The sequence below is a fragment of the Martes martes genome, assembly GCF_963455335.1.
Source record: "Martes martes genome assembly, chromosome: 16".
In the NCBI taxonomy this organism is placed as follows: domain Eukaryota; kingdom Metazoa; phylum Chordata; class Mammalia; order Carnivora; family Mustelidae; genus Martes; species Martes martes.
The window spans coordinates 43525313-43665822 of record NC_137904.1 but is presented as its reverse complement, the minus strand read 5'-3'; the positions used below and the strand labels follow the sequence as shown (position 1 = coordinate 43665822).

The window sequence follows — 140510 nt, the reverse complement described above, 5'->3', positions numbered from 1 at the left end:
ACAAGTGATGTCCAGCCCCCTGCTGGCAGGAGGCCATGCAGTTGGTTTGACTCCCTGCGAAGAACCCAGGAGGACCCTGCACCCAGCACCCGGCCCTGGCCTGCCACCCCAATGTCCTTACTACACCACAGAAGGCTGGGGAGCCCAGGGCCTGATGGCCCCCACGCCTTTCAAGGGGCCCCCCAGCAGGCTCCAGCAGGGCTCAGAGGCTGGAGCCAAAGCCAGCCGCCTCCTACAGTCCCCCGCTGAGCAGACCTCGGGGACCCTGGAGGACCTCAACTCCTACATTGACTTCTCACTGGAGAGCCTCAACCAGATGATTCTGGAACTGGACCCCACCTTCCAGCTTCTCCCCCCAGGAACTGGTAGCCCCTGGACTGAGCCCACCCAGAGCACTACCTCAAGGAAAAAGAAAGACGACGCTGAAGCCTTGGGTAAGGATCTGGGACACAGTGCCAGGAGGGGGTGCTCGGGGACCAGACCTCATGAGGAAGAAGGACTTTTCTATCAGATCAGAGGAGTAGGAGACAATGTCCTGTTGGGAGGTGCTGTGCAGCTCTGAACAAGTTACTTAATCACTCTTTTCTTTCCTATATCAAAGAGATATATACAGGCTTCCCTCACTATCCAATGCTATTTTGTCCCTAAGTTTGGAAAAGTGATGAATACCTGTTTTATGGGATCTTTCAGGAACTTTAAATAAGCTAATGTGTGTGTGTATGTGTGTGTGTATATATATGTATATATATATATACATACATACATATATATATATATATATATGAATGCCATACAATGCCATACATGTAAATAAGAGCTCAAGAAATGTGGGGTCCCTGAACCTCATTGTTCCATAGTAGATCTCTTTAAGTCCCAACCTGGGTCCCCTGAAACTTTCATAGGATTGCTATCTGGGCCCCTGTCCCTTTTTAGGGGTTATCTCTCTGGAGAGCTGGAAGCAGTAGGGTTGGAAGGACACAGAATTCAGTCTATTTAGGGCGGGACCCTGCTGTGGGTAAGCAGTGGCGTGCTGGTAAAGGTTTAACAATGAGCTCCATGCTGGGGTGCCGAAAGGCTCCAGCTGGAAACATCTACCAAATTTCATGGGATAAACTCTCCCACCGTGGCCAGTCTCAGGCTACCAGCATGATGTTACCAAACATAGCACTGGAAAGAGATAACCTGTAGATGGCCATTACGGTATACACAGTATTTCTGCCAAATAACCTCTGGAGTATAGATCGTACTGGAGCACCTGGCTGGCTCAGTCAGAAGAGCATGTGACTCATGACCTCAGGATCATGAGTTCGAGCCCCATGCTGGGGGTATAGAATACTTAAATAAATAAAATTTTATTTTTTAAAAGATTTTATTTATTTATGTATTTATGTATTTATTTATTTAAGGGAGAGTGTGAGGATATCCACATGAGGATACAAGGAAGGGGAGGGGCAGAGGGAGAGGATCTCAAGCGGACTACATGCTGAGCGTGGCTCAGTCTCACGACCCTGAGATCATGACTTGAGCGGAAACCAAGAGTCAGACGCTTAACCAACCGAGCCAGCCAGCCAGTGCCCCCCAAAAGAAATAAAACTTAAAAAAAAAAAAAGAATCTAGATAATAGCAACATCTAGTTAAATAATTGGTATATGATGAATTGTATTTATTACTTTTGTTTTTCTTGTAAGTTATTTCATTGTAGGCTTATGTAATTTAATTTTTAATAACTTCTGAGTTTAGAAACCAGCTGGACAAAATCCTAAAAATTTAACAGTCTGCTCTTGCGAGTTGGTACAAGTCGGCTTCAATACACCACTGCATCCAAGGGAGTCTAGAAATCTCTACATCTGGTGTCAGTTTCCCAAACAAAGGGTTTCAGGTATATTCTGAGGATGAGGGTCAAGGAGCAGCAGTCCCATTAGACAGGCTGGAAGACTGAGGTCTCCAGGGTTTTAAAAGATCAGCATGGGTTAAGGGGTACAATGAGGATCAGTGATAGGGTCCATGAGAATTTCCACTTATTGAGATCTTATAATACCCAGACTCTGCTAAGCACCCTACAGAACATTTAATCCTCCCAATCTATCCCCATGAAATATTTCATCACCATTTTAGAGATGAAAAAAAAACTGAGGCTGACGGACTTCAGTAAGGAGTCAGTCTAGCCTAATCACTGGAGGTGGGCAAACCTCATACAAGCTAGTGATCTCACTCCTCTGTTTCATATTCTTCCTCTGTAATACAGAGATGAGTTCTTACCCCCATGAGGGTTGCAGGGTTCAAAAGAAATAACACTTGGGTGTTTATCAGAAATCCTGACATGCTGTTAGTCATTATAAATGGTGGCTGTTTTCATTAAACACTGGGGTGGCATTTAGGACCCACCCCAGGGGAGGCTCAGGGACTGGGGTGGAGATGAGCCCAGCACCCAGGTCCTTTGGTGCCCCAGTTCCCAGTCTCCAGCCTGCCTTCTGCCCCTCCCACTGAGCATTGCCTGTCAGGGCTGTTGAAAGAACCACCTCTACCCCCCAAGATCTTCCTGCTTCTTGAGGCCAGTCACAGGCATGTCTCTGCAGGGAAGGTGGCTTGGATCTAATTATCACTGGCAGGAGCAAGCTCAGGCTTTAATGTTCATGCCCCAATGTAGGGGTTCCACACACTCAGGGCCTACAGAAGCAAGACCGGCCTCTGTGGAGCGTCTACATGTATGGGGTGGAGATGTGAACAACATCCCCTTCCTCCAAGGGGCCAATGGTCAGTAGTCTGTGTTCCCAGATGCTCTGGACACGACCTGCCATAGTGGGGAGGTGTCCACGTGACTCTGGGTGGCAGAGGGATTCGGGGGATGAGCGAGCAGCCAACAGTGGTCAGAGAGCTCTGATGAAGCCCCCTAGTTCTGCCCTAGCATCTTCTGATGCAATAAAGAAAATCCTCTCCTCTAACCTCTGCCTGAATGGCGGTGACACCTGGGAATTCACTGCATCCTGAGACAGCCGGCACAGTCAGCTCCCCGTTAGAAAGTCCCTCCCTGCATTCCTTGTGATACCTAACAGTGTGTCACTGTGATGGGTGGCACCTGTCCTATGCATCTCAACCTGCCAAAACCCTCCCCCCAGACCACCACTACCCGTGACAGAGCGCTTGCCAGCCCATGGCAGCGTAACTTGTTCTGGGCACCGTGGTGAGCTTTCACTGGGCCAAACATATCCAAATGTGTGGGACGCCCTCCCTTCGCCTCTCATCCTTCCTTCTCTTGGGGTGTCAAAGGGAAGGTGTTCTATAATTGTGGTGCTAGCAGATGTTCACTGTTTCTCTTTGTCCTCACTTGGCAAAATTAAAAATTAAGCATTGGCGATCCTATGTTTCTCCCTCCCCTAAATATATATAGATAGATTTTGTAGTGCGTGATCTCAGCCTCTGCCTGGGAAGGAAGCAGCAGTAGCCTCATTTTACAGAGGACAAAGTGAGGCTCAGGGAGAAGAAACAATGATCCAGGGTTACACAGCCTATGGGTCGTAGGTCAGGCCCCAAAGCCTTGGATTTTGGCCTCCAAAGTCTGTGTTCTTGCCTTTCTCTCTCTTTTTTGGAGCCAGTTTCCTGTCCTCTGGAGCTTCGAAGAACAGATCTGTTTGGAGGCAGCCTTCAGGCTTCTCTTCTGGGGCTCCCCCTCCCCCAGTGCTCACAAACCTCCCCCAGCTTCCCTGCCCCTGCCTCTTGCTTACCTTCCTTCAGACTGACCCTGGGGGGCTCCCAACCCACACGGAACATGGCTATTCCAAGCAAACACCATATCCATCTCCACCACTCCCTCCCCTCCCCATCTTTGGAACAGGCACCCACATTTCATTTTCCAGCAATTTCTGCCAGGCAAGGCTGTTTGCCAATCCCAAGGGAAGGGTGTTTAATAACTGTCTCTCTGCCCCCCGCCCACGTGCCCCTTCCACCAGCCCAGCCTGGTGCTGGCGCCTACATCCACCCAGCACTGCTGGGACTTGCCCCACGGGCTTGTAAACAGCGGCTGCACCCAGGTGAGGGTGTGGAGGGGCCTCCACCTCCCCTAGCCATATGCACTTCGGGGCAGCAGTGAGAGGTGACTCACAGCCCCAGGACTCCTTCCTTCCTCCCTTCCCACCCTGCTCTGCTTGCTCAGTCCCCCAAACAAGGCCTTTGGTCAGTGTTGGGATGACCTGGTAAGCAGGAAGCCCAGAGGTTCACCAGGTGGAGAGACCCTCCCCTAAAGCAACCAAGCACCTTTTCAGAGCACAAGGCCTTGGGAAATTATCCTGAGGAGTCCCTTGTCCTGGAAGAGGCCCTCCAAACACAGCACAGGAGCAGGAGTCAGATTCCTCCACTCTGGCTGTGTGGCCTCGGATAACTCCCTTAACCTTTCTGAGCCTTGATTTCTCATCTATTATATGGAATTCATAATATTTTCTAGTTCAATAGAGTTGTTGTGGGGGTTAAATGTGCTAGTACAGGTAACGTGTTTGCAACAGTGTTAGCACACAGCACTCAGTAAATACCAGCCTTAAAAATTCTGCAGTAAATGCCAGCCCCATCGCCACATTTCTCTGAGCCTCAGTTTCCTCCTGAGGAATGTTGGCATTGGGCATAAGGGCCAAGAGGATTGTGGGTTAAAAACACGATGAAGTCCTATAAAAATAGAAGTTGTGTTTGCCAACCTTCCAGAAGAATCCACCCCATTCCAAGACCTCTATTCTTTCAGAACCCACAACACATTGTGGCAAATAGCCTTCCCTTAACCTTGGCAGAGGGACTCCCCACTTAGCTGGGCAGTGTCAGCCTCTGGCCAATACTGGCCTCAAAAAGCAAGCAGGCAGGAGGAGTTCTCCAAAGCTCACCATGGGCCGGGATCCAGGCACCATTCATCAGTGTCTTTTATCCTTACCACAACCTCAGGAAGTTAGTTTTAGATCCCCACTTTGCAGATAAGAAAACTGAGGCTCACAGTGTCTAGGAAAGTTACCTGATGCCTCTTGGCGGGAAAGTGCAAAATGAGGACTCACACCCAGGTTTGTCTGATGGCAAAGCCAGGCCTGTTCCTACACCCCTTGGAACAGCATGCCCGGGTCAGCCTGCCAGCCCCCCCTCGTCTGATGTAATCCTCCACCCCCACCCCAGCCTAAGCAGGCTCAGACAGAAGCAGTAACCGCCAGCAGGCTCTGAGGTCCTACCCGGGAGCCGGCTGGGGCAGGCAGGGATTCCACAGAGTAGGAGGGAGTTGGTTCATGGCCAAAGCCCAAGGTGGGTGGGAGGCTGGCAGACAGGGGCTGAAGGTGCAGTTTCCTGCTGACTTTGCCCCAGTTTCCATCCTGGGAAGCCAGAGACAGGACTCGACAGGCCTCTAGGAGGGAGCAGCTAGGTAGCCCCCATCTTCTCCCACCTTTGCTGGAACAGCACCAAGGACAGTTCCCCTCCCCCAGGTCAGGAGGCGGGGTGTCCGTATTCACCATGGGGAAAACCACAGGGTACCCCACTCCAGGGAGGAGCAAGTTCTCAGAACAAGAGCCCTGGGTGCCCACACTGGGGAATAGAGGCAGCATTGGAGTGAGTCACCACCCTGGGCTGTGTTTGATAACCATCAATAGCACACCAGCTAAAAGCATGGCCTGGGAGGTCCACAGCTGGATAGTGTAGCAAACCCTGGCCTCTGGGAGCCCCTGCTCTAAAGCAGAGTTCTCAGACTCTAAAGTGCTCTCAGATGCCAGGGAGTCTAGCTAAAATGCAGATTCTGCTTCAGTGGGTCCGGGGTGGAAACAGATTCTGCACATCTGACCAGCCCCCAGGTGACATGGCACTGCTGGGCAGGGGGCCACCGAGCTGTGGCTTGGTGCCCAGTGGAATCGGCTGGGGAACTAAACCAGCCTGATGTCTGGGTCCACACTGGAGATTCTGATCTATTTGCCACAGAGGGTAGCCTAAGTATCAGGACTTTGAAAAGCTCATCGGGTGATTCTAGTGTGCAAACAAGCATGAAAACCCCTCTGTGCCTTGATTGTAGGCACAGATGTAGAAATAGCCTTCACCAACCCTGAACAATGGAGCCATCAGAAGATGTGACTGGCACCCTCTATAAGCAGTCATTTCAACCTGGGGAGGGGGACATTCACACAGGAAAGGATTTGCTATTTTTAAAGTATTTGCCGTGTGCCAAGAACAGTGCTATGCCACCTGTATTCATCTCATTTCATCCTTATTTACCAAGAGACTAGATATAGTTAGCCCCGTTCGTGGGTGTGAAAGCCAAGGCTCTGGTTGGTGAAGTCGTTTGGCCAACTGCTCTAATAGTAAGTGGCAGAACCAGGTCTGAAACCCAGATCTATCAGACCCCCAAGCCTGTGTTCATTCCACTGCATCCCCCCACCAGAAGGAGAAATTACAAGGAGGGTGACTTTGGAACTGTGCCTAGAAGCGGGAGCCCGGTGCTAATCCTAACCCAGCAAACTTCTCCTCTCTTGGAGCCTTGGTTTCCTCATCTGCGTAAAGGAGGGGAGACCAGAGGGTCTGGAAGACTCTTCCAGAATTCCTGTTCTGGGAGTCCAGGCTCCTGGGTTTCACCAGTGCTCTGTTCTCTCCCCAGACATAAAGTACATCGAGGTGAGCTCCACCAGATCGAGGGGTCCCGATGGCCCCCAGTGCTGCTCCAGCCCATCTGCCACCCCGCCCTTTGGCTCCCCACGCAGTGGTGGCCTCCTCCTTTCCAGAGACATCCCTCGAGAGACTCGAAGCAGCAGCGAGAGCCTCATCTTCTCTGGGAGCCAGGGCAGGGGGCACCAGCGCACCCCTCCTCCTTCAGGGGCTCCCTCTTCCCATCCTCCACTCTCTCCCAGCATCTCCATCCCCTGCATGAGGAGCAAGACCTCGGGCTCCCACGGCTTGGGATCCCCACTGGCGGCTTCCCCAGGCTTGGAGAAGGGGCTGGCCCCACAGCGAGGCAGCCGGGTCTCTGTGCTGTCAGCCAGCCCAGTGTCCGATGGCAGCTATGTGTTCGGAAGGTAGGCCGCTCCCACTATAGCTTCTGATATTGTCTCTGCAACACACACACTCACACACATGCACACACCCTAAAATCATAGACAGGCACCCTGTTCTAGCTGAGCAAAATCAGGGTGCACACCAAAAACAAAAGAGTGAATATTCTCTTTTATGCCATCACAGCCATTTGGACCTCAAGCTTTCCTCAAGCACTTAGACTACAACTCAATATACAAAATTTTTTACCTATGCTGACCTCTTGGTAGGAGAATGGTTACATTCATGAGGCTCACCTGTATCCTTTCCAGCACTCATACAACCAATCTCAAAGAAGGGATTTTTTTCTCTTCTTTTTTTTTTTAAGATTTTATTTATTTATTTGACAGAGAAAGATCACAAGTAGGCAGAGAGGCAGAGAGAAAAATAAGGGATTTTTTTTAAAACGTCAAAACACAGGGATGTAAATAAAATTTGGAGGCCTAGGGTAAACCATTAAGGAAAGAAAAGCCTCCTTCCTTCTTCCCTAGCAGGAGGGAGGCAAGCTTGCCTGGACATTATTTGTTGCTAGCAAAACCTAGCAGGAGGGAGGAGAAACTGGCCAGTTTGCTGGCCTCACAGTAGAGCTGCACACACACACACACAACCTACGCATGAGGACCACACCACAGGACCTCTGCCCCCCACACCGACTCCAAAGCCGATGTGCCAAGGCAGTCCTTGGCAAGGAGGCCAGGATTCCACAGCCATGGCCATTGGCATGGACCTCCGAGCTCAGAGCGAAGTCTGGCTGGATGCAGAGCTGGACTCCTCCTCTTCCTCCAGCTGGGGAGTTCCCTCTGCATCCGCCATGGACGTGGTCCAGCCAGCGTGCAGGGCTCTTGCGAGTTTCGGGTACTGGTGTGATAGCTCAGTCAGACCTGCCCGGCTGGGAAAGCAGAGGGAATCCAGTCCAGCCTAAGCCCACATGACCTGCAGAGGATCAGCTCATTAGCTACTTTAAATGACCAGAGACTCTGCAGAACAGGGACATTTCTGTATCCTTCAGCATCCCTTGGGGATGAGATGGGCATGTACTTTGCTCTGGGCTGTGGGGGATGGAGTATGCAATACTCGATTTAACCAGAGCTGTGGGCACCCAGATCAATAGATTCCGGAGCCTGGCTCTGGCTCCTGCGTGTCCACTGACACCCTAATACCCTGTCTGTCTGGTGTCCTCCTTGCAGCAGCCAGTCCCTCATTAACTCCAGCATTTCCAGCCATCAGTCATCTTCTAGATCCTTGGAAAGCCCAGCCAGCTCTTCCTCCAGCCTCCACAGCCTTGGCCAAGTGTCCCTGTGTACAAGAGCCAGCGACTCTCAGGTCCCCGGCAATCCCACCCCAAACATGGGCCAACCCAGAACAACTCACTCCCTGCCAGCGGCCAAGGAGCATGCCAGCAGCTGTCCACCATCCATCACCAACTCCATGGTGGATATACCCATCGTGCTGATCAATGGCTGTCCAGAACCAGGATCTTCCCCAACCCAGCAGATCCCAGGACACCAGGACTTTGTCCAACCTGGGGCCACTTCTTCCAGCAACTCTTGTCCAGCCACCAGGAGCCACAGCCAGACCTTGCCAGATGCCCCTCTCACCACACCCTCGGAGGGTATGTTGTAAACCAGTCCTTCGGCCATTGTGAGGTTTGGCTTGGGGGCGTAGACAAAGCATCAGTGGGTTTCTGCAACAGCAGGTCCATGTGCTGAATACCTACTGTGTGCCAGGCAGTGCGACAAAGAGTAGAGACAGAGATGGACAAGCTTCGAAAGAGACAAAAACCAAGGATCACTCAGAGTAGAATAAACACAGAAGTAGAGATACCCTAAGTCTTATGGGGCCACAAAGGAAGGGGTGATCTTTTTAGTCTAAACAACTCCTTGGAGTTTTTCACTGCTTGGAGGAAGCGACATCTGAGCTGGATCTGGAAAAGCGGATCAAATGTCTAGAGCCAGAGCAGGACAGGAGGGGCCTTCCGAGCAGAGGGAACGAGTCCATGGTCATGGAGGTGTAGAAGAACAAGCATGTTCAAGGAATGACTGGAGTGGTGGGTGTGGGATGAACTGGTTGAGAAATCTGGGGCGAGATTGGGAAAGGTCTTGAACACCAAGCTAAAGGATGGATCTTCCCCGTTAGGCTGCAGGGTGGGGGGTGAGGAGGGGCCTAGCAGAGAGTCTCAAACAGGAAAGCGATGGGGTCAGAGGTATACGTTTAATAGATCACCCCAGCAGCTGGCAGTTGACTTGTAGGGCCCGGCCTTGGCAGGGAGAGCAGCTTTGTTTTGATTTTCATCATGAAGTGGTCCAGACAAGCTGTAACAGGGGCCTGCACCAGGGCAGAGCAGGGCGGAGGGGAGAAGACAGAGCCAGGAGACCCTCGGGATATGAAAACAGCAGGCTTGATGACTAACCCAAGAGAGGGAGAAAGAGAAGGAGAGTCAGTCCTACCTCTGACGTTCGTGGATGACGAGTACACAGAGAGCCGACGGAGACAACGCATTCCAATTCAGACAGCTAAAAACCACAAAGCAGCAAACACCCTCCTTCCCGTAGTCTGTGACTACAGGCGTCCAAAAAGAACAAAACCAGCCAGAACCCAAAGCAGTAAACACAGAGGCTCAGGCTTAGCACCCGCAGGGTGCTATACTCTCCAGAGTATAGCCCCCGGCAGAGCCCCAGGGACACTGTCCCCACTCCCCTGTCGCTGGGCCACAAGCGTCAGGGTGACTCCTAGGGGTGTGAGATTCAGTCTGGCCCGCACTGCCATGCAGGAAGCCATGTCAACATAAGCAAAAATGGCATGACAGGTGTGCCTTTGAATCTGCTCTGATCATTTTCCCAAGACAAATCATTTGCAGATTTTAGTACTTTTTTTTTTTTTTTTAAATAATGAGTTACTCTCAGCTGGCCACAACACATCTTTTCAAGGTGCCAAAATTGAGAACCACTGTTCTCTGCCTTAGGGACCTGGGGAGATGGCCATTGTGTCATGGCAGAGAGCACATTTACTTAGTCCGGTGATATTCCCATCCTGGTTTGGTGATGCCCCAGGATATCACTAATTATACCCTGGGGTCCTATCAAATTCCACAAACTGTTCTCAAAACAAAATCCACCCTAATTGCCTAGGCTATTGGAACGTCAAAAACCCTCAGAGACTGCTTAGTACACTCAGTCCCCTCTGGGCTTTAGGAGCAAGATTGTTGTCCCAAATCAGAGTCAGGAATCCTGTCTCCTGACTTCCGCTCAGGCTCATCCAACCAAATCTGCCGCCTTTCTTTCCTCAAACTTTTCTTTCATTTTCTTCTCCAAACTTAATATGCCCCCCAAGACCCTTGTAGGATTCTTAAGGGGGAAGGGAGGGTAAAACCAAACACGATGCCTCTCAGAATCCCTTGTCTCTTCTTTCCGTCCGCACCAGACAACACAAGATTTGAGAAACTGTTTCTCATTAAACTGAGATTTTATCTGTTTGTGATTCATTACCAAGGATACAAGGGGAGACTCCTAGGTCCTAGATGTGCCAAGCCCTGAATTCTTCGGTTGGATTTTGCCTCTTGTAGGCAGATGGAGATACAATGGGGTTGGGATAGGGTAGGGTGGGTTGAATGGGACCACTGGGCAGAGGTGGGTGAAGGGCGTCTCAGCTCCCCTCTATCCAACCTAAAGTGTTCCCCCTCTCTGTCTCCAGGTCCCACTAGGGACATGCAGCCCACCATGAAGTTTGTGATGGACACATCTAAATACTGGTTTAAGCCAAGCATCACCCGGGAGCAAGGTAAAAGGAAGTACTGTGTTTCGAGGGATGAGTGATCAAGGAGTCAAGTCTGGGTCTTGTACCTTGTATCAGGCAGATGGGGCCCTGGGTCACAGTAGGGGAGGGAATGGCAAATGGTAGGTCCAGGGAAGGGGGATATCGTGCAAACCTCATGTCCTGAGGAAATAGGGGCTGCAGCAGGAAGAATGGAGATTAGACGACAGGAGGGACTTCCTGGGAACGCAAGGTGATTCTGTAATGTCTGCTCTATGAAGATTCTATGGGGCTGGGGGACAGGGGGTGTCCCCTGCAGGTGGGGGTGGGTGGGTAACTCTCTCTGACTCAAGGATTGTTCTAGCGATCGAGCTGCTGAGGAAAGAGGAGCCCGGGGCTTTCGTCGTGAGGGACAGTTCTTCCTACCGAGGCTCATTTGGCCTTGCCTTGAAGGTCCAGGAGGCCCCTGCACCTGCCGCGAACCGGTCAGGTATGCACCCACCTCTTCATTCAAGGCCTCACAGAGGCAAGGGGCTGTGGTAGGTTCTAGTCCTAGCTCCCCCGCTACCTTGCAGCCGGCCCGCAAGGACTCCTGGGAGGAGGGCCCACCTCGGTGCTCTTCCAGCCGCCTTCCTGCACCGAGGCTCTGTAAGGAGCTCCTTCCACGGCAAGCCTGAGCTTCCTCTGCCTCCGGGAGTCCTCAGATTCCCTGCTCTGCTCTCATGGGGGTGAGAGGAGGGAGTTCCCAGCCCCTTTTCAGGATGCTCTCCTCTGCACCCCAACCGCACTGTCCAGACCAGCCTTATTGTGAGGGAACCTGATGTGGTAATAACGTGTGTGTCCCAGCTTATCACATGTATGCGAGGGTTTCTCACATGTGATAGCTTATCAAGGGTATGCCTGGCTTATTACACATGCATGATAGCTTATCACATATGTGCTGGTTTATCACACTTGTGATAGCTTATCACATGCTTTCCCGTGGTCTCACACACGCAACACACATCTCTGGGGCATCCCTCCTGCCCTGGGATACCTCGCTGGGGAAAGAGATAAAAATAGATCATTATAGTACAAGGTACCTAAGTTACAGCCCCTCCCCAAACCCCAGAGTATAGCTCTCATGTAACAAAAGGGTCAGGTAAACGGGGCTCCAAGAGTTAATTAATGACCGCCCGCCCCACCCCCTCCAGAGCAAAGACAAAAACCCCAACTTTGTGCTCTCTACACTATGCCGCTCTGGTTAAATCAGAACGTGAGATCTGGAGCGGGGCTGGTGTTCAAGGAAGCCTTGCCAACAAGCCCAGAGAGGAGGAAGCCATGGGCTGATAGAGAAGAGCAGAGGGGTACTGTTTCCCTCCAGGGCCAGCCAGCTCCAGTAGGGACCATCTGGTGGAGAATAACAGCCTCTGGGAAGGACTGGGCAGAGGGAGAGAGAAATCAGGCTGATGGATTAAGACTTGACCCCAGTAGTTGTTGGGACCATCCCCGGTAGCCCTTGAGACCAAGAGAAAGTTCTCCTAAAAGGAGAATTACTGGATGCAGAAGGCTTGGAGCAAACATATTGGGACCTCCTTTGTGGGAGGCCTTGAAGATAGGGTCCCACCTAGCAGTCCCACCCCGAGGCAGGTGACGAACCAGTTAACCTCTGGGTGGACCGGGAGGAGGCGGGTCAGGGGATGAGTGGGACAGTGTTTGGCGAACTCTGGGCTCTGGAGCTCCCATCCACACGCACTCTTTCCTCTGTCCTTGTCCAGGTGAGGACAACAGTGACCTCATCCGCCACTTCCTCATCGAGTCTTCTGCCAAAGGGGTGCATCTCAAAGGAGCAGATGAGGAACCCTATTTTGGTGAGCCTCTCCAGCCTGCAGGCCGCTGGGGGTGGGGGGCGCTCTTCTGAGCTGGGAGACTGGTCTGGGGAAAGCCTTCTCACACAGGGCTATCTGTTTCCTTGCAGGGAGCCTCTCTGCTTTTGTGTGCCAGCACTCCATCATGGCCCTGGCCCTGCCCTGCAAACTCACCATCCCACAGAAAGGTAGGTCTGGGCCCCAAAGAGGCAACACCAGGGCACTAGAAAGGCTCCTAGTGGTCACATCCCACCTTATTTGTGGATTAGTGTCACAATTAAAAGCGCTTTGCCTAGCTCCTCTAGCATCTCCACTTCCTGGCCTGAGAATTTGAGAATGTCGACCTCTGTGAGCCTCTGTTTCCTCCTCTATGAAATGGGCACAGCCGTCATCCTACTTACTTACAGGATTGGCTGGGGGCTAAAAGAGCTGGTCCAGGCAAGGCTCTTATCACAGAGTATATGTTTGATAAACAGGAGCCTTCTTTGAGAAGTTGAAAGGAGCATAAAGCAGCCAGTTTGGAGAGGGCAGGGGTTTTTTTCTCCCAGGTCCAGCCTTTACTGGGCGCTCCCTCGTTCACACGTCCCTCACCACAACTGTGTCAAATAGGTGTTATCCCCATTTCACGGATGAGAAAAGGAGGGCTCGTGGAGCTGAGTAACTTGCCCAAAGACACACAGATCAGACCTCAAACGAAGATCAGAAAGTCCCATCCTGAGCCCCCAGCCCCGCCATGCCAGCAGCCAGAGGAGATGATCTCTGAGTGTCCAGGACAAGCAGCTGAGGGGTTCTGGGAGAGGACACAGAGCAGGGGGAGCCCCCGGTGTGGGAAAGTCTCCCTACGTTCTGCAAAGAAAGGTGTGGGTTTGGGGTGGGATCTGAAAGAAGGATCAGAGGCGTCTGAAGACCAGGTGACTGCCCAGTCCTGGGGCTGGAGGAGTGCGGAGGGGAAGGAGGGATCAAAAGGCTTGAAAGTCAGGCATCTGGGGAGCCCCAAGTGGCCCCGTTTGTCTAATTAGGGTAATCACACCAGGTTTCTCAACGGCTTGCTTCCTGGGGGCGGAGGTGGGAGATGTTCAAAGGGATTAATATTCCTCCGTTCACTCCACGCCCACCCCCTCTGGGGCCTGTTACTTTGCTTTGGCTCAGAATTGGGAGGTGGAGTCTCCTCGGACACTACAGACAGCCGGGCCTCCTGCCTGAAGAAATCTGCAGGTGAGCGTTGTGGGGGAGGCTCCAGCCTTGCCTGCGCCCCCAAAGAGTGCCTCCCAGCACCCCCTCCACAGACACACATGCACGCGCAGGTCCACACATGTTCCCACTCCAGCTTTGTTTCTTCGTCCTTAAAGAGGTGCCCCCCGGTCCTCCCCATCCCTATAAACCTAGAGGTGAGAGGCTGCCAGCCTGGGGGTGAGGGGTGCAGGGCGGCAAGAGAGGGGGGTTGGTGGACTTACACCCCATCCTGGACACACGTGGGCACATATATACGTGCTGGGGTCTCTCTGGTTCTGAGGGACCTGCCCTAGAGGAGATCTCTGGGTCCGGGACCCTCTGTGGAATATCGGGTCCAAGTCTGGGGGTTTCAATAGGGGAAAGGTTGCTCCTCTTCACAGGCAGACGCCAGGCACAGATCAGCACTTGTCTGAGTGCCTCCACCCCATTCTTGTTTTTCACCTCTTGACAATGAACCAGGGCCGCTGGGTGGGTGGAGGTGGTGGCAGGGCCAAGCATGCTTCTGGACAGAAGGAAGGTTTGCCTGGACATCCCTACACGGAGGGCAACAGCCCCTCCTTTACTCGGCCCCAGAGGTCCAGAGGCCAGAGCAATGCAGAGCAACGTCCACTGGAGTTGGCCTTGAATTTCAGTCACCTCCACACTCCTGCCTGCCTGCCTGGTGGCTCAGAGGAATCCCTGATTCCTGAGCAAGGAAGAGCCCAGACACCTGGCTCTGGGCAGAGGGAGGACCAGGGCCGGGGGAACGCTTCCTGCCCCTGCATGGTGGATCCTGGCAAGGCCTGAGCACAGCGTTTACCTCCCACAGACTGCCATGCCCTGTACCTGACCTCTGTGAGTGTGGAGACCCTGAGTGGAGCCCTGGCCGTGCGGAAGGCCATCTCAACCACTTTTGAGAGGGACGTCCTCCCCACACCCACTGTGGTCCACTTCAAAGTCACTGATCAAGGCATCACCCTGACCGATGTCCAGAGGAAGTAAGGGACTTCCTTTGCCCTGGGGCTGCTGGGTGGGGCAGGGGGATCTGGAGGGGATAGCTGAGATGGCTGTGGATCACTAATGAAGGTATGATCCAGGATCCCGGACCCCATATGGTCGGTGGCTTGCTGAGTGACTCCAGACAAGTTCTCTGCCCTCTCTGGGCCTCGTGCCAATGACCTTCTACCAAAGTCCCCTTTCCCTGAAACTGATGGAGATGGAATTTACCAGTATTCGTTGGGCACTGGTTAAATCGGCATCCCCTGATGGAACGACTGCAGAAGGCCAGACTCTGGCTGCCCACTGGGACACAGTGGATGGAATCCCTCCTTCCCAGGGCTCAGGGCTTCCCAGTCTAGCAGGCGCCTGGTCCTGGGCTGGAGGAACAATAGATGAGCAAGACATCATTCCCATCCTCAAGCCGTTAAATGACACCGTGGGCAGAGGGCGGAGAGAGGGCAGAAAACCTAAATATATAAGACACAAGGCAGAGTCACTCTATGAAAAGACAGAAGTTCAGGGCACCTGGGTGGCTCAGTCCATTAAGAGTCTGCCTTTGGGCTCGGATCATGATCTCGGGGTCCTGGGATCCAGCCCTGCGCCGGGCTCCCTGCTCAGCGGGGAGTCTGCTTCTCCCTCGCCCTCTACCCCTCCGCTTGAGTTCTCTCTTTCTCTCTCTCAAATGAATAAATAAAATCTTTAAAAAAAAAAAAAAAAAAAGGAGGGGCACCTGGGTGGCTCAGTGGGTTAAAGCCTCTGTCTTTGGCTCAGGTCCTGGGACCGAGCCCCACATCGGGCTCTCTGCTCAGCAGGGAGCCTGCTTCCCTCTCTTTCTCTCTGCCTGCCTCTCTGCCTACTTGTGATCTCTGTCTGTCAAATAAATAAATAAAATCTTTAAAAAAAAAAGGAGAGAAAAGAGAGAAGTGCAAACATGTGCCCCAGGGCCCAGTAGTGGGAAAGTAAATGTCAGGCTGTAAGGGGTCTAATTGGGAGGCTTCTTGGAGAGCGGGGCATCTAAACTTTGGGAGACCTGGAGATGATGGAGGTAGGACATGGCACTGGGACAAGCTCTCACCAGCTGTCCTTCTCTTCCAGGGTGTTTTTCCGGCGCCATTACCCCCTCACTACCCTCCGCTTCTGTGGCATGGACCCCGAGCAACGGAAGTAAGTTCAAGGCTGGGCCAAACTCAAAAAGCCATCCAGGGCCCAGCTGCCCACTGAAGTTTCTTGCTGACTCTGGGACTGGGGTCACAGACAAAGCCTGTGAACCTTGAGGGGCCAGGAACAACAGGATGAAGGGAGGGGGACCCGGTGGGGCGTGGTCACAGCTGGCCGTTATCTCCAACTGCTCAGCCAGAGTCCTGGGGAATGCAGAGAAGCCTCAGTACTCATTCCTGTCCATCTTCCTTTCCCACAGGTGGCAAAAGTACTGCAAGCCCTCCTGGTAAGGCCTTCCTGTGTCCTGTCAGTCACACTGAAAGGTCTCCCTGGGCCAGAAACTGGGACCCAACAAGAGGAGGAACTCAGGGAAGGAGGGAGGCCCTGTCCTGACCTTAAGAGAGCCCGTGGTTTTGATGGGGGTGGCACAGGTCCTCAGAGATCCTCCAGTCTGAGGGGGGAGACATGAGCCTGGGAGCCCTCGGTCTTAGGTAGGGGGCACAGGCTCTAATCTCAGGGAGACTTAATCGACGGGGATGCTGCAGTCTGATGGTCAAAACACATCCTTGTCCTCAGGAAGCTTCTACTCTGATGAGGAATGCATAGGTCCTGTCCTGAGGGAGCTCTCATTGAAAGGAGAGAAACCCAGGTCTTGAACTCAAGGGATCTCCCAGTCTGACAGATGAGGTCCATCCCACCCTCAGAGAGCTGGGGAAGGGGCAGGGCAGAGCACCATACTGATCTCACCCCTCCCAGCCTCTCTGAGTCCCACCACTTCACTCAGGCTATGTTCTCCCACCAGGATCTTCGGGTTTGTGGCCAAGAGCCAGACAGAGTCACAAGAGAATGTGTGCCACCTGTTTGCGGAGTATGACCCAGTCCAGCCAGCCTCCCAGGTCATCGGCCTCGTGGGTGCCCTGCTGCAGGACACAGAAAGGATGTAGAGGAAGGGAGCTGTCCGCACACCTTCCCGGACATCCCAAGGGGGCTGGAACCCCTGAGCAGGAGCTTGTGGCCACACTAATGAGCTAATCTGGAAGAGAACGGTACCAAGTGAAACCCTGGAAACCCTGGAAACCCTATGACCATCAGCAGTGACGTTCATCCAGACCCAGCTGTCTCGGTTTCCTCAACCATAAAAAGAGGCCAATAGACAGGACCAGCTATGCTTCTCAGACTTTGATGAGATCTTAACAAGCTCCCTGCGATTCTGAAGAATGCCCACATCTGAGGACCCCGCATGGAAACAACCTCTGAGGACTCCTGCCTCCATCAGCTGGGACTCTACCGACACAGCACAGAGTTAGAGACCTGCGACTCTCTGTCACGGCGAACAGCAGGTGCTGGGTCGGGACCCATGGGCCCCTCGCCCAAGGCTGACCTGGAAGAGAGGATATGCAAGGATCGACCGAAGGATGGATAGATGGACTCTATTTCCCTCCAGATCTGTTCCTTTTCCCACTCCCATAATGGCTTCTTGGGCAGCTGTTCCCAGGACAAAGCAGAATCTGTCTGCCCTGGACTCTTTAAGACAAGGTGGCCACGGTTGTCAGGGCAGCTTAGCAAGGGGGAACTTGTCCCCAAGGTCAGAGACCACCCAGCTGCCCTCACGTTCTTGATGTCTAACCCCCACCACTGCAATTGAGTATCAGCCCCATCTTTTCTCTCAATTTTTTGGTAAGCAAGTGTCCCCCAGCAGGCGTCACAACGGCCCTCGTGCTGTCTATGTAACCCACAGGAGGTAGGTGGGGGCAGAGAGATCCCCCCGCTCTCCGGAGCAGACACAAGGACCAGCTTTCCCTGGTTCTGCCTCAGCTCCAGACCTGCTGATTGCCCTCTACTCTCCGAAACACACACATATACACATAGACAGGCCCAACAGGAGGGCATCTACTGTCCTTACAGCCACACGGGGGCAGCAGAGAGTCATGAATGCGCGCAGGCAGCCAACTCAAGAAGTTTGGAGAAGCTGGGCGGTCTTTCCCCCACCCCCACTTCCATCAAGATTCCCAAGAAGCTGGAATCATTTGTGCAACAGGTCTGGGGTCCTAAGAAAACCAAACCGTGAGGATGGAAGAGGAGGCTCAGAGAAGAAGCCCACTTTTGTTCTACAAGGAGCAAGTGCCCGCCCCCTCCCAGCTGTGGGCCCTGCCACCCATCGTTATCATTATCTTTGGCCAAAGTTGGGTCTGACGGATTGTGATTTCAACCCAGGAAACCAAAACAGACTGAGGCTGCCCTGGGCTGGCACGACTGGCTGAGAGAAGCCCACCCAGCCTGTGCTCAGGAACTGCCCCATCCCTGGAGAGTAGAAAGCACTAGACAGGTTCTCAAGGTCATATTCAGGAGGTGGGCAGAGAGCCCCCCCTTTTACCCATGGGTGCCTGTGTAGTTCCTGTGGAAAATAAAGCATCTGTCTTGGCATAACAATCGGTTCTAAGACATTCAGGGCAGCCCGCTCAGAGGTGGAGACCTGAACAGAGAGGGGACCCGAGTTGGCAGACGGTGACTGTGTCGTAGAGAACACTCCCTCCAACACCCCTGGTCACAGCAGTACAGTCTGCACTGGCTTCCCTTCATAAACCATCTCTTCAAACCATTCCGTGCCCCCACATGGCCCAAACACGCGGTTTTCTTCCTCATGACTCCCTGCTCGCCTTTCTGCCAGGAAGACGAGTTGAAATCTCGCCCATGTCCCAGAGCTGAAGGTGAGTCTGTGTGGCCCCTCCGTCAGGTTCCAAGGTCTCACTCGGGCTCCCTGAGGGCCAAGGAGAGGCAGGTAAAACATGGGCAGGAGTTGGGAAGGGTCTCCGAACCCAAATGAGCCCTGAGCTACCAGCTCAGCCCTAGAGAAATAGACAATGGCTTCCTCATCCTGCCCTGGGCCTGGGGGTTCTACCACCAGCTTCTGCCAGCCGGCAGTCCAAGCCTTGCCAAGTGGTATAAGAGGGGCCTCAGGAAATCTACTTTCCAAAGGACCTTAGGAAGGAGAGCTGCTGCTTCTGTTTAAGCCGGGTTCTGTGACTCAGTGGCAGGAGCTGCCCTGGAGGGCCGGTGAAGAGACCCTCCCAATGGCCTTGAATGGCTGTTGAGGAGACTGCCTCCCCTCCCATGACCAAACTTGAATTCCATCCTCCCATCCCAGGCCCCTCGACCTGGCCACAGACCCAGTCCATGGAAGCTAATATCTCTGCTACATTTACAACAGCTCATCTTTCCTTCATTTAACAAAGAACTTGACTTAGACTTTTGCCGATGGACAGAGCAGCCAGCCCAGCAAGGATGGGGGGGGTGGGGGAGGTGAGCAGAGGAGAGGAAGGACAGCCACCAAGCCTGGAGCCAGGAGGAAAGGAGTCTTCATACCCAAGATTTTTTCTGTTCAGCAGGTCCCAGGCCTTGGAGCCCTTGTTCTAAAGCCTCCCTCCCCAGTACCTTCTAATGTCACCCCTCCCAACTTTCTAGCTCTCCGCAACCTGCTGTCTACACATACATACACCACCTGCCCAGTCCCCCCTCATCCTCCCTCCCCAGGTTCTCCTCTCCCTCATCTTTCTCCAACTCATTCCTTCTTGACCTTCCTGCCTCAAACCTGTCCTGTCCCTCTTTACAGAAAAACCTTCCTCCCTCTCCCTCTTGTCCCCTATAATCTCCGCAGGTGGCTGGACGCACAGCAAAGCCTGGCTTGAGTCAATGGGAAGGAACAGGGGCAGCTACCTGCACGGCCAACCATTTTGCAAGCCTCAGACTGCCACCCTCTCTGAGCCCTGCCTCCTTTCTGGCTACAGAGTGACCTCCCCAGAAGGCTAAAACACCCTCACCCCTCTACCAACCCCCCCACCCCCCTCTTCTGTCTGTTCCTCTTTTCTCTTTCATGTTCTGCCTCCTGTCCTGGACTCTCAAGCTATCCAACAGGCTGAGGGCTTAGAGCCAGGACAGGCCTGGGAGGTGAAGGGCTCCCAACCTAGAGTTCGGTGCCTTGTTTCATGCAACAAGGGTTTTCTGGCTGGATGCTTTGTTCATGTGAGCCAGGAAAACAGATCAGTGCAACAGCATTCTAACAGAGGTCTGTGAGTGCCATGTGGGACTGGCAGGAAAAGTAGAAACAGGGAATGTAAACTTTATCCATTTGGAGAGAATGAGGGCAATGTTACCAAGGAGGTAACGTTCGAGCTGGGTTTTCAAGAATGAAAAGGAGTTTAACACACAAAGAAGTGGGGAAACCAACTTTTATTGGGAGGCTCTTATGTGCTAAGTGCAATGTGAGGCACATTATATATGTTTAATCCCATTTTACTGCGGTTTGGAGGGTCAACTTGTCCATATTCTCCAAGCTGGGAAACGGCAGAGAAATGGGATTCCAGATCTGGGCCCATGCTGCCTCAGCAGTCTCAGACAAGCTGATGGATAAATTTGTGTGCGAAACACCCAGGTATGACACAGTACCATGTTCAGTGTGGCTAAAGTATATGGTACACAAGGAAATAAGTGACAGAGGAGGCAAAGGGGAGTCTGGAGCCAGATTATCAAGAACCTTGGGTTCTAAGCTGAGAATGTCTAGGGAATGAATACTTGTTAAATGAATGGATGAGTGAGTGAATGAATGAATGAGGTTGGACTCAAGACCCCTCGTGTACCGTTGCACAGGTTGTGCAATGCACAATCATACATGGCGCCTTCCTTGGATTTCATTTTGTAGGCAACGAGGAGACATCAGAGGCTTTTCAGCCAAGGAGGAAGTGACCAGATTTGTGCTTTAGAAATATGGCTGCGGGGGCAGGAGACAAGACCTGAGGCCTGGGTTGAGAAGTGTGATCAGAAAAGAAAGCTGTGAGAACTTGGAACTTCAGGCCAAGAAAAGGATAAGAGCCTAAGGAGATAGGCTGGGGCAGGAGCCTACTTGATCTAGGCCTGGGTCCTGGGTTCTTCAGGCCTGAAGGGCCACGCGGGAAAAAGCAGGACCAGGGCCTCCCAGTCCCCCTGGTGTTACTCTCCTCAGGCACCATAACACAATACTAAGTGACTTAAACAACAGATACCTAAACTTTGTCCCTGTTCCAGAGCCTGAGGTGACAGCATGGTTGGGTTCTAGTGAGAGCTCTCTTCTCGGCTTGTAGATGCCCACCTTCTCCTTGTTTGCACACATGGCCTTTCTTCATTATGGGCTCCTAGAGAGGGAAATCTCTCTTCTTCTTAACAAGGCCCCAAGCCTCTAGCATTGGGACCCCACCCTTCTGATCTCAGTTAACTTTAATTAATTCCTAAAAATACTATTTCCAGATACAATCACACTGGGTGTTAGGGCTTATGAATTTAGAGGGTCACAATTCAATCCTGCCCCAGCCACATCCCCCACTCCGATAGCTCCCCTGTGCTGGCTGGGCCAGGGCTGTCTTCTTTCTGAACCTTGCCCTTAGAGGCAGCCCAGGCCTTGTTTTGTAAGCTTCTGCTTCCTAGAAGGCATCTCAGCCTTTACCTCTCTGCAATTGGGTCTTATTGAGGAAGTCAAGTGGAGCGTGGCTTGCCGCAGGCCTGGAGGTCAGGGAGGAGAGCCAGGAGGAGAGAAAGGAGAAGGGAGAATGTTACTCACTTCACTCATTCACCAAACATTCACTCATTCACCTCATTCACTCATTCACCAAACATGTGCTGAACAGGGCAGCATTAGGCATACTGAGGCTGGGCAGGAACGGAGAAGAAGTCTGCGTGGGCTCCACTGATGCTCTGTCCTCCACAGCATGAGATGTGACACCCGTGAACACTGAGATGGGATATATCATTTGTCCAGTTCTCTCCGCTCTCACCTACACACACACACACACACACACACACACACACACATCACAACTTCCCTCTTCTGCAACAAGAATTAGAAGCCTGGGTGGTCAGGCAGATGTGGGTGGCAGGTCCCCTCTGCCACTGACTAGCTTCATGATTTATCAAGAGTCGGACAGTCAACCAACTGAGCCATTCGGGCACCCCATCTCTTTTAACATGGGCAGCAATACTGCATAAGTACTATTATTTATGCTCAGATATGGAACTGTGGAATAGAAACTAAGTCAGCCTCTTGGGGTCCAACCACAGTAAGTAGCACACTGAGATTTGAACCCAAGCAATCTGGACCCAAACCCATGGTGATGATGACAATAAGAATGATATTTGGAGCTTATTGAACCCAAGGTCATCAAGTTCAATCCCCACATACACCAGGATAGGGCTGTCTGCCACTCCTCTGGTTTCTCAGCCAAATCCCTCCTCTCAAATCAGGGATTAGGTCCCCAACCCCAGGCTGCTCAGGATATTGACAAAGTCACCCCTCCTCCTTCCTGCCTGGAAAGTGGCACATCTCCCCCTATAATCTCCCACCCAGAATCCCAGAATCTTCCCTCAGGGCCTCCTTCCTTCCTCTCCAACTAGAGCCCTTAGTTAACTTCCCCTTTCTGGTATCTGAAGAGTGTCCTATGGAAAGGGTAGGTGCCCAAACATTCCCCCAGCACTCACTAGGAGATGGTGCAAATAGAATATTGCCCTGAGTTCTAATCCACTTCTGCCACCAGCTCTTTTATGGCTTTAGACAAGCCAGTCACAGACCCCAGTAAGCCTCCATTTCCCATCTGTGTAATGGGTGAACTGGAGAAGAGCTTAAAGGCTGCTCCCAGCCCTAGTCTTCTTGATAGTGACCTTTCTCAGCCACCAGGCTGGAGCCATCCTCTCTCCCACCACATGTACCCCCTCTCCAGTGAGACGCCGCCCGGCTCTCCCCAAAGCTTCCTGTGTGGTCTTCCCTATCGCTACCTCCCACCCTAAGGCAATGGGATCTGCCTGTGGACAGCCTCTGCTCTCCCCCCATTCCAGATCTGCCCTCTACTTTGGATTGTGCTGACCCTCCCTTCCTCTGCCAGAGCCCAGAGTCCCCTACAAGGCCACCATCTGCAGAGAACACAAAGAGAGACTAGCCCTTCCCCAGCCTGTGGGCCGGTTCCCCTCATTTGAACCCCAAGAACATCCCCACACAGGGATTTACAAAATCCCTTTGCATTTTAAAGGCAAACTTCCCCACTCCTCTCCCAAAAAAGAAAACTTATCAAAACTTTCAAGGTCCCAGTTTACATTTCTTACATAAACCCTTCTGGGCCTACTGCCTGGGATTTGGGACTCACCCACCCCTAAATTCAAAATCTCTTTTGGGGAGGGTTTTTGTTTTTACCAAAACCCCTCCCTCATTGCATAGGGCAAGCACTGCCCAGGGCTTTTGGAAGTGGGGGTGGTCACAGTTCCGGGCTGGCCTGGCCTGACCCCTCACACAGCCAGCGATCAGGCCAGGGTCACTGAGCAGTCACATGTCACTTTGAATGGAAAGCCTTGAACTGAGGCTGAGAAATGAAGTTGGGAAACAGCTCGGCCAAAGGCAATTGGACTTTTTTTTACTTATGTTTTTTGGGGGAAAAAAAAACCTCTATTGTCCGGCTAACCTTCCATGATGCTGGAAAATTAAATTTATTTCCTGAGCAGTCTGGTCCAATTTCCCCTGGGTGGGGACAAGACTGGGCTTCCCTCCCTGCTGTTCCAATTTAGAAGCTCTGGCTGTGCTCAGAAACCAGGACCCAGGAGGGAGGCAGGGACCCTGAGCCCTGGCCCTTCCAGGAAGCACGACCCTCCCCCACCCCACAATCCTTTCCCAGGAAGCCCCCATTCCAGCCCCTGCAGGGTAAGGAAGCTCCTCCCCCAACCCGCCCTGCAGTCTCAAGGTCCCAGTGTTCATTGCCATTCTCACTTTCCCAGCAACCTGGGTTTGCTGGGCATCCGTCCTGGCCTGTCCCAGACCTACCCCAGCAATCCATGTGTGCCCCTCTGTGCCCGCCCCCCCCCCCCAGCTTCCTGCCTCTGTCTCCAGTCTCTGTGGGGCAAGCCGGTAGAGGTACAGCTGTAAGGCATTTGTGCTGGCCGCCAGGCTGAGGGGGGAGCCATCTGCAGCTGAGGAGCTGCCAGGCCGGCAATGACGGGAACCCTGGGCCCCAGCCCTTCCACCCCAACCCCCAACACAGGAACCTCTCTGTCCGCATAGGCCTAGGAGGCCAAGGGGAAGGGGAATGACCTTGAGGCCACTGCAGGAGGCAGTGTACAGACCTAGTCAGCCCTTACTGGGCAACCTGCTGCTGAGCGGCACTGCAGAGGTGGGGGATGGCGTGCTACTCCCAGAGGAGGCTGTCGGATGGTCGGATGGTCGGGGGCTACCCACCCAAGCCTCGTGACAAATATGTCCTCTGGCCAGCGCCCCAGAAAAGTTCCCAGGGCACTAGTGGGTAGAGTAGCAAACAGGGAAAGGACTCTCTCTCCTAGCTGGGGCACAGAGAATCCCCAGGTCCCCACTTCCCCTAAACTACACCCACCTCCCCTCCTTGGGTGAGGGGGAATTTGCATTGAGTGAATGGACTTCTGAGATGCCTCCGGCCACAGCAGACCCATTTGGTTCTAATCAGAGCAGTTTCCCAGATCATAGAGGGCACATGGGGGAGGGAGGCTGTGCACATTATCCGCCCCCCACCCCAACCCCTCCCCAGAGTGCAGCCCCTGTCCTATTAGATCTCCTTTCACCTCCCAGATGGGTCTCACACAGCAACTGGAAGACTAGGTGAGGCAGGCAAATCTTAGGGGGCAACAGTATAGACCCCAGAACTATGTCCATGTTAGAAAGACAGACCACAGAGGAGAGTGGAAAACTGAAGGAAAGAGGGGCCTGGAAGGAGGAAAAGAGGCTGCAAACAGAGTCAGAGCAAGCAAGGTCCTGGAAACCACGAGGCCCCAACTGGATCCTATCACAAATGGGGAAGCAGAGGTCCTGAGAAGGAAGTCTAATAGAATCACTTACTGAATTCGGACCCAACCCCTGTTCCTGCATTCTGCCCAGCAGTCTCACTAGGAATTACAATCCCACCTTCAAAAGATGGGAAAACTTTGGCTCATAGAAGTAGAAAGTAGAAGTAGAAAGTTCCACCTGCCCAACCTCACCCAGGTGGTAAGCAACCAGGGCCACCAGATGCCTTCCCAGGCATCTCTAGACTTGGATCAGGTGGGAGCCCAGTTCTGGAGACATCTACCCACCCCAGCTAGGGAGGTTCCCCAGCCCTCACCTACCCAGTCCCAACTCTGTCTGGGATGTGCAGGATAAAAGCCTAAAAAAAAAAAAAAGAAAAGAAAAAACCTTCCTGGTCATGCCTTGGTGCCAGGGTCCTAGTTCTGGCCCTGGATGACTTTGGCACTGGGGTCTCAACTTCCCCATCGATAAAATTAGCCAGTATTGTCTAAAACTGGATGGGACAGTGATTCCCCAACCCTCCATTTCTATCATCCTAAACAAACCCAGAGGTTTCCCTTGGCTTGGGTGGTCTTTAGGAAGAAGGTCAATCCCAATTTCAGAATTTAGAGCTGGCAAGGGAGCCAGCTCTAAAGAGAACAAGGGGACCCAGCCAGCCATGGAAGCCGCTAATCTCCATCTCTCCCTGGGGGGACTTCACTGCCGCCTCCACTGAAAGCAATTTGTCATGCCCTGAATTAAGTGATTCCAACAAGGGTTTAATTTCAGTTTAATGGCTCTGTTTTTATGTGTAATTAAATACCATTGCATGGCGAAAATATGTTGTTTGCACTTCTTTAGAGACTGTGTAAGGGCCCAGGAAGCCAGTCCCACCGGGTTTCTACTCCCAGGCTCCACCAGCCCCTCCCCTAGTCTGGCTGGAATTGTCCAGGTCTCGGAGAAGGGGGTTGGGGACCTGGGGAAGAGAGGGGGGCCATGAGGGGAGAAATGGTCCTGGTGGCGCCTGCTCATTCAGTAGAGCATGTTTCTAATTATCCTCAGCACCCCCACTTCTACTCCCTGACCCTAACTCTCTCCAGGCCCTGGGGCCTCAGACACAGAGGGGACAGAGCACTCTGACAGTGAAGATCTAATTAGACCCTTGGCTGGCTGAAGTGGTGTCTACGCCCTGTGGGTATACCCAAAGGTCTGCCCCATTGTCTCTCCTCCACTTATTGTTCTCATTAACTCTCTCCTCCCCCATGAATATGCTTCCTCCCCATTGATCCTCTCCCCTGACTCACAAACCCACCCTTTCCTCCCCTTTTCCCTGAGAGGACCCCAGGACCCAACAACTGACCCAATGTCGCAGCTGCCTGCCTGCCTCCCACATCATCTTGACTTTCTCTTTCTAGGTCAGAGGTGACAGTGCCATAGGGGTCTGGAATGCAGGGGGAGTCTCTCTGGCTGGGAATGTTTCAGGGTCATTTACCACACAGTCATATCCCCTCCAGGGAGGGGGGCCAAGCAGGCACCCCAAGTCCTGCATGCCTCATAACATTCCTGGAGCAGCTTGGTACAGCTGAATGTAGCCCAGAGGGCAGAGGGGCTGGGACAAGCAGCCTTTTCCTGGAAGGAGCTAAAGGGATTGCAGTAGTTGGAACCTAGGGGCCTTCGTAGGAGGAGGGGCCAGGAAGCTTGGCCAACTCTCCAGAGATGCCCCCGCCTGAATCCAATACTGGAGTCAGTCCAAGTCTCCCCTTTTTTCTCCCTACTCCCACCCTGCTGGCTTGCCAGTGGAACACCCAGCCCCCAATCCTCAGCGACAGCAGGGCTTGATCTCAACTAATGAGCTGGGAAATGGAAACCAAATGCCTGAAGTAGATCAGCACCAATGGGCTAAGGGATCCTGGTGGGGAGCCTCCCACCCGCCTGCTCCAAGCCACAGTGGAGGGGAATAACATTTCTTGGGGAGGCAGAGCAGAGCCCTCAAGGACTTCAGTTTTAAGTTTATCTAGGTAAGTCCCAACAGGACACAAGAGTTTAGTCCTTGCCCCCTCCCCCCTTCCATGTCTGCCAGACATACTGATGCCCTGTGGCTACTAGAGCGACCATCCAAGGGTATTTGGAGGCCATGGCTGGGCAGGGAGGGGGTGGGGCTAGGGGCAAACTAGACCAGCAATTCTCCTCTGGAGCTTGGTTCTCCCCACTGTGGCACTGCCCAGGACAGTGTACTTCCTCTAGCCTGGGAGTGGTAGAGTGTGCCCACGCTGACACAGAGCTGCCTTTATTTCCTTCTTTTTGGACACCTAGGACCTGACTCCCAGATGGTGGAGGCAAGCGCCAGGCAGTGTTTCCGTGGGATGTGTAATTCCCTCTCCCAAAGTGCGTATCCTCTATTCTTTGATGCTTGCTTAAGCTCCCCACATATCCTGCAATGGGGAGACCTAATGAGTGAAGGCCATGCGTTCATAGTCGGGAGGGAAATAGACATAACTCTGTGAATTTCGCCATTCCCTCCCGCCTCACGTCGCATGCATTCACAGATTCACACAGCCCACGTGAACACGCCCCTCAGATTAGCATCTTCCCTACACACACCCACACCAGGACACATGCGTTCACATCTCACCTTGTATATTCGCTTCGTGTATTCAGAAGTAGCACTTTGCTGTATTTACACACGTGCGTGCACCCACACTCAAACCCACACACACAGGTACCACAAATATGCAGATATAACAAAGGCACATCCCAGGCCACATATGCAGCTACTTCCCAAGCAGATCCAGCTCTTTTTGGAGGCCCAAGAAGGGAAAAGGACCTCTTAGTACTCACTGCCAATGGTACCAGGGGTAGAGCATTGAGAAGGGGGGCTGGATAAAGAAGGGAAATTTAAAGAGATGCTTTAGGGAAAGAGATACTCTCTCTACATTTATTTAGTTTAAGGACCTAAAACTTAATTGTCAGCCTACACCTACCTCCCACCCCAACATGCCTTGGCCTCAGCCCAGGAAGTAGGGGACTCCATGAACGGGGGTCAGGGGGCCAAGGTCACTTGTTCTTTAATCTCCTACTGCTGGCAGTGGCCTGCGGTGCCTCAGGGAGACCAGATGGCTGCGGGATGCTGTCACTGAGGCAGAGCTAGAGAGATGAGGATTGCAGGTCCAGATTTAAGATGCAGATAGCACAGGGGCCAATTCATCAGGAGCCAGAGAATTAAAAGTCTGAGAGTGCCTCTGGAACTGGAAAGGGGCTAGGAATCCAGAAGACAACCCAACAGGAGGGAACCCCTTCCCCCCACCCCTGCAGAGCACAGCAGACTTGGTGCACAGGGTGTTCAGGCTGCCTATGACCACCTGAGAAGGGGCCCCCACCCAGGAGATCAGCGTACACACACACAGAGCACAGAGGTGGTGGAGAGGGGTGACCAGAAATCCAGTCATACCACATGGGCATAAATTCTGGATCTGGCCCCAAGAGCCCACAGCCTGCCAAACTCAGGACAGCAAAATCAAAGATGCCCCTACTCCCAATCTCTCAGAATCAAATCACGACACAACCACCCCATTAAGGAATCTAGGCAGCGAGAGCTGTGGAATATATTGGAGCTTACCCCCTTCCCTCAACTTCAGGGAAATTCCTCCCCCACTAAATTTAATACATCAAATCCAGATGCAAATCCAATCTGCCTGATGCCCTAGGAAATACCCCAGCTTCACACACCATATGATCCCAGAAATAGCTCTGGCTCAGCAGGGCTGTCCTTGCTTGCCTTCCTTCAGTAGCCATTATTTGCCCACCAGGAGTCTGAACACAGACAGTATGACTTTGGGGACAGGGAAGCTCCCTAGGAGGAGACTGCAGGGAAGAGGAGGGTGAATTGGTTGACTCTGCAATCCTCTTACCATGTAGGATAGGTCTAGGGACCACACGATGACCCCCCTTCCCACCCCTGGTGCATCTCTGTCTCTAATTATAAATAAATCAACCAAACACAATTGTCTAGATTTTTTTTTGTTTGTTTTGTTCTGTTTTGTTAAAAAAAAAAAAAAAAAAAAAAAGACAAGACATCATGGCCAACTGGTAGGTCCCAAAGTCTCCTTCCATCCAGTCAAGTCAGAAATGCCTGGAGGACAGGGAGGTATAGGGAGGGAGGCAAAGCCACAGGCAGTGAGCCACTGGAAGGATGGAGTCATCCTGGTGACTTTGTGACTGTGACCACAAACAGGGGAGGAAGCAAGACCCTAGACAAGTCCTTCACCCCCCAGCATGTGTGTCCTCTGTTCCATCAGGCACATGCAGACCCATTGTGCATTCTTTCCTCCCACTTTGAATATTCAGAAATGGGCCCCACCTCCCCAGCCATCTATCCCGCATGACTGCTTCCAACCTTCTTCCCTCCTCCACAGCAGAGTCTGGGCAGCCAGGCAACAAACCATGTGGCACACCAGACCCAAAGGTGGGCTTGTCTTATAGGTCTTCCCCGTGGAGGGGCCTGAGGAAGAGAAGAAGGGGATCCTGGCGGGTTTGAGCTTTGGAAGTGGGTCTGGACTCCTGACCATTGAATCATCTGCCACCCCACACTTCCCCTACGGCCTCTACCCTCTGACTACATTGAGGGGAAGGACAATAGTACAAGGTACAAAAGTCAAGGTACATGTCTACTTTGCTTCTCTGATTCTGCAAATGGGACTTCTCTTCCCCCACAAGCTTGTGTTCAGCTTATAAGAAGTGGCCTCACATGCCCAAACCAGACAAAGTCAAAATAAGAGCCCCCAGGACTAAAAAACTAGAGCTGGCATGTACTATGTTGTCAATAACTGTTTTTAGATGGCTGAATGAATGAATGATTGAATGAATGAATGAATCCAGGATCACTTTGGAGACACACCAGGGCTCCCAATTGCCACTCTCAGACCTCTCGGACTGTCTAAGCCCAAAGACACCACTAGGCTTTGGCTCACCCCAAGGGCACACCCATGCACACACACATACACACACACACAGAGAAAGGGAAACTTCTGGGCCAGAGACAGAGCTAGGACTCAGATCCAGGCTCCAGGTCAGCTCTATAGCCTCTAGGGGGTGGGGGCAGCAGGGGGCACTGAGACCCCTGCCTCCTGGCAGGGCTCACTCGCGAAAGCTGTCAGCCAACTGGTGGCAGTCCAGCTCCCCTTTTGGCTCCAGGCCCCCCGGAAGCTTCACTCCCGTCTTCCGGTCCACACACCAGCACTTGCCGCGCTGCCCATCTAAGGCCGGGTGACACTGCCAAGACAAGGGTGTGAGAGGTCAGTTCCCAGGCAGCCTGCCCCAGTCCCACCCCAGCCCAAGTCAGACAGCTGATCCAAGATGGCCTCTGAGGGCAGAGGCTCTTTCATGAGTTCATGGAGTAGACAGGTCTTGGCCAAGAAATGAAGGTTGTCTCAGGGGCCAATATTGGTCTAGGGATAAAGGGCTCAAGTGTCAGAACATTCAGTGGGATAAAAACTGGGGGAAGAAAACACATAGAACTATATAACACAAAGAGTGAACCCTAAGGTAAATTATGGACCAATATTAGTTCCTTAATTTGTGGGAGCATATGTACCACACTAAACCAAGACGTTAACAGGAGAAACTGAGGATGAGGAGTAGATGGGAATCCTGTACTTTCTGCTCGATTTTTCTGTAAACCTAAAACTGCTCTAGAAAATAAAGTCTACTAGCTTTTTTTAATGAGGGAAAAACGTTTTTAAAAATTGGTCAAGGATGGGGTGCCTGGGTGGCTCAGTCGGCTGAGCATCCAGCTCTTGGTTTTGGCTCAGGTCATGATCTCAGGGTTTTGAAATGGTGCCCTGTGTGGGGTTCCTGAGATTCTCTCTCTCTTTCCCTGTCTCTCTGCCCCTCCCCCTGTGCTTGCTTGCACTCTTTCTCAAATAAATAAATAAATAAATAAATAAATAGATTTTTTTTTTTTTAAATGGGACAAAGATAAAATCAGTGTTGGGATAAAGCTTGCAGGTAGGTTTGGCACTGGTTTGAGGGGCCCTTTTTGGTTCTGCACTCATAATCTCCTCATGCCATCCTGGGATTTGCAGACCTGGGAGCAGCCCTGCTCTTCCTATCTAGGTGTCTAGCCCACTTTGTGGATCTATCTATAGAGCACAGAGTGGGAGAATGTATGTATCTACGCCCACAAAGAGCTGGAGAAAGACCCAGGCCAGGACTCCCCAGGTCACACCCAGTATAAGGCTGTGCCCAGATACGCCACCCTTCCAAGTAAGACCACCTCTTATGGGTCAGAGTTGGGGCTGAGGCAAGCCAACCTTGCTGAATATCCTAGCCTCCTGGGGGCTTATGAGAGGAACCCATGTTCCAAGGGAATGAGGGAATATGGAGGTTCCTGCATTCATGTTTTCTCTCCTGTCCCATTCCTTCCTCTGCTTCCATCCAAAGCTCCCTTTCCCAGCTGTCAGAACTGGCTTTACCTCCATCCTGGCTGTACCCCAGGTGGTTTGGTTACTCATCTTGGGGGAAAGGGCAGGCTGAGTTTCCTCCTTAAATCTTCATGACTGAGCACCTCCATCCCCAAATGAAACCTAAGACATTCTATGGCAACAGAGAACTACTCATAGGACGGAGTACAGTACAGGGAGTGAGAGAGTGCAGGGAGGTAGAGGTTGGCAGCAGTGCTAAGTGGTAGATCCAGAGGTGATGGAAATAACCCTAGATGGGGAGACAGGACAGCTGGTCTGCCATTAACTCACACTGTGACTTTGGGCCTCAGTTTCCTCATCTCCAAAATGAGTGCGGTAGGCAAAATAAGCTGAAACTGTAAGGCTGGGGGAGGGTCCAAGGGGTTAAGTTTAGGTGGGGAAGTCTTCCCCTTCCCGAGATCTCCATCCTGGACCATCTCATGGAGAGACCAGGAATGCCCCAAGAGCTGAAGTCAGGATGGAGCCAGCAGGGATGAAGACTTACCTGCTTCGGGTGGAAGTTGCCATTGCGATCGCAGTTGGGAATGGGGATGATGTAGAGGTCCTCGTGGGTGCGGCTCTGTGAGGCGGCCAGCCGCTCCAGGGCCCGGTGCAGCTCACTCTGGCAGGAGCCCTGGGGCTAGAGGAAGGGAGAATGAAACTGCTTAGCAGAAGGGAGAGAGGCAGGAAGACCAAGGCTGGGGGTCAGATCAGAACTAAAGGCCCAGAAAGGAGGCTCAAGGCACAGAGGCCAGGTAGGGCCCAGTGTTCAGGGGACCCTGGTGGACAGAGCAGGACACTAAGGAGAGGATCCTGAGCCAAAGAGCTTCTCAAAAGGAAGGTTGTGAATGGAAGGGACCTTGTGGGGGAAAGTGGCTGTGGAAACCTATGGAGATGGTTGGGAAGGGAATGATTTCTAAGCAGGAGGGATAGCTGACATCATACAATAAACAACCTGGTAAGATCTGGTCATGGATCCATCAGAAAGGACATTAGCCAGACCGTGGGGCAGGTTCTCCAGGCCCCCTGCTGCGGCCAGCATTAACCCCTTAGTTACTGAAAAAGTCTGCATGGAGAATCTAGAGAAGAAACACCAGGAAGCTTGGAGCAACCACTATTTTACACACCAGTATGGAAGTCTTTCAGTACTTAACAATTACTTCCACTGCAGCAATATGTATAACTGATGAACAGGAAAGGAAGTTCAAGGAAAGCAATGATGATGCATACTAGGTGCCTCTTGCACACAGTTTGGCATCCACATTTGCTGAATGAACATAATCCAGATCTAGTGGGGAGGGGTGTGCACATGTGCATTTGTAGGTCAGAGGTCCTCACCACAGGCCGAGCTTCCTCCCGGGGCACCCCGACGACCTTCATCTTGCCCCCGCTGGTGCTGCGGTCTCGAATTTTGGCGAAGTGCTTCTGCAGGCACCTGCGGTCATGGGCGCTGCAGGGACTGAAGCTGTTGTTGGGGTGGTCACCTTCATCCTTGTCTGCAGGCAGGCCGAGATAGGGAGAGGTCAGCCCCGGGAAAGGACAGGGCAGCACACCCACCCAGCCTCCCACCTTGCTTTTCTCTTGGAGATTCTCCAGCCTGGCTCTGGGAAAGAATAGGGGACCTTGGAGTGTGTGTGTGTGTGGGGGGGGGTGATGAAAGCAACACCCTCGTCTCCTCCCCACTCTCCTGGGATTTCCTCAAGAGAATATTCTTCTTAAAGTCCTTGACTTGTCCCTCACCCCACCCAGTCCAGCCCTCAGATGAGTCACCAGCTGCAGCTGCGCAGACAACAGGAGTGTCCCCTGGGCCCTGCAGGGAGGTCTAAGGCAGGCAGGAGCCTCCCCTCCAGATCTCACACCCTCCTCCATTCAGCTCCTCCTACCATCCCCCACTCCGTCTGCTCTCTTTTCCTGTCTCCTGTCCTGTTCTTTTCAGCATCTGGCTGAGCCAACCAGGGGATCCTCAGATCTGTTGGCTCTGCTACCCCTCTTCCACATGGCCAAAATCAGAATTTCCATGAGTGATGAGAAATCTGGCCCCAAAGGCTCTCCCCATTGGCTGAACAGGAAAGAAGAAGCGGGAGTGGGTGTGTATGTCTACATCTGAAAGTGTGAGTCCGTGTGTGTGTGACACACTGTGAGGCCACAGGACCAAAAACACCCTCACACCTCCCTTCAGTTCCCCCACCCCAATTTCTCCCGTCCTTAGACTCTGGACTCCATCCAAAGTCCATGTCTATTGCCCAGAGCCAGGGCACTGGGGATGTGGAGATGGGGGTGGTGAGGCTCGACCTACACACTCTCCCCCGGGATCTCCTGAAGACTCTATCTGAAGTCAAGAATAACCTGATCCCGAAGTCCCAGAATCCTAACCACTACTCCAACCTCCAGGCAGCCAAAACCAGGATTCAGGGCTGAGCTGGAGAAAGAGGTTGCAAGACCTCTCTGCAGATCAGAGTCACCTTTAAAATGCTTGGGCTTGGCAGCTTGCTGCTGGCCTGAATGCAAAGCCCCTGCCAGCATTCCAGATGTTGGCAGCCAGACAGAAGGTTACATCTGGTTTGCGTCAGGATTTTTTTCCTGAGGAGTTAGCAGGTTCCTCCACGCATGGCAGCAGTCCCAGAGCTGCCTCTGGGTCAAATGGTATTTTTCCGTCTAGCCAAAGTTAGTTGGGGGGTTAGTTCTCTTTTTATTCTCCTAGTTCTGGCAGTGTGGGGGGAAGCAAGTAGATAAAGGGAAACCAGGCAAGGAGGAATCTAGACTTTCAGAAAGTCTTTGTCAAGATTCCATACCCAAAGGTTATTTATAAAATTGAGTCACCAAGGATGGGAAGGTTTTGTCATGGGTGGAGGGCGGGTTTAGAAAGAATCAAAGGTAAGGAATAAACGGAGCAGATAGATATACTCTGTCCTTCTACATATTTAATAACCCAAGAAAGACAGTCCAGAGGGGACTCGTCTCAGAGATGACATCAAGTTCTTAAGGGTCAACTGAAGAGTATCCACTATAGCAAGACCTCCCAGCGATGTGGGCAGTAAAAGATGTGGGTAAATTTCAGAAGACCAGGATTGTCAAGGGGGCCATAAGAAGATGGACCCCAAACCCTCGGTCAGAACTAGAGAAAAGATCTGGGATCCAGACTCTTCCTTAAAGACCCTCCCAAGGAACCTTTTTGGCTAAAAGGCCCAGGATAGCCAATGATCCCTGCCCCTGTATCCACCTTGCACAAAAGCATAAGACTTTTGGAAGGGGTCACAGTGTTGCAGGGGTGTAGGCTGGAGGCAGATAACGGAGAAGAAGAGGAAATGGAAGAAATAAAAGAATTAGAGCCAAACGTTGAAACAACAGAGGCTGAGCTGAGCTGAGCCATGGACAAAAGCACCACCATTTTACCCGGAAAAGACTGGAAGGGATCAAAAGGACTCATGTGCCACAGCCCATGATGCTAATTCAAGGGGCACCCTTGGAACCTGGAAAAGGTTTTGGTCTTTCCTTTGAGCTTGCTTTCTTTTCATGGCCATAAAGGGAAGCACTACTTTGCACAGTAACACTTGTTTCTCTTGGTAAGCGGGCAGAATGTTCTCAGGTTCAAGAAGTAAGCAAGAGTTTTCTTAACAAACAGAGGTAGAGAGTCTCCCATCCTGGAAGTGTGGCCCATCAGGGTGGTAAAGGCCTCAAGAATCTAGAGATCTGGAGTAGAAATGTAACCGCAACTAGGCTTTCCAACATTGAGTTTCCACGAGTTGAGGTTCACAAATGACTAATGCTTGGGGGTTATTAATGAATATATAGAATATTTTTCCCTTAACTTAGGAGGCATGATTAAGGAGGACAACTGTGGGAGGCGTCTGGGTAGCTCAGCTGGTTAAGCAGCTGAGCATCTGGCTCTTGGTTTTGGCTTCGGTCATGATCTCAGGGTTGTGAGATCAAACCCCAAGTAGGGGTAGGACTCTGCACTCAGCACATAGTCTGTTTGGGTTTTTCTCTCTCTCCCTCTCTCTCTGATTGTGTATGCCGTCTCTCTCTCTCTCTCTCTCTCTCTCTCTCTCTCGCACTCTCTCTTTCTCTCTCTGGTAAATAAATAAGTAAAATCTTAAGAAAAAAAAAAAAAAAGGAGGACATTTGGGTCCGCTCACTGAAACCTGGAGCTCTATGGGCCATAGGGCAAGGCTGGAAGCATAGCTTATGCTCTTGTGTGGGTAGGGCCCCATGTCACACTAAGGCGGTTATCTGGGAAAGCTAAGCAGGCAGTGGGCCTGGCCTCCCCTTCTTTGGTTTCCCCACTTTTTTGTTGTTGCTAGGCAAACTTCCTTTTTTATTTTCTGAAGAACTGAAGAATCCTACAAGCCTCCAAAATACACATACTTGAGTCTAGATACTCATCCATGCCATACTCGGACCCTTCCTATCCAAGGCCAGACCACTTCACCCCACCAAAAGGGCACTCCACAGAGGAGATCAGTCCTTCATTAACACCAAGCACGCCAACTTCCAGCTGCTCTGCCGCTCTGCAGATCTGGTCCCGGTCTGTCCCTACCTCGAGTCTAAGCTCAGGGAAGAATATACCAGAGAGGGAGAGTAGCGGCTTACTTACTCTCACAGGCACATAGGTACACAGAATATATCCATATTCTCCCACTCAGACACAGACAGGCCAGGACTCAAGAACCACAAACATATACAAACAATCACGTGTCCAGGCACACTGGTCCACACAGGCACACCCACATGCACTCGGGCACTCTGACCCTGCCCTGGGCAGAGACACAGACTGGGGGCAGGGCACTCTGCCTGCCCCATCGCTTGTTGACTTTCCATTTAATCTGTAACTTTTCCTTGCTCAGCCTTGTTTAGCAGGCAGACTGAGGATCCACCCCAGGATCCACCCCTAGACACTGGGTTTGGGAGGGTGAGGGTCATCGTAGCCTTGGGCCTCTGAAAAATGTTAACCTTCCACTCTCCAAAGCTGGCTAAATTCTTGCTACTTCCCTGCTCACTCAGGAATTCCACCCCTCTGGTCGTGCTCACCCAGGTGGGGCCCTCAATCCCTGTGGGTCTCCCCAGAGTCAGACCTAGCCCCCTGAAAGATCTGATTTTCGGACTTCCGAAGGGCTTATTTAGGGGGTGGGACTTCCAAGGTGGGCCAGGTCATCTCCTCCAGCCCCTGCGTGGAGCTAGGCCAACAACATGCAACCACAGTGCAAACCTTGGTCTTTGCTCTAGCAACCGAGGGTAAGGCGCCCAGACAGAGAAAAGACTTCACAGCTTTGACACCACTGGCTGAAAAGTTCATGATCAAAGCTAGAGGATTTCCTCTTTCTGGCAGCCTGATTCCAACCCCATGATTCCTTCTCAACTCCAGCCCCCATCCCCTTCAAGACACCCAGGGTGAGGCTGTGACGTAGGTGGGCCCAGCCACCCAGACACAGGCATTTCCGCTCACCTCCCCACCCTGCAAGAAAGGCTTTTTCTTTCTTCCCCTGGACTCTCCCTAGAGAAACCAAGATCACCCATCCCAGGTACCCAGCCCTTACTTCAAGGTCAAGTTCAGAGGGCATCCCCTTCACCATCATGCCACACTGCTTGCCTCAGACTGAAGGAAAGCTGATCTGTTCTTCCCATGTTTACAGCAGCAAAAAGGACCAAGTTCCTCCCCACCCCCTCAACAACTCTGAATGTCCCCCTACTTTGCTCAGTTGCCCTAATGTCCCTCAAAAATCCCAGCATCAGAGGAGGATTTAAGTTTGGACCAAAATCTTCTCAGCTTCTTCTTCTTCTTCACCATCCTCATCATGGCTCTAACTGATGAAGCTCTTACTCCATGCCAGACACCCCAGCCTGTGAGGCAGGTCCCGTTGTCATCTCCATTTTACAGATGAGGAAATGCAGCAGCCTGGGTGGAGGGGAAGGAGGACAGACGTATCCCTGCAGCTCCTATGTCTTTAAATGGAAAGACTCCTGATACCCGAGGCACCAATAATTCTGGCTTTGCCAATACTAAAGAAAAAATGTTAAGAAGCCATGCTCCTCCCCCTACCTCCCCCAAGGCACAGAACTTCTGGGAAGGCCCTGTTCCCATGACATGACTGGATTCCCAGTACTGAAGTAAGGGGGACAATATTTGCTGCGTCGACTAAAAATTAACCCAGTCTGTCTGTGCCCTAACCCTGTCCCAGAGAGACCCAAGAGCACAGTTTAGGAGCTCCCCAGTCCAAACACCGATCTTCGTACTGTGCACTCCCCCAGATTCCACGAGTCAAGGGTCAGTCCACTGATGCAGAATTGTGGACTTCTGACGCACACGTCCCGTCCCACCCCCACCTCTGGGGGCCTGAGCAGTGTTAACCCACAACATTTCCTGGCTCAGAAAGCTGGGACAGGAGGGCTATGGAGAGGTTACGGGCAGAGGCTTAAGATGGACGGAGGAAAGCTGCTCCTGGGGCAAATAGTAGGCAGCTAGACACAGCAGGCCAAGGGAAGGGACATGCCAAGTGACTGCCCGCCCCCAGTCACCTGCTGAAGCTGAGCTCTAAGAGGAAAAGGCAGAAAGAAGAGCCTGATACTCTCTGCCAGATTATTCCCAAGGCAAGAGGGTCCAAGTCTTGGGACCTAGGAGGGATATTGGCCTATTGACAGTGAAAGGTTAGAGAGAATAGTGGGGGTCAGGCCTGAGCTCTGGCCATCTTGTCACACCAGAGACCCTGCAGTGCTGTTGCACAACTCTAGAGGGCCTTTTATATGGTGCAGGGGATGCTTCTGTGATGACTAGGAGGTAAGAAGGCACGGACACAGCTTGCCGAGTAGGTACCAAGTTCTCCCCAGGGTTCTCCAGGCTTGCCCTTTCCCTCTCCAGATCTTCGCATACCCTGCATGGGTGGAGGACAGGCAAGGAGGGGGGGGGTGGGCATTAGACACCTGGACCCTGTAATCCCAAGGGCACATAAAGGCCAATTCACATGATGTCCACAGGGCAATCACAAACTTCATACCATTTCCCCCAAAGCCCCTAGGGGATTAGATTTTCCCCCACTACAGGATGAGGTGCTCCTGCTCAGCCAGGGAGGAAGGGGTATTCAAGACCCTCTGAGGGCTCTTCTGTCCTGAGTTCAAGTCAGTGAGAGAGGAGAAGCACCCATTCTAATCTGGTGCCAGATACATACGCACTGGCCAGTGGAGGATGGAGATATAAAGGAAAAGAGGCCCATTATACTCAGGGAGCCAAGGGCTCAGCCCTCACTCCCAGTCTGGTCCGGTACCAGTTCCCCTCCTCTGCCACTCACACCGGCATCTATGCCCCAGGATCAGTGCCTTACTCTCTCAGGACCACCCCCCCCCCGCCTCCCCCTGCTTCCCAGATGTGTCGGGTGCCAGGCTGGCATTTCTCCTAGAATGTTTTCTGCTGACCCATCTCTCACTGCCTAAGGACAGGAAGGGCAGAGAGGCCTGAGGCCCAGACCCCTGGGGTCCACCTCCTTCCTGTTTTCCCTGCATCCTGCTTTCCTCCACTAACAAGCTGCAGAGGATTGAGGAAGTGGAACGGTCTGGGACCCGAGGCAGGAAGCTTGGGGCCGGAGTCCCAGCATCCGGACTGCAACAATGGAAGCTTCAAGCACCAGGAAAAGAGACAGACACAGACAGAGGCACAGGGAGAGCAAAACAGTCAGAGAGGGAACAAGAAACAGAGGCAGAGATACAGAAAAGCAGACAGAGAGAACCCACAAGTAACACAGAAAGATAGGAACAAAGACAGAAAGAGAAACAGTGACAGAGACACAGAGAGAAAGAGCAACAGAAAAGAGCTGAGGAGAAAGTGAGAGAAGCAGGACAACAAAAGCAGAAAGGGAACAAGATAGAGAAAGAGAAACTGATAACAGGCAGAAGACATTGAGGAAAGGAGAACTCAGGCGTGTTGGTAGTGAAACTAGAGACTGAGAGATGTAGCAGGAAATAACAAAAGAATACGAAAGGCTGAGAACGTTATAAGGAGAAACTGAGAGGCTCACTGAAAAATGGAAAAAGAGAAAGTGTAAGAATGAGTTTAGAGCAAAGGGCCTTCTAATCTTCTCCCTCTCTCCCCCTCTTCCTCTCCCACCTCCCCCTCTCCCTCTCTCTCCCCCTCTCTCTCCTTTCTCTACTCCCTATCCCACACCGTTAGGTTTCTACAGCTCTGGGCTGGGAGCCAAGACTTGCTTCTCTTCCACCACCTCAGATGACACCTGCCAGGGGAGAGGAGCGGGGTGCCCGTATACCAGAGCAGGATGAGGTGCCCAGGCCTGGCAGAGAGACCCCGGTCTTCCCAATACCTCTCAAACAGCAAGGTGAGCTGCCTAAGGGCTTTGGGGAGGGCCAACTCTGACGCCCCCCACCACCAAAGCCCCTCTGATTTGCATGTCCCACTCCACCCCACCCCACCTCAATGTCAAAAGGCCAAGCCCTGGCTTCTTAGACCCCTCGGATTTCACGTGTGGGAATGAGGGACATTCCAGGATCAGGAACAGAAAGCCGCCACCACTGCCATCCCCAACCTCTAGTTATCTGACCCCAAGCCGCTCACTTCCAGGCTGCTGGCTGGACCAGGTCAGGCTATGTTCCACTCCTGCACCAGCAGCCAGGACTACCACCGAGACCTCTCTTCCCAAATAGTCACCCTTGGGAGGTTTGAGATGGAGGGCTGGGACAGTCTTCCTTGCTGGTGGCAACAGGCTGCTAGGGACTCGACAGCAGTTTCCTTGGGTGAGCCTGTCCCATGCCATTCCAGCCCTGCCAGGTACCTGTCTCCTTAACTGACGAGAGATTTTCAAGGGCTTTCCGGGCCAGCGTGAAAGGGGAAGGGGCGTCTAGGAGAGGAGAACACCAGGTAGGGCACGCAAGGACAGGGGCACCTTACCAGAGGGCTGCAGGCTTTCCTGGATGGCCTCGATCTCCGCCAGCTCCATGCACACGCCCTGCCCGTGCATCAGCGTGTGCAGGGGCTTCTCCACCCCCCGGGGCGGGTAGCAGCGCAGGCCCGAGCCGCAGCGAGGGGTATACACCCCGCAGGGCATCCCCTTGCCCAGGGCGCAAGTGGCGCAACAGCCGCAGCCAGGCTCCCGCACCAGCTCCTCGCAGCCCACGGGGGGGCGGCAGCGCGCCAGCTTCTCCTCGGAGCAGGGCGGGCAGTGGATGGCTTCGTCGCCCAGGCTCGGCCCGGGCCCTGCGGCCAGCAGCAGCGCGGCCACGAGGCAGAGGGGCAGCATGACCGAGCTAGGACGGGGGCGCGGGCGCGGGGCGCGGGAGCTGAGAACGCGCGCGCAGACTGGCAGCAGGGACCCAGGAAGACAGCGCCTGGCGCGCCTGGAGGACCCGACCGGGAGGGCGCGGGGAGACGGGGCGGCCCCGCGGGCAGACAGGGACGGAGCCAGGGAAGTTAGCAAGCGGACCGGAGGGGAGCGAGCCTGGCCGCCGAGGCGCTGCGCCGCATCCTCGGCCGGGCCCAGGCGGCGGGCGGCGGGGCGGGGGGGCAGGGGGCTGAGCGGCTGCCCGGGACCGGCTCCCCCGGACTTTATACCGGCCCCTGGCCACACCCCCAGCGCCTTCCCAGAGGTGGGGGAGCGGGGGCGCCGGGGGGAGAGGGAGAGGCGGCCGTTAGGGGGAGGGGGCGCTGTCCTGAGTCGCCGCCGCCGCCGCCTCCGCCGCCGCCGCTACAACATCTGAAAGTCCTTTTCTGCCGCAGAAGGAAGCGGAGCAGTTTGGAAGCCGTGGCAGGCGCCGAGAGCGCCTCTGAACCGGAGCCTGGGAGGGGAGAGAAAGGAGAGGAGACGCCAAGGGGCTGCTCTTTGGCCCCCTCCCCCGACGTTAGAGGATTCCTCCCCTTCCCCGCCAAGGCGGCTGCAGCCCCACCCCCCGCCCTCCAAGAACGCGACCTCCTAGCCCAGACTCCCGGCTCCGCAATTCAGTCTCCCGGGCCAGAGTCCTTTCCACCCCACCCTAGTGCTTCCAGTTCCAGCCACTGGAGACCAAGTCGGGTGAAGCGGGGAAAGGGAAGCAAGCACCCAACGAGGGACCCAGAAGGGCCTCAGGGCCCTAAGAAGTTAGTAAGCTCTCTTCCCACTTGCCCTTCCAACTCCCCGCCCCGGCCGCGCGCGCCCTATCTCCTCAGGGCTCATCTGGGTCCTGATCCACTCTGCCTTCCTGAGAACTGAATCCACCGAACTCCTGGAGAAGGAGGTGCCCAGCCTCTTCTTGCTCCAGGATGCTTGCTTCTACTGCCCGACTCCTTCCCCAGAGGAGGACTGGCTGGGGAGATTGCCACTCTCAGTGTGCAAATTGTGCATAGCACAACTCCAGGGGGCAACATTTCTCTTGTGGGCATTGTAGGTTTGTATAGCTGTTATGACAGTTTTCCAGCAGAGGGCAGTCAAGCATTTCGAGGAAGGGGTGCCTTCTAATTCAGCCTACATTGTGTGTGGGGCTGGCTAGGCCCTCTGTGAGATCCTATTGGTGCCTGTTTCCTTCACCCTTCCTTCAGTCCTGCTGGGATCCGGAGAGACCCTAGAGTAACATTTGAGTAGAGACCCATCTCCTAGGTTCTCTCTCTGGTCCCCCAGGTACTCAACCGTCCTCCCCCACAAAGGCTTCTGCTGTCCTGGACCTGGTTTCAGGGTAAGAGTGCCTGTCAGGGTACAATCAGTGACCCACTGTGGACTTTTTTTTTTTTTTTTTTTTTTTTTTTTGGCGTGGCTTGGCTTGGCTTGGCTTGACTTAGCCTAGAAAGCAACAAGGCAGCCAAGCCAAGTGCAGATCAGAGACTGTTTTCCTGCTTCCTACTTCCTTTCCCAAGGCAGCAGTCTTTCATTTCAGTCTCACAGCAGTTAGGCCCTCTCCTACTTTCTCCAAGTGTAGACTGTCCAGGTGATAGAAGGAAGAGAGGAGCTGGAAGCTGAACTTGCCTGGACAGAACCAAAAAGTTGCAAACTGACGGCACCTACTGGCAATCATCAAGACTGCAGAAGGTCTGAAGAGCTCTGGCAGGGGACAAGATCGTACAATCCTCTCCCTGCCATCTCACAGACATATTGGGGTCTCTTCCGTCTTGGAGCACAGCAAAGAGAGCCAGGATCCTCATGTCCCTGGGGGAAGCCCAGCCTGTCCCTGATTCAGAAAACTTCCCCCAGCCCTATCCCTCTCAATCATCTTGAACCCAGTTCTGCCACCAACTTACTGTATGAAGTTGGACACCACTCCTTGGAGTTTGAATGTCCCTAACTACAAAATAGAGGTAGGTCATCTCCACCTATCCTGCCTCTTAAAGCTCTTATGAGAGTAAAATGGGATCAGAAAGGACAGTTCTGATACCAATGCCAGACTTGCCCCATAGACAGCAAACTTGGGAGAGCTAAAGACACTGGGACGTGGAGGAAGGCGTGCAGGAGAGGCTGGACTCAAAGCAAAAAAGTACCCAAGGTGAAGCATGAGTGCAGGTGTGAGAAATCCAGAAAGGTTTCCAGGTGAGACCCAGACCTCTACCCCAGCATCCCCCATCCATCTGCTGGTGCCCACCCACCACCCAACATCACCGTCTGGGATAATTTCAAGGAAGCAGAAAAATAGACATAAGTAGGCCATCCAAGCACCTCCCCATCATTCGTGCAACACATATGTACTGGACAGTGATTTGCGCAGGCTTTGTGCTACATACTGAGGACACAGATGACCAAGATCATTCTCTGCCTTCAAGGAGTTCCCTGCCTAGTGAGGGGGGACAGGCATATAAATAAAATGAACCTAAGAAGTATGCAGGTGCCCTGGGAAACATTCATGTGGGGCACCGTGGGGACCCAGACGCATAAGTGGTCAGTTCCAAGACCAAGGCATGGAAAAGCTTCACAGAGAAGGTGACTCATGAGCCAACCATCTGCCACGCTAGAGTAAAAAGCACCAGTATTAGCATTAGGCTGACCTGGATTCTAATCCCAGCTTTGCCACTGGACTCACTGGGGAATCTGAAACAAGTTACTCTGAGCTCACTGTTCTTACCTGGAAAATGGGGCTTTGTGATAAGAAAGATAAAAGCGTTAAGGAGGGGAGAGAGAGAAAGACTGGATTGTGCAAATTGTCCAGCCTACAGGGGGCACTGAGTGTTTGCTCCTTCCTATCCCACCCTGCTGGAAACTAAGGACCTTTGTCGTCTGCCCCCCCCACCCCACCCCCCCAGCCCCGGCGGACTGGAGGCTCTCAGAGGACTAGGTTTAGTGTCCTCCTTGGGCTTGCTGGTGTCTGGCGATAGGCTACATAAAGGGCACAGGATTTGGAGTGAGAAGACCTGGGTTCAAGTTGGAGCACAGCCACTTAAGAGCTGTGTGACCTTGGATACCCACTTAATGTCTGGAAGGGTCATTTCATCCTCTATTTTAAAAAGGGGGGGGAAATCTGAATTCAGTTCTTCTGTGTTTTTCACATGCTCCTGAAACAAAGATATAACTTGAAAAATTAACCTTAAAAACATATAATAAAAATAAGAAAAGAAAGAGCAAGAGAGAGGTAATTGGGCTTACCCCACAGGATGATTGCAAAAGAAAATGAGATAATGGATAAGAAAGGGTTCTGGAACCCAAGAAATGGGGTACAGAGGCTGCTCATTGATTTTCTCCAACTGATTGCTGCTTCCTTGAGGACCGAGAGCACCTCCAGGAGCCCCTGGAGACAGAAACATCGCCTTCCTTCCCTGTCATCTTTTCCAGCCCAGGGCTCTACCAGAAAAGGAACCTGTTTGGGGAACCAGGGTGGCTCAGTTGGAAGATCATGCAATTCTTGATTTCGGGATTGTGAGTTCCAGCCTCACATTGGATTACTGAAAAATAAAATAAACTTTTTAAAAAGAAAAAAGAAAAAGAACCCCTGCCTCCCTCTTGCATCCTTGTCTGTCCCTAAGCTCCTGGGTACTCAGGATGCCAGGAAGATGCTACGGATGGAGAAGTGAGAATGATCCCCACTCCCCGCCCACTTCTTCCAGCCCACAATCTCCTTGGCTTGTTGCTTAGAGTCTAATTAGGCTCCTTGTTGGTTCAGTTTCAAAACTCTACTGCGTTCAGGATGGGCTTCTTAGAGAATTGACAGTCCTGCCTTCAGGGTACACCCAATCTCATGGGCTTGTCCTATAGAGTGTCTTGTCTGATGGAGTAGGCAAAATATGCATAATAATGAAGGTTAACACTTAATGAGCATGAGTCATGTGCTAGACATGGTTCCAAGTGCTTCACGAGTGCACTTCACAACAATCTCATGAAGTAGGGGCTATCATTATCCCCTTTTTAAGACAGGGAAACTAAGGCACAGAAAGATACGTAACTTACTTAAATCACACAGTAAGTAAGTCAAAGAACAGGGTTCTGAACACTAGCAGTCTGGCTCCAGAGTTTATATGATAAACCTTTATGTTTCACAGCCTTCCGAAATAGCTGTCAGAAGTATCCTAAGCAAATGCCAAGGGCAAAAGACTATTGTAGAGAGTGTAAGATGGGTGTAGGGGGTCAGAGTGGAGGAGGCAGTAGCAGAGAAATAGGCCCCAGGCCTCCCCATACCTTTGGCTTCCCAGCCCCTCCCTGGTTGCCCTGGACTTCCCACAGTGCCCAAACTGAGTAGGGGGCTCAACTCCCCTCCATGTCTGCTGATGTCCAGACCCCAGGGAGAACATCCTTCACAGTCACTCCAGGTGTGAGCTGAGCAATGGCCCATCAGTACAGCTGCCTCCTTCTGCACCAGGGCCCCATACTTGGAGAGATCAGATCAAGAGAGCTAGAGTCTCCATAGAGACCCCACAGTGCAGAGGGAAATCTGGTTCAGGAGCTAGAGCCTGGGTCCTTTCCTCAGGACATGTGGCTCCAGAAATGAACGCCCAGGCAGAGGATGCAGAAGGAAGAGGAGAGCCCATCTGTAGTTGGACCGGCCAGGATTCAGTTTCTTATCTCCAGTCCAACCAGCTCCACTACTTGCCAGCTTTGTGACCACTTCCCCTTCCTCAGCTTCAGTTTTCCATCTGTAAAATGGGGGAGGGGAGCTCATTGAATTGGGAACCCTCTTCCAGCTTGGGCAGTTGAGGAATCTAGAACCTCTGGAGTCTTTGCACAGTCCTAGACCCCAGGCCAGCATGGCTCCCAACACTCCAGAGTTTGCACCAAGCCAATTGGTACCCATGGAATCACTTTCTCATTAGCTCATCAGCCAAAGCTTGTGTAAGAGGCAAACCAAGGGAATGATGTTGGGTCCTTTGAGAGTTCTGTTACTGCCCAGAAAGGTGATGAGTTTCACCAAAGGGCACATAGCTAGTAATTAACAGAACCAAGATTTAAGCCAAATACATTTACTACCTGCTACAGACTTAGTGCCCTGAGCCAGGCTGCCTCTGCTGCCAGAGCATTTCCAGTGAGCCATGGGCTAAGGGCTCAAGGAAGGCAAGAGTGGGAGGAGAGGGAAGTACAACCTGGGAGAATCTATACAGACGACACTTGCAAAAGTACCGATGCAGAGGGCACTCTGGGAGGAGTGTGACAGATGTTAGAAAGCCTCCCCTGACAGCTGCTGAATAAAAGAACAGCATACCTGTTTGCCAGGGTGCCTCTTGGCCTGACAGATCAGAAGCCCAGAATCAGAATAGACCCCAGGTCCTTCTCCCACATTCTCTGGAGTGCCACTAGGTCCTGCCTTCTACTCCCCCAACCCTGGAGAACAAAATGTTACCTACCTCTTACCTACTTCTTAGAAAACCCCCAAGAGACTCTACTAAGGGACTGCTGAACCCAGAGTGACCCCTTAAATGGGCTCTAAGCTTAGAGAGACCCCACAGACTCCTCTGACTTAGCAAAAATCCCAGAAAGGAGTCCTGGGATCCAGAAAAATCCCCAATATCCATACACACGTGGGCTCATATTCCCCAGCTACACAACTCCTCTTTCTACACCAGCACTAAAAATTCACAAATATCCACTGTCGTGCCTTCTCTATATTCCCAGACCTCTCTTCTGGCCCCCTCATCCATACCAAGAGCCAGAATCTCTTCACACCCCTCTTTATGCCTCATCCTTTCTGTCCTCCCATCCCTGCCCACTTTGCCCCAGCCTTCCTCTTTTCCTTACCCAGGAGAACATCCTGACCTGACAGCCTCCCAAACTTGGTGGGAACCAGGCATCTCAACCCTACTGGGGAAAGTGGGGAAGGGGCCTCCAGGAAAGGTGAGTGGATCGTGAAAGAGGAAGGGGAAAGGAGCAACTGTGCCCTCCATTCCTCATCTGCAAAATAGGAATGATACCTGCACTCCTAGAGTTGTCATGACAAGCTTACAGAGTGCTTGCTTTCACCTCATTTAATAAATAGATATGGAAAAACATACTGAGATACCACTTTATAGCCACCAGATTGGTTAAAATTTTAAATACTGACAGTGCCAAGTAGGAAATAAGGGACTCTCATATAATGCCAATAAGAAAACAAAGTTGTACAACTGCTTGAAAGCAACCAACAATTCTACCCTGAGATATATACCCCAAGAAATGTATGTGTGTGTGTGCGTGTGTGTATTCTAAAACACATATACGAGTGGTCATAGCAGCATTATTCAGAATAGCCAAACACTGGGATCAACAGTGGAATGGATAAATCTATAGTTGAACAAACTGTTGCTCTACCAACAACATAGAGGAATCACAAAGCAAGCAAAAGATTGCTACTGTAGGATTCTCTTTCCATAGAATTCAAAAACAGGAAAACTAAGCTATGGTTCAGAAATCATGATAGGGGTTACTTTTGGGGAGAATGGAAGTTACTAGAAAGGGCCTCATGGGGTACAGGTGATGTTTATTATTTAGTTACATAGTATATTCACCATACAAACATTCATTGAGCTAAACATTTCTTATTTCTGCACTCTTCTGTACGTACTTTCATTTTTAACTTGGATTATTTTAAAGATCTTATTTACTTATTTATTTATCTATTTATTTGAAAGAGAGAGAATGAGAGAGCACAAGCAGGGGAAGCAGCAGAGAGAGAGGGATAAGCAGGCTCCCTACTGAGCCAGACGAGGGGCTCCATCCCAAGATCCCGGAGATCATGACCCGAGCTGAAGGCAGACACTTAATAAACTGAGCCACCCAGGCGCCCTTTAGTTTTTTTTAAGAAAAAACTTCTTTGTTTATTTTTTTAAAGACTGCTGGCTTTCAAGTAGCCTGCCTGGACTGGATTCTTGGCAGTAGGTTTAGGATAAGTTAGCACACCTCTCAATGCCTCAAAGTCCTCAGCTTTCACGTTAACTGACTATTATATAGAGTGGCTATAATGATTAAATGAATGAATCTGTATAAAACACTTACCATAGTGCCTACTATATAGTAAGTACCCAGAAGGTGTTGGTCATTAGCCATGACCAATCAAGTGAGTGAGATTAAGAGCTTGGAGCCAAAATGCCTGTACTGAAACCTGGATTTGCCATTTACTAGCTCTATAACTTTGGCCAAGTGACACCCTCCCTCTTATCCTTAAATACCCTTGGTTGTGAAGGAGGGCTAATGGTAGCCCAGCCTGATAGGGCTGTATGAGAACTTACAGAAACAATGCAGAGAGGCACTTAGCACAGGGCCCGCCACAGAGTAAGGTTCAACCATGCCAGCCATTATTATTATTATTATCACCATGGTAACCTAGACCCATTGTATAGATGGTGCTCCAGGTAGTAAAAAGACTGGCCTAAGGTCACATGCAATTAAATGTGATTTGAACCCATTTGCGTCATGATGGATCCCAGGCTCCAACTGGCACCCCCACACCACCTCCAGAGGCACCATAGCCTTGAAGAATTTTGCCCAAACCCAAATAGCACCTCTTGTTCCTGCTGGCCTGCCCTTTTACAGCTGAAGCTCTTATCTTCCTAGCCCCAGTTTTCAGGGTTCTGTGCGCCCAGAGGCTGTTGTGCCTTCCCTGCCTGCCCAGTTCTAGCAAAAATCTGATCATTCTGGTACCCTCCATTGGAATGCTGGTGATGCAGTCTAGAACCCAGATCTAGCCCCACCTGTGGGAAGAGAGGGTCTCAGAGAGAGCCACATTGCCCACCAGGCCTTCCATGCCAGGGCTCTCTTCTGCTGCAGTCTTTGATTTTCCTTGTCCCCAGAGAGGTAGGGAGAGTCCTATAGATGGCCAGTGAAGGCTGGAGAGAACTTGAGGGCAAAGGCACAAGGCTGAGTGAGCCCAGAAAGAAGGGCCATCCTGCCTGGAGCCCCTAATTCACATAGCCTCCACCTTGCCTCTCCTGAAACCTGGATTCCTCCCACCCTCACCCCCTCAGTCATCACTGTTTCCAGAGGCTTGATGTTTGGAGCCAGTAATCCTCAAGATCTGTGCAATCTGTTCCTCACCCCCACCCAATCTTTATGATCTAAAAAGCAGGAGAAGTTGGGCTCCAAGCCAGGGGAAAGGCAGGCAGCCTGCAATGGAGAATTTTGCCCTCAGGTTAGAGTACACAAGCTGTGAGGCAGAGAGCTCTAGTCTTGCAGTCAAAGCTAGGGGTTCAAATCCCAGCTCCATCCTTGTAAGCCATGTACCATGTGCCTCTCTCTTCACCATGATGATCCTCAATTTCTTCATCTGTAAAATAGGAATGTCACTCCCTACTTCACCCCAAAAGGCTGTTAAGGAGCGTTGGGAGAGGCTACTACCTATATAAGTGTAAGGACATGTATACCTGAAAACAGGTAACCAATGAGTGGTGTCATTATTGTGACCTTTTTTGATTCTAAGATTCTATGATGCTTTGAGGTGGAAGGATAGAAAGAAGGGGAGAGGGTAAGGCCAAGAGAGGAAGGGACTGAATAAGGAGTAGGACACAGAGATGGAAGGCAGAGAAAGATGAGTAGATGCGATGAAATGAAGAACTTGGAGAGATGGGAGAGATGTATAGATAGTTATGAGACCAAAGATTAGCAGTCCAGACTCCCCCTCTCCATTCATTCATTCATTCCTTCATTCACTCATTCTGCAGCCCCAGGTGACCTCTTCCTCAGATCAGACCCCTGGGGTTAACAAACCAAAGTCAGAGGTAGGGAAAAAGCTAGCTCCTAGGAATGTCTGTCCTCTCCCACTACTCCCACCCTGACTCTCATTAAGGAATGGGACAGGGATCCCAATGGACAGGGTTCAGAGAACTAATTGTTTGATGGTGTTGGAAAACCCACACATCAGAATTGGTATCAGAATGGTAGAAGACGTTAGGGTGGGGCCCAGAAAGAGAGGAGGAACCCCATTCTTTATGGAGACTTCATTACAGAGACATGATTAATTAAATCATTGGCCATTGGTGATAGAACTCAATCTCCAGCAGCTCTCCCCTCCTCAGAGGTAGGGGTTTGGAACAGTTCCCACTCTCTGATCCCTGGGGTGGCTCCCTGGCAACCAGCCCCCATCCTCACGTTACCTAGGGGCTTTCTGGAAGTTGCCTAATTAACATAACAAAAGACACATTTATGGCTCTGATGGCTTAGGAAATTCCAAGGGTTTTAGCTCTGTGCCAGGATCAAAGAAAGACCAACATATTTCTTATCACAACATCACACCTCCCAAGGACATTTTCTGGGATTTATGCCAATTTCAGAACTGTGTAGAAGATGACAGGTCCAGGGGTGCCTGGGTGGCTTAGTCGGTTAAGCGTCTACCTTTCGGTTCAGGCCATGATCCTGGGGGTCCTGAGATCCAGCTCCAGGTCACTTCTTCCTCTCCTTCATTCTTCCTCTTTCTCTCTCTCTCTCAAATGAATAAATTTTAAAAATCTTAAAAAAAAAAAAAAAAGTGATGGGGCGCCTGGGTGGCTCAGTGGGTTAAAGCCTCTGCCTTCGGCTCAGGTCATGATCCCAGGGTCCTGGGATGGAGCCCCGCATAGGGCTCTCTGCTCAGCAGGGAGCATGCTTCCTCCTCTCTCTCTCTCTCTGCCTGCCTCTCTGCCTACTTGTGATCTCTGTCTGTCAAATAAATAAATAAAAATCTTTTAAAAACACAAAAACTATTAAAAAAAAAAAGTGATGGGTCCAGGTCACCACATTCCCCACCACATTAGGAGACATAATGGCTTTTCACCTCATCCTCCAGGTCAGCTTGTTGCCCCATTGCTGCCACCTGCAGTTATATCTCTTTCTGGGCCTCAGTTTCCCCATCTGTACAATGAGAAGGTTGGAATGTGGTAATCTAAGAGCCAGTTTGAATCTCCTCTCTTCCAAGGAGATCCAACTATGCTCCTGTCACATATTCTAGATGTGTCTGTTTTGTTGGGCCCCCTGAATGTCAGGTAAGTTCCTATCTGGGTAGGAATTTTAGGAACTCTGGGACCTTTTGGGATGACAGTGGGAGTGGCATAGGGGAACAGAAGGAAGATTGAGGAGCTGGAGCAAGATAGAAAACTCACTCACCCACCCCCAATTCCACCTCTGCTACGTGCCCTTCTGCCCCAACAAGGAAAGCAAGGGGAGAGGAGCACCCCAGGACTAGACTCCTGGCTCTACTGATGAGATCATGACCCAAGCTGAAATCTGACTCTTGATTTCAGCTTGGGTCATGATCTCAGTGTCATGAGATTGAGCCCCAAGTCAGGCTCTTCACTGGGAGTGGAACTTACTTGGGATTCTCTCTCTCCCTCTCCCTCTCCCTCTCCCTCTGCCCCTCCCACCCCACCTCACACACTCTCTCTCTCTCTTTCTTTCATTCTCTCTCTCTCTCTCTTAAAAAAACAAACAAACAACAACAACAACAAAAAAAAACAGTCTCCTCCAGACCAGCCAACCCAGCCTGGTCCACAGGTGAGAAGAAGTTCTACCCTAGAGGCACCTGGCTGGCTAAGTTAGTAGAGCATACGTCTCTTGATCTCAGGGTTGTGAGTTCAAGCCCCATGTTGGGTGTGGAACCTACTTTAAGAAAAATACCTTCAAGGGGTGCCTGGGTGGCTCAGTGGGTTAAAGCCTCTGCCTTCGGCTCAGGTCATGATCCCAGGGTCCTGGGATCGAGCCCCACGTCGGGCTCTCTGCTCAGCGTGGAGCCTGCTTCCCTTCCTCTCTCTCTGCCTGCCTCTCCGTCTACTTGTGATCTCTGTCAGTCAAATAAATAAATAAAATCTTTTAAAAAAATAAATAAATAAAAAATTTAAAAATTTAAAAAATACCTTCAAATCTCCTTTCCTTTATAAAAAATAAAGAAGAAGAAAAAAAAGAAGAGGAGGAGGAAACCCACCCTAGCCCAACTCCTCTATTCCAGGCCCTCCTGCACCCTCCATAAACTTTCTTTTTAACTTCTTTCCAGGGATGCTCACTTTTTAGCCAGCTGCCCTATCGCTATAACCGGAATGTGAGTTATTAGACATTAACAACTCTGCCCTTCTTTCCTCTTCTTCCCTTTATTTCTTCACTCCCTCTGTCCTTTTCTTTAGCAACCTCTCTCCCATCCTTCCCTACACCCTTTCCTACAATAAATGTGCTCACATGTAAGACACAGTGTTCATACATCCTGTGTGGTCTGGGGCTGGCACATGATATATACTCGGTAACACTCGTTGATTCACTGACCCTCTACCCCTCCTCTGCTTGTATCTCTCTCCCCTTAGGGGTCTTCCCGCAGGGCTAATCATTTGTCTCATCCTATGTCCTCCCCACCCTTCCTACTACAGAGCCAAAAGGGAAAGAGAGGCTCAATAAGTGGCCCAGTTTTGCCTGGAGAAAGAAGCTTGCAGGGACCTCCTAGAGCCCCAGGTCCAAATGGGGAAAAGGATCCATGCTTAGATGGCTCTCCCTGAGAGAATAGGCCAGAGCATCCCTCCTTCATGGCTGTTCTTCCTCTTTCTCTTTTACCTCTTTTCCTCCCTGAAGGAATATCCTCATATGCCTCTTAAGTCTCACCTTCCATCATTAATTCTTTTAGCTTTGAGGAGGTAGTGTGTATAGTCAAAAGACTGGGAATTGTATGTAATCTTGGACATGTCACTTCTTATATGTCAGTGAAGCTTACGAAAATATTTTTATTTTCTCTGGATAAATGATTCCAGGTGCCTCCCTTCCTTGTTCTTCTCTCATCTGTTTGCTCAAAATTTAAGTCATCGGCAATACTGTGTCATTCCCTCATTCCTTCCCCTGTTCCACCTCTCTCAAAGTGCTCTGACATGACTGGATTCTCCCCTGCCTCTTCACTGCTGCCCCCAGTACTGCTATGACCACCCACCCAAAGACGTACTTTCTGCCTCCTGGTAGCTCCAATTAAGAGAAGTAGGAGAGTATCTGCAGAGACCCCCTGTGACTGCCCTGTCTGTACTACAGACAGAGACTTGGTCTAAAATCTGTGTTGAGCTCAGGTTAGACACACGGATGTAAGAGCACCTCACCTGTCCATACCCCCAGCTCACCCTATCCTTAGAAGTGATATAGGAAGACTAGAACATCCCAGAGAAGGTTTGGAGGTAAGGGGCTTGTGAATGAGGTTGCTTGGGCTTTCCCTTTATCCACTCCAGTTGGGAGCAGGGTTCATTCAGCCTAGTGCAGAATTCTCTTCCTCCCCTTTCCCCTCATGGGGATACAGCCTTATTCCGGAACAGTCTCCTCAAGTAGAACTCTTACAGCTGATCCTTTCTGCCCCCTCTGGGTTTTCATTCCATCAGCTCTCTCACTGAATCTTTGAGTTCGAGGTGCAAAAGCCCTGGGACAGTCCCATTGTCCCCAAGGGCAGCCCAGCTAGTGTCAACAATGGCTACTCAGTCTTCAACTGAATCCCAAAGGGATGGAGCAAACTGTTGGTACAGTGGGTCCCAGCTTCCAGGGGGTAGTAAACAGAGGCATGTGTGGACCTTTCCTTTCACTTTGGGGTTTGACTTTATTAGGCTGTCCCTCCAAAGTTGTGCATCCAGCATAAGGGGGCCTGCGGCTGGGTATGCTGCCCCCAGGTGGACAATGATAGTACTGATAGCATTCACAGAGAGTCTTGGGGAGGGGGCATTGAAGAACTAGGTGCTGAGGGTTCCAAAGGGGCAGGCAAATCCCTGCCTTCAGAAGAGCTTGTGGGCCGAAGAGGGAGACGTGCAGGTAAACACACCATGATCAGTATTATGTAACACAGAGAAATGTGCTGGATGCCAAGAAAACAGAGAGGAGCCCAGAGTGGGTGGTTAGAAAGAACTTCAAAGGGAAGTGATGATGAATCTGTGTCTTGAAAGATAAGTAGAATTTACAATCTTGGGTGCCTGGGTGGCTCAGTTGGTTGGGCAACTGCCTTCAGCTCGGGTCGTGATCCTGGAGTCCCGGAATCGAGTCCCACATCGGGCTCCCAGTTCCATGGGGAGTCTGCTTCTCCCTCTGACTTTCTCCCCTCTCATGCTCTCTCTCTCTCTCTCAAATAAATAAATAAAATCTTAAAAGAATTTTAAAATCTTGAGGAAATTACCTAACTCCTCTAATCCTCAGTTTCCTCGGTATAAAGTGTTGGTATAAAGATTAGGGGGGAAATTATGTAGAGTGCTTAATACTATGTCTAGTACATAATTGGCACTCAGAAAATTTATATGTAATAGGATTTGTTTTTAGGAACTGGCTCTGATAGTGGGATCTGGCAGGTCTGCTATCTGTAGGCAGACTGGCAACTGGAAACTCTTACGGGATTTCTGTTCCAGTCCTGAGGCAGAATTCTTTTTTTTTCTGACAAACCTCCATTTTTTTCTCCTAAGGCCTTCAACTGATTGGATGAGGCCCATCAACATTACAGAGGCATTATAGGGGCATTACAAGCCTTTCTCTTAAAGTCACCTGATATTAAATGCTAATTACACCTACAAAATACCTTCACTGCAACATCTAGCTTACTGTTCTACCAAACTACTAGATGCCATAACCTAACCAAGTTGACATAGAAAATTAACCATCACAGAGGTCATTCCAAGCAGAGGCTACTCCAGACAGGGACTAGGTCACATTTTTCTGCTTGATTATGCTTTCTGAAAAATCACTCTTTGTTAAACTAGTAAAATATTAATGTTAAATAAGACAATGTTTGAGGGGCGCCTGGGTGGCTCAGTGGGTTAAAGCCTCTGCTTTCAGCTCAGGTCATGATCCCAGGGTCCTGGGATCAAACCCCACATTGGGCTCTCTGCTCAGCGGGGAGCCTGCTTCCTCCTTTCTCTCTGCCTGCTTCTCTGCCTACTTGTGATCTCTGTCTGTCAAATAAATAAATAAAATCTTTTTAAAAATAAATAAATAAATAATAAGACAAAGTTTGAATATGATAAACAATTTAGAGCACAATTTATGGAAACAAACTCCTAGGTAAAATCACCATAACATCTTAAAGTCAGAAGGATCTTATAGCTCATTGAGTCCAACCCTCACTCTGGAGAGATCTGTCTTAGAACATATCTGGAAAGTGGTCATCTAGACTCTTCAGCATTGCAGTGGTAGAAGTCCCTATGTCCTCAGAATGTCCATTCTTGCATAGCTCTAATTGGAAACTTTTTCTTTACATGGTACTTTCTTATATCAACACCTCTCCTATTAATTGTTCCTTTTTACAGGAAAAATTTTTTGTCTTATCAAAGACAAATCTTATCCTGGATTTTTCCCATCCTGAACTAGAATACTTCCTTACTTGTCTAAATGTGTATTTACCAGGTCAAAATTCTTTGTTTTTAAATTTTTAAATTTTTTGAATTCCAGTATAATTAACGTAGAGTGTTATATTAGTTTCAAGTGTACAATATAGTGATTCAATAATTCTATACATTACTCAGTACTCATCACAATAAGTGTACTCTTAATCTCCTTCCCCTATTTCTTTTTTTTTTTAAGAGTTTATTTATTTATTTGACAGACAGAGATCACAAGTAGGCAGAGAGGCAGGCAGAGAGTGAGAGGGAAGCAGGCTCCCCACTGAGCAGAGAGCCCGATGAGGGGCTCGATCCCAGGACCGAGATCAAGGCTGAGGCTTTAACCCACTGAGCCACCCAGGCGCCCCACCTTCCCCCATTTCACCCATCCCCCCACTCACTTCCCCTCTGGTAACCACCAGTTTGTTCTCTATAGTTAAGAGTTTGGTTTTTTGTTTGTCTCTTTCTTTCTTTGATCATTTGTTTTGTTTCTTAAATTCCACATATGAATGAAATCATAAGGTATTTCTTTCTCTGACTGACTTGTTCCACTTAGCATTATACCCTCTAGATCCATCCATGTTGTTGTAAATGGCAAGATTCCATTCTTTTTTTATGGCTGAGTAATATTCCTGTGTGTGTGTGTGTGTGTGTGTGTGTGTGTGTGTCCCACCTCTTCTTTATCCATTCTTCTATAGATAGCACACTTGGGTTTCTTCCATATTTTGGCTATTGTAAATAATGCTGCAATAAACATAGGCTACATATGTCTTTTCAAATTAGTGTTTTTGTATTCTTTGGGTAAATACCCCGTAATGGAATTACTGAATCATATAGTAACTCTATTTTCAATTTTTTGAGGAGCCTCCATACTGTTTCCTACAGTGGCTACTCCAGTTTGCATTCCTACCAACAGTGCACGAGGGTTCCTTTTTCTTCACATCCTAGGCAACACTTGTTGTTTCTTGTGTTTTCAATTTTAGCTATTCTGACAGGTGTGAGATGATATCTCATAGTGGTTTTGATTTGCATTTCCCTGATGATTAGTGATGTTGAGCATCTTTCTGTGTGTCTGTTGGCCATCTGTATGTCTTTTTTAGAGAAATATCTTTTGCCCATTTTTAACTGGATTATTCTGGGGTTTTTTGATGTTCAGTTGTATAAGTTCTTTAAATATTTTGGATATTAACTTCATATCAGATATATCATTTGCAAATATCTTCTTCCATTCAATAGATTGTCTTGGTTTTTTTTTATTGTTTCCTTTGCTGTGCAGAAATTTTTTTTTAATGTAGTCCAGATAGTTTATTTTTGCCTTTGTTTCCCTTTCCTTGGGAGACCTATCTAGAAAAATATTGCTATGACCGATGTCAGAGAAAATACTGCCTGTGCTCTCTTCTAGGATTTTTATATTTCAGGTCTCATATTTAGGTCTTATTTCATTTTGAGTTTACTTTTGTATATTGTGTAAAAAAGTGGTCCAGTTTCATTCTTTTACATTTTGCTGTTCCAGTTTTCCCAACAACATTAGTTGAAGAGACTTTTTCCCATTGCTTATTCTTGTCTCCTTTTTCATAGATTAATTGACCATGTAATCATGGGTTTATTTCTGGGCTTTCTATTCTGTTCCATTGATCTATGTGTCTATTTTTTAAAAGGATTCATTAATTTATTTTTGAGAGGGAGAGAGAGCACATGAGTGCAAGTTGGGGAGGGGCAGAAAAAAATCTTTACACAGACTCCCCACTGAATGTGGAGCCTGATGCAGGGCTTAATTTCATGACCCATGAGGTCATGATCTGAGCCCAAACCAAGAGTCAGATGCCCTAATTTTCACAATATCATTCCATTCCATGCTGCCAGTTCTTTTCTAACAAAAACAATATGAGGTCATGACCTGAGCCCAAATCAAGAGTCAGATGCCCTAATTTTCACAATATCATTCCATTCCATGCTGCCAGTTCTTTTCTAACAAAAACAATATGGCAATAATTTTATATACACGCACAATTGTGGGAGTGTATCAGTATTCCTAGAAGTTAGATTACTGAGTCAAAAGGTGTGTACACTTTAAAAAGTTTGATAGATACTGGATTGCCAGACTGCTGAGGGATACCCCTGAGTAGACTTACTGGGGACTAATCTCCGGTCTTGAGGTCCTCCTCACTGTAGACTCCTTTGCTCTCCTCTCAGCTCTGTTTGGTGGCCCTCATTGTCCCTTTGCCTGGGGCCATTAATGGTCCAAGAAACTGACCTGCAGTGCCACCAGCAGGGAGAGGCTGAGCTCTATGGGACATTTTGGGCTTTCCTGGCCTCTTCCAACCCAAAGCTGGTATCCCTGGTAAAAATGACCGATTGGACCCTGCCAGTCATTAACCTCAAGGTAAACAAGGCCTGTTGGCCCAGCCCTAACCACCCCAGACCTGGGCCAGCCCAGCCTCATTCAGAAATTCCCAGTGAGCTCCAGCCTAACCAGCTCCACCTCCCAAATCCAGAGCCACACTTTCAGCCCAGCCTCATTCAATCAGCCAGCTAGAGGGAAGAAATAATGCACTTTCAAGAGGAACTTCCAGGTGGAGGATGGAGACACAGCTCCTTTAGGACCTCCTTCCCCTGCTGCTGAGTGGAGAGGCAGAAAACACAAATACCCATAAGAAAACCAAAAAAATATTTATCAAAGGAACTCATCCACATTTGCAAATGTACTCCAAACAAACTGAAGGAAGCCTTGGAAAAAAAGGTCTAAGAAGACTCCCTGAACTAGGGGTATTTTGAATTGGTTTTGGAGGAGAGGACTTGGAAAATCAACAAGGAAACGTGGGAGGGGGAGGGAGTCTTGGAAAGGAGTAGAGGTAATAACTGCTAACAAGTTTTGTGCATTTATTATTTGCCAAGCAATACCCTAAGCACTTTACACATGTTATCTCCCTTATGTGGGGGTACTCTCATTATCCCCATTTTAGGTAAAGAAATGGAGACACCGTAAGACTGAGTGACTTGTCAAGGTCATACAGCCAGGCAAGTACTATGGCCAGGAATCTGACTCTAGTGTTTAATGTTGCCCCCAGGTAGAGGTAGGGTTGGGGCAAAGGCAAAGAGTAGCTAGTAAAGTTGGGGGGAGGTAATGAGGATGTGGTAGCTGCTCCCTCAGCCCACCAAAGCCCTTGGAACTGACTCCCAATTCCTTCTTGCCTCCCAGGAGTAGTGGCTAGCAGGCACCTGGAATTCCCTCTTTGTGGACAATACCTCCCAGGCGCCCACCTATCTCAGACATCCTAGTGGCCCCCCAAAAGTCCTGTAGAACACCCTGTGATAGTCTCTGGAGAGGGGCTGACAAACAGCTTGAGTCCAAAAGAGAAGCCCCAACCCCACCTCCCACAAGACCATCCTGCTAGAGGGCTGGAAGATTGTCCTAAGTGCTTCTGTATCTCATTTAGCTCTCTGTACTTTTTATTTTTTTAAGATTTTTATTTATTTGGGAGAGAGACGGAGAGAGTGAAAGAGAACACAGCAGGATAAGGGGCAGTGAGAGAAGCAGACTCCCTAATGATCTGGGAGCCTGATGCTGCTTGCTGGATCCTGGGACTCCAGGACCTGAGCCAAAGGCAAGCACTTAACCAACCAAGCCACCCAGGTGCCCCATACCCCTCTGTACTTCTGATAAAGGATGATGACATGGGAAAACTGAGGCTCAGGAAGGGTGTTGTTGTTGTTGTTGTTGTGATTTGGTTTGGTTTGGTTTTGCTTTACTCAAGCATGTGTGACTCCAGAGTCATTTTTGGGGTTTTTTGTTTTGTTTTTGTTTTTCTCTGATTTTATTTTTCATATTAATATTCTCACACAAAAATCACCGAAAATAAGGGTAGGGTTGGGAAGACCCCTCTGCCCCTGGGGCAGAGGGACAGTGCAGTGCAAGGGGGCGGGGTCCAGAGTCCTTTTGACTCCACAGTTCTTCTTCTGGGTTTTTGGAACAGAGCCTCACATAATCAGGGTCCAGCTCAACAGCAGGGTCCCAGAAAATAGGACTGGAGCTGTTTTTTAAATTTCTTTTACTTCACCCCTAGATGAGCCTTACAAGGTAATGCAGGCTAAGATGAGCTACAGGTTAGGGCCAAGAAAGGCAGAGGCTGGGCTGTCATCCTTGGGAAAGCATGCTCACCTCCCCCTACCATGTGGGGTCTCTGTGTTCCAGGAGGCAGAAGTAGAATAGCTGGTCTCTGTTATGGTCATCTTCTGTTCTGGGGAGACTGCATGCAGAGAATGAGAGGCTGCCCTGGAGCCCAGGCGTGGTCAGCCTTTTGGATGGGCAGAAGCTACTGGATTGGGTGGGCTTCCCTGCAACTGCTCTGAGACCGTGGGTGATCCTGTGCATTGGAGGTTGCCTATCTGTATCAACACATGTGGTGAAGAGACTGGAATGAAATACTTGGAATTACTGGAAGCCAGGTGAAAAAAATCACCCTAGCCCATAGGCTACCTCCATCCTTGACTTCCTGTCACACCACCACCACCACCACCACCACCCCTCCCCTCATCCCTCCACCCCCAGCCTCCACACTGGCCCTATTGGGCAGAGTAGGCATTAGATATGCTGGGGTGATTTAATAATTGGTTGACCTCTGATTTCTTTTAGAAAGGAGGGGAAAAAATTAAAACGACAAATTTTCACGCCAGCCTGAGGAAGATTCCTGCTTCCTGATTCTGAAACTGTTAGCCTACTACTCTAAACACCTTACATTTATCTAGGGTAATCCTCACACCATTCTTGGGCACTACGTTTTGGGTTTGTTTGGGATTTTTTGCTTTGTTTTTAAGATTTATTTGAGAGAGAGCACAAGAGACAGAAGAGAGCAAGCACAAGGTGGGAGGCGGGAAGGGCAGAGGGAGAGGGAGAAGCAGCTGACCAGGAAGCCGGAGGAGGCGAGGCTGGATCTCAGGACCCTGAGATCATGACCTCAACCAAGGCAGATGCTTAACCCACTGAGCCACCCAGGCGCTCCTGAGGCACTACTGTTATTTGTTTCTTTTTTCAGCAGAGAAAACAAAAGCACCAAAAGCCTGCCTCCATCAAGACCACAGGACTGGCAAATTGCCCAGCAGGGACAGGCACTCAGGTAATAACGATTGGAAGGAGGTGGTTCAGATGACAGAATTAGCAGTCATTCAAATCGTGCAGTTCTTTTTTCAAGCATCTTGTGGGGGAGGGGTGCATTCTTTTGTCATTTTAACATCGTGGATTGACAAGGACAGAATAAACCCACTCGAACATTTACACGGCAGAATTAAAAAATTTAAAAAAATTAAAAAAAAAAAAACAACTTCGGTCTTTGGCAAGTTCTCGTTCTGGACAGCAGAATTCAGGGAATTTAACAGAGGAAAGCAAAAGTAACAAGCAGCAGGGCATCCTACTGGCTTTCTGAGGGAAAAGTTTCTGTCCTAGAATGGCCCCTAAACCCCATCCTCCGCTCCTGAGGCGGGAACTACAAACTTTCCTTTTGACCGACCAGCTTGCGGCGCCCAACGCCGCTCTGCTGGGGGACTTGAATGCTGCTCTCTATTTGGCGTGGCCTCGCCACACCCTTCTGTTACATCCCCAAAGCACAACTGTGGCGCCCCCGTTTCTTCGAAAATAAGTTCTTGGGAGGGAAGTTTGAGGCAGACGCCAGAAATCTGTTCACTTCACCAAATCGCCTGGCTGCCACTCCAGAAAGCCGACGCTCAAATTTCCTCAGGAAAATGAAGCTAGGACTCCTGTTTCTCTCTTAAAAAGCCTCAGGACGGGAGACAGTTTATAGATTTCAGCAATCTGTAGTAAATTAGCTCCCGAGGAACCGTCTTTGTACCCGAGCGGGCACCTCAGAAAACCCTTTCCTGCTAGCATCGCGAGTCTCTTCAGAGCAATCGGCACCGAGAGAACAAATAACCCCCAATTCATTGGCCAGGTTCCCTGTCGGTCTCTCCGCGACGACTCCGAGTGGTGCCTTTTGAAAATCCTCTAGTCCCGCCTCCCTTGTCTAACTGGTCTGTTCAAACAGGCCCCCCGACAACTCAGGCGTTCATTGGTGAATATGAAAAAACAACTACGATTGGTTCCTCGGGACGGAGCCGGTGAGAGAGAGTCAGAGATTGGGTTACTTGGTTTGGGCGGGCTACAGGAAGGTTCAATTGGGACTGGAGGAGTTCTTCTAACCGACGAGCGTCTGTGGAGAAGCGGCTTGCTCCACAGTGGTCTCGAGGGTCCCGCCGGTTTAGTCGCTTGCAGGGTTCTCGAGCCCCTTCACGACCGTCACCATGGAGGTGTCACCATTGCAGGTACAGCTCGCGGAAGGGGCGGGTCGTGGAGCCTCAGCGCGGCCGGGCATCTCTTTGGCTGCCCGCGAAGGATTAGGCTCCTGGGCTGTGGTCCGATCGCCACCGGCTGGGAGCCGGTCTTCCGGGTCGTCCCGGGTGTCCTGGGCTCGGTGTGATCGTGAAGAGGATAGCCCCCCCTTTATGGTGCTAGTAATGAAATATTATCGGCTACAGTGGCTTCTGGGGTGTTGGGTTCCGTTTTACTGTTTCTAGGGCCATTATTCAACTGGCTTGTATTTTAATGGCCCGCGTGTGACTTTAAGCAGCACAGATACGTTCCTACCCTCCGGTGGAAAACGGGATTGAATGCCCCCTGACCTTGGAAGGTGCAGAGCATGGCACGATGTTCCAAGTGAGGAGCCGGCAGGCCCGAGTTACTCAAAATATGTCCTTCCTGTGTTCAAAACGTTACGGTGGCCAAAGAAAGGATTGACTCGATGAGCTCCCAAACTGCTGCTGACTAGAATCTGTTATGTGCCTGGGACATAGCAGGCACTCAGTAAATATTTGCGGAAGGTCTGAAAGAAGTGTGTGTATTTTATTGATGACATTCAAAACATTCAAGGAAAATAGTTCCATGTTACATGCACTTGATGAGATAATACATGTTTATTCAAACGGACACCTGGGAACTTGGCTGCTGTTAGCTTAAATTGCCGTGTTTCAACCAAACAATGTAAAGTCCACCAATACCTGGTAAAAGACTGTGATTGCACATCACTATGTGTGATGACACATAGTGCGTAAGTCATTACGGTGGGTGATTTGTTTATAGTTTTTAATAAACCTCTGATTAAATATCCCTTTTCTACAATTTTCCAACATTGCTAGCCTGTAAATGAAAATATGCAAATCAGCAAAACGAAGAAAAATGAAGATGCTAAGAAAAGATTGTCTATTGAAAGAATCTATCAAAAGAAAACCCAACTGGAACATATTTTGCTCCGCCCAGACACCTACATTGGCTCTGTGGAATTAGTGACCCAGGTAAAATGAAGTAATTACATGCAGTTACAAAGTAGTTAAAATGTATGCTTTTCCAGGTTAATTTTCTATATAGTCCATGTACTCGATGTCACTGGAACAAGCCTAAGCTATCATATGTATATTGTAGTATTTAATCCAGAAGACTTTACAGTAATGATGATGACAAAACAGAATAAATATAAGGTAAAAGTAACTATATCTCCTTGCCTTATTTCTAGCACATGTGGGTTTACGATGAAGATACTGGCATTAACTATAGGGAAGTCACCTTTGTCCCTGGGTTGTACAAAATCTTTGATGAGATTCTAGGTAAGTAAACTCTTTCACATAAAGATCTACTAGTAAAATCCTTCATAAGAAGTATTATTTCTAGCAAACCCTCTATAACCAGAGCTCCTATCATTTCAAACAATAGTTGGCAAGGTGGAACAGTTTACTGGTGTCTAGCAAGTTGAATTCTTTCCTAGAGACAGTACTGTGAATAAATGTTAATGCCTTGTTAATCTGAATTTTTTCTTTCTATATCTTAATGTTTTTTTTTTAATTTAATTTCTTACAAATGTGTATTTTCTTTCAGTCAATGCTGCAGACAACAAACAAAGGGACCCAAAAATGTCTTGTATTAGAGTCACAATTGACCCGTAAGTCTCTTGAATGGTCTTTTGTTTGTTATAGTTCATTGTTACTGTTAGTTGCATTTACTTTGATTTATACTCATATTGGCCTTTTTTAGTAATGAAATTCTCCAAAAGCACAGAAAAGCAGAATGCTAAAATGAACAATCTATGATACCTACCACCTAGATCCAACAGTTATCAATGCTTTACCATAGTTGGTCCATCTATGTTTTTTGAGTCATTTCAAAATAAATTACAGGCATTATGACACAACATCCCTAAATTTTTCGGTAAGCATCTCCAATAATTGTTCAGTCTAATAAGAATTCAGGAGTCTAGAGCTTTTACTTTTTCTCATGATGCTATTCAAATAGTAAACCAGCAGATGGTGATAGAGAATAATTGGATCTAACATTTCTGGTTATAAATGCTTGTGTCACCTTTTTATTAGCCTGATCAGTTATGGCGTAAACTATGTTTTAGTTTCTTTGGGAGAAGTGTGTTAATGATGTACTTGAATGCTCCTAAGGGCTTGATATCCTAGTCTAAAAACATGTTGAGCTAGTTTTAGTCTTTTTTTGTAGATAATACTAAGCACTACTTGGAATAAGATCCATAGTGTTTTGTCTGGTTATAACTAAACTGTACTATCTTATGAGAATTAACTTAAAATAACTAGGAGAAATAAATCCAAATAAATTTTTAGCATTTTTTTTTGGTGAGCAGGGAAGTTTACAATTGGTAATGTTTTTCTCTTTCATATTTGTTTTGCAATGTGCCTTGCTGGGTGAGAAAGCTAAGGGAGCTAGGACAGTCCAGATAGATAATCCTCTGAAAAGTGGTATAATAGGGGCACTTGTGTGTCTGTCATTTAAGTGTCAGAATCTTGATTTCAGCTCAGGTCATGATCTCAGGGTCCTGGGATTGAACCTCAAGCAGGGCTCCGTCTTCTAAGGAGTCTACTTGAGGATTCTCTCTCCTTCTCCCTCTGCCCCCCCCCCATCCCACTCAAGCATACATGGTCACTTGCTTGCTCTCAAATAAATAAATCTTGAAAGCAAGCAAACATAAATAATAGTTTCCAAATTTTTCCTTTCCATTGGGCATAAATCATTTCCCTTTGTTTATCCTGACATTTTAAAATTTCATATTTTTTTCAGCATTATCAGTGTCTGCCCAGGTGTTGGAAAAGGATTAATTTTTTTTTTCCCTCTTGGTTTCTATTTCAGGATTGTCAGGAACTGAGCATGGTGGGAAAGGTAGTTGATGCTGAATTTTAGAAAATAATTATGAAAAAGAGTCAAAGAAATTGAAACTTGTGAATTTCTGTATTTTAAGGATAATTATATAAGTATAAAAAATATCAAGCACTAGTTTACCATCTGTTTTACAGTAAAAGTTTCATTCTTCTTTTCTTAGCGAAAATAACTTAATTAGTATATGGAATAATGGGAAAGGTATTCCTGTTGTTGAACACAAAGTTGAGAAGATGTATGTCCCAGCTCTCATCTTTGGACAGCTCCTAACTTCTAGTAACTATGATGATGATGAAAAGAAAGTAACAGGTAAAGTATGGAGGAAAATAACATATTTGTTGCTAAAAAAAACACATCTTTTAAAAGACTATGACATAAATGTTTAAAACACTGGAATAAATCTCTATAATTGATTAGCATTGCCAGTGATAACAATTAAAGTATTTTAAATTTATTTGCTTAGGTGGTCGAAATGGCTATGGAGCCAAACTGTGTAACATATTCAGTACCAAATTTACTGTGGAAACAGCCAGTAGAGAATACAAGAAAATGTTCAAACAGGCAAGTAAATACGTATCTTTTGCCTCAGTTTTAACTTGTGCTTTAGCAATTTATAACAGTTTTTGTGATTGGTTTAACATAATTTATAGGCTATTAAATCATGGAAAATTATTCATGGATATATGTTAAGTTATTTTTTAGGACTTAGAAATTTATGTTTGGTTCTAGTTTGTAGTGAATAAACTTGAATTTTTTACTTCCACAGACATGGATGAATAATATGGGGAGAGCTGGTGAGATGGAACTCAAGCCTTTTAATGGAGAAGATTATACATGTATTACCTTCCAGCCTGACTTGTCCAAGTTTAAAATGCAAAGCCTAGATAAAGATATTGTTGCACTGATGGTTAGAAGAGCATATGATATTGCTGGATCCACTAAAGATGTCAAAGTCTTTCTCAATGGAAATAAGCTGCCGGTAAGCATTTTCCGGGTGTTAAGGGCAGTGAGGGAATTATATGATCATTATCAGAGGCAAAATTGATTTTTTTTTCCTCCCATATATTTTTTAATCACCTCTCAGATACATTCCTGAAAAGAAAACAGTATGCCACATTTTTTTACTTAGCTCTTTTAAACTCACTAAAGGAAATGTCTTTCTCAAACAATCTCCTAAATGAATACTTTTGTGCCCTTTAATGACCATTCTCTTATGCCCATCAGTGAATGTCATTTCATTAGTTTTGAAAAATCCTCGTGGTCTATCATTGAATACTTTTTATAACTTTTTTCTAATACCATAACTCTTAATTCCTGTACAGGTAAAAGGATTTCGTAGCTATGTAGATATGTATTTGAAGGATAAGGTAGATGAAACTGGCAATCCATTGAAAGTTATCCATGAACAAGTAAACCCCAGGTGGGAAGTATGTTTAACAATGAGTGAAAAAGGCTTTCAGCAAATTAGCTTCGTCAACAGCATTGCTACTTCCAAGGTAATTTTACTTTTGTATTGATCATAATTTATCTTTACATGAAAGTGTTATTGTTTTTAATAAATAAAATGAAATGGAATATTTGGCTGCTCTGGCATAAAGAAAGCTAAATTAGATTTTTTAAAATATTTGATCATTATTATAATTTTGAGGGGTCCTGAGCTTTACAGTTTGGTATTTTTCCCCATTAGGGCGGCAGACATGTTGATTACATAGCTGATCAGATTGTGACTAAACTTGTTGATGTCGTGAAGAAGAAGAACAAGGGTGGTGTTGCAGTAAAAGCGCATCAGGTATGGTATTTCAGCACAGTTTTCTTTTTCTAAAGTCAAGGAAGAAGAGAAAGGCTATAAATAAAGCATAAGTTTTTAGCAATCTAATAGCAACTTTTCCTGCAGGTGAAAAATCACATGTGGATTTTTGTGAATGCCTTAATTGAGAACCCAACCTTTGACTCTCAGACAAAAGAAAACATGACTTTGCAAGTCAAGAGCTTTGGATCAACATGCCATTTAAGTGAAAAATTCATCAAAGCTGTGAGTACTGGGGCCCCTGGGTAGTTAAGTCCACTGGGAGTCTGCCTCCAGCTCAGGTCATGATCCCAGAGTCCCAGGATTGAGCCCCTCAGCAGAGGGTCTGCTTCTCCCTCTCCCTCTATTCCTCCCCTGCTCAGGCTTGCTTTCTCTTGAAAAAGGCTGTAAATACTTACAGGGACATAAGAAATAGAAGCACCTTGCTTTATTGTCCATTGCCCTTCTCTGCTCTGCAAAAACCAAGATTCCTCCCACATGCCTTCTGCCTCTGAAAAGGAAATAGGAAATAGTTTTCACCTCACTGCTCTTACTACAGCCTTAATTACCATCCATATGCCTATATTTCCCCATTACATTATCACCATTCAGTTTGGATCACTTCTGAATTCAGCCCATTTCACTGCTTTCCAAACATTGCCTAAAGTTGGTTCCCCATCAACACTGAATTAGTTCTCTCCAGTACTCACTGACCTCTACACGAGGACCTTCCCCACCCCACAAAAACAAAACCATTTCCTGTCTTAGTAAAAGGCCCCAACCAACCTAGGTTGCATAAACAAAGCTGGGAGCTTTCTCTTTATCCCCTGTCCCCCTCTATAATCCAATCAGTAAGACTCATCTTTTGGATGCCGCAATAGCCTCTCATTGTTACCTCTTTTCTGTATTACTATAATGATTCTTTTTTTTTTTAAGATTTTTATTTATTTATTTGACAGAGATCACAAGTAGGCAGAGAGGCAGGCAGAGAGAGAGAGGAGGAAGCAGGCTCCCTGCTTGAGCAGAGAGCCCGATGCGGGGCTCAATCCCAGGACCTGAGATCATGACCTGAGCTGAAGGCAGAGGCTTTAACCCACTGAGCCACTCAGGTGCCCCTACTATAATGATTCTTAATGTTCATAACATTTCAGTCCTTTCTTTGCAATGCTGTTAAGTAATCTTCTTGTCTTAAAGCACACATTTTTGTCTTCAATCTCTTTTTGAAGTCTTTTGGTAACTTCCATTCTTAGAAAAAAAGTCCAGGGACGTCTGACTGATTCATTTGGTGGAGTATGTGACTCTTGATCTCAGGGTTGTAAGTTTGAGCCCCATGTTGAGTATAGAGATTACTTAAAAATAAATCTTTTTTTTAGAAAAAATGAATCGGGGCGCCTGGGTGGCTCAGTGGGTTAAAGCCTCTGCCTTCGGCTCGGGTCATGATCCCAGGGTCCTGGGATTGAGCCCCGCATCAGCCTCTCTGCTCAGCAGGGAACCTGCTCCCCCTTCTCTCTGCCTGCCTCCTCTGCCTACTTGTACTCTCTGTCTGTCAAATAAATAAATAGAATCTTTTTTTGTTTTTGTTATTGTTTTTAATGAATCAAGGGCACTGGATGCCTCGGGTGGTTAAGCGTCTGACTTGTTATTTTTGGTTTAGGTCATGATCTCATGGATTGTGAGACGGAGCTGCACATTGGGCTCTGTGCTTGGTTGGAAGCCTGCTTAGGATTCTCTCCCCCTGCCACTCCCCCGACTCGAACACACTCTTTCTCTCTCTCAAATAAATAAATAAATCTTTTTAAAAAAATAAGTCTTTAAAATTTAAAAAAAAAATGTTTTGGGTGCCTGGGTGGCTCAGTCATTTAAGTGTCTGCCTTCAACTCAGGTCATGATCGCAGGGTCCTGGGATCTAGTCCCAAATTGGGCTCCCTGCTCAGCAGGGAGCCTGCTTCTCCTTCTGCCTCTGCTGTTCCCCCTGCTCGTGCTCTCACTCTGTCAAATAAATAAATAAGCTCTTTTTTTAAAAAATGTTTAAATCCAAATTCTTCATTGTGGCCTACAAGACCCTGCCATCTCCAGCCTCATCTTAGTACCACTTTTTCCTGTATTGTCTAAGCTTCGATCCTACTGCCTTCAGATTACCCAGAAGCATTTGTACTCTTCCCCCTCCTTAGAGCTTTTCCACGTGGTAATCCTTCTGCCTGAAATGCTTCTCACTTAGCTAGCTACTTTAGATCTTCAATGTCATTTCCTCAGGAAAGCCTTTACTTTCTACCCTTCTCTCTGGATATATGTTATTAGATGTAGCATACTTTTATCCATAACACTCATCACACTTGCAATTTCTCATTTTATTTCCATCTTCCTTATTTTTTATCTTAAAGTCCATGACCAATGACCAATTTGTTTTAACCACTAAATCTCCAACATGAATTTTAACCACTAAATCTCCAACATGGATCTCAGTGCCTAATACAACATAAATATGTAATTAGTAAATATTTACTGAATGAATGAACTCAAGGGAACCAGTTCCCTCAGTTATGATAACCTAAGACAGGAAGACATGTCATCTTCTGTCTGAAAAAAAAATTTTTTTACCTCTTTTCAAACTTTGTATTATTTTTATAGGAGCTCATCTGTATTCTAGATTTCTGACAGAATTCTTCTTCCCTAACATGAATCTTCTCATTTTCAGGCAACTGGCTGTGGTATAGTGGAAAGCATACTAAACTGGGTGAAGTTTAAGGCCCAAATCCAATTAAACAAGAAGTGTTCAGCTGTAAAACATAACAGAATCAAGGGAATTCCCAAACTCGATGATGCCAATGATGCAGGTACACATTTAATAATGCTTCTAAACTTTAAATCTTGTTGTTCGGTTATTTGTTTTATTCATTAACAGCATACCGTGGATACTTTCCCCTCAACATGTAATATTCAACAGAATATTTTTACGTGGTTAAAAATCGACCAATTACTGTTATTGAACATTTAGATCATTTCTAATTTTTGGCTGTTATAGTAATGTTGAGATGACTAAGAGTATAAAATAAGGGGGCACCTGGGAGGCTCAGTGGGTTAAACCCTCTGCCTTCGGCTCAGGTCATGATCCCAGGGTCTGGGATCGAGCCCCGCATCAGGCTCTCTGCTCAGCGGGGAGCCTGCTTCCCTCTCTCTCTGTCTCTGCCTGCCTCTCTGCCTACTCGTGATCTCTATCAAATAAATAAATAATTTGTTTTTTCTTAAAGAGTATAAAATAAAAATTTGTAGCGATCTGGGGTCCCTGGGTGACTCAGTTGGTTATACATCTGACTCATGATCTCGGCTCAGGTCTTGATCTTGGGTCACGAGTTCAGACCCTGCATTGGGCTCCATGCTGGGTGTGGAGACTATTTAAAAAAAAGAAGAAGAAGAAGAAGAATATGTAGTGATCTGTAGTGATCTATTACCTAATGTAGGGGAGGAAAAATTTTTCTCAACCCTCTTAGTTCCTGTCCGGGTCTGAAAATTAAACTGACAAAGATAGGTTAATTGATGAAAAACATACAAATTTATTTAATATACATTTTACTTGACAGGAGTTTTCATAGGGAAATGAAGACCCAAGGAAGTGGTTAAACCTGAGCGTTTTTGTTAGGTTTGAGGAAGAGTGGAAAGATATGATAAGGGCAAAGTATGAACTAAGTATAGTAAACTGGGGGAAACTCAATGAGGCCTGTTCATTCACATTCTTTTCAGTGTCACTCTGGGAGATAAGAATGTTCCCTTCCTTTGTGGTGTATGGAGGACACTTCTCACATGAGGGTCTTGTGACCTACTTCAGGGTAGAAGGTTGGGGGATGAGGTCAGAGAGAACTTGTTTCTAGCATTTTCTCAAGCTTAAAATATTCAATATGCCAGGTGCCCTGTTTTGAGGTAGTGTGTTCTAAACCCCATTACTAACAAAAATTTTTTTAAGATTTTATTTATTTGATAGAGAGAAATCACAAGCAAGGGAGAAGGGTAGAGGGAGAAGCAGACTCTCACTGAACAGGGAGCCCAATGCGGGACTCGATCCCAGGACCCTGGGATAATGACCTGAACCAAAGGCAGACGCTTAACGGACTGAGCCACCCAGGCACCCACTAACAAATATTTTTAACATAATATGATCAAAAGAATGTTCAGCAACAGTATAAATGTCACAAGAAATTAACATAAGAGGCGCCTGTCTGGCTTAGTCATTGGAATACGTGACTCTTGGTCTCAGGGTTGTGAGGTTGTGATTCAGGCCCCATGTTGGGTATGGAGATTACTTAAAAATGGTCTTTTTTTTTTTTTTTTTAATGTAAATCATCTCTACACCTATTGTGGGGCTCAAACTCACAATCCCGAGATCAAGAGTCACATACTCCTCCAGCTAAGCCAGCCAGGTGCCCCAACGTTAAATGTTTTTATTTTTTATTTATTTATTTATTTTTTTTAAAGATTTTATTTATTTATTTAACAGAGGGAGGCAGCACAAGCCGGGGGAGTGGGAGAGGGAGAAGCAGGCTTCCGGCTGAGCAGGAAGCCCAAAGCGGGGTTCTATCCCAGGACCTTGGGCCTGAGCCAAAGGGAGAGGCTTAACCAACTGTGCCACCCAGGTGCCCCAAAAATAGTCTTTCAAAAAAAAAAATAGTTTAAGAAACTAGGTTTGTTTTTTGATTTTTGTTTTTTTACTATGAACATTAGTTCTAATATCTATTATGGTTTTATCACAAAACTACTGATAGAACATTTGAGTTAGTATTTTTGAGGTTGAACTAAATGTGCCAATCTTAATTTGTGTATTTTTATTTTAGGGGGTCGAAACTCCAATGAATGTACACTTATCCTGACTGAGGGAGACTCAGCTAAAACTTTGGCTGTTTCAGGCCTTGGTGTGGTTGGGAGAGACAAATATGGGGTTTTCCCACTTAGAGGAAAAATACTCAATGTTCGAGAAGCTTCTCATAAACAGGTAGAACCATCTTTAGAATCTAAATATAGTTTTATAATGCAGGATTTCATACTTGTGTTTCATTGCCTCACTGGGCATTTTGAAATATGTTTTAGTTTATTGTTATTATTTTAAGAAATTGGGTACATTATAGCGTATCTTAACAGATCTTTCTGACTAAAATATAGGCTAATAATAACTGAAAATACTGGAGCTCAAGAAAACCCGAACAACATATACTGTCCTATTTCTTTTCAAATTTATAAACAAAATGTTACCTTTTTTGGTATATGTCCATTTCAGATCATGGAAAATGCTGAAATTAATAATATCATCAAGATTGTGGGTCTTCAATACAAGAAAAACTATGAAGATGAAGATTCATTGAAGACTCTTCGTTATGGAAAGATAATGATTATGACAGATCAGGTTAGATTTGCTTTCAAATATTTTAGATTGTTATACTAAACATGTCTTAATCGTTGCATTGCTTTCATGCTATGGAAGGAAATTACTTAACTTGAAGCTTTATTCATCACATGTGTGTTACATATACAGGTTAAGTGAGTGGATTTAAATAGCCTTTTTCTTCTTATTAATCCCCATAGAAAATTTTTAGAGAAATCACCAGTAGGTCAATCATAATTTTTTTTAGTTTTGAAATAATTCTTTTGTGTTTTGGCTTTCCAAATATTTCTAGGACCAAGATGGTTCCCATATCAAAGGCCTGCTGATTAATTTTATCCATCATAACTGGCCCTCTCTTCTACGGCATCGTTTTCTGGAAGAATTTATCACTCCCATTGTAAAGGTAATATTAACTTTTAAATTACCATAATGGATATTTTAAGGCCCCTACTCAATGCTTTATATGCATGTAATCCCAGTGATATATGGTAAACGGGGGACTCAGCAGTGTGCAAAACCACAGCAACATGTTCTTTACCACAGGTGTCTAAAAACAAACAAGAAATGGCATTCTATAGTCTTCCTGAATTTGAAGAATGGAAGAGTTCTACTCCAAATCATAAAAAGTGGAAAGTCAAGTACTACAAAGGTTTGTAAGGAAACCCATAAAGTACTTCTCATTTTGTTATATACCATTATACAAAATTATATGGAGTAACTTGATATTCTTGGTTGTGTAGGTTTGGGCACCAGCACATCAAAAGAAGCTAAAGAATACTTTGCAGATATGAAAAGACATCGTATTCAGTTTAAATATTCTGGTCCTGAAGATGATGCTGCCATCAGCCTGGTCAGTTTGAGTTCCGTTTCATAGATATATTCTAGTTTTCTAAATCACTATTTTAGCTAGTCCATTGAAACATATAAATTTTTATATAATAAAATGTTTTATAGAATATAGAATGTTTTTAATAAGCATATCATAGAGAAAGGGACCATTTGTTTTAGGAAACTCAGTTTATTGTTCGTTTAGTTTTTATACAAGAGATTTTGGGAGACTGTTCGTACCAGTGACATCTTTTTTATCTCTACTGTGTAGGCCTTTAGCAAGAAACAGATAGATGATCGAAAAGAATGGTTAACCCATTTCATGGAGGATAGAAGGCAACGCAAGTTACTTGGCCTTCCTGAGGTAAAAATCTTACACATCTTGGCAGCTGGGTGGCTCAATCAGTTAGGCATGTCTGACTCTTGATTTTGGCTCAGGTTGTGATCTCAGGGTCGTGAAATCTGTGGGGCTCTGTGCTGGGAGCTTGGGATTCTCCCTACCCCCCCTCACATGCGCCCTCTCTCTCAATCTAAAAGAAAAAATTTTTATGTATCCTACGACACAATGACTAATTGCTCCAGTAGAAAATTTAATAATATATAACTATATATGAATGTGCTTATTTAGACTGCTGCATAAATGTATGGGAACTGAAAAATTTAAAAGGCAGTGCAGTTTTTCCGAATTGTGCAGCGATTAAATTTGCTTTATCTTTAAAACCTGTAAAATAGGGGCGCCTGGGTGGCTCAGTGGGTTAAGCCTCTGTCTTCCGCTCAGGTCATGATCTCAGGGTCCTGGGATTGTGCCCTGAATCAGGCTCTGCTCAGCAGGAAGCCTGCTTACCCCTCCCCCTCTGCCCGCCTCTCTGAATACTTGTGATCTCTCTCTCTCTCTCTCTCTCTGTCAAATAAATAAAATCTTAAAAAAAAAAAAACCTGTAAAATACTTCTACATAAATCTGTGTCTTTGAGAGACTTAAGAATTAGCATAGAATTGATATGCTGAAAGATTGGTTTCTTTGGTGTTAAGCATTGTTAAGATCAATGATCTTTTTTAAATTAGATCATCTAATAACTCTCTTTGGTCCCTCAGGATTACTTATATGGACAAACTACCACATATCTGACATACAATGACTTCATAAATAAGGAACTTATCCTGTTCTCAAATTCTGATAACGAGAGATCTATCCCATCTATGGTGGATGGTAAGTTCCACTATGTTAGCCTTTTTTTATCATACACAGAAATCAATGTCCATAAATGATTAAGTTGAGGATACTAATATTTGTACTTCTTCCATTTTGAAGGCTTGAAACCAGGTCAAAGAAAGGTTTTGTTTACCTGTTTCAAACGGAATGACAAGCGAGAGGTGAAGGTTGCCCAGTTAGCTGGGTCAGTGGCTGAGATGTCCTCTTATCATCATGGTGAGGTAAACAAACAATCCATACAATCCATAATGTTTCTAGAAAGCATTATAGCAATAATACCTGCAAAATCATTTTCCAAACACTTAGTGAGAGTATTTGGTGAGATGAATACTGGTTCATCCATAGTAGAGGACAATTTGGTGAAATCTGGTAAAATCTGTCAAACTATAAATATGCTTACCTTTGGCTTAACAAATCTATTTCTAAAAATAATATTCCAATAAGGAGACTCATAAGTCTATAAGGATCTATGTTCAAGACATTTAGTGATGTTTAATATATCTTTGTGATGCTAAAATTTAGACATTAAAAATGTCCATCAACTGGAAAATTGTCATTGACTGATACATCTATGCCTGGAATCAGTTATATAACTGAAGTAAATCTGTGTGTACTAACATTGAGAATATCTGTAATCTATTGTCAGTAAGGAGAAAAAGAGCCAGAACAGTACTTAAAGCAAAATACCTAGAAGGGTTTGCTCTAAGTTGTTAACTTTGGTTATTTCTGTCTATTAAAAAGGACAACTTCCCAATTTTTTGTATTTCTGAGGTTTTTGATTTTATACAATCATATATTCTTTTTTTTACTTTTGTGATTAAATTGCTTTTTTGTATTCATTATATTTTAAAGAACTAGGTTGCCTGTAGGTTTCTAGAAGTTTGAATGTAATGATTGTCTTGTTTGTTGCTTTCAATCAAAACATAGTGGGCATGCAGTAAATGTTCACACAGCAAACATTTGTCAGACACTTACCATGTACCAGGTATATAAAAAAATCAAATAAGCTCCTTACTTCAAGGTATAATCACAATTTAATCAGCCAACACACACAACTATCAAAGTGGCTCAGCAGGGAGCCTGCTTCTCCCTTTGCCTGATGCTCCCCCCTGCTTGTGCTCTCTCTCACTATCTCTCAGTGACAATAAATAAAAAATCTAAAAAAAGAAAAAAGAAATGAGCAAAAGAGGAAATATTTCATTCTGCTGAGGGTGAAGAGAAGAGCTATGCCTTCAAGGTTGAATAGGACTTGATAGAAATTATTAGAAGGCAAGAGCCCTGAACTTGGAGCCAGAAGTCTTTGAGTTTAGGTATATCTGCCATCTGCTATGTAATTATCTAGGAAGAGTCAATAAACATCTATATCTCATAAAACCTTACAGGATTATAGTGAAGCTTAGTCATAATAATGGATATATATTATTAGAAGCCTACAGCTTAGATTAACTAATCTTTTTCCACCCCCAGATGTCACTAATGATGACCATTATCAATTTGGCTCAGAATTTTGTGGGTAGCAATAATCTGAACCTCTTGCAGCCCATTGGTCAATTTGGTACTAGGCTGCATGGTGGCAAGGATTCTGCTAGTCCTCGATACATCTTCACAATGCTCAGGTGGGTATGCCTACAATTTCTGGTGAATTCATCAAAAACTAATGATGTACTATATGCTGGCTAACTGAACATAATAAAAATATATATATTGAACTTTTAAAAAAAATTTCTAGTGAATTGCCGTTTCTAATTTTGAAGTAATGTGACATTTAGTTGACCAAAAATATAAAAATTCAACTAATCTGGGGCGTCTGGTGGTTCAGTCAGTTAAGCGTCTGCCTTCAGCTCAGGTCATGATCCCAGAGTCCTGGGATCGAGCCCCGCATCGGGCTCTCTGCTCAGCAGGAAGCCTGCTTCTCCCACTCCCACTCCCCCTGCTTGTATTCCCTCTCTCACTGTCTCTCGCTCTGTCAAATAAATAAATAAAATCTTGTTTAAAAAAATTCAGCTAATCAGAAAATGTACTTTTGATGTAGATGTTTACAGTATTAATTTTTTAAAAACTAGCTCCTTAAATTTAATTATGCTACTCCTTACAATAAACAGAAAGTAAATTCTATTTCAGTTTGATAGCTGTGCCCTTGAATTTCTGAGAAATATTGTTTCCTTGCCAAACTACATGTTTTTACTTCGATTTCTTATATTTTCTTCACTTTCATTATACAGAGCAGTGGTTCTCAACCAGAGTAGATTTTGCACCACCACCCCATCTCCCAGGAGACATAGTAATGTCTGGAGACATTTTTGATTGTCATGACTAGGGGAGCTGTGCTATGTCTAGTGGGCAGCAGCCAGAGCTACTGCTAAACACCCTACAATGCATAAGATAGCTCCCATAACAAAGAATTATCTGGCCCAAAATATCAGTAATGCCCAGGTTGAGAGACCCTGCTGTAGACTTGGGGTCAGAGTAAAGAAGAGCTTAATTCTTCCTAAATACCACGATTGAAATTTTACTCTATGGAAAGTACGTTATGAATGGTCAATTTTCTGCTGTCATCTTATTCAAACTTTCAGCAGCATTAACTAGTTAATCACTTCATCCTCCTTGAAACTCTTCTTTATTTGGCCTTTGGCCTCCAAGATACAAAACTGTCGGCTTTCTTCCTTATTTATCATCTTTCCTGGGTCCCTCTCATCTTTCCAGACTCTAACTACTGACCTGCCCCAAAGCTCCTTCATTTGTTCTCTTTCCACGAGCTATACTCACTTCCCATCCATGGATGATAACCCATCCACCTAGTTTGTTTCTTTCTTTTTTTTTTTTTTTTAAGATTTTTATTTATTTATTTGACAGACAGAGATCACAAGTAGACAGAGAGGCAGGCAGAGAGGGTTGGGGGAAGCAGGCTCCCTGCTGAGCAGAGAGGCCAATGTGGGGCTTGATCTCAGGACCCTGGGATCATGACCTGAGCCAAGAGCAGAGGCTTAACCCACTGAGCCACCCAGGCACGCCCCATCCATCTAGTTTCAACAGCTCCAACCCTGAATCTCTTATAGCTGACTACCCTCTCAATATTTACTAAGGCACCCCATTTATCTAAAGTACTATAATATAATATACCATCCTGCTTTCTTATGGCAGCCAACTAATATTTTTAAATAGATCATTCTGGTTCAGAACCTTCCAACTTTTTCATTTAGAGTAAAATCTAAAGGACCTACATGATCTATGTGCCCACTCCCCATATCTTTTGACTCCATCTCATACTGTCTCTGTTCCAAAAACACCTAGCCTCTGCCTATATTCAAACATGCCAGTCACACTCTCTCCTCAGGGCCTTTTACTTACTGGTCCCTCTGCTTACAATACTTTTTCCAGATAACCACATGATGATTCATCCTCTCAGTTTCTTCACTCTAATGTCATCCTTTCAGAAAGTGTTACCATTCCTTAGCACCTCCAATCACTCAATCACCTCTATTTTTTCTTTCTCCTTAGCATTTACCCCACCACCTGACAGAATGTATGTGCATTATCTATCTCCATGTATGTGAGCTCCTTAGAGATTTTATGTCTGCAGTACCTGGCACATATAAAGGGCTCAGAAAATACTGTTAAATGATTACAGCCAGCAAGTAAAGCCAAAGTAATTTTCATGCATAGATATGAGCTAACACATGTCCTTTTCATAAGTGAAGTACAAAGTCAGTGTTTTTAAAAAATAACATTCTTTGATTATTTATTTTAGCCCTTTGGCTCGGTTGTTATTTCCACCAAAAGATGATCACACATTGAAGTTTTTATATGATGACAATCAACGAGTTGAACCTGAGTGGTACATTCCTATTATACCCATGGTGCTGATAAATGGTGCTGAAGGAATTGGTACTGGGTGGTCCTGCAAAATCCCTAACTTTGATATTCGTGAAGTTGTAAATAATATCAGGCGTTTGATGGATGGAGAAGAACCTTTGCCAATGGTAACTATTCTGTGTATATCGGGATCCTTCAGTTTCCTCTGGCTTCAATTCAGTAGACGATATAGTTAGAGGACACATACAAAATTTATTTCATACTTTAATGTTCATTAGATTTATTGTTTAATGCTGTTGGGATTTCTATTTTTAATGTCACATTTTGAAAAGCTATTCTTTAAAATACCAATTTAGCTTCCAAGTTACAAGAACTTCAGGGGTACTATCGAAGAACTGGCTCCAAATCAGTACGTGATCAGTGGTGAAGTGGCTATTCTTAATTCCACAACCATTGAAATCTCAGAGCTTCCGATCAGAACATGGACCCAGGTAAGTAACTGGATTTCTTCTTTGACTTTTGTGATCAGGGAGACACTTTGTACTACTACTTGATGAATACTCCTAAGCCTGTATTAAAGAAGGATTATCTCTTTCTTTAGACATATAAAGAACAGGTTCTAGAACCCATGTTGAATGGAACTGAGAAGACTCCACCTCTCATAACAGACTATAGGGAATACCATACAGACACTACGGTGAAGTTTGTTGTGAAAATGACTGAAGAGAAACTGGCAGAGGCAGAGAGAGTGGGACTACACAAAGTTTTCAAACTCCAAACTAGTCTCACATGCAACTCTATGGTATGTCTTATTTTATGAGAGGTGCCCATGTTTCAATTTACATTAAAGTTTAATATCAGTTTTAAAAGGAAATCCTGGAATACTTTTATGTTTTTGAAGAATAAAGTCTTTTCTCTAAAACCATTAAAGTTTAACCAATTCATCTGTTCTTGGCTTTATAATGTTGTTTTTCTTTTCTAGGTGCTTTTTGACCATGTAGGATGTTTAAAGAAATATGACACAGTGTTGGATATTCTAAGAGACTTCTTTGAACTCAGGCTTAAATATTATGGATTAAGAAAAGAATGGCTTCTAGGAATGCTTGGTGCTGAATCTGCTAAACTGAACAATCAGGCTCGCTTTATCTTAGAGAAAATAGATGGCAAAATAATCATTGGTATGTTTTTAGATTAATAACTGTACTAAAACTAAATTATGCCAAACTTTACACATTTCTTTTAAATACCTAGTCATTTACAGTTTGGAAAAGATAGCTTTCCTTAGATTGAACATCTTGAAAAATCAAGATTTAATTGACATGTAGATAGAGAATAGAGAGATAGAAAGGTACCTGTGTAAACTGATCAAGAGAAGACTTGTTAAGTCTGAGAGGGGAGAAAAAGGCCAGAAGGAAGATTATAAATGGTTTATATTACAACTAAATTGTGTACTGGAAGACTGAAAGAGTCATGTCTTGGATTTTTATTTATTTATTTTTAAAGACATTCTAGAAGCAACTAAGTCAGGGTTTAAGTTACCAGAAAGGGAACAGTTTTGATAAAAGCTGGGTTGTAAGGAGGTTTAAAAATAAAACAAAAACTCAACCCTGGCCAGGGCTAACTAGGAAAGCTAGGCAACTAACTTATGGGTCATAGTAGCAAGTCCCAAAACATGGCAATATGAATTCCTGGTGATCACAGAATAATATTCTGGTCACACACAAAAATGTTTAACTTGATAGTTACATGTTCAAATTCATGAATATTTTTTAACAACGCTAGCATAACCACCCCTTAATTTCTTAGAATTATTGCTTAAGGCAAAGCTAAAATGAGCAATAATGGACATGATTCAAAGAAAACAGAAAGTAATGTTTGTGTCTAGTTTACCAGAATTTAGGGAATAATGGGACTATGCAGTCTTCTTGAGTATTAAAATGTAGGGGGCCTAAATATGTAATCTGTATCAAATTAATTGATAAAAAACGGTGCTCAGAAATTCATTCCAAAATACCTATAGCTAGTAACTCAATATCCCTCAAAGTGTAATAAATTGACTGCAGTAGTCACTGGAAGAAAGGTATTCTAGAAAAAGGGAATGGGTGTAACATGGTTGGGTTGGTGGCACGAATTATTGCCCAATCAATGTTAAAATTTTGAAAAGGGAGCATAATTGAGGTAGAGACTTATCAGAAATAAAGGTTTGATTGCCTCCTGTTCTTTTAAGAGTTATAACTAGGTCAACAATTTCATAATGTGATTTGACTGTCCCACTTGTGGTAATTTAAATTTATCAGTGGTTTAGGAAAAAGACTTCTCTCTAAACCAGGATGTATAGATTTCTGCAAGACAAAGTTTAATTTTTAGTTTTAATCTTTTGAATTAATATGGTAAAACTATTCCTTTCCTAAAATATTCCTCAAAACCATTATCTCTGTTTACATTTTTTAATAGAAAATAAGCCTAAGAAAGAATTAATTAAAGTTCTGATTCAGAGGGGATACGATTCAGATCCCGTGAAGGCTTGGAAAGAAGCACAGCAAAAGGTAATTTCTTGGTTAGCATGTTCTATATTATTGAAGACTATGTATAATCTAATGTCTCTGTTTCCGATTTCCTGTTAAAGCTACGTTTTTAATTTCTCCTCTAGGTACCAGATGAAGAAGAGAATGAAGAGAGTGACAATGAAAATGAAGCTGAAAAGAGTGACTCTGTAAGAGATTCTGGACCAACCTTCAACTACCTTCTTGATATGCCTCTTTGGTATCTCACTAAGGAGAAGAAGGATGAACTGTGCAAGCTGAGAAATGAAAAAGTGAGTTGTTGGTGGAGGGGAACATATTGCTCAGTTGTTAAAGTGGTGAAAGTAAAAACTGTGCCTCATGAAAATTATGTGCTATTTATGCTCATAAATTAACTCTTAATTTTCTGACTATCTTATGAAGGAGCAAGAGCTAGAAACATTAAAGAGAAAGAGTCCATCAGATTTGTGGAGAGAAGACTTGGCTGCTTTTATTGAAGAGCTGGAGGTGTGTAGTTTATAATTGCTAATGTTAGAGTTTTTATCAATGAAATAGTACATTCTAACAATAAACCTCTTTGTCAAGAAATTTCACAATTAGGAGTGTGTGGGTGGCTCAGTCAGTTGAACGTCTGCCTTAAACTCAGGTTGTGACCCCAGGGTCCTGGGATTGACCCCTGTCTCTCAAATAAATAAATAAAATCTTTTAAAAAAGACCTTTTGCGGGGCGCCTGGATGGCTCAGTGGGTTAAAGCCTCTGCCTTCTGCTTGGGTCATGATCCCAGGGTCCTGGGATCGAGCCCCACATTGGGCACTCTGCTTAGCGGGCAGCCTGCTTCCCCAACTCTCTGCCTGCCTCTCTGCTTACTTGTGATCTCTCTCTGTCAGATAAATAAATAAATAAATCTTAAAAAAAAAAAAAAAAAAAAGACCTTTTGGGGCGACTGGGCAGCTCAGTGGGTTAAAGCTTCTGCCTTCGGCTCAGGTCATGATCCCAGGGTTCTGGAATCGAGCCCCACATCAGGCTCTGTGCTCAGCAGGGAGCCTGCTTCCCCCCCACCCCGTCTGCCTCTCTGCCTACTTGTGATCTCTGTCTGTCAAATAAATTAATTAAACAAAGATAAATAAAAATTTTTTTAAAAAGACATTTCACAATTAGCAATAGAAAGAATAAGGCATAAGGAAACATTCCAAGATAACACATAAAAGAACAGATTGTTAGAATAAAGTAAATGATGGCCAGAAGCATACTACTAGAACTTTTTGGACAAAAAGAGAAAAGGTTAGGAGTTGATTTCTGACTTACTGGGAATAGTATGGAATAAGAATATTTACTTAAATATGGAAAAAGACCAACCCAGTCTCCCAACTCAATCTAAAAGGACAAAGATGTTTACCTTCAGGGCTAGCTCATCAGTTTCAAAAGATACCTTGTTACCTAAATCTCACTAATATGCTTTGTTTTCCAACATTATTTTAAGATTTAAAAAAAGCATTTCATAAATTAAGCTAAAATGCTTTACATGCAGTTTTATATTATTACACTCCAGTATGGATGTACAAGTGGAATCCCATCCTTTCACTTCTCTTTTTTTTAATTTGTTTATAAATTATTTTCTTAACAATAATGTATTATTTCCCCCAGGGGTACAGGTCTATGAATCGTCAAGCTTACACACTTCACAGCACTCACCATTTCACATACCCTCCCCAATGCCACCCTTTCACTTCTTAATTTGAGTTTACAAATATGTGTATATATATCTATGCATTTTATCCCTAACACAGTTTCCCCTTTTTATCTTCAGAAAATTTAAATGGTAGAATCAAGAGTAGAACCCAGTCTTCTGTGTCCACACTTATCAAAGTGGGCCTTAATTATATATATCTTCAATGGCAATGGCATACTTAGTTGTGGCACAGCTATTCACAGATTTAAGATGTGGGGTGCCTGTCTAGCTCAGTCAGAAGGGCATGTAACTCTTGATCTCAGGGTCGTGGGTTCAAAGCCCACACTGGGTATAGAGATTACATATATACATAAATTAAAGAAAAAAATTTATCTTAAAATGTAACAAATTGAAATCAGTTTAACCAGCCTTTTATTCTATTCCTATAAAGTAACCTAGATTTTATAGTGTCTTTGTTGACTTATAAACTTGCTTTCTCTTATCCCTTTTGTAGGCTGTTGAAACAAAGGAAAAACAAGAAGAACAAATAGGACTTCCTGGGAAAGGGGGGAAAGCGAAGGGGAAAAAAACACAAATGGCGGAAGTTTTGCCTTCTCCATGTGGGAAAAGAGTCATCCCCCGAGTGACTGTAGAGATGAAAGCAGAGGCAGAAAAGAAAATTAAAAAGAAAATTAAGGTACTACTCTTGAAAAGTTATACATAAATACTTAAAACTTATTTTGGCTTAAAATTAAATAATGATAAAGAACTTCTAATTCCATCGTTTGTAGTTAATCCTGTATCTAATCATAACTTTGCTTTCCTATGTGCCTGATTTTTTTTAAATGTTTCAGTATCTTGAAAAAGTCATACCCATACGTTTATTCAGAGCTCTTAACCAAAATTTAAAGAAAAAAATCACTCTTCGACCAGATAAATATTTGTATATTTGACCTTACATTATTCCAAATTATAAGTTACTAGAACTCGACCATCTTTGTCTTGCTCTTTTTTAGAATGAAAACACTGAAGGGAACCCTCCAGAAGACAGTATCGAACTAGAAGGTCTGAAACAAAGGTTGGAGAAAAAACAGAAAAGAGAACCAGGTATGAAAAAATTTTAAATAAAATGGTATAGAGTTGAGATTAAATTGTGTCTGTTACCAAGTACATTCTACATAGATGTTTAGTAAGTCCTTACTGAGTAACATGATGGAAGGCTATATCTAAAGTTTACTTTGAACCTCCCTAATACTGTCCTTGGATATGATTTATTTTAGAAGAGATCATTTTGAGGGGCGCCTGGGTGGCTCAGTGGGTTAAGCCTCTGCCTTCGGCTCAGGTTGTGATCCCAGCATCCTGGGATCGAGCCCCATATTGGGCTTCTTGCTCGGCGGGAAGCCTGCTTCTCCCTCTCCCACTACCCCCTGCTCATATTCCCTCTCTCGCCGTGTCTCTCTCTGTCAAATAAATAAATAAAATCTTTAAAAAAAAAAAAAAGAAGAGATCATTTTGAAATAGTTTGTTAATTTGGCAATTTGAGTTTCTTAGTTGGGATCTAAAGAAAACACAGTTTATTAAATTCCACTTTTCTAGCCAACTATAAGGCTCTAATTTATATTAATATATAAAGCTTCTTGAGAATAGTGAGCACATGTTAGTCATGTTTGTATTATCCCTAAAGTTGAACAAAATGCCTAGAATATAAGTAGCACTCAGTAAATTAAATAGAATTAAGAATTCTACTAACCATTTGATTATACCTTTACCAAGTATCTACTTTTTTAATAAGATACTAACATACCAAGTTCATCCACTTAAAGTATACCATTCAGGGGCACCTGGACGGCTCAGTCAATTAAGCATTTGCCTTTGGCCCAGGTCATGATTCTAGGGTCCTGGGATCGAGTCCCATGTCAGGTTCCCCCTGCTTAGTGGGGAACCTGCTTCTTCCTCTTTCTCTGCAGCTTCCCCTGCTTGTTCTCTCTCTCTGTCAGATAAATAAAATCTTTTTAAGATAAATAAAGTGCGCCATTCCATCATTTTAGTGTACTCAACCCACGAAAAACGAACACTCTACCTGTTTAATGGTCACTTCCCATTTCCTACCAGCTTCCCTTCCTCCCAGACAACTGTTAATCTACTTTCTGTCTCTAGATTTACTTTTCTGGACATTTCATATGAATGAAATCATGTAATAGCTGGTCTTTTTTTCCCTGGTATTTTTCACTTAGCATAATGTCTTAAAGGGTCACCTATGTAGTGACATGTATCAATACTTCACTCTTTTCTTTTTTTTTTTTTTTAATTTAATTTAATTTATTTATTTATTTGACAGAGATCACAAGTAGGCAGAGGCAGGCAGAGAGAGAGAGAGAGAGGGAGGCAGGCTCCCCGCTGAGCAGAGAGCCCGGCGCGGGGCTCCATCCCAGGACCCTGGGATCATGACCTGAGCCGAAGGCAGAGGCTTCAATCCACTGATCCACCCAGGCGCCCCTACTTCACTCTTTTTTATCACCAAATAGTTTTTCATAGTATGAATATACCACTTTTTATATATTTCTTCATTAGTTGATAGGTATTTGGCTTTTTTCCATTTTTTGGCTATTGTGAACACTGCTAGGAATATTTATAATACAAGTTTTTATGTGGACTTAATGTTTTTATTTCTTTTGGGTAGATACCTAGGAATGGAATTGTTCTGGGTCATATGATTTTTTCTATGTTTATCTTTTTGAGGAACTGCCACACTGTTTTTCAGAGCAGCTGCCCAATTTTACATTCCCTCCAGCAATGTATGAGGGTTCATATTCTCCATATCCTCAGGAGCACAGTTAATCCCTTGTCGGTTTTTTTTCGTTCTAGCCATACCAGTGGATAGGAAGTGGTATCTCGTGGTTTTAGTTTGCATTTCCCTGTTGGCTGATGATGCTGAGTATCTTCTTGTGTGCTTATTGGCTATTCATATTTCTTTGGAAAAATATCTATTTAGACCCTTTGCCCATGTTTTTAATTGGGTTATTTATCTTTTGTTGTTGAGTTAGTTGTAAGATTTCTTTATGTATTCTAATTTTTTTTAAGATTTTTATTTTAATTAGAAAGCACAGGTGTGTAAGTTGGGGAGGAACAGAGGGAAAAGGAAAGAGAGAATCTGAAGCAGACTCCACCCTGAGCACAGAGCCCCACACGGGGCTCAATCTCATCTCGTGACTCTGAGATCATGACCTGAGCCAAAATCAAGAGTTGAAGACTTAACCAACTGAGCCACCCAGGCGCCCCTCTTTTTTTTTTTTTTTTTTTTTTTTTTTTTTAAAGATTTGACTTATTTATTTGACAGAGAGACACAGAGAGAGAGGGAACACAAGCAAGGGGAGCGGGAGGGGAGAAAGCAGGCTTCCCGCTGAACAGGGAGCCTGATGCAGGCCTCGATCCCAGGACCCTGGGATCATGACCCGAGCCGAAGGCAGCCACTTAACGACTGAGCCACCCAGGTGCCCTCTCTTTCTTTTTCTTGATAGTGTCCTCTGAACCACAGTTTTTAATTATGATGGAGTCTAATTTATCTTTTTTTTCCCCTTTTGTTGCTTGTGCTTTTGGTATCATGTCTAATCTTTTTCTGAATCCAAGGTCATGAAGATTTACCCCTATGTTTTCTTCTAAGAGTTATAGTTTTAGCTCTTATAGATCTGTGATACATTTTGAATTAATTTTTGGATATGGCATAAGGAAGGAGTCCAACTTCATTCTTTTGTATGTAGATATCCGGTTGTCCCAGCATCATACTGAAAACCTTCTTTCCTATTACATTGTCTTCACCCTGGTCAAAAAATCAGTTGCCCATAAATTTTAGAGTTTATGGATTCTCAACTCTATTCCATCGATTGATCTATATGTCTAACCTTAAGTATCTACTTTTAATAGATAATATATGCTCAGTTCTGTGGGGCATACAAAGACGAATAAAACTAATGGAAACATCTTAGTATTAAACTAAAGAAATAGTAAAAGTATGCCATACTGTGCAAAGTCATAGACTGATCTTTGAATGCAACACACCTTTAACTTTGAACCTAGCTAGCGATCTTTTAGCATATAAAACCAATGAATCATTTGAGTATTTTGACCCTTCACATTCCCATGAGTTTGATTACTCTTAAATAATGTGAGGGCACAAGAAGTGGGAGAGCATGGTTTTTTACCTTCCAGGGGTTTATCAAGAACAGAAATTAAAGCAGTATATACTAGCCATTGTAGGGACTGAGAGAAAGGTGAGATCAGTGTGGGTGCACATCTGCATTGTAGAGGTGACAACAATTTATTTATGGAATTAGAAGACCAAGCTATAAACTCCACAGGAAGAGGGACTGTCCGCTTCTGTTCACCACTGTACTCCCAATACTAGCACAGAGCTGAATGAATATTTGAAAGACGGTTGGATAATAGATGGAGAAGAGGGAGTCAAAGAACATGTAAAGGTGGTTAATTCCTATCTCGCTTCTAGGTACCAAGACAAAGAAGCAAACTACATTGCCATTTAAACCAATCAAAAAAGGAAAGAAGAGAAACCCCTGGTCTGATTCAGAATCAGATATGAGCAGTAATGAAAGCAACTTTGATGTCCCTCCACGAGAGATAGAGCCACGGAGAGCAGCAAGTAAGGAAGAGTGCTGAATGTTTTGAAAGATCTGAGTGGCCAGTGTATTTCAAGGCATTAATCCCAGAAATTGTTAAATCTTAGAGCAGTAATTATTTTAAGTTTTTGAAAAATGGACATATCTTTTAGGAGATTAAGCTCTAGCTTGAATCTTCATGAAATGTTATATCAATCTGTGGATTAAATATTTCTGTTACCCTCTTATTCTTTGCTCTATGTATGTTTTTTATAGCAAAAACCAAATTCACAGTGGATTTGGATTCAGATGACGATTTCTCGGATTTTGATGAAAAAACTCAAGATGAAGATTTTGTCCCATCATCAGATGTTAGTCCACTTAAGACCAAAGCTTCCCCAAAGTAAGCATCTTCTCTAATACGGATTTTATCATGATTGTTGCCAGTGATCAATGATACAGTCTTTGTTACTTGACACATTTAGAATTGGTTGTCAGGATGTTTTCGGTTTTTTTATTCCAGACATGCTACCAAAGAACTGAAGCCACAGAAAAGTGCCACGTCAGGTACGTATTTAAGTAAAAATAGAGAAATGCCTGCTGCACTGTGACACTCGGTTCCTGCTGGGTTCTAATCTGACTACATTATCTAAGTCCTGCCTTAGAAGATAAATGTGGGTTCTTATTAGCATTAGATTGATGTTATTCTTTAGGGTTAGTTCGCAGAAAGGGGTTCTACACTTCATATACTGAAAGTCATCATGTGCTTACTGTTTACTGTGCTGGGTCCTAGAAGTACAAAAAATAACTGCTGATGAAGAATCCAGAAATTAGATCAAAGTTGTAAGAGTATATTTTAAATATTCTAGAAGAGTCAGGGACTTGGCGTTTAAATGGAAATTCTGAGCAGGAAACAGATTCTTATGTGTTGCTTATATGTACTATTTTCCTTTCCATTTGAAGTAATGGACGTTGATGCTGATGATGCCAAGGACAGTGTACCACTTCCTCCAGGTTCTCCTGCTGCTGATTTCTCAACTGAAACTGAAATCATAAACCCTGTTCCTAAAAAGAAGGTGGTGGTGAAGAAGACAGCAGCAAAAAGTGAGCTTCAGTCTTTGATATGGGTTAACATTAGGATTAAGTAGCTGGTTTCCACAAGTCAATTTTAATTTTTTACTCTCGAAAGTTATTATTAATATTGGAATTAAACCTTTTCCAAATGGAAGCAGATATTTAGCTCTTTATAATCAAAATTGGTGGTCAAAAGGTTTAAAATCACCATGTTTCTCAAAATGCCAGGCATTATCTAGCTCATTTCTGTGACAGGGACAGAGTTTATAAACAGTGCAAAAGTTTAATGTAAAATATAAACCTATAAAAAAAATTAGATGCTTAAGAATACTTTGATTCTCTAATGTATTTTCAGCTCTATTAGATTTTTTCTATATCATATATAAGCAATCAATAGCTTACTAAAGAAAGTTCACAGTGAGAACAATTGTCAAAGAGTGGCCACATGATGAATGCCTGTGTTGAATTGCAGGTCAGTCTTCCACCTCCACTAAAGGTGCCAAGAAAGGGGCTGCACCAAAAGGAACTAAAAAGGATCCAGGCTTGAATTCTGATGTACCTCAAAAGCCTGATCCCCCCAAAACCAAAACTCGCCGCAAAAGGAAACCATCCACTTCTGATGATTCCGACTCTAATTTTGAGAAAATGATTTCTAAAACAATCACAAACAAGGTATTTATCCTAGCCAGTCCTTTCTCTGTAGGTGTTTTAAAAAACATAACCAAGATTTGTTCTTAATAATCTGACACATTTTGGGGGGCACCTAGGTGACTCAGTCGATAAGTGTCTGCCTTTGACTCAGGTCATGATTCTAGGGTCCTGGAATCAAGCCCCTCATCAGGTTCCCTGCTCAGCAGGAAGCCTGCTTCTCCCTTTCCCACTCCCACTCCCCCTGCTTGGGTTCCCTCTCTCACTGTGTCTCTCTCTGTCAAATAAAGTCTTTAATTTTTAAGAAAAATCGATTTAAAAATAAATAATACTAAACTGACACTTTTTAAGAAAATAAATGTAGGGACACCTGGGTGGCTCAGATGGTTAAGCGTCTGCCTTCAGGTCAGACCCTGATCTCAGGGTCCTGGAATCAATCCCTATGTCAGGCTCCCTGCTCATCAGGGAGCCTGCTTCCCTCTCCCTCTCTCTCTGTCCCTCCCCCCAACCCCCGCTCATGCTCTCTCACTCTCTCAAATAAATAAATAAAATCTAAAAAAAAAGAAGAAAGAAAGAAAGAAATGTAAATCTCATAATCTATTTAGCTTTTACTAGTTGTAACAAGTTACACTTAAAAACATGCCACTTATGGGACACCTGGGTGGCTCAGTCGGTTAAGCATCTGCCTTCAGTTCAGGTCATAATCCAAGGGTCCTGGAATCAAGTCCCACATCAGGCTCCTTACTCAGCAGGGAGCTTGCTTCTCTTTCTGCTTGCCACTTCCCCTGATTGTGCTTTCTCTATCTGACAAATAAATAAAATCTTTAAAATATGGATATATATATATATATATATATATACCACTTAGTCGATGAGAGTTGCCTTAGATCTATTTCTTAGTACTTATTAGAAGGAGGGAAACTCTTTGAACTGTAGTCTACTGATATATTTTTTACAATGAAATGTTGCTGTCAAACTAACATTGTGCAAATTACTTGGTCTTCCTCTTGTAGAAATCCAAGGCGGAGAGTGAGGACTTCCATCTGGACTTAGACTCAGCTGTGGCTCCTCGGGCCAAATCGGGACGGGCAAAGAAACCTATAAAGTACCTCGAAGAATCAGATGAAGATGATCTGTTCTAAAATGTGATTATTTTAAGTAATGGTCTTATTGAGCCCAAGACTGGTTTTAGAGTTACCTGAGTCCCTTAATTTCTTCTCCTCTGAATTTTGTTTGGGGAAGGTAGTTTTAATCCAGAACCATCAAAGTGAAGTGTGTCAAGCCCAGGTGTCTATTACTGTTTTATAATACTGTCTAAGTAGTGATCACCTCATGGGCATTGTTTTCTTCTCTGCTTTGTCTATGTTTGGAGTGTCTTCTCTTTTGTCTTTAGAATCTGCTTTTAAATTCTTCTGAGCTCTGGAGATAGTTGTGTGGTCACTTCAGCATAATATAGTTTATTGACCACTCATTTCTAAAATTGTTATAAATGTCTACTCTGCATCCTTTCCTACTTTCAGTAAATATGAGATAGAGCATGATTAATTCTGTTTTACCTTAGTTTTGTAGGTAATTTTCCATCAGATAGAACTTTATGGTTCTAGTACAAATAATCCCCACTCAGCCTTTTATGTGCTGAATTTTTGCTCAGGCAATGAGAAATTGCTCATATTCTTCATATCTTTTTGAATACTAGCAGAGGCTGAAGAAAAACAGCCTGGCTATGTCCATATAACCTCAACACAGTCAATAGGGTAAAGAAAATTAGTGTTGTGACCATCTCAATTCTTGACTTGTCCCCTCGGGCTGTCTCCAACTTTGAATCTCCCAAAGAGCAAATTTCTAGGGATCATTGGATTGCAAAAAAGTGGAGGGCAACATTCACTCAAAGATCTTTTATCACTGCCATCCATACTCAGCAGTGAGCGGTTATATCCATTTTGAGAAATCTCCATAATTATCAATTTACAAACTTTTTAAAACATTTCTGCATTTTTACATGTGTGTGACTTGAGTAGTGTTATCAATGTTTTTGTAAATATTTACTATGTTTTTTCTATTTCACTTAATTCTAACAATTTTTTACTTTAATAAAATGTTCTAAACATAGCAACCCATTGATTGTCTTTTTTTCCCTTGCAGTATACACTTTTCCTTACTCTAAAATATATTCATCTTTACTTCCCTTTTTTTTTTTTTAAGATTTTTTTTGTTTATTTGACAGAGATCACAAATAGAGAGGCAGGCAGAGAGAGAGAGGAAGAAGCAGGCTCCCCACTGAGCAGAGAGCCCAATGAGGGGCTCAATCCCAGGACCCTGGGATCATGACCTGAGCCAAAGGCCGAGGCTTTAACCCTCTGAGCCACCCAGGTGCCCCTTTACTTCCCTTTGAGGGAAGGGAAATTCTGATCATTTGCTGATGTACCTACCTAACAGCCCCTGGCGATAGTCATAGGTCTGAGATAGGCATCATGACCTAATCAAAGCCAGTCAGGTTTTTCCCCGGGTTTTTATACATGAGTACAAAGTTCTTCCTCTCCTTCACATCAGAAGGCCTTGGCCCCCCATGAGCAAGTAGTGTCAAATATGTGTGGTTCTGTTTTGTTTTGTTTTGTTTTGTTTTAATGATCCCTTTAACAATTTTGATAATCAGGACAACTACCTGAGGATCTCAGTAAATGACATTAGGGCAACTGGCCAATCATTTAAAAGAAAGAAATATTAGGGGCGCCTGGGTGGCTCAGTGGGTTGAAGCCTCTGTCTTAGGCTCAGGTCATGATCCCAGGGTCCTGGGATCGAGCCCTTCATCGGGCTCTCTGCTCAGCGGGGACCCTGCTTCCTCCTCTCTCTCTCTCTCTCTCTCTGCCTGCCTCTCTGCCTACTTGTGATCTCTGTCTGTCAAAGAAGGAAATGCTAGAATGTTAGATAAATCCAATCCCTCACATCTTATACCAAAGTTTAAGTTCAAACAGACAATATTAAAATGTCAAAAACAAAACCATTTAAAAATGTACCAAAAGAAAAGGAATTTTGAGTTACAGAGGGAGATCTTAAACCTAGCCCCAGGGGTTAAGAAAGATCTGGAAAAATGAGCACTCTCATCAGAATCTGGTCCAAAAGGTCAAACTCTGTCCTAACAATTCTCACTTTAAGAAATGTAGTTCAAGAGAAAAATTGGGACATGGGGCACCTGGATGCCTCAGTCGGTTAAGCGCCTGACTCGATTTCACCTTGGGTCATGAGGTTGGGACCCACGGCAGACTGCACTGGGTGTGGAGCCTGCTTAAGATTCTCTCCTCCCTATAAAAAATTTTTTAAAAAGATATTTGGGACATTTACAAGTCTTATAAATGCTCAGAAATACAGGAAATCTCAATATCCTACTCACATAATTTTGCAAAATGTTACCATTAGGGGAGAGAGGGGCACATGGAGTCTGCCTCTCCCTCTCCATCTGTCTCTCCCCCAGTTCATGCTCTTGCTCGCTCTCTGTCTCTCTCAAATAAAATCTTTTTTAAAAAATTACATGTAAATCTACAATTATCTCAAGAAAAGCCACATGCAAAGATGCTCACTGATGTCTAGTAAAATTGGGAAAGTGACCTAAATGTCCAAAAACAAGAGAGCTCAGATAAAACAATTAAACAAATTATGGTACAATGAGGAATATCAGGTACTCCTTAAGAAGATCATATAGATTACTGATTAACATGAAAAGATACCCTTACTGAGTGAAGAAAGCAGGTTATGAATCAGGTGAAGTCCTTGTCTGTTAAGTATGCATTTGTTGATAGAAGGAAAACATAAACCCTCTTTAGAAAGAAAAAAAGTCCAAAATATTCACCTTTTAAAAGTAGAAGTTTGGGGCACCTGAGTGGCTCCGTTGGTTAAAGGACTGCCAATGCCCTGCATCGGGCTCCCTGCTCAGTGGGGAGCCTGCTTCTCCCTCTGCTGCTCTGACTGCTTGTGCTCTCTTGAACTCACTCTCTCTCTGTCAAATAAATAAATAAATAAAATCTTTAAAAAAAAAAAAGTAGAAGTTTGCTCCTGATCAGTAAAGCACTTGCTAAGTCTCCAAATGAATACATCTCTTTATTCCTTAAGCCAACTGACATTCTAGAAGATAAAAATTCTAGTGCTAATCAACCTGGTTATGTACGTTTAGACCCTTTATAGAATAGCTATTTCCTACACATGAAACATTGCTCAGATAAATAGATATTACATCAATTAGAATTACAAAAGAACAGTTATTGAGAAAAGGCATTCATGGATAAATAATACAATAAGCTTACTAAGCCTTTTAAAACACATTGCATCCCACTGTTTCTGCTGCAAGGGAATTTTTTAAGTGGTTTCTGGCCATTTTTTCCTAAAACCCAAAGACAAAAAAATTTTTTAAAGATTTTATTTATTTTTTTTTAAGATTTTTTTTATTTATTTGACAGACAGAGATCACAAGTAGGCAGAGAAGCAGGCAGAGAGAGAGGAGGAAGCAGGCTCCCCGCTGAGCAGAGAGCCCCATGCGGGGCTCGATCCCAGGACCCTGGGATCATGACCTGAGCCGAAGGCAGAGGCCTTAACCCACTGAGCCACCCAGGTGCCCCAATTTTATTTATTTATTTGACAGAGATCACAAGTAGGCAGAGAGGCAGGCAGAGAAAGATGGGGAAGCAGGCTCCCTGCGCAGCAGAAAGCCTGATGTGGGGCTCGATCCCAGGACCCTGGGATCATGACCTGAGCTGAAGGCAGAGGCTTTAACCCATTGAGCCACCCAGGCACCTGACAAAATTTTTTTTAATTCATTAACTTTGGCTTCTAGAGTGATGGATATCTGTTCTGACCTGCCCAGTGTCCCCTTCCTCAGTAATTCCACTTTTGGAAAATTATTCTGAAGTCCAAAAAACAAAAAGCTTGTGTCCAAAAGCATTCATTGTAGCATTATTTACACTGGTGAAAAACTGGGAACAGAGTAAGTGTCCTACAGTGGAAGAACTGGTTAAACTGGTACACTCTTACCATGTATTACAGAGTCATCAAAAGTCTTATTTTCTCAGAACATTTTACAACAGGAAAGTCATGTTGGGTAGCAGGGAGAAAAAGATATAAAAACTATCCTGTATAATGTATCAAAACTCATTGGATTATATTATAAAATGGTGCATTTTACTGTGCATAAATACTCCAATAAAAAGGTAACCTTTAGGGGCAACTGGGTGGTTCAATGGGTTAAGCCTTTGCCTTCGGCTGGGGTTGTGATCTCAGGGTCCTGGGATGGATCCCCGAATCAGGCTCTCTGCTCAGCGGGGAGCCTACTTCCCCCTCTCTCTCTGCCTACTTGTGATCTCTCTCTCTCTGTCCAACAAATAAATTAAAAATCTTAAAAAAAAAAAAAAAAGGTAACCTTTAGGGGCATCTGGGTGGCTCAGTCCGTTAAGCAGCTGCCTTGGGCTCAGGTCATGATCCCAGGGTCCTGGAATCCAGCCCAGCAGTGGGGCTCCCTGCTAGTGGGGAGTCTGCTTCTCCCTCTCCTCTGAGGCTGGTACCTTTCCCACCCATGCTGAGGGGGAAGGAAAGTGAGGGAGGAATTTTGCCATTAACCCATTTTGGTGTTTTCATTTCTACTCAGGACTGGACATTCTGATTACTGATCTTGGACCAAATCGGCCATTTCAGTGATCGCAAGCCTTAGAGGAGAGCAGAGTGAACAACTGAGGCTTGCGACCCACCGTGATCATGGTCTTGGGGCGCAGATGACCCGCACCCTCTGCAATCCTCCCACCCCGCTTCGTTCATCCCCCTGGCAAATATTTACTGAGCATCTACCAGGTGCCAGGAACTGTTGTAGGTGCTAACACAGGGCAGTGAACAGAACACCAGAGCCCTGCCCTCATGGAGCTGACATACTATTGGAGGAGATGGGTGCCACACAGGATAAACAAATCAAAATAAAAAATACCAAGTATGTTAGGTAGTGATCAGTGCAAAGGAAATAAAGCTGAGAAAGGGGACAGGAAGGAAGGGGTTAATTCCAGCGAGGGCTGCTAGGGAAGGCCTCACTAAAAGGCAACATTTCTGTGAAGACTAAAAATTGTGTCTTGATGATGTCACTTGCTGGGTACGACCATGCTGTGGCAGCATGTGTGTGTCCATGTGTGACAGAATGAGAACTGGTTCCACAGCCCCACAGGCTAGGGTGAAGTGTCTGGGACAGGGATTGAGTGGGACCCTGTGCAGGTTGGGCCTCTTAGCCCGCCTCCCGATCTTAAGTACGGCCAAGAATGGGGCCATGTGTCACCAGCCCTGGACAGCATCAGTGACACCTCCTCTCTGGCTGGACAACGCTATCTGGGAAGGAGGTTGGGCCCCAGAGATTGCAGAGTCTCCTGTGTCTGGCCCTGTGGCATCAGGGGCTGGGGACAGCGCAGGGTGACCATGCGCCTACCCCACCCGAGCCCACCACCTCTGCCATTTTCCACTCCCGACAGGCAGATGGTCTGATGGGGTTTTTCCAGGCTGGGCCAGTGGCCTGACCCAGCAGGGGCCATGAGGACAGGGCAGGGACCATTCCTGGACAGTCAGGAAAGATGAGGTGTGTCCCTGAGCCCCCATGACTGGGGCTGGGGGTTGGGGGTCGGGGAACAGCTTTGCCAGGAACAGGCAGAGGTCAGGGTTGGGAAAGTCAGCCATGCCTCCCACCCCACATCCTGTTTTTGGAATGTGGGGCCCTAGCATGTGCTTTCCTTTGGACTTAGTCCAAAGCAGTGTCTCCCCACCCAGGCCCACTCCCAGAGAAACTCTGCATGACGGTGGGCAGGGTTCCCCGGCACATCCATCATTAGCCGAGGGGTTTTCCAGGCTGGGCTGAGCCCCTGGGCCAGTGTGAGTGAAGGGCACATTGCCCACCCCTTCCTCAAATCAGGCCAGGGGGTCCCTGTCAACACATGGAAAATTATACAGGCTCCCGTGGCTGAAGGGAAGAAGAAGTGTGGAGGAGGAGAGTCTTGGCCTCCCCACTCAGAATCGGGCAGGCATGGTCCACTTCCAGTGTCTGGGCAGACTAGGCCCAACAAAAGCCCTGGGGTTGTCAGGCCCTGGGAAACCCAAGCAGGCCAGAGGGAGAGCAGTTCCATGATGGATGGGCTCAAGCGCAAGGGCTCCCAGGCAGTCAAGCCCGGCAAGAGACAGGGACCAGCTACTTATGTGCTGTGTGACTGTGCAAGTGGCTGAGACCCTCCGAGTCTCAGCTTCCCTCCCACCAGGGTAGTCAAGAGGACTAAATCAGCTAATTTGTGTGATGGGCTTAGTGTAGTGCCTGGTCAAGACGAGGTGCCCAGGTGGAGGGGAATGGTGTGTGTGTTGGGCAGATTCCTAGAAAGGTCTACAGGGAACGAAAAAAGTGTCTCAGCCTGGAGGTGCCCCCTCCCTGGCCACTCAGGTCACCATGAGTCATCCTAACTCTTCTAAAGGACAGCTTCTCCTTCCACCTACAGTCATAGGATGTGATTCAGAGCCTTCTAGGAGAAATCTATTTATCTTCCCCATTATAAAATAACACGCTTATTATAATAAATCTGGAAATTATAGAAAAACAGAAAAAAAGCAAAAGCTTTTTATTTAACCACCAGTGCTGACCACTCTTGATGCCTTAATGGTTTCCATATGGGACTTTTTTCCAGGCACAGGTTTTCTTTGTTCTCCGTAATATGACTAGGATCTTAGCTTTAAGACATAGAGCTAGAGGGAAACTTGGGGTTTCCAGCGTCCTCAGCTGACAAGCCAGGAGACTGGCCCAGAAGAGCTCGGTGACTTGTCCAAAGCCAGCAGTGACAGAGCTGCTGCCCCCAACTCAGCACCAAATTCTCTCCAGCTTCGAAGGTGCCAGTCTGTTGATAGTGCATCTAGGCCTTCCAGTTTGAGGGAGTCTGTTCCATGGGCTTCCATGAACCACCGCCCACCAAAAGCATTGGTTCTGGTTAACCCCCTCCCCCATTCCCAGGAGACACAGCAGTGGGATGGGGGTAGGAGTGGGTTAGGGAGAAAGGGAGGGCTGGCAAAGCCCAGCAAGGGGCATGGCCCTGTGTCTGTTCCCAAGGGTGGAGCCAGGCAGCAGGGCCACCCTGTGCCTTTAAGAGAAGGGGGAGAGCAAGCCCCTCTCAGCCACTCTGTCCTGTCATCCACCCTGGCCAAATCCAAAAGGGAAAATGAGAGAGGGCCTAGGAGGAACAAGTCCCGGCCATCCCCCAGGATCCCTCCCTCAGCTCTAACACCTCAGCTCCAGCTCCAGGGTGAGTGGGGTCAGGTGAGGGTCTGGGGGGGCGCCTGGGGGCTGTGGGACCTGTGTGAATGTGTGTGTGTTGGGGGAGGTTCTCAGGAGATGTGGGAGGCTGGAAGTTGAGGGACACCAGGGAGGAGATGGAGAGGGCTGGGCCCCTATTCCTGCCACTCTGCGTTGGGATGGCAGGGGACCCCTAGAACAAAGGGTGGAGTTAAGGAAGTGGGACTACTTTTGTGTCCACCCCCCCATTCTGAGAGGAGTTCATTGCAATAAGACGGGCAAGAGAAACGGTGAGCAGAGGAAGCAGGTGCGGTCCCTCTGGGTCGGCTGGCTCCCACCTCTCCCAGGGGCACCAGCTTGGGTCTGGAGTCCTGGGCTGGAGGCCCCACGGTTGCCCACGGAAAGCATCCTGGAGCCCATAAGGTCACGCCTGGGTTTCTACTTCTACAATGCAGTGGGTGGCTGCCCTTCCTGATGTCCAAGTTCACTCCCTACAGATCTGGACTCTGGAGGAGCATGCGGTCCAACCAAGCAGGCCCCTGGGTGTCTGGCTAGAGCGCCAGGGAGGGGCTCCTCCCCGGTACCTGCGGGTCCCAAGGAGAAGGGCACCCACAGTGGAGAATCTCCTGACCCCTCCTGCCCAGCCCCTGCTGACTCCCTAGTTCCCACAAAATCCCAGCCAAACCCAGGCCTCGCTGAGCCCCCAGGTTAGAGGAGGGCTCGCGGATCTCTCCGCACCGGCTGGGGGGGACGCCGACCCGCCGCTGACGCCCGCCCCGCGTCTGCCAGCAGCGCCATGGGGGAGTGGGCGTTCCTGGGCTCGCTGCTGGACGCCGTGCAGCTGCAGTCGCCGCTCGTGGGCCGCCTGTGGCTGGTGGTCATGCTGATCTTCCGCATCCTGGTGCTGGCCACGGTGGGCGGCGCCGTGTTCGAGGACGAGCAGGAGGAGTTCGTGTGCAACACGCTGCAGCCGGGCTGCCGCCAGACGTGCTACGACCGCGCCTTCCCCGTCTCCCACTACCGCTTCTGGCTCTTCCACATCCTGCTGCTCTCGGCGCCGCCCGTGCTCTTCGTCATCTACTCGGTGCACCGGGCCGGCAAGGAGGCGGGCGGCGCGGACGCCGGACCCGGGCCCCCGCCGCGCCGCCGCTGCTACTTGCTGAGCGTGGCGCTGCGCCTGCTGGCCGAGCTGGCCTTCCTGGCGGGCCAGGCGCTGCTCTACGGCTTCCGCGTGGCCCCGCACTTCGCGTGCGCCGGCCCGCCGTGCCCGCACACCGTGGACTGCTTCGTGAGCCGGCCCACCGAGAAGACCGTCTTCGTGCTCTTCTACTTCGCCGTGGGGCTGCTCTCGGCGCTGCTCAGCGTGGCCGAGCTGGGCCACCTGCTCTGGAAGGGCCGCCCGCGCGCCGGGCGCTGTCGCCAGGGGGCCGAGCGCGACGGCCGCCGCCACCGCGCGCACGAGGAGGCGCAGCAACTGCTCCCGCCGCCGCTGCCGCCGCCGCCCCCGATCCCGCCCTCCCGCCGCCCGCGCCCCGACGACCCCAGCGGCCCGCCCGCCTACGCGCACCCGGGCCCCGCCGGCGACAGCGAGGGCGGCAGCGGCCGCAGCAAGGCGTCCCTGGCCACCGTCCGCCAGGACCTGGCCATCTAGAGACGGCCGGCACAGGACGCTGCCCGAGCCCTTCCCGGGGGCTGTCGGTGGTGCGGAGGCCGGGGCAGGAACGGAGGCCCAGGACCGAGAGAAAGCGCCCCAGAGGACATAGTAGAGAGAGAAGTGGAGGTTCGGGTGGTGCCCAGAAAAAGTCGTCGTGACACCAGCTTCCCACGGGCCTCTCGGCGTTCACACTGCGGTGTGGCCCCTGTGCGGGCTCTCTGCGTGCGCACATGTACACCTCTGTCCAGTGTGAGCTGCGTGTGCGCGCGCGTGCGTTTATCCTGTGTGAGTTGTGTGTGTACCAGTGTGTGGGCACGGGTGCGTCCTGTGTGGGCTCGCTGTGTGCGCGTGTGTGTGCCCATGTGGGTTCCGTGTATGTACAGGCATCTGTGTGCCCTGGGTGACTGCATGTGAGAGAGAGAGAGAGAGAGAGAGAGCGAGCTGATAAGGTGCCAGCGACAGCCACCATTGCTCCCTCCTTACCTTCGGGGGCACTGCAGGAAGCTCTCCCCTCTTGATGGAGCCCACACAGAGAGAAGAGAGGTGCCCCTTCACCCTGGGCAGGCCTCCCTGCGGCTCTGCTTGTGGGTACCACCCACACCCTCCCGGGGTGGCCTGGGCACTGTGGCCAAGCCCTCCCTTTGTTGCAAGTAGAGTGGGGGTGGGCAGTAGGGTCGGAGGGCAGGGCTCTGTCCTAGCTTCCCTCCCCACCCCTGCTGCTATTCCCCAAGTCCATAAACATGCCCAAGTGCCTTCCATCCTCGAAAGAAATCTGCCCCAAAACGTGTTCCTGGCCCCGCATTTCCCTGCAGCCACCACCGTCTTCCCTCCTAGGAGATACAAGAGTTACCTAGTGGCTGCCTCTTGTCCCCCTCCTGTTTCTTCTCCACTCCCATCTGTCTTCCTCCCTTGCCACCCCAGTGGGGTTGCTCTCCCTAAGATCACCCAGGACCCAAGTGACCTCCAGGGGCTCCCATCTGACCCTGCCCTGGCCTTTATCCAACCCTGCTTGAGCGGGCCACCCCACCCACCCTGCCTGATCTCCCAGTCCCCCTGCTCACGCCCTCAGGGGCTCCCTGTCATCAGGGCAAGGCCAGCACCGGAATGAGGCTTCTGGAGTCTCACCCTGTCCTGTTCTGCCTCAGCCCCAGGGTGCGGGCTTCCTACATACAGTATCTGTGCTCTGAACCATACTGAGTTTTCTCTTCTTGCCAGGCACAGTGACCCATCTCCTTCCAGAAGTGTGATCGTGCTGTTTCCTGGCCTGGTGCAACCTGCCTCCCACCCTAGCTAATACCTACCTTTTGGTCTCATTTGGGAACAAACAGGTCCCTTCCCTCACAGCGCCTGCCCCCAAGGTGCAGCTAGATGCCTGTGGCACCCCTACTTCCCCAGGTAGAGCACGCCTGCTGGATGGCATCGCTGCCCACCCCCCAATCAGCCCAGAGGAGATGCTTAGTAAATCTGCGTTCATGAGGAGCTGAAGTTGTCCCCAAGGCCCCAGGGCTTACCCATGCTCGTGGTGTGCAACAGCATTTCTCTGATGATGGCCAGGTATGTGTGCAAAGCCTGGGCCGCCAAAAAACTCAGATGTGGACATCCAGCTGTTTTCCAGGTGTACTCATTCAAGAAATATTTGTTGAGCACATACTCTATGCCAGACGATGTTCAAGATCAGCACTGTTCCGTATGTCTATAGGATGTGAGCCACATGTGTAATTTAAAATTTTCCATCAGCCACTTTAAAAAAAGTAAAAGGAAACAGACGAAATTAATTTTAATGACATATTTTCTTTAACCCATTGTGTCCAAAATGTTATTTCAACACGTCAATATAAAAAAAAATTAAAGAGATATTTATTCTTTCTTTGTATTAAGTCTTTGAAATCTAGTGTGCATTTTATGCTTAGAGCACATCTCAATTTGGACCAACCACATTTCTTTAAAAGATTTTATCTATCTATTTGAGAGATTGAGACAGAGCATGAGTGGGGAGGAGAGGGAGAAGCAGGCTCCCCGCTTGGGAGCCGCTGCGGGACTCCATCCCAGGAGCTTGGGATCGCGACCAGAGTAGAAGGCTGCGGCCCAGCCTACTGAGCCACCCAGATGCCCCTGGGCCAGCCATATTTTTAAGACTCACTCACCACATGTAGCTAGTGACTGCTGTATTGAACAGAGCAGATCCAGATGTTGGGCTCCAGTGGTGAATAAAACCTGCCTTCACAAAGCTTCCATTCTGGTGGGAAGGCAGGCAATAGAATATATGCCAGGTAACACTCAGAGTAAGGTGAGAGAGTTACTATTGCTGGGGAGTGACACTGGAACAGAGTGCAGCAAAGAGCTAGCCATGAAGCTGGCTCCAGGAAGAACATTCTGGGTGGAGGGAATGGCAAGTGCAAAGGCCCTGAGGCAGGAATACACTGGGGGTGTTAGAGGCTAGCATGGAGGCCCATGTGGCTAGAGTGGAGTAAGGGACCAGAGAGGGGGTCACCAGCACCTCAAATGCAACCCCAACTGCCTTATTCCCCCTCTCAGTGCCGCTGTCTCCATCCACCCTGACCATCTCCACCCACTACTGGGAGAGCCTGTCTCCTGCCCGCCTCCTATGTCCTGTCAATCACCTGGTCCTCCCATTTTGCTACCTAAGCATTTCCTCCCTTTCCTCCCTTTACCCACTCTCACCCCTTCAGGGGCTGCCCAGGGTGGCCTGGAGTGCTCCCACAGCTTCTGCTCTGTTTCCTGCAATTCCAATCCGAATAGCTCACTCGCTGGCTTGAAATCCTTCACTCCCATCGCCCTCAGGGTCAAGTCCAGCTCCTAAACCAGCCCTGGCCTGAGCCCACCCCAGCCTCTTCAACTTAACTTCTTGCAGCATTCCAACCAAAATAGTTAAAGCAGAGAGAAAGCTGGTGATGGTTTCTTTTCTTTTTTTTCCTCTTTCTTTCTTTCTCCTTTCTTTTCTCTTCTTTTCTTTTTTCTTTTAAGGCTTTGTTTACAGGAGCATGGGTGGCTCAGTTGGTTAAGCTACTGGCTTTGACTCAGGCCATGATCCTGGAGTCGAGAGATCGAGTCCCACATTGGGCTCCCTGCTTGGTGGGGAGTCTGCTTCTCTCTCTGACCCTCATTCTCTCTCAAATAAACACATAAAGTCTTAAAAAAAAAAAACAAATTTTATGTGTTTATTTGGCAGAGAGAGCGAGAGAGCACAAGCAGGGGGAGCAGCAGAGGGAGAGGGAGAAGCAGGCTCCCCGCTGAGCAAGGAGCCTGATGCAGTGCTCGATCCCAGGACCCTGGGATCATGACCTAAGCCAGAGGCAGACACTTAACCATCTAAGCCACCCAAGGCACCCTTGCTGACAGTTTCTGATCACATGAAGCTATTTATCACCTCTGGCTAACTCTTCCCCTTACACCTTCAGAAGGCTGGTAGGGAGCACCTCTTCCAGGAAGCCTTTTGAAACTTGCCCCAGGCCTGCTTTAATGCCCAGTACTCTCATCGGCTCAAGACTTAGTCACTGTTTTCCCCAGGTTGTACCCCAGTCACAATCCTCGGGTCAGTCTCCTCTGTGGAGGAGGGGTGCGGGACCCAGTGCAAAGCACATGTCAGACCATGGTCCAGAAATTGCTCAGCAGCGATGAGCTGTGAGCCACCGAGGGCAACCTCAAGCCCCAGGGTCAAAGGTACTACCCCGGGGTGAGGGGCACTCTTTAAATGTGGGACCACTGCTCTAGTCGCCACAGTGAGGGCGGCCTTCTCCGCATTTGGTAGGCAGAGGCTAGAAATGCCAAGATGCCCTCCTGCAATACAGAATTATCACGCGTGGGGGCGCCCGTGGCTCAGTCAGAGGAGCATGGAACTTGAACTTGGGATCCTGAGTTCAAGCTGCACAGTGGGTGCACAGCTTCAAAAAAAAAGAATCGTCACACATGACTTTAGAATGTTCTACTGGACAGTCACAAAGGGAAAACCCTCTCCATAATTACCTGAGCGCAAAACCTGATTCTGTTCTACATGTAAAACATTAGGGTTTTGTTTGGGGATTTTTTTTGGGGGGGGGGCATGGTTTTATTATACATTGTCAGCTTTTATTTCAACATTCACCCAGATTCCTTAAGTTTCCTGGGTTTCTTGTACAGAATGGCTTCCAACCTTCTCACTTATTTCAAATGCCAATGCATTAATTAAAAAGTAGAAGCAATCATGGGACCATGTCCTATCTGCCACGCAGCTGTGTGCCTTAACATGCTGAAATTCAGTCCTTTCCTTCGTTTCTCCTTTAGGCTACAATGTGATAGCATAGCGATTTTTGTAAAGCACGTGGATAGGTATGTTATGTCAAATTCCGGTCAGATACATAAACAAAATGTTAGAAAAAATTTGCTGGAGGAAAAGAACTCCTGTCCCTACGCGCACTCAGGCCAGCCAGACAGCGAAATAAGTGAGGCGCTGCCGCCACCTGGTGGCTGAAGTAGAAATAGCAGGCAGACCCCTGTGGAAGGAGCTCTTCCTGCCCAGAAAATTTCTCTTCCTTACCCAGGAGCCCTGCTAACCAACCCCAGACACAGCCTTCACTGCCACCTCCCTGAGGTCCCTTAGACCTCAGTGCTTGGCGCTTCTTTGGGGGCATCAGGGCTCCAGGAAAGACCTCTGGCTGAGAGGTGGAAGCCCTGAGTACTGGGCCACCATCTGCAATGAATTCGCTGTGTGACCCTGGGCAAGGGCACTACCCTCTCTGGGCCTTGATGTGTAGTGGGAAGGGTGGACTTTGATGCCACTAAAGGCCTGCCACACTTGATCCTCTCAACCAGGAGCAACCAAGTTCCCTTGCAACTTGTCTTCTGTGCCTCCTGCCTACAGAGTGACCTCACAGGTGGGCCGGGGAGGGCAGGACTGTCCTTCTTGAAGGCACAGGGATGGACAGGCTGGCCTTCTAAGCTGCCATCCCAATCCCATGTTCTTGTTAGTTTGCCAAGGGCTCCTGACCCGGGTGCCCATGCCAACTGCCACTCCTGAAGGTCAAGTCCAGAGTAGAACTCTGCCACTTAGTGACCCCCAGACCAACCTCTGGCTTCCAAGGGCTCAGGACTCTCTGAAGGCGGACACTGGCTTCCTCCCTCGGACCAAGCTTCCCAGAGAGCTGGGGCTGGCTTCCTCCCTCAGAATGGGGACTCCTGAAGGTGGGAACAGTTTCTCCTCTCCCCTCCCCACCTCCAGACTGGAGCTTCCTGACTCGGGCTATATAGACCCCCAAGACAGAGGGCTTCCCAAGGGCAGGCCTATCTTGTTCCACCAAAGGCCCCAGCACAGCAAGGCAGGCCCCAAAGGCAGCTTGGCTCCTGGGGCTCATACCTGACCCCCAACCCCAGATACCTGCCCACTCAGCGGGAGAAGGCAGCGAAGCAGTGAGACTCTGAGACATGTGTAGAATAAATAGAACTTTATTCTTTATCCAGTAGATCTCAGTGGAAAGTCCAACAGTAACAGGTGCACCAGCGGGCTCTGAGGGGATGAGACCCCAACCCCGGGGCAAGGAGGGCAGGGCAGAACCAGCTCCCTCAGCCTGGGGGTGCAGGGGGTGAGGGGAGGGAACCCCCTGTAGGCCCGTCCTGCGGGGCAAGGAGGGGGCACGGGGGTGGGGTGGGGAGCGGTGGGGGGGCCAGGGAAACGGAGGAACTCAGGCCAAGTGTGTCTGTTGGCCCATCGGTCCACTGTGTGTGTGTGTGTGTGTGTGTGTGTGTGTGTGTGTGTGTGTGTCTGGGGACCCTGTGGGCAGTGCTGGTGGCTGTGAGGCTGGGGGACAGGGGCAGCTTGAACTCCCTGGCCAGCCCCTTCACAGTGGGGGCTGGAGGGCTTGGATGGTGTTAGCCCTGATGGAGAGGCAGCTCTGCCAAGGCCACAGGACTGAGAAACACACACGAGTATGTTCTGAGGGCCCCCTTCCTCTGCCCCCTGCCCTGTCTCTCATGGTGGGCCCCCTCCTTCGGCAGGCGGCCTGAAACTGTCCACGCCCAGTGGTTAGGCAGAGGGAGAAGGGGAGGGCAGACCTCGGAAAGTTAGTACTTCACAGTTTTAAAGAGAAAACTGAGGAGAAAAAGGCTGGGGAGGAGGGCCAGGGGGTGCAGGGACGTGGAGAGAGAGTGGGAGCCCCTTCTGAGCCGCTCCCTTCCCCCAAGACCCACCCACCTCCAGCTCTGGATCCAGCTCCCCCCAATACACAGCACAGATTCCTTCAGTATAAATGTGCTTAAAATGAAAATTCTTATTAAAAAAATCAAAACAAAAAAAATTAAAATAAAAACAAAACCAGCGAGAATTAATACCTGGGGTTGGTATGGCAGGGTATGTACAGGGAAAACCCCCCACCCCTGGCCCACCCCCTCTGTCACCAACCGAGGCAGGGGGGGCTTCCCGACCGGGGGGCAATGGCTTGCGGGTTCTGAGTATGGGGAAGCCAGGTCCTGGCATTTGCTGGTGATGAAGATGTGGCGAGGGGGGCAGAGGGCTGTCTTGATGAACACGAGGCCCCCAGGCTCCATCCTGAGGCCCAGGACCAGGGGTCCTCACTCAGTTCACGACCTTGCCCCTGACGTCAGCCCAGGAGGCAGGAGCAGGCAGTCCATCCTGCCCGGGCCTCCCTCTGAAGAGTCGCCGCCTCCTCCCTCCTGTCCCCGAGGAAGGGGAGGACAGGTGGGGGGGTAGGGCTGGTGGGGGTCGCATGGTTGGTAGAAAGGCAAAGAAAAGCCAGGGCGCAGGGTGAGGGCTGTGTCCACGGGGCACGGGCAGTCACGGGGAGTGGGTGGCCGGGCTGCTTCTGTTCGAGCTGGGACTGAGGCTGGGGCTACAGCTGCCGGGTGGGGGGACCAGGCCGCCCCCATCCCGCCCCCCGCCCCCTGGCTGTCCGCTCAGAGTGTCCAGGCCCTCCGAATTCTCCAGCATTTCCTGGATGAGAGGTGGCATGGAGCCCGGGATCTCCATCTTCAGGGTGATCACCCGCTCAGCCCCTGGCGAGAAGGAGGAGCAGAGGTCAGCCCGTGGGCCCCCAGCCTCACGAAGCTCCAGGAAGGAGGGTGTGGGGCTGGAAAGGCTGGTTGGACCCATATCGGCATCCGCTATGGACTAAACTCTGGGCTCGGTTCTGACATAAGCCAGCTCTCTCAGGCCCCCGGGGTCTAGGGGGCAGCCGCGGTTCCAAATCCAGGCTCTGGGGTCAGACTGCCGAGGGTTGACTGAGGGCCCTTCCTCCATGCTGTGTTATGGGTTCTCCTACTGACACCTCAAACACAACTGTGTAAACACCATCACGATCCCCATCCCTCTGGTGGGAAACTGAGGCTGAGTTGTGAAGGAACCTGCTCAACACACGCTACAGAGCCAAGCCCTCAACTACCAGGCAAAGGGGACAGTGCCCCCCTCAGAGCAGGGCAGGAGGAGGTCACCGGGCCCCCGGGAAGGGGCATCACCTTGGGCACAAAGACATGGGCTGTTGGCTCCCACGTGGGTGGCCTGACTCTGGGCACGGGCAGGGGGTCCGGGGCCAGGCGTTCAGTCCGGGTCTGGCATACACACAGGGCACGAGCCTCACCCTTAGCACTGATGCTTCGCAGATCTGTGATCTTCATCAGCATCTTGGGGAACATGTGGGGGCGGCTGGGCCTTCGTTTCCGCACATAGACCTTCAGCGCCTCCAGCAGCGGCTCCTGCAGCATGTCCACCCTGTCTGGCTGCTCCAGGTCCTGCCGGTCTGAGGAAGCAGGAAGCAGGTGCCCCTTGAGCAGCTGCCCCGGCAAGCAAGGCACACAGCTGCACTCCCAGCCTCGGCCACTGGGGTGCGCGCTGGCCCAGGCGACGGGCTGAGGATCTCTGCAGCTGGGACCTCCCCATACAGTGCAGTGGTTAGGGTCTGTGTGCTGGGAGAAAGGCCCTAAGAGGCCCTTAAATGGAAGCAGAAAGGAACTGGGGTAAGGGTCGTCCGCAGCCCTCTCTGGCAGCCCAATTCATAGGGGCGAGACCTCTGAACACAGGCAGTGCTGTCCTCGGGCAAACGGAGGATGCCCAGGGAGGTCTCACTCCCGTTAAGGACACCAGCTCAGTATATCAAAGCACTTAACAATCAAATAATCAGAGCAGCCAACAATGACCGGGCCTTGCTGTAGGCAAACTGTGCCTCACTTATTGCCCTCTTGGTCCCCCCATCAACTTTATGAGGTGGAGACCCTTACTGCCCCATTTTAAAGAAACAGGGACTCAGTGAAGTTTGGCAACCTGCTCGAGGTCACAAGCTGGCCAGGATTTGAACCTGGGTGGCCTGACCTTCAAGCCCGCATTCTTAAGCCCCCCGGAAGGGGCACAGCCCGCCAACAGGGAAGCAGACGTCAGGTGTCCGCCTCTACTCCCTTGTTGTGTGGCAGCCAAACAGGCCCTGCCCCCCTCTGCATTCTCTGTTCATCCCTTTGAGAGGGGCCTGACTGAGGCCAAGGTCCCCTTCTGATCTGACCCTGGGCTTCTCCCTGGCAGAGACTCCGGGGGCCACCCCACCCCCCGGGCTTGGCCCCCCAGCCCCAGACCCCCTGCCCACCTCCACAGATGAGACAGATGGCACTGAGAAGACCAGTCTCAGCATCATCCATCTCCAGGGGCAGCAGCTGGTTGGCGAAGGCGAAGACCAGGTCCGTGAGGGGGCCGAAGCCGGCATTGTGCATCTGGGTCCGGTTCAAGGTCAGCCCATCGGAGAAGGTCATGGTGTCCTGCTCGGGCGTGTACCGCGTGCAGATTCGCAGGATCTGGGTGCAGAGGGTGCACACGTTCAGGGACTCGTCCCACCTCCCCCGCACTTCCAGTACCAGTGGCCCCACGGGACCACCAGGCAGGCGGCCAGACCAGTGCTGTCTCATAGAACCTTCTGCAATAACGGAAACGGTCTAGGTCTACACAGCACTCAAACAGCAGCCACCAGCCAGCAGAGCCATTGGGCCCTGGAAATGTGGTCAGTGCAGCTGAGGAACTGAACTAAATTTACTCTTAAGTTAAACTCAAAGAGCCATACACAGCAAGCAGCTACTGTCCCGTGCACACAGATCTAGATCACCTAGAGGGAAACTAGAATTTTCAGAAGGCAAGGACCATAGCAGATTTGGGTCTCCAGTCCCCAGGCCTAGGTACACAGCAGAACTCCATGAAATGTGTACCAGCTTCAACCATTTCAAACCCTGATCCAGGTCTCAAACTCTTGCATCTGGAGCATGGGAACAGGGGGCTCCCCAGAAATGCCACACCCTGCTCCTCCCGTCCCACCCCTACCAGGAAGCTACAGCCTTGTCACCTTGCAGGTTCCCTGCCCTGGAAGTGGCCAAGAGGAGACAGGTGGGCTGAGCCCATCAGGGAAGTCAAGGAGGAGAGTCCTTCCAGCCTTGACTTTGGCAGTTCCCACCAAGCACACCCAGCCTCTGGCCTGGTCACCCTCTGCCCCGCCAAATGCCCTGCAGTCCCCTGAATCCAGCTGCTCTCACACCCTCCGGCCTGTCACACCCTGTTCCTGTTAGGGCCATCTCACATCCCCCTTCTATACAACCCAGGGTGCCCCCTCCTGAGATGCCTGCCTGGGGCCCCGCAGCTGTGGCTCTCTCTCCACAGGGAAGGGACAGCCCACCCCCATCTCTGGCCAGCACTCAGCACGGTTTGGTAACCTCTGTTTACGTATCTGCTGCCTCCACCCACAGAAGGTTCTAGAGGGAGGGGCTGGTGCTGTGTTCACCTCTGTTTCCTGACACTTAGCTCAGAGGCCCGGCCACACAGGGTCCTAGGTGAATCTTAATCAGACGGAAGAGGTGGGCAGATGGGCGGCAGGGTGAAAGGCTGAGTGGAAGGACGGGGTGAGCGCGGATGGATGTGTGTGGGGGTGAATGGGTGAAGCAGTGTACATCCAGATGCGGAGGGGCTGAGGGAACAGGTGGTCACGTGGGGGAAAGGAAGGGTGGACATTTGGGTGGTGGGCACTTGGACAGATCGATTCCAGATGTGTGTTTGGGGAAGGAGGAGGCTATCTGAATGGCAGAAACTCCTCCAAGGACTTGGGGGCAGTGGCCGGGGGGGGGGGGTGCAGACCCTCACCAGGATGTCCAGGCAGGCAGCCTTGAGGAGGGTGATCTGGTCAGCAATGGTGAGGGTGGTGAAGCCGGGCAGTTGCTTGGCGAACTCCACAGTCTTAATGATGCACTTGGTGGAGAGTTCACTGAACTTGTCCCAGAGGTCAATGTCCAGAGAGACACGTTGCTCTGAGCTGTTGTTCTGGGAGGACGGGGCAGAGTGAGGGCCTTCTCCTCATGTGCCCCTTCTCGGCCTGGCTCTGCCAACCCCACAGGCCTGCCCTCCACCCACTTTGCTTCCTGAGAGCTCCCTCATCAGGAAGCAGGAGGAGGAGGGAGAAGCAGGGAAAGGACCCGAAAGCCCGGGCAGGGGTGAGGAGGGGGAGATGGGCCCGGTGGCACCGGGTGCACCCCCCCTCCCCGCCCCGCCAGGTTGGGGGGAACCATACCGTAGTGTATTTGCCCAGCTGGCAGAGGGCAGGGAAGGTTTCCTGGTGCGCTTTGCGCACCTTCTCGATGAGCTCCCCGACCTCAGGCGTCAGCGTGTAGCTCTCGGAGCACTCGGGCTTGGGCGCCTCCTTCTTCTTCTTGTTTCTGTCGTTCCTCACAGCTGTGGAGGGCAGAGGCCAGGGTTACAGCAGGTGCGGCGGCCCACCCCCACCCGAGCTCCTCCGGCCAGACAGGCCGCTGCAGCTGCCAAGGACGTCACCCGGCCGAGCCTCGCGCACGCGCGCAGGAACACACACGCGGGAGTGCACGTGTGAGTGCGCACACAGGAGGGCACGGGCAGGTAAGGTGTCTGCGCACAGCCCACCCCTCCATGCCCACCCGACCCCAATGCCGAGTATGACCCCAGCACGTGACAACTGCACACACACACACACACACACCACTTGGCCGGCCCATGTCCGCTGAACCCCACACATCTACGCAAGCCCACACTCCAGGAGCGCGGGTGTCCACGGCTGAGAGCAAGTGTGCAGGGGGGCCTACCTCTGTGCTCTGCCTCCCCTGCCCCCCCCATTCCCTCTGCAGCCGTCTCTCTGGGGGTCCCTGGGACTGGCTCAGAGCAGCTCCCCAGCCTGAAAGTGGGGGGCCAGGCGGGAGAATCTCTCGGCCCATTAGCCGGGGGAGCTGACGAATCACCAGGGGCACAGAGCAGCACACACCACTCGGCTTTAAAGAAGCGATGGGGTCGTTACCAGCCGATTATCCCAGACACACAATCACTCACAGGGCCAGTGGTGGCGGCTGCTGACGCTGGAGGAAGACAGGGTGGGGGTGGGGGGCCTGGGGAGGGGGCAGCGGGTGGGGGTGGGGGGAGCTGGCATAATTTGGAGATCACTCATGTCGATTCTGCAAATTCAATAAAGTGCAAGGGAGAGGAGGGAGAGGGAGAGGGAGAGTGGGGGGGATAATTTGGGAAGAGAAAATTGCAGCTGTGACAAGACGTTTATCATTCGGAAGCTTTAATTCTATTGAAATGGCAGCTGCTCAGCTCCAGGGCACAGAGCAGCCAGAGAGGAGATGGAGGGAGGGAAAGGGGGAGTTGGTGGTGGGAGGGAAAGGGGTCCCCATCCTGGTCCCTCTGCGCTAAAAAGCTTGGGGAGTGGAAGGTGGCAGAAGCAATGGGGAGGAGGCGGCACCAGGCCCTGAAGGGAAGGGTCCCAAGTTGACACCCACTCAATAGCACTTCCTGGGCGCCAGACAACGCATCCTCTGCCTCCCGTGGCAGGAGGCAGCAGGCTGCTGCAGGGCCCCTCTGCTCCCGTCTGGGACTCCTCGTGTCCCCCCACTTCCCCTCCCCACCTCCCTCTTCCATTGCCCTCCCCACAAAGGGCTAGGGGGTCCTGCAGCCCCCCTCCCCCACCCCATCCCCCAAGGCTCAGGCTCCATGGCAACGGCCACGCAGACAAGGAGGCGTCTGTCAGCGTCATTTATCTCTGACATCATCAATCACCGGTCACCACGGCAACACCCATGATTCAACACAAGAGGGTCTCCCTGTCCAGCCCTCCCTCTCTCCCTCCCTCCCTCCATCGGGCCTCAGCTGAGCCCAAACTGGAAACCCCCAGTTCCTCTGGGATCTAAGAAGTCCCAATTCTCTCTTCCAACTCTAGGTCCCTGGCTTCACCAAACAATGGCTTTCAGATCCCTGTGCCAGCGGCACCCACCATGCCACACACACACACACAGCAACTAGCACCCCCCAGTGCAAGCCCTCCCCCAAGAGGCACGATCCAGGGGCCCTAGGTATGCCCTGAGTCCCACCCCAAAGCCAAGCAGGGCCTGGAAGCGGACACACACGCACACACATGTGCAAGCACACACAGCCACCTGCATGCCAACACACGGACGTGCAGTTGGCTACACACGTGGACAGACAGGTCCTCGCAGCTACACACAAACCGTCCTTAACCACGAGCCCGCACACCACGCAGCAGGCTCCACGGCACCCCCATCCCCACGAGCCCAGCCCCATGTCCCTACATCCCCGGCCTCTGAGGAGCGCGTCAGGCACTGCCTTGCACCCGGCAGCCCCCAGCCCGGGGCACTCACACTCCTTGGACATGCCCACTTCAAAGCACTTCTGCAGTCGGCAGTACTGGCAGCGGTTCCGGGTCACCTTGTTGATGATGCAGTTCTTGTCCCGGTGACACGTGTACACCATGTTCTTCTGGATGCTGCGGCGGAAGAAGCCCTGGGTGCGGAGGAAAAGGAGCCGGGTCAGCCACACCCGTAGTGGGAGCGGGGCTGGCCTGGGGCCTCAGCCTTGGGGACAGAGGGCCAGGCCAGCTGCTGTCTCAAGCCTGTGGCCTTCACCCACCTGGGCAGGCCTGACGAGGTGAAGAAAACAGTCCACCTCCAAGGACACCCCCCTCCGAAAATGCCCGTGCCGGCCTCAACACAGCAGGTGGACAGCCGTCTTCCCACAACCTATTATTGCCACCGTTCTGGCTTCCTCCCTCCCGGGGCAAAGGACCTCAGGGCTGCTAGTGTATCAGCAAGAGGGGCAGATGGGACTCGATGGGAGAGAGGCAGGGCTCTGGAACCCATAGCCCCGGGCTCAGAGCACAAGAGGAAGAGGCCATAGAAGGCCATACACAGGCCAGCCAGAGAGGTGGAGAGGCACACATGATCTGGAGTAAGGCAGCAGAACACACGCTCACCAGCCCAGCAGATGGGCACCATCACAGGCTGACCTGGGCTGGTCAGGGTCTACACACAGGCCGACCAGAGACAAACTGGGAACAACCAGGTAGACACACAGAGTCCAAAGCCTTGTGCTTGGCCTTGGTCTCCACCCCACACCTGGGGAGAGCCACTCCCCAATGAGGGGCAGCCCGTTGAAGCCGAACCTCGAAGCTGAGCGGCTTCTGAGCCCCAATCCCCAGGGCAGACACCGACACAGAGGCTCGGGCATTGGGGAGAAGGGAAGAAGCCAGGCCCACAGGTGCTGGGAAGGTGGCAGCCACATCCGTTCCCTGGAGTCTAACACGGGCCCAGGGAAACCCTGTCAGGCACTGGGGATCCCACAGCCTGGGCACCTCAAGGAGAGGCCAATCAGGGCGCCTGCTCCTAACCACCTCTGCCAGGCAGCCATGGTGAGGCTCAGGCAGGGCCGTCGGGGGCAGGCCTCCTGGGTCCCGAGCCAAGAGCCAGTTGGCAGCCAGCTCACTATGACAACACGGGTAGCAAGCAGGAGCAGGGCGGGTGCCTGCCCTGCCCGCCGGAGGATGGGGATGGGGAGAGGGGCTCCAGCAGGAAGAGGACCTCTGGTTTGGGGGTCCCGGCCATCTAATGCAGGCTTCCTCTCATCCACGGCTCTGCCACCTTCTGCAGGGAAGGAAGCAAGAGCAGCAGTTTCCGAGACATCCCCCCCAGCAAAGGGCATGCCGCAGGACGAGGCAGTGGGGACATCCCATTTATCTCATCAGGACTGTCCTTCCCAGTGACCCTGTCAACTCACCTTGCAGCCCTCACAGGCGCTGACCCCATAGTGGTAGCCTGAGGATTTGTCCTGGCAGACAAAGCAAGGCTTGTAGATGCGGGGGAGAGGGGGCGGCGAGGGAGGGCTGGGCACTATCTCTTCGGAACTGCTGCTCTGGGTCTCGATGGCTAGAGAGAGAAGAGGGGAGGGGCGGTTAGAGACCCAGGCTACCATCCCTAACACGGCGCCCACCCTGCCTCACGAGCTCCCCCAGGAGCCTCCCAGCCTCACCACTGCTACCAGGACTCTCAGTCTGGGGCAGGGACAGTGTCAGGAAAGCTGGGACTTCTCAGCCAGACTTGGACAATGAGCTGCCAACGAAGCTTCCAGCACCCCATCACTCCTGCCTACTCCCCCAGGACCCCACCTTCAAAACCAGAAAGATCAGAGGATAAACCATCAGATTTGCATGCAGACAGGACTAGGCATGGGGGCTGGGGGGAGGAGCTTTCCAGCCCCCGCCCCACAGGGTAGCCTGACCCCATCTCCCCCGAGTTAGGAAGGAGTTAAGGTCTAATGAGGAGGGAGGGAAGAGGACACAAGCCGGGGGCAGAGGAAACTGGGGTCAACAGGATATTCAAAGCGGCCACTCCCCCACCCCCTCTGCTTCCGCTCCCTCCTCCCCCCCCTCACCAGTAGCCACAGCCCCTCCTCCACTTAAACAATCCCCTGGCTAGGGACCCAAGGCAGGGTGTGCAAATAAGATTCGCAAAGGTTGGAGCAGAGCAGGTGGGGATTCCCCTTAGATAAGCAGGGGGACCCCTGGAGACAGGGAGTGGAGTCCCTCTGAGCCCCGGAAGCCCACGGCTCTGGGTGCCCCATCTGGGGGGAAGCAGCATGACAAAGGGGGGTCTGTTTCTATCAATGCTCTGTCTGTCTGCCCTCAATACTATGTCCGGGTTACTACCCTCCTCCCCTCCTGTTATTCAGCTCCAAGAGGGCAGCCAAGGGGGGTGACCCAGCCAACAGGGGCAGCCCCAACTAGCCAAATCCTCTCCACTGCCTGGCCCCCTGCTCATCACCCCAGGCAGAACAGAGCTGGGCTGGGTGGGGGCTGACTTGTGCCCAAAGCCTAGGGAACTGGGGTGTATCATGCTGGATGAGAACTAGGACTGAGGCAATCCCAGATGCCCAAGGTACCACCCGGCAGTGTCCAGAGGCCTTTGACAAGTCTACTTTCCAGAGCCAAGGAGGGGCAAGGATGTCTCCCTGAGTAGGAAGATCCCAGCCTCCCTCATACCGCAGAATCCTACACACTCTCCCCCCAAACTCCAGCACACAAGCTTCTGGAATTCAGAGAGTCCCAGAGTTCCTGGTCCAAGCACCTTATAAGCCACGAATCACATAGCCCCCAAGTGCAGGCACAGAGAAAAGCAGCAGCTGGACGGGGGGTGGGGGTGGGGGTTGGCTGCATACGACCCCCCTCCCCCTTACCTGCAGACACACCAGGAACTGCCAGGCAGTGATGACAGGGAACCAGGCCAATAACCTTGGCAGGGCCTTCCTGGCTCTCAGTGGGGCCCCGGGCACCAATTCCCTGGTCAGCCTGGCTGACCAGCACTGCTGTAGCCCTGTGCCCCCCACCCCTGTCTCTGCCCAGAGACCAGCCTGCAGCAAAAGAATAGTGGATGCCTAGACCCCCACCAGTCCACAGCCTCTTCACTGACCTCCCCTGGCCCTCTGCTTCTCCCCAACTCTAAACTACCCTGGCCAGGCTTTTCCCCCATCTCACCCTCCCTGAGGCCAGACAAGCAAATCAGACAGGCGAGAGGCCTGAGAACAGCTGCTGGGGGGTGGGGTGGGGTTGGGGGGCCTGGGTGAGGCCAGGAGGCAGAGGGTGAGCGACAAAGAAGGCCTTTGTTGTGCTAACTTTTTCCAAGACGTAAAAGGAGTAACAATAGACAATCCAGCCTGGGGGGGGGGGTCAAGGACAAGGGGGTGTGGGGGGACCATGGCCTAGAATCCCAGCCAGCGTTCCAATAAGCAGAGGATGAAGGCACTGACCTCCCTCCCCTGCCCTCCCCATCCGCCCTTTGCCCGGGCCCACCCCTCCAATCCCCCACCTCTCAAATGGACAGGCGGAGCTTTGGGGTACAGAGTGGGGCAGATGGAGGGGAGGGCATGGGGAGACCCACAGGATTACTGGGACGAGGGACAGACAGCTCCAAGGCCAGAGACTGACTAAAGAGGCAAAGACCCATAGAAATTTGGAGCTAAGGCAAAGTCCAGAGGGTGTTCATAGAACTTAATGCATGTGCTTTTTAAAATTGTTTTTGGCAGGATGAGGGGAGATGAGCTGAGGTGGGAGCTAGTCTGGGCTGTGAGGCTTCCTTTCAGCCCATCCCACTGCAGCTGGCCGCCTCTGAGGCTCTAGGGTGCTCTGCATGCCCCCCTCTCCAGCACATCCCCACCTGTCACCCAGGTAACAGCCCAGAGGTTTTGTACTGTGCCCTTTGAACCCAGAGCCCTGGCCCTGTTCCCACCTCCCCAGGTGGCCAGCCAGCAGCCTAGGGAAGCCCAGGGCACTCTGCACCACCCCCCCCAGTGGCCTCTGCAGTGGTTGGGATTCAGCCTTAACCCTGCACACCCACCGTCTGGGGGAAGGACTGTCAGGGCCTGGCCCCTCCCCGCTCACCTCCCCGGAGAGGCCCCAGCCCACAAATCTATCGTCTTCCTGCAGAAGGAGGAGGCTGCAGGGGCACCACACCTACTCGGGTCCAAGTCCCAGCACCCTGCGGAGGGCTGGAACCAGCCCAGGAAGCCGGGCGTCCCCTCCTGCCAGCGCTGCCAGGTTCCCCTCCCCCGGCCTCTGGCGGGCAGGGGGCGGGGGCAGGGGGCAGGGGACAGGAGGCACGGCGCTCCGGATTCCCCACGCCCCAGAGCCGTTCGCGGCCTCACACAAGAGGCCAGTTTCCTGGAGGAGATCAGCAGGAAATCAGCCGGGCCCCTGGCCAGCGGCTCCCCTCCCAATCCAGCTGGCACCCGTTCCTCCGCAGTTCCCCTCGCAGCCCCTGGGGAGGGATGGGGAGGGGGCGCAGGGTCCCCCCCAACCGCCCTTCCTCCCCCCACACCCCGCCCTGGGGCAGGGTGGGGTAACTCTGGGAGTAGCGGCGGAAGGAGGCCCCTAGCCCAGCGCCCCGATAAGCATCTCTCCCCTCCCCCAACCACGGGCATCCACGTGCTTCACATTCTTGGACGTCTGGGAGCGGGTGGAGGCGTGAGCGGTGAGATTGGTGGGGGACAGATGGGGAGCCACATCCTGTGTACCCCCCATCCTCCAGTGCCCCCAAAGGGGGGCTCTGGGGAAGGAGGCAAAGTTCCCAGGGCCCTGCGGGATTGAAAGGGTCTCCACCTACCCCACCCCCCACCCCAAGCCTGCAGTCTCTTCCCACCTTTGGTGCAGGTGGTGGGAGGCAGGGGAGGATCTGGGAGAGAGAGCTGGAGGCCTCCTGTCCCCACAGGACCTCCACATACAGCAAGGGGTTCCAAGGAAGTGGTAGTCACACCCTGTACACTAGACAGGGTCAAGAACCCCCCGGGCCAGCAGCCTCCAGGTCTTTCCTGTGCCTCAGAACAACTCCCACACCCACCACTCCCACCCCACAGTCTTGGGGCTGAGCCCCACTGGCATGCCAATGACATACACACACCTACATGGCAACTAGGGGAGCAGGGGAGCCCAGACCTCTAGCTCTACCCAACTCCAGACAGAGCGTGGGAAACAGGCCTCCACTTCCCCATCACCAGCCTCACCAAACCCAAGGCCTGCTGGACTCCATATTCTTCCTCCTCCACCAGTTTGGGGCCAGCGAGAGCTGAGCTGCCCCCATGCAATGAAGGAAGAGATGGGGTTGGAGCCCAAGGTCTCTGATTCCAGCTTTCCCCCAGTCCTCTGGCAAAGGCGGCCAACGTGGTGACACTGGTGACCATGGCAGCTGTGCCCCAATGATCCCACTGGGGAGAAACACCTTCCTCCAGGTCTGGAGGGTGGGAAGAAGGGTCCTGGTGTCACACCTCTTACCTCTCCCCTTTGGCTAAAGTCAGTCAACACTCACACCCCTCCCCCTTTGCCTCCCACAGTCTGAGTCTGGTCTGAGTCTGCAGCCTCCCAGCCACTGGGCCCCAGAGGCAAAGGTCAAGGGGCAGGACAATAGGAAAGGCTGGGGGTGAGGTGGCTCTGAGAGGGGCAGAGGTGGGTGTCTCTCCACTCCAGGTCTCCCTCTTCCTAGACCAAAGGGGCTGGGAGTTACCCTTCAACCTTCTCCAATCTGTCAGGCCTCCAGGGACCCATTCTGCCCTTTCTCCCTGGCAGGCAGGAGGGAGGCAGCCGGCAGAGAAAGGGAAGAAACCCGACCCAGGTAACAACAGCCCCTAGCGCCGGCTCCCTCCCACTCAGGTACACTACCTCACAGCTGGGTTCGAACACCCCCAGGTGTGCACTCCAGGCGCTCACAGCTCCCGGGGGGTGCACAGAGCCCCTCCCTTCCAGAGGAGCCCAAACCTTAGATGGAGGACAGCAGGAGGGTGAGGAGGCTCCCAGGACTGACTCCAGGGTTCTCATCAGCACCCCTCTTAGGGACAACCCAGTGCCTGCCCCTATCCCTAAGCATAAACAGGGTAACAAAAGGACACAGCTGGATTGGCAGGGGATGCTTCCCTCACTTCCAGAGCAGCCCAGACCCACAACAAAACAAACTCCTCCCCCAGAGAGCAAACCCGATTAGGATTAGGAGGGCGATCCTTCCCCCCCCCCCCCCACAGCAGCCGCTCTCCTCCTCCCATTCCTGGGACAGAAACCTCAAAGATGCCAGCCAGGTGTCCAGGGCCGGAGCAACCCTCCTACGGACAGGTGCCCCTCCCCAGGATGGAAGGATTGGTTAGGACGGGAGACGGGTATCAGATGAAGTTGCCCCTTCCTGCCACACCCCACTGCCAACACCAAAGACATCGACTGGTCCCCTGACACCGACTCTAATGACACAAGGGCAAGGGCTGGGGGCAGCAGCTGTTGCACAGGAGGGAGCTCTTCCCCAGGCTTCCACGGGTGGGATCTGGGAAGGAGGCCCCTCCTCCTCCGAGCAGATAAGCCCACAGATCGGGCCTTTACCGCACCCTGCGGGGTCGAAGAAAGGGCCACTTTGCGCTGAAGCGACTGGATTCCAAGCAAGAAGATACAAACTGGGGGCCCGGGGCTTCACTTCCCCTGCCAGAAGTAGCAGGCCAGATGAACAAACGTTTCCTGAAGGGAGAACCCCCCAAAGTTCCTCAGCCCTGATGTAAGGGGAAAGAGCGCCCAAGGCTCCTCGGGAGAGTCCAATTGTCCAGCAAGGGCACCCGAGTTCCAGCAAAAGAGACGGGAAAGTGAAGAGTAGACACAAGACGCCCGCCCCACGCCCCAGGCCCGCATCCCCGGTGGGAGTGGAAGCTCCACCGCCCACCCTCAGCCCCAGCTCCCACAATGGGAGAGGGGAGGCCGGTACCTACAGTGGTTTGAGCCATTCCAAAGCGGAGTCCGGAGCGGGGTGGAGTAGGGACCAGGGGCGGGGAGCCCCTTCTCCGGGAGCAAACAGGCCCGGTTCTGGTTATAAAAATCCACCACAAGGAAGGGATTGGGGGTGGGGGTGAGCCCCCCCACTTCCACACTCTCGTACATCTTCCCCGCGAAGACAAGAGGTCCGGGCGGGGAAGTCCTGCGCGCCGCCTCCCTCACTCAGCCGGCGGCGCCATCCGCGGAGAGCAGCTGGGGGCGAGGGGTACGTCCACCCCCACCCCCCCAGACTCGACAGGCGACCCGAGCCCGGGGGCCGCCCGTCGCCCGAAGTCCCTGTTCAAAGTCGGCCGGCCGCTCCGCTAGTCCCAGGCGAACAGCGGGGAAGTTGTGTGTGGGGGGATGAGGGGGTCCCTCGGCTCCCCCACCCCGGGAACGTCCGGCCAAGGCCCGGGAACTCAGCGGCTCCACCTCGAGGGGGATCCCGTCTCGAGTCGCATGCTGTCCGAGGCAGAGTCCCGCGGCTCCCCAAGTGCGCCGGCCGGGGGCGGGATCGGCACAGGGTGGGGGGGACGGGGGGGGCACGCCGGGCACCTCCTCCTCCCCGCCGGGGCTCCCGGGCTTCTCCGGGGCGAGGATTCCGGGTGGGGGTGGGGACCCCGCGCGGCTCCGCCTCCGTCAGGCCCGGGGCGGCCGGCAGACGCTGGGTCTCCGAGGTGCGCGCCGCTGCCCCCCGCCCCGAGCCTGCGCGCCCCCTTCCCGGCGGCCCCACCCCCTTCCCTCCGCTCCGTCCCGTCCAGGCACCGCCCCTGACTTAACCCTTGCCGTGCGGGACCGACTGCGGCGGGCGAAACGCAGGGAACTGACTGGGAGAGGCGTGCTGGGGCGGACGGGTGGGGGGAGCCTGGGAAGGGGGAGGAGAGAAGGAGGGGACTCACGGGGGAAAATGCTCCAGAGGAGGAGTACGCAGAGGACGGACGGAGGCAGGGTACGCGGATAGGTGGGGGCTGCACGCAGAGGCAGGGACGGGAGAGGGGCGGGAGTCTCCCCCATCCCGGTTCCGGCTCCTAGCCTCCCCCGTGGTTTGGTCAGTCCTCGGCCGGGCGCTGGTGGAGGAGAGGTGATGGGGCGGGGAGGAGGAGGTGGTCCCCGTGTTCTCCCCCAACACACCCCCCACCCGGCCCGGGCCTCATTTGCCTAATGCAATGCGGCTGAACTCTCGCTGAACTCGCTTGGCGGCGCCTCACCTCCGGGTGACCCACCCACCGCTGCCCGTGACATCACCCGCTCGCCAGCCCGCCCGCGGGGCTCCCCCGCCGGCCCCTGCCCCCACCCCCCGGGCAGGGTGATTGCCCCCGGAGTCGCGGAGAGTGGCCGCAGGAAGCAAAGGACCAGGGTGCGCGGGGCCAAGTGTTTGCGCCACGAACACGGCGTGCTGGGTGTCCCGGGTGTGACATTGTGCCGCTCAGGCGCTGTGAAAGGGTTGAGACACCCGGCTTGTGTCATTGTCTGTGACATCATGTGTGACTCCGGCCGCCCGCCCGTCAGAACCCTACGCGGCAGCGCGGATGCTTTGGCACAAACTCGTGCAGAGGGGGCTCTCCACCCCAAGCTCTGCGTGCTTCCGGCGAGCAAAGCCCCGCCCAGGGTGTCTCCCAGCGGCGGAACCAGGATTGGCCCCCCACCGCGCAGTCCAACCTGGGAGAGCTAAAAGGAGGGGTTGGCACCTTCCAGCTGACCACTTCCTCCCGGAAGCCCTCGGGATGCCTGTTTCAGTAGAAGAAAGGCCTAGGTTGGGAAGGCCCAGGAAGGAGGGGAATATCCCTAGAGAAGAGGGTATCCTGTCACTCCCACTGACCCTGCAGCAGAGCTCGCTCTCTCTAAAAGGGGATAGGAATTGACAGGCTTCCCAAGGATATTCCTCTAGAAGCCAGGTTCTTAACCCCTTTTGTCATTTAATCCTTGAGCAACTCCCAAGAGATAAATGGGCCTTATTCCTATTTACACATAAAGAAACTCAGGTCTCAGCAAAGCTAGGTGGGTTGTCCCAAGTTCACACTGCTAATAAAGGGTAACCTGAGTCTTTGAACTTTCTGCTGCCAAAGCCCATATTCCCACCATGCCAGCCTGATTCAGAAAAAGTATTTTCTGAGCCTCTCCTATGTGGATACACTGGTAAGCCTGTTCTTGCAGACCTTATGGAGCAACAGCCATTAAACATATAATCGTAAATATATATGTAAATATAATTGCAAACTGAGGTAACTGGTATTATGAAACAACTATAATATGCTTTGAAGAAGAATTAATGTAGGTACCTAATTTAGGTTGAAGAGTCAGGGAGGACCTCAAGGCAGAGACCTGAAAAAAGAGTAGAAGCTTAGAAGTTAGTCAGGCAAAATGTAAGAAGGAATGTGGTCCCAGTAAAGGAAAGAGCCTGTGCAAGGGCCCTGGGGTTAGAGATTGGGCGGAGGGGGGGTGGTCGTTCAAGGTATTGACATAAGAGTAAGGTAGTGAGAACTTAAAATTCAAGAGGAAAACATACACAAGACCAGGCTGGAGAGGTGGGCTGAGGCCAGACCCGGTGTCCTTGTTGGCCTTTGGGATTTTAACCTAAATGCAAGGAGAAGCCACAGGAAGCTTCCAGGCACTGGAGAAGCAAGATCTGATTTACAGTGGTATAAGATCTTTCGAGCAGCTGTGTGAAGAACGACTTGTAGAAGGGCAAGAGAGACCAGTTAGTAGCTGCTGCAATGGTCCAGGCAGCATAAAAGGGCAGGGGGAGGCAGCAAAGATGACTGGTGTTTGGCTTGTGCCACAGCAAAGTTCCCAAGACTGCAAAGTAGAGTTGTCTACTGGCCTGGTGGACAGGTGGGCTGTTGGAGTCCCAAGTGACGTCTCACCTAAGTGTAGTCTGGGCTGCAGACGGAACGCTGGGGTCTGGGGCACATGTGCAAGACTTGGCAGTGGATGAGTGCCGGGGAAGAGGGCAGACTGCTGCCACGGCCCTTGGTATCTCTCCTCCCAAATGACCTAGCTCCCAGGCACCAGTTATGTGTGAGGCTCTCTGTTCACTGCTTCCAGGTACTAAGGGATCTGAGACTGTCCCTATCATCAAAAACCAGGTAACTGGGGAAAAGATCTCCCAAATGATTACAGCTCACAGCAGGAGCTAGGTGGGAAGAAGTCACTCCATGGTAGAGAGATGAGTGTTGGAAGAAAAAAAGAAATAAGGATCCACAGGCATTCAAGGGTGCAAGTGTGTCGTGAGGAAGGGGGAATGGCTGTGAAGGTTTCTGGGAAGAGGCAGCATTCAGGATGTTCCGTAAAGGGTGTATAGGATTTCTGGAGCTGGAGAAGGGGGAGATACCTGTTCTGGGCAGTGAGAGAAGAGAGGGGGGAGGAAGGCTCTGTTGGCTGAGGAAGACCGCCATCAGCTGGCTGCAGGCCTGAGGACCCGTCTCCTCTGCTGCTCCTTTGTCACATTCCCCACCACTCCCCCAGGGCTGTGTGTTTAGCAGGCCCTTAGCAGGTGTGGGCTGAACTGGCCCCCACTTGTGCCAGGCCCCCTCCTGTCCCCAGCCCTAACTGGAGGGCATGACAAACAGGAAATCAGGACACCTGGAGCCAGCCAGACACTGGGTCCCAGTACAGGGTGGCCATCCCCCAGGACACTGCCTGGCTCCACCCGCCTGGGCATCGAGGCTCTTGCAGGATAGCTGAAGCTCACCCGGGCTCTCATCAGCCAGCAGGTCAACATGGCCTCAGAGCAACTCAGCCAGGAACGCATTCAGAGTCTTGCTTTAAAGGGGAGGCTACTTGGGGCACCTGGGTGGCTCAGTGGGTTAAACCTCTGCCTTTGGCTCAGGTCATGATCTCGGGGTCCTGGGATCGAGCCCCACGTTGGGCTCTCTGCTCAGCGGGGAGCCTGCTTCCCCCCTCTCTCTCCGCCTGCCTCTCTGCCTACTTGTGGTCTCTCTCTCTCTGTCAAATAAATAAAATCTTTATTAAAAAAAATAAATAAATAAAAAAATAAAGGGGAGGCTACAGACTCAGAGAGAGGATGGGTGACCTGCCCAAGGCCGCACAGGAACAGCTATCCTTTTTAAGACTTCTGCCTATGGTGCCTTGGTCTGTGGGCTGGGTGAGGTTCCCGGCAACCCAGAAATCAAAACGGGGAGGGGAGGGCCTCTAGTGCTGACCTAGCTGAGGCTGATCTAGTCGGCCTACCCAGGGAGACCCAGCTCCACTGGCTGTGCTTGACTCCAGCGAGGAGGAGGAGGAAGGAGGTAGTGTGGGCACCGCCCCCGAGTGATTTGGAGAAGGGAAACGCTTCCTCTTTCCACGGATGCTACCCCCCTAAAGGGTAGTCCTGGCCTGCACTCGCACATCTCCATGGACACACAGGCCATGGCGTGGGGTGGACCCAATGTCTCACGTCCTGGCCAGTCCAAGAGGACAGGCTTCCTTCCCTGAGTCCTGCCAGAGGGAGTCCATGCATCATCAGTGCTACCAGATAAAAGGGGACGGGCCCCATTTTCACTCAAAATCCCATCCACCAGTCATTGGCTGACTCTGCATCTTAGACCCCAGGAAAGTCGTCACTGGCAATACCCTCTCTCTCTGAGCTGTCCCTCTTATCATCCAGGGAACAGTGAAGAGGAGAGAGGGATGGAGGACAGAGACTAAGGGAAGGGAGTGGCAGAGGAGTGGAAGGGAGGAGCACACCTCCCTGTCTCCCCAGTCTCCAGGCACACACACTACCAATATGTGGACAGAAAGGGGCTCCCATCTCTGTCTCCTCTACTGATTGCTTCCAACTTCCCTGCCCCCACCCCACAAGTCGAAACAAAATAATAACTGTGGCTTTTACACTCTGTTCCTACAGTGTGTGAGTGTGTGTGTCGGGGGGGTGCCTCCTGAGCTCTACAAACTCCTGTAGGCTGCAGAGACCGATTTGGGGGTGGGGATGGGTGTGAACAGATTGCATCTGCAATTTCCAGGACAGGATGGAGATCTGACCCAGACCTCTTAGCGCTCTTTCCCTCCAGCCTTCAGGATCCAAAACACAGAGGAGGGGGCGTGGCTTGGCTGACTCACCCACGCCCCCTACTGGGGGAAGGCAGGAGGTCCTTGGGCAGGAGGGGACCTCAGCCATGGGGGAGGGGGCTTCAACATTGGCACTGGCCCCCAACCCCCCTCCCCCGCAAGGAGTGCCCCCCACAATACCCTCCTGCAGCTGCCTATCTGGATGATGGAAAACAGGTTCGGCTTTACCGCTCACTTAACCCAGTCTCTTCACCTCCAGCCACGCTGTTTCCTCATGTGCAAAATGGGAACAAGGCCCCTCTCCCAGCATCATAGGGATTAAGGCTTGTGAAACTGAGATAAAGTTGGGGCACACAGTAGGTGCTGCACAATTCTCATTCTCCTACATCCCATTCTATCCTACATAGAAGGGGCCTGAGTCCCTTTTCACTGTGGGAAGGAGTACACACAATGACACAGGAAGGATTCAGCAAGCAAGAGGCAGAGCGGAGGCCTGACATCAGTGATCTTGCCAATCTCGGCCTTTGAGGGAGGTTCTGGTAATATCCCTGTTGTACAGACCAGGAAACATGCTCAGAGAGGTTATCCTATGTGGGAAGTGGCAAAGCCCGAACTCCAGCTACCCTGCCTACTCCCCAGCCCACGTGCAAGCCCAGGAGTAAGCAACCAAAAGCGCAGGTCGGATTCCCCTCCAGCCTAGACTGGTGATAAGAGAGACCCTGACCTCCCCAAACACACAGCACAATCCACAGACCTCCTGCTTTAGAGACTCTACACCCTAAGTCACCGCCCCCTCCAGCATACAGACAAACAGACACCCCCTCTCGGGTTCTGGATTTGATTCTCCCAAAACACACTCAACCCTTTGACCTTCTCACCCCATACATACAAACCATTAACTCCCTTTCCCAACACACACTCAGCCTTGACCCCCCCACATACCCCTAAAACACACACAACCCTGGCCCTCCCCACAATGCACACAGAATCCCAACCCTCCACGGTAAATACCAGTCCTCAGAGATCAAGCCCCAGGAGCTCTGGGGAGGTGGGGAGAGAATCCTATACCATCTCTCAGGCCTCCCACTCTGGCTCCCTGACTGGAGTAGGACAAATACCCACCCCTCCCCACAGTGACCTGGACCTGTCATTCCACAGACCACCACATCTCTGAAAGGGACACCCAGGACACCCAAGGTCCAGCCTCCTCCACACATGGGAAGAGGGATAGGAAAGGGAGGGGCGGTTATCCAAACACCTCTGTTGGTGGGAAGTGGGAGGAAAGGGCCTCATTTGGGAGGTTTCCTACAAAAAGGGTGCCCATCGCTCCATGCATGTATGGGGGCCACCAAGGTCTCCCTCTCCTCGGAACTGCCTGACCCCTGGCACCAGCCCCTAGGCAGGGAGAGCAGGGTAATGAGGCTGCCTCCATCTCCAACACGTGAATTTTGATCTGTCGTGCTTCGCTGCCCAGGACTGAGGCGCTTGGGTCACCAGGCCACCCAGTCCTGCACAAAAAGGAGGAGATGCCTGGCTCCCTGAGGCCCATAGCCTCCTCTGGTCACGGAGAAGGAGCAGCTCAGGGAGAAGCTCAGCAGCTGGGGGTCTGGGTAGGAAGAGAAGTTGTTTACTAGGAAGAGGGGAGGGGTAGGGAAACCCACACACTCACAGAGGGAGGGGGCAGGAAAGGGGAATTGCCTAACCTGGGTGGGGAAAGCCAGAGAAAGCTCCGCTTGCCCGAAATGTGAGCACCCCACCCTAGGGAGAAAAGGTTACCAGGGTGGGAAGTGGGGGACCCGGAAACCCTCCCCACCTCTAAGAAAGAGGAAGAAGCTTGCAACATTTAGAGGAGGGCATGGCATCTGCTCATCTGATACAGGGTGGGCAAGAGCCCAGGCCACACCCTGCGTCCCTCCAACTCTGAGCAGTGCCTGGGGCTCTGTTCCCATCACCTGGGGAAGGACAACTTATCCACAGGTACCAGGTTATAAGGCCCCGACTTCTCCCACCCTGGCAGGAAGCAGATGTTTCGGTTACCCCCACCAAGAATACAAAATCCAGTCCCTGTAGACACATGGACCCACAGACATGCCCACCCATTCCCCAGCAACTCTGAACCCAGAGACTGGCCTTCCCTGTCCCCTAGCACAGACTGGAAGACCAGACCAGAATCAGAGGTCCCCGACTCCCAGGTCACTGTGCCATCCGCCACCGCTGTGTGAGGGTGGAAGAGAGGGAGGAAACAGAAGATGGTGCGTGAACGGCATGACAGTGGAAACAGGCGGCACCTGCCTGCCCCTGGTCCCAGGTCATAAAGGGGGAGGCACAGACACGGAGCCCCTGTTCTGGCAGCTGGTGGGGCCTGGGAGGGAGGGGCTGTGGCACAGCCAGAGGAGGAGGTCCAGGAAGCGGTGGTGGCAGTGGGCAGACGGCCAGTGCGGGCAGCAAGGCGCCCGGCCAGGGCCTGCCCCAGGGACAGAGAGACTCCCTGGCTCCGGGGAGAGCGTGCTGCCCCCACACTGAGAAGGGGACACTGACCCAGCCCAGCCAGGCGCCCAGGGCAGTGGTGCCAGGCAGCCTGCCAGCGGCCGTGGGAGGGGCAGTGGGTGCCCGGGGCAGGGTGTTCAGTCCCTGCCCGCCGGGAGAGGTGGGACACGTTTCCCAGGTCAGCAGCTGACCGGCCAGCGGCTGTCCGTGGCCCATTCTGCAGCTTCCAACCCCTCCCGCCCCAGGCCAGGCCCGGGCTCCCTCCCCCCACCCCAGCCCTGGCCTGGTGCCCAGCCGGGCCCTGGGGGCCAGAGTTACTGTAAGCGGCCTGGCAGGGCCGAGGCCTGGACTCTGCCAGCTGGCCAGAGCTGCTGCCGCCTCCCACTACCTGGCTCAGCCAGCCGGGGAAGGGTACTGAGACCCCCGTCCTGCCAGCAGGCGACCCCCATGGCAGAGGGTGGAGTAACAGAGGAAACACAGGCCCTGCCAAGAGCCTGCAGGCCAGCGCCGCCAGAGTCCAGGCCCAGCGCCCCCTCCTGGGACACAGTGAGGTCGCCAGGCAGCTGTGGGCGGAGCTGGCAGGGGGAGGAAAGGGGGGGTCTGGCCACCCTGGCCCGCTGCTCCTTCAAGCCCTTTCCCTCAGAGGCACTGGCTGGGGTGGGGCGGAGGTGGGGTGCCACTCTCACTAGAGTTGCCATTTCCACCAAATGTCGAGAGGTTTGTTTACCCGCCTCCGGCCTCTGTGTCCAGTCCTTGGAGCTATTTATAAGGCCCTCAACAGCACGGCTCAGGAGAGGGCGCCAGGAGCCCCGAGCAACAGCATTATTGCTGCCCTCCCTCTACCGCCCCCAACACCAGACAGGACCACTGTGATTGGCCTACAAGCCTTTCATCCTTGAGCCCCCTGTCCCCCACCCTACACACACACACACTAACGATGGTCCTCCTCAGCCGGAGAAGGTGTCACTGGCAGGGGAACAGGCATGCCCAGAGGCCCAGCCCCACAACCTGCTGCCCTCCACAATGCCCCCCCCACACCGAGCCTCCCGCTGCCCCACTTACTGGCTGGGGATGGTGTGCTATAGCCGCTAACTGGGAGCTGGTGCTGGAGAGTGGTCAGAGCGCCTGGCGGGGAGAGGCCGCCCAGCATAGGCGGGAAGAAGAAGGCGTAGGGGGGCACCGGGTAGCCATTGAGGTGCCCTCCCCCAGGTGTTGGGCAGGAACTGCTGTTGCTGGCCATGCCAAGCAGCCACAGTCAGAAGGGCAGGCAGACAGTCTGGCAGGAGGCTCTGGCGGGCTTCAGGCTGCCCCTCCTCGGGGCATGGGGCCTGGGCCCAGAGGGGGTTTGGGTGGTTGGCCCACCCCCCCTTCTGTCCCGGAGCTGCTGTCCAAAGCCAGCAGGCTAATCTCAGCCTCCTGGATCCCCCACTCTAGCCGGGGGCCGGGTGGGTTGGGGGATGTCCCAAGAGCTGGTCCTTTGGTCAAGCAGTTCTGTGAGCTGGCACTTTTCTGGGAAGGTCCAGAGCTGGCCTTCAGGACACCAAAGAGGATGCCTCTCCTGGATGGGCCCTGGCTAGGCAGCTGGGGGGGCCATGTCCTGTGGCACTGCAGAAAAAGAAAAGACAGGTGAGTGGGCACCGAGGAGAGGGTACTTGGGCATTCCCCGTGGAGCTCCCCAACCTGGGCGGCCGGAGATTTTCCCGTGGCACCCGGCTGAGCAGACAGCTGGCACTATGCCTGGCTGGCAGAGACAGCCTGGGAGCAGGGCCCAGACACTGCTGGGGGTGGTAGGATAGCACAGCCAGGCTGGGGAGACGAGGATAGGGCCCAGAGCCACAAAGGGCCTCTCACCCACAGTCCTGAGGGGAAAGGTCAGGGTCTGCCACCCCAGAGGATCCCTGTAGCAGAGGCAGGCAGCTGGCCCTCCTCCCCCCAAGCGTGGGTTACCTGAGGTCAAGATGCAAAGAACCGTGTGCTTGGCGGGGTGGGGAGGAAAAGCCGCTTCCCTAAAGCATTGGCACTTCTCAGAAAAATGACTCCTAGGCCAGGGGGCCCCTGTTACACCACTTCCCCCCAAAATCCAAGCCCTAGCACCCCAGACGGGTTTGTCCCACAGGCCCAGGGAGGAGGCCTGCTGCCATACACACAAATAGGGAAATGGGAATCCAGGACTCCTGGGTGTCACCTCTGATGCTTACCAGCATGATTGGCCACCCGTGGGCAGGCCATCAGGAGGGCGGTGACTGCCCAGGGTGGATGCCCCCTACCCCTAGCGAATGAAGGGGTAGGGGGGACCAATGAACTCAAAGCTCACCCACACAGGGGGACCTGGGAGGGCTCAGTTGGTTAAGCCTCTACCTTGGGCTCAGATCATGATCTCAGGCTCCTGGGATCGAGCCCCACATCAGACTCTCTGCTCATTGGGGAGCCTGTTTCTTCCTCTCCACCACCCTCCCCCCAGCTTGTGCTCTCTCTCTCTCTCAAATAAATAAATGAATAAATATCTTTTTTTAAAAAGTTTAAAAAAACAGTTCACCCACACACTGTCTGCAGAAACCATATCCCTGGATGGGGTGGGAAGTGGGTACAAGATGAAGGACCAGATGGCCCCCCAACAGTGTGGACACAGATACATACCCTGTCTGAACAGCTGGGACCAGAGGACATGCACCGATAACACCGTGGGGCAGAGAGAGACAGAGATGAACCCGGAGATCCCAGGACCCAGGGAGACAGGGAGGCAGCAGCAAGAGCAGAAAGGGGAAAAGAGAAGCAACCACAAGAGGGCGCTTGCAATCAAACCCACTTGGGGCACAGGATGCCCATACACAAATACCTGCGCACGAATGTATTTCTATATGAATGTAGATACACACACATATGGCATATACATGGCATTATATACATATGAAAACCCTAGATGAAAGACCAAAGCAAAGAGACAGACAGAAAGAAACACAGCCATTTAAAACCACAGTGAGGGGCGCCTGGGTGGCTCAGTGGGTTAAGCCTCTGCCTTCGGCTCAGGTCATGGTCTCAGGGTCCTGGGATCGGGCCCCGAGTCAGGCTCTCTGCTCAGCCAGGAGCTTGCTTCCCCCCCTCTCTCTCTCTGCCTGCTGCTCTGCCTACTTGTGATCTCTCTCTCTGTCAAATTAATAAATAAAATCTCTTTTTAAAAAATAAATAAATAAAACCACAGTGAGATACCACTTCATATCCACTGAGGTGGCTATAATCAAAATGACTAATAACGAGGGAGGAATTGGAACCCTCCTCCAAGGCTGGAGGGAATATGAAATAGGACAACTGCTTTGGGCAACAGTGTGGCAGTTCCTCCAAAAGTTAAACAGTTACCCTAGCATCCAGCCTGTTCCCTTCCCAGGTATCTACCCAAGAAGAGATATAAAAACAAGTTCACACAGAAACTTGTACATGGATGTTCATACCAGTATTACTCATAAAATGGCCAACAAGTAGACCCAACCCAAATATCTATCAACTAATGGGTAAAGGGAATGTTGTGCAGCCATATGGAAGCTTATTCTGTCACAGAAAGGAATGTGGTACCGAGATATACTACTACAACATGGGTACACCTTAAAAACCTGACGCTAGTTCTAGAGGGCCACATCCTGATGATTCCATTTATATGAAATGTCCAAGGTAAGCACATCTGTAAAGACAGAGAGTAGACTGTGGTTACCAGGGGCTAGGAGGTGTGTCTGCAGGAAACGGGAGGTGACTGCTGAGAGCTAGGGGGGCTCTTTTTGGAGTGCTGACAATTTTCTAAAATGGATTGTGGTGACAGTCGCACAAGCGGTGCATATACAAGAACCACTGAATTGTACACTTTAGTGGCTGGATTTTATGGTATGTGAATTACATTTCAATAAAGCTCTTAAAAAGAAGGAAGGAGGGACGCCTGGCTGGATCCGTTAGCAGAGCATGCCAACTCTTGGTGTCTGGGTCTTGAGTTTGAGCCCCATGTTGGCAGTAGAGTTTACTTAAAAATAAAAAATAAATATTAAAAAAAAGAAGAAGAAAGGAAGGGAAAAGGAAAGAGAAAAAAGGAAAAACAGGGTCCCGAAGAACCAAACTAAGGACTGCCTCTGTGTCCAACCCGTAACCCTCCCCCTCCCTCTACCCCTGCCCAAGCTCAGGCCACACCAGGTCCGAAGCCCCAGGCTTCAGGCTCCGACCTGGAGTCCAGGGGACAAACACACAGTCAGAGTTTGGCCAAGCACCATGCCTAGGATGGAGGAGTTCCTGCCAAGGCCACTGTGGACAAGGCCAGGACTTCTGCGCCCAGCTGGGCCATGCTGAGGGAGGGGGAGGCAGGGACAGGTACTTGCTAGGGAGGGGGGTGGCTCCCCCAGAAGTGAACCATAATGCCTCTCTCCTCACTCCTGAATGAGGTGCCCCTTTCCCTCCCCAAGCCCCTGCTGATTCCCTCCCAGGCTGAGAAGGCTGACGTCAGAGGAACAGGGGCCCCACCCATCGGGCCAGCTGCCACCCCAGCCCCCCCACCCCGGTGGGGCCCCACACAACGGGAACTCTGGAGCTGAGAGAGCCAGGCTGAAGGGAAGGAGGGGTTGGCTGAGCCTCATCAGCGTTGACAGTCGGACACACACACACACACGCAGAGACGCATGCATGTAGATCTATGGAAACGTGTCCGGGTGGGCAAGAGCATGCTTGCGTGCCCCAGCCTGTGTGTGTGCGGGCACGCTCACGAGGAGAGGGAACCTGGAGATACCATCTCTCCACACCTGGCTTTAGCACACAATGAACATGGTTCAGGGGTTGTGTGCACGGCCCCAGGACACACCTCCCCACAGACACACGACCAGGCCCCACAGCTTCCCGAGCTGTGCATTCCCTGGCCCTCCCACAGCCAGGCCTGGCCTCTGCACCTGCCTCCCTGAGGGCCAGCCCCAAACACACACACTGAGGGGCACCCCCTGACAAACACTCGGGTGGGTTCACATCATACAGGGGCCTGCCTCCCTGAGGTAAGGTCCAGGAGGCTGACGCCCAGAAAGCCGCCATTCACTCCAGACCCCAGGCCTCCTGACCCAGCTTTTGGGGGCAGAGGGTAGATTCTGTCAGTCCTGTCTGGACCCCCTGCATTCCAGCCTTGCCCCCAGAGGAGAGAGAACTAGAGAGAACTAACGCCTCAACTCTGCCTGTGAGGAGTCAGACATTGGACCGAGCTTCAAACCCCCCGCCTCCAAACCCACACCCCAGGGAGAGACTGAAATGCCTCCCCAACCCCATCAGAGTCTCGCTATCCCTAATCCAGCTCAGCCTGCAAACTCTGGTACAGAGTAACTCAGCTCCCCAGGGAGGGCCTTGAGCCATGGGAGGAGGTAAAGGTCAGAGAAATGGGCCAAGAGCCAGGCTGGCCAGGGAACAGGGATGGGCGAGGTCGGGAACGATGGGGCAGGGGCAAAGAGCACAGGCCCTGATTCATCGCTCTGGAGCCATGACCCTTGGGGAGGCACCTGGGCCCCAGCCCCCTGCACCCAGGGGGAGAGAAGACACCGTCAGAGAATCAAAACCAGCACCAAAGAAAAGGAAAACAAACTACCCACATCCAACCTCCACCCTATACCCGCCAGCTTCATGGCCCATGGGTACCCTCCTGCAAGGGAGAGAAAACCACAGGCCCACACCTCCAATACGCTGAGTCTCACCTGGGCACAGCAGAAGGGGGTGGGAGCTGGAGGGCCCACCACCAGCCACGCACCCAGCCCACTGCAGCCTCCCTCACTCCCAAAAGGTGCCAGGATACTTTCTCCACTGTCAGGCATCCCCAGCTGCCCAGTCCTCACGTCCCTAGACTCACATCCCCAGAGAAGAAGGGAAGAGCTGGCCGAGCCATGAAGATGGTAGAGAAAACAAGAGGTTTGAAGGGTCAAATCTCAGCTCTGCCACTCTGGGTGACCTTAGGCATGTCACTTAACCTCTTAAAGTATCTGTTTACTTGCTTGTGAGCTGCACCCCTCAACAACTGGGGGTGTGATTTCAGACAGACAAGTCTGGAAAGCACATAGCACAGCACTGGGCATACAGGAGGTGCTGGGGAACCGAGCCTGTCCCCACACCTCTCACCAGCCCCGGGGCTTCCCTGGACCATGTGTCCACTCTCCCTTCCCTCTCCCTTCCCTCTCCCCAACCAGGGCTGGTGTCTGTGGACAGGCCCTGGACAGAGAGTTACCCATTTTGCAGGGTCTGCTTCCCCCCAGACTGAGGACAGGGATGTGGGTGGAGGCCCAACCACAACACTTTCCCAAATTCCCTTCTTTCATTTCACAAACCAAAAAAGGGAAACTTTTGGATTTGGGGAGGAGAGGAGGGGAAGAGAAATAGACTATTTCCTTTCCTATTCCCAGACAAGAGGAGCCAGGGGTCCCCAAGCCCCACTGGCCCAGCCTCCCTTCATTTATTCCCTCCTCTCCACTCCCCAGGCTCCCCTGCAACACTGGCTCCCAAGGAACAGAAGGCAGGCAGTCCCAGAGGGGCTGACAGAAGGGGATCAGGACTGGGGAACTTAAAAGAAGGGGAGACAGGGGCTTTCCTAAGCATTCTAGACAGTCAGTGAATCATAGGCAAATGACACCCAAAGTTCAGCTCAACTTGGGTGGGGGTAAGGGGATACACAGAACGTGAACCCTGGTAAAAACAAAGACCTGCCCCTTTGGACCCTCTACCCTACCAGGAGCTGGCAGGGCAGGGCAGGATGGGGGCAGATTTAAAACCAGAAGAGTGGGCTGCAACTATTTTTAAACTTTCCAGGAAAACACACACACACACATACACATGCACACACATACACACACACACAGCCACAGTTCTCCCCTCCTCCAAGTTCTTCAGATCTTCAGCAAGGTTTGGGGAGCAGGGATGACCCCTATTCCTTCTTTCCCTTTTCCAAAGTTTCCTCTGACCAAGGCGTTCATCCCTCTCTTCCCCCACAAGCCCACAGTCTGGCCACTCTGGTCCTCTTTTTACTTTTGCTCACCAGGGTCCCAGCTGCACGGAGCCAGCAAGGCCAGCCCCACTTAGAAAGAGATCAGCACCCCATGGGGGCCTGAGTAGGATCACCTGGATGATGCTAGAACAGGTACAGAGCACCTCTTCCCTACCAGACCCGTGGGACCCCAGGCCTCCCTCACTGGAGCTAGGACTTGTTTGAAAACCTGCCCCAAACCTGTGCAGGCCCAGAGCCCATCCTCAGAGGGGGTTCAGGGAAGGCTGAAGTCTAGCATCTTCCTCTGGAGACTGCCACTGGCCACCTGCCTCGAGGTGCAGCACTCAGCCCCAGGAGAATGCATCTGACGTCTCCTCAGTGGGCCTGGCCCAGGGTTCTGCCCCAGCTACCCAGGGTCACCAGACCTGCACATGCCCACAGGCTCGGCAGCAACTGAATACGAAGCAGAAAGGGCGACTGGAAGAGCCCAAGCCCGGGACAGACCAAGTTCTGGTAGAAGGAAAGGCTAGTCTCGGAGGGCACGATGGCGCCTCCAATGCCTGTGTTCCCGGGGACTGCACACCAGAGCCCCCAGAAGACGTGCTCAGGACCTCCGAAGATCAGGGTGCTGAGGGGCCTCCCAGAACCCACTGGGTCTTCTTTCAGAGCAGGGAGTAGGTGAAAGGGCAGGGGGCAGCCCAGGCCTCAGGGAGAGGGAGCAACCTACGGGGAAGGAAGAAAACAGGAAGAGGAAGAGATGAGCCTGCTGAAGCCACAGCCAGACCACAGGAGTTTGTGGACCAAACAAAGGCACCTTTGTCTGGGTGGGGGACCAAAGGGGCACAGACAAAGGGGACCCCCCAGCTTGGAAACCACCGTTCCTAGACCCAGTCTGGCATGGGGCTTTCCCCACCCTCCCCTTGCCAACTGCCCCCTCACCACTCGTCTGCCCACTCCGCCATGCAGGAAGCACAGCTCTCTCACAACAGGAGCACAGAGCAAGGGTGTGGGTGTGCATGTGCGTGTGTGTGTGTGTGTGTGTGTGTGTGCGCACGGCAATCACCCCCCCACCCCCAACGCTCATCAACTCAGCCTGCCCTAAAGCTCAGACTGCGAGATTCTGAATCCCAGGGCAGACAGTCAGCAGGACACCACACTACCAGTCCCCTCCCAGCACCTCTCCCTGGGGACCCAGACTGCAGGGAAGCTGGAAATGCCCCCCCCACCCCTGCCTCAGGATATCCTTTTGGCTCTGACCCCAGACCAGGCCTGAGTCAGACTGTACCCCGCCCCACACCCCCCCATCCATTGACCCCCCAGGAACTTCCTCCTCTACACCCGCCTACCAGTTGGGGGTTAGAACTAGGGGGAATCTCTTCTCCTCTCCATCTCTGGCTGAAGTGGGAAGCCCACAGGGGGTGGGAAAAATGGGTCACAAAGTCTCGTGGCCTTCCCCTTAAAGCACAGGGCCTGCACGGCCAGACAGAAGCTGGTACAGGCTGTGTGCAGTGGTGAGGATGGTCCATAGGCCACCACCTCCCCGTCACCGAAAACACACACACAACCTGCTCAGAGCCTCCTCCCACTCCAGCCTGAACCCCAAGAAATCACAGAAGCTCCCTGAGGAAGGCAGTTTCCAGGAGAACACAAGATGGGAGAAGGTTCCAAGGGTAAAAGGAGATACAGAGCAGAGGTTCCTCAAACGTCTGTGAAACATCTTTAAGGCAACATGACCCAGGCTGGAGGAGACAGGGTCTGCACAACCGGTCAGACTCACAGTCAGCCACAGTTAAGCACACAGCCTGACACTCGGTCTAAGTAGGTGGCTGTGACTCCTTCCCACAGCCAGAAGTCTGGGGGGCCCTGGGGCATCTGGGGCATCAGAGACCACACACACTCAGCCTGAAACAGCCCCCAGGGCAGGCCCCCCTAAGTCCCCCCAACAACTGTGGGTCTGGGGGGAGGGGCAGCTCCCTCCCCACAAGAATCAGGGTAGTGCCCACGGCAGCCATCTCCATGGTAACCAACAACAAACATCCCAGGAACCACATTGGGACAGGAAGTGACAGGCACGTGACAGGAAGACATTTTTTTTTCAGTTGGGGGGGTGATAATGATTGTTAGCAGCCCCTGGAGAATCAGCTGTCCCCTAAGCTTCCCCTACTCAGAGCGGGAGGGAAGGGGGCCAGCCAGGAGGGTGGCCACCCCCCCTACCGCAGTGTGTGAGGTTGGTCCGCAGGGTTGACATGCCCTCCCTCCCAGCCTGCCACTCACGGTTCTCCCCCTGGCTCCCCCTCCCCTCCACTTCCTGCCGTGACTAGAGATCAGAGAACTCCCCACCGCAGCTTCCCCTTCTCAAGTCTCGATTCCTGGGCTGGAGGTTTCACTGTGGGCCAAGGGACAGAAGGAAGGAGGGCTGGGGATCTGCGGTAGGACCCAGGGGACAGAGGCTCCAGGGGAGGGGCCAGGAGGGAGCCACGCCTAGGTAGGTGTGTACACAGAGGCCCACAGCGAGTGGGTCATAGTGACACACAGGCAGGGCGCGGTGACATGCGGAGACTGCCTGACCTCAAGCAGCTCTGGGGGGAGGGGAGCAAAGCCACTGGATCCAGCCCGTGCGCCCCACTCCAGCTCTGTCCTGAGCCTCCAGGTTCATCTCAGGCAGCTGCTGGCCGCCAGACAGGCGAGATCCCAACTGTACCCAGCCCCCGCCGCCTCTCCCCTGCCTTTTGTGCTGAGGAATCCCCCCTCCCTGCTCCAAGGTGCCCGCCCAGACGAGGGCACCTTGGCGGAAGGTGGGGGGAATGGAACCTCCCTCCACCCCCTCCCCTTCTCTGCAGATGTCCCAGACTATATTTAGCCCAAACTGGGCGGCCAGCCAGACCCAGACTCCCCACTGGTCGGGAGCTGAGCTCCCAGTTTTTATGCAATTAAAACATTAACAGAGAACCACCCCCGTCCACAACCCCCATGCCCCCCAGCCCTCCCAGAGCAGCAGAGCTCAGTTAACTTAAACAAGGCCAGCCCAGCTCTGCAGCTGGAGAATGGGGTAGGGGGGTCACTGGGCAAACAGCAATAAACTCATTCCTCTGCCCATCTCTCAGGCCCTGCCCCCACAGGCAGGACTGGGACATCATCCATGAGATCAGGTTGACACTTGGGGGGGCAGGCTTTCCTTGTTCCGGGGCCGGAAGGGAAAAGCATATCCAGTGCGGGGGGCGGGAGGGGGTGCCTGGTTGCAGAAATTCCACCTGTCATTTGTAGCCCCCTCCATGGCCAGCTCCAGTTACAGGGCTGGGGGTTGGCAACAGGTGCTGGCCAGCCTGGCAGCAGTCTAATCCCCCACCCGCTCCCCAGGGCTGACAGTGGTGCCTGGAGGTCCCAGCAGGGGCCAGGCCGGCAGGATGCTGGGTGGGAGAAGGAGGCATCACTGCCAGGCAGGTGGAGGCGGCGGCAGCCCAAGGCCCTTCTGTATGACCCGGCTCCCTAGACTCTGTGACGTTTGTCAGTGGGTCTGGAGAAGGCAGGGAAACCTGAGTTCTCTAGCACCTAGTTCATTTCCCCATGATGCCAGGCGGGCGGGCTAGAGTGTGGGAGGTCTGTCTGCCTGCCTCTTCCTCCTCCTCCTCTCCAAATTCCAGGAACAGGCAAGGGAGGCTCCAGTTGCGGGGAGAGAGAGGGAGAGCAAGCAGGCGGTCCCAGCTGGGGGGGGGGGCGGGGACTGGAGCGGGAGGCAAGATCCAGACGAGCAAGAGACACCCACACCCGAGCCAGACCCAGACGGGGGACAGACACACTGCTGCTGACACATTCTCACACTCTGGGCCTGGTCCCCGCATGCCGCCCACCCTGTAGGGACACCCAGACACTCTCAGCCAATCCTGCCAATCCCCAGAACACTCCCTGGACACACACAGAGATCCAGGCCCTCGCCCCCACCCTCCATCCCCCTACAAACCCTGTGGGCTCTAGACAGCAGCCAGAGGGTGGAGAGGGGAACGGAGGGAAGAAAGACAGCAGGCATCAGAGGGGATGCTCAGCCAAAGCCCTGGGAGCTAGGGTATCAGTTGCCACACTCCTTTCCCAAAACCCAGTAAGTCAAAACTACCCTGGCCGTCTTGCCTGGGACCCTGCCAGCTTCCCACTCTCCCCAAACCACTGCCACCAGAAAGGGGCGTGGGGCACTGGGCAAGCGGAGATTACCACGTTCATTCTTCACAGGGACAGGATTACCTTCCCCAGATGCCACCACCCTAGATCCGGGACACTGCTCCTAAACAGACCTCCAGAAAGGCCCAACACAGCCACCCCTCAGCCCAGCCCAGGTCCGGCCCTGCCTTGCCCCAGCCCATACCACCCAAAGGACAGGGAACTGGGCACTGAGGTTTTGTATTTTGGAGCACATCCCACCCTCATGTCACACAGCTCTGAGAACTACCCCACTAAAGAACCTGGAGTCTGAGCAAGAAGTGGGTTGGGGGAAAGGTCCGTGGGGCAGGGTGGGGGGGGGACACAAAGCTAGCTTCTAAGACCAAAGGATTTAGGGAAGGGGAGCTAATTAACTAGGGTCTGGGTCAATGCGCCAAAAACAGATTTGAAGGGCCACTCAGACCATGTCCTCTCCCCCACACCAGACGAGGTAGCAGGAACCACGTCATGGCACATGTGGGTGACTGTGCCCAGTGGGGGAGGCACAGGGGTGATCAGGAGGGGGCTGCCCACAGCTAGCTTCCTGCCAGGCTGCCACACAGTTGGGAGTAGGAGGTGGACCAGAAAAGTGTCCCAGAATGGTAGCAGGGGCATTTAGGGTCAAACAAAGGATGGAAATTAAGGGGTTATAGGAGGAGATGGCCAAGAGTAAGCCATTCCAAGCCCAGGGTCTTCTCAGAACTGCTATTTCATCCATACTGCCCTCACCAGTCTGGTGGGGAAATTCCTGCCCGTGACCATTTCATGCACGTTCACTCACACCCTCAAGCTCCAAAGCTAAGATCCTCAGCTCCTAAGGGCCTAATGCAGTCCGACTCTAGCGACCGCTCCATCTCAGGACCAACATGACCCAGACTCTCAAGCAAACTGATGTCCTAGCCCCTCCCAGTGCACTAAGATCTTTCATAGCAGCAAACTCCCTGACCGCCCCCCCCAACTTCCTCCAGCTCCAAATACTCTTTCTCTTGTTCTTCCCCCAGACTCATCTCCACCCCCCACAGGGGAAGCCCCAAGGTGCCAAGCCATCTCCACTCCAATCTGGGGCTTCCCCGACCCAGCCTCCCCATCAAGCACAAGGCCCTGGAGGAGAGTTTGGGCCTTGAGCCCACTTTGTAGCAAAACCTGGCGTCCTTACTGAATTACTTCCCTAGAACGACCCTGCCCTGTGACCACTGCAGCCAGGGAAGGGGACAGGAGTCATCCCTGAATCTCCCACCCAGGGAAGTGGAGGAGGGATGGCGGTCAGGCGCAAAGCCCTAGGGTGGGCTAGTGTTGTCAGGAACAAGTCCCTCTAAGAACATATACATACACACATGTGCACACAGCCCGAAGACAGAAGGCAATGTGGTAAAAGAGAAGGGAGCTGGCCCCAGGTGAGTGCAGAGGGTACCCCACCACGCCAGCACATGGGAACCCTATCCAAGAGAGGATGGACAGAGGCAGAAAAATTTCTCCCAAGGCTTCAGGGCTTTTTCTGTCTGATTTTCACAGGAGCTGGTCCTCATCCCCAGCCTAGCACACTGGTGGCCTGCCCCCCTTCCCACTGAGCAGCCTGACAATAGGGCAGTGCCCAGAGAAGAGGGAGGGCTCAGCCAAGCTGATTTCTCCAGCGCCCCCCCTTCCACATACACATCTGGCTAGCAGCTTCCCCTCCTCGTGGGTGGCACCAGGTCCCATACACCCTCAGCGAAGCGAAGACAACCAGTCCATTCTGTCCTCCCCTCACCCCAAAAAGCTTCCACAACCCCACGGTAGCAACAGACTCAGAGACCTGCTTCGCCTGACTGCATTGACTCCCGCACCCAATTCAGTCGGCTCCCTCACTCCACGGGGGACACCAGCTGAGCGGGCTCCGCCCCCCAGCCGGCTGCTCCGGTGGGGGTGGGCCTCCGGGCTGATTCTCCCCAAACCACAGGGCAGCTCAGATAACAGGAGGGAAAGGAGGGGGCTAGTCCGTTGGGCATCCGATCTCTCCCCAAACAGGTTTGAAAGTCTTTTTGTTTTGTTTGTTTTTGAAGAGAAAAACGAGAGGGAGTAGGAGTTCCCAGCGGCGGTTTTGCCACAGCTCGGGCGCCGGGGACACGCGCGGCAGACGGCCCCAGATGCCCCACGGCTGCGCGCGAACACTCCGGCGCAGACATACGCACAGACCGGGCTCCCCCACTCTGGGCTCCGCCGCGGCGGAGTAGGAAGCCCAGGAAACCCCGGGTTCCCCTCGGAGCCCGGCACCGGGTCCCCGCCCGCAGCTCCTATCTGGGGCAGGCCACGGCGCCCCGAAGCCTGCGGGAGCCGGGGCTCTCCAAAATCCCCGGGGCAGAGGTTACCTCACAGCGGGAGGAAGCAATCCGTCCAGGGCGCCCGCGGGCTCGGCGTCTGCCCTGACCCTGAGCCTCAGTGCTGCTAAGCGTCAGGGGTACGGGGTCCCGGGAGAGGAGCCGTCTAGGGGGCCGAGGCTCAGGGGCGCGGGGCGAAGGCAGCGGCCATGGCGAGTCACGTGCGGAGGCTGAAACTTTACCCGGAGCCCCAGACTGGGTGGGGGGGGGGGCGCGGAGGGTGCAGAGCAGGAGGGGAGGCCCTCTCCCCCCAGGCCCGCCTCCGCCCGCCCACTGACCTATCACCAGCTAGGGGCGGGCCCACAGGATCACGCCCCCCCTTAACAGAACCAGGGAAGGGCGAGTCTTAAAGGAGCCGTGCCTGGTAGAAGGTCGGACCGTGGGAATCTGGGAGAATTCCTTCCCTCTACCCCAAAAGGAGAGATTCAGTGCGAGAAGTTCTGCGGAAAGAATGGAAAGAGGGCTCCGTAGAGAAAGGACAGCAGTGTGTGGTGTCGCAATCCCCTGCCCCCAACCACACACACCCACACTCGCTGGGGCACGGATCACACACACACACAACACACAGCACACACACGCCCCACGCTTAAGCCAGGGAAGGCGGTATAATATGGAAGTTAATACACTGACTCTGGCCCTGGTTATCAAGCCCCTGACTCCCATAGTTATAATCCTCCAGGGATCCGTTGGAACTGAGAGTTGTGCGACCCTGTGTAAGTCCCTTCCTTTCTCTGAAACTTAATTTTCTCATCTGCAAAAAAAGGAAGTGCAAGAGTAAGTAGACCGCCCTCGAGTAATAACTCCTCTCCTCTTCCCCCTAACACCTCGCCAGCTCAAGCGGGTCTCAGGAACTTGGGCCCAACCCAAGTACCCTTCCCCCAAAAGTGCAATGACCCTCGGATCTTCCAAGAGGCTAGCAGGGGGCGCTCGGGAGCACCCCTCCCGAGCTAGAGGACTCTCAGACTCCGGCGTCTCTCTCGTGGCCCCAGCTGGAGGAGCCAGGAACGCTCACGTTCTGGTTTTAGGGGGCCAGGATCTGAATCACTCTCCATCCGCAGAGACCCCAGTCCCCAACACAGCCACAGGCCGCCTCCGAGCCTGCCACTGCGTTTGGAAGGATCATGCCCCCACCTCTAGCAGCCTACTGGGGGATGAAAGCAGAATCACTACGGAACAACCCCCACCCCAAGTGGCCACAAGTCCCCCCACAGGACTTCCCACTGGAAGGGGAAGTGTCACACTCCCAGGCCTCCACCCCAGTGAGGAGAATCTCAGCCTGATTCGGCTGGCAGAGCTCTCAAAACCACCGGCCTGACGGTCCCCGCTGTACAGACTAGGAACCGGAGGTGGGAAGACGGGAGCGGACACGGGGGTTCCATCCACCATCGCACTGGCTGCACAGCTGGGTGCAGAAGTGGGGTATCTGACTGCCTCCCTCCTGCTTTAGCCCCTCCCCGCGTTGGTAGGTAAGACAAGCCGGGTCGTTGGGACGCTCTGCTCTGAGGCCCGGCACAGGGAAAGGGTGCCCGGGCAGCGCTTCCCTAAGCCCCTTCCCGCCCTCCAGGCCCGGCTGTCTCTCGCTCTCGTCTGGATTTCCGTCCACCGGTGCGAACCGCCCGCCCAGCCCCTCCCGTCCTGTCCCGTCCAGATCCATCCGCAAACATGCGCTCAGCGGGCAGGAATGCGCCAATGGCTCCCAGATGTGGACGCCGACGCTTAACCCCTTCCCCCCCAGCGCTCCTCCCCCCGCAACCAGGCCTTCCAGCCTGAGCCTAACCAGCAGCAGGGGGCGTCACCTGGGTGAGAGACCAGCCTGGGAGGGGACTCTGCACCAGCCACCCCTAGCCCGCACTGGCTCTTCCTGCCCCAGAATACACCAGTATCCCTTCCAGCTAAGGCTAGAGGGAAAGGACTACGAACACAAAAATGCAAGTATGCATAAACACAGGTAGGCTGCCTCCCGCGAAGGGCAGCCCTCACATATACCCGCCAGCGCAGAGGAGTCACATACACCCGTGCGCACGAGATTCAGATGAGTAAATGCACACACAGGACACCCATATATGCACACACATGTGCACGTTCAGAGCACACATGTGTACACCCCCACGTGCACATGCAGGGCACACGTGTATCCACATTTTTTTGTAGAACCGAACAAGCCCATAAAAGATGCATTTGTGCACACACAAGGTCACAGAGCAGAGTGTGGGGCACACTCCTGAACAGACAGAGCGGTAGGGCCATGTGCTGATGAAGGAAGAAATTCATGCCCCCACACACCCATTCCCCACGGGGGGGGGCCAGACCCTCAGACACCCACAGCTATAAGCACACAGCCCACGGGCCTTTGGG

The 140510-nt window shown here is 50.6% G+C and overlaps 5 protein-coding genes across 7 annotated transcripts in view; 3 read left to right on the top strand and 2 right to left on the bottom strand.

Annotated features, from left to right (window-relative positions):
- TNS4 (tensin 4) overlaps positions 1-18423 on the top strand; it is an 18521-nt gene extending 98 nt beyond the window's left edge. The window contains exons 1-12 of the mRNA XM_080827110.1: positions 1-434; positions 6602-7016; positions 8220-8644; positions 10723-10809; positions 11147-11272; positions 12540-12632; positions 12740-12817; positions 13779-13844; positions 14671-14839; positions 15936-16004; positions 16258-16284; positions 16801-18423. The exon at positions 1-434 is cut by the window's left edge and continues 98 nt beyond it. Of these exons, the coding sequence (XP_080683236.1) occupies positions 1-434; positions 6602-7016; positions 8220-8644; positions 10723-10809; positions 11147-11272; positions 12540-12632; positions 12740-12817; positions 13779-13844; positions 14671-14839; positions 15936-16004; positions 16258-16284; positions 16801-16942 (2131 nt within the window). The 3' untranslated portion in view covers positions 16943-18423. The remainder of the gene's footprint in view (positions 435-6601; positions 7017-8219; positions 8645-10722; positions 10810-11146; positions 11273-12539; positions 12633-12739; positions 12818-13778; positions 13845-14670; positions 14840-15935; positions 16005-16257; positions 16285-16800) is intronic.
- Positions 18424-28836: 10413 nt separating this feature from the next.
- Positions 28837-40936, bottom strand: IGFBP4 (insulin like growth factor binding protein 4). The gene is made up of 4 exons (XM_080825725.1): positions 40138-40936; positions 32589-32746; positions 31756-31890; positions 28837-30060 (listed from the first exon to the last, which is right to left on the bottom strand). The coding sequence occupies exons 1-4, from the start codon at positions 40484-40486 to the stop codon at positions 29926-29928; spliced, it is 777 nt and encodes a 258-aa protein (XP_080681851.1). The 5' UTR covers positions 40487-40936; the 3' UTR covers positions 28837-29925.
- A 20097-nt stretch (positions 40937-61033) lies between these two features.
- TOP2A (DNA topoisomerase II alpha) lies at positions 61034-89721 on the top strand. Its single transcript, XM_080825341.1, has 35 exons — positions 61034-61182; positions 62053-62208; positions 62427-62517; positions 62786-62849; positions 64245-64390; positions 64545-64642; positions 64848-65060; positions 65404-65577; positions 65769-65870; positions 65976-66113; positions 68563-68701; positions 70691-70848; positions 71131-71256; positions 71528-71638; positions 71779-71884; positions 71976-72085; positions 72335-72427; positions 73157-73271; positions 73374-73495; positions 74742-74890; positions 77023-77254; positions 77444-77578; positions 77689-77889; positions 78070-78265; positions 79542-79633; positions 79738-79902; positions 80033-80116; positions 81793-81975; positions 82295-82385; positions 85780-85932; positions 86165-86291; positions 86412-86455; positions 86852-86992; positions 87435-87634; positions 88624-89721. Exons 1-35 carry the CDS (start codon positions 61162-61164, stop codon positions 88750-88752), a joined length of 4605 nt encoding a protein of 1534 aa, XP_080681467.1. The 5' UTR covers positions 61034-61161; the 3' UTR covers positions 88753-89721.
- Positions 89722-96684: 6963 nt separating this feature from the next.
- Positions 96685-97539, top strand: GJD3 (gap junction protein delta 3; the record flags this gene model as incomplete). The annotated part of the gene is made up of 1 exon (XM_080826119.1): positions 96685-97539. One exon carries the CDS (start codon positions 96685-96687, stop codon positions 97537-97539), a length of 855 nt encoding a protein of 284 aa, XP_080682245.1.
- A 6243-nt stretch (positions 97540-103782) lies between these two features.
- Positions 103783-138387, bottom strand: RARA (retinoic acid receptor alpha; the record flags this gene model as incomplete). 3 transcript variants are annotated; one of them, XM_080826272.1, is made up of 9 exons in its annotated part: positions 103783-104544; positions 105126-105284; positions 106119-106323; positions 107651-107827; positions 108075-108235; positions 110185-110326; positions 111596-111744; positions 125703-126245; positions 138147-138387. In XM_080826272.1, 8 exons carry the CDS (start codon positions 125878-125880, stop codon positions 104327-104329), a joined length of 1389 nt encoding a protein of 462 aa, XP_080682398.1. In that variant the 3' UTR covers positions 103783-104326. The 3 variants fall into 3 exon arrangements, with proteins under 3 accessions (XP_080682398.1, XP_080682397.1, XP_080682396.1); XM_080826271.1 differs by lacking the exons at positions 125703-126245; positions 138147-138387 and adding an exon at positions 117101-117269; XM_080826270.1 differs by lacking the exons at positions 125703-126245; positions 138147-138387 and adding an exon at positions 111848-111983.
- Positions 138388-140510: the final 2123 nt, after the last annotated feature.

What these genes read in the sequence shown, in the direction of transcription:
- TOP2A (XM_080825341.1), top strand. Translation starts at nt 61,162, where the DNA reads ATGGAGGTGTCACCATTGCAG. An exon ending in AAATTAAAAAGAAAATTAAG is followed by an intron (nt 81,976 to 82,294) that starts GTACTACTCTTG and finishes GCTCTTTTTTAG; the next exon opens with AATGAAAACACTGAAGGGAA. An exon ending in CTAAAACAATCACAAACAAG is followed by an intron (nt 87,635 to 88,623) that starts GTATTTATCCTA and finishes TTCCTCTTGTAG; the next exon opens with AAATCCAAGGCGGAGAGTGA.
- IGFBP4 (XM_080825725.1), bottom strand. Translation starts at nt 40,486, where the DNA reads ATGCTGCCCCTCTGCCTCGTGGCCGCGCTGCTGCTGGCCGCAGGGCCC. An exon ending in GGAAAGCCTGCAGCCCTCTG is followed by an intron (nt 32,747 to 40,137) that starts GTAAGGTGCCCC and finishes GCCTGCCTGCAG; the next exon opens with ACAAGGATGAAGGTGACCAC. An exon ending in GCAACTTCCACCCGAAGCAG is followed by an intron (nt 30,061 to 31,755) that starts GTAAGTCTTCAT and finishes TTGTCTTGGCAG; the next exon opens with TGTCACCCGGCCTTAGATGG.